At 45.8% G+C, this 119,910-nt stretch overlaps 1 protein-coding gene across 2 annotated transcripts; it reads right to left on the bottom strand.

Moving 5' to 3' along the window:
• Positions 1-5,818: 5,818 nt before the first annotated feature.
• PORCN (porcupine O-acyltransferase) lies at positions 5,819-119,441 on the bottom strand. Of its 2 annotated transcripts, XM_061551907.1 has the most exons (15): positions 119,304-119,441; positions 111,971-112,121; positions 101,582-101,774; positions 52,721-52,764; positions 40,728-40,909; positions 31,792-31,922; positions 29,859-29,885; positions 28,236-28,250; positions 26,906-27,031; positions 19,852-19,952; positions 16,222-16,298; positions 15,796-15,859; positions 15,097-15,182; positions 13,254-13,361; positions 5,819-10,491 (listed from the first exon to the last, which is right to left on the bottom strand). In XM_061551907.1, exons 2-15 carry the CDS (start codon positions 112,101-112,103, stop codon positions 10,393-10,395), a joined length of 1,386 nt encoding a protein of 461 aa, XP_061407891.1. In that variant the 5' UTR covers positions 112,104-112,121; positions 119,304-119,441; the 3' UTR covers positions 5,819-10,392. The 2 variants fall into 2 exon arrangements, with proteins under 2 accessions (XP_061407891.1, XP_061407892.1); XM_061551908.1 differs by lacking the exons at positions 28,236-28,250; positions 29,859-29,885.
• Positions 119,442-119,910: the final 469 nt, after the last annotated feature.

Here is a 119,910-nt window from a genome sequence, read left to right as displayed (position 1 = left end):
TACCCAGGAACAAAAATTGTGTTACAAAGTGAATTTTCATCGCCGCCGCCGCTGCTGCTGCTGCAGTGATGAATGATGGGAGGAGTGACGTGAAAGATGAATCTGGATTTGGCTGTGTCGGGTGGCGGAGGGAGGTATGGTTGGAATTTGAATTTTAAAAAAGAACCGAATTTATGGGTCTGCCGTTCGTTTATGACCACGATTAACAGAGAGTGCAGCTTAGCCGTGGAGGACCCTCACGATGTAATTGCACTAATAATTATGACAGTCCATGTTGTTTGATCGGATGTGGCCGAAACATCGAGTGTTTAAACAGAAACACTGTACACTTTTCGGCCAGGTGGCTCGCAGTTGCAGGTTGTAATTTCAAATCCCTGCTTTTAGGGGGGATATAAAAAAAACAATCACAAAACATTGACAGCGTGCACCAAAAATCCACATGCATCGGTCTTCAAACTCCGTGTGACAGGTGGGCGTGCTCAGCAGGTGAGTGGGCGGTGCCCGTGAATTTGTGGGCGGGGCCTGCATCGGAGAAGGCGGGGCCTCTGGCTGCATGCGAGGGGCTCGTGGCCGAGTGGGCGTTGATGTCGTAAAGTGGGTGGTATGGCTTGCCATGTAAACTTTTACAGGTAGGAACAATATGTTCCACACTGCTCACCAGGGATTATTTGTCTGTCTGTTTGTCGTGCATAAATAAATATATAATATAAACAGCTCTTTGATTGGTGGAGACCTGACCTACTGCCGGGTACGGAGAGGGGAGGTGCCTAAGGAAGGAGGGTCAGGGGAGGGGCCTAAGGGAGGGGGGGTCAGGGGAGGTGCCTAAGCAAGGGGGAGGGGCGATAGTTAAAGGGACTGGCTACCTGGCTGGCTGCCTGGCTACCCCAAGTCAAGTTATCTTGTATACAGGTAGGAACAACAGGTTCCACACTGCCCACCAGGGATTATTTGTCTGTCTGTCGTGCATATTTGTCTGTCGTGCACGAATGCGCTGTCCAGCCAAGTTCCTACCTGCCCACTCCGAAGGAACGTGTTACACCAATTCAATCTTGATTTTAAACCATTGTTTTATTTTGCCAGGCAAGGGCCCCACTGAGCTACGTGGCTCTTTTTCAAAAGCGAGCTGGCTCTATAGCAAACAATAGCTCAACGAAGTTGGATCATCACCACGTGGTGATGTATCGAAGCCAAGCGCATGTTTCTAAATGTGGAGGGGGAAAAACCGGAGGACTCGGATAAAAATCCACGCGGCCACGGGGAGAGAGAGACACGCAAACTGCAAATATACAGCAGCAGGCGTCAGGGTCGGGATCGAACCTCCCCAATGAAGTGGCTTATCACGTGGAATGTATAGCAGCCAAATACTACAAAACGCGTGTTTTTAAATGTGGAAGGAAAACCGGAGAAATCCCGGAGAAAAATCCACGCCACCATGGGGAGAGACACTGAAACTCCAAATATAGAGCAGCAGGCGTCAGGGTCGGGATGGAAACCACGACCTCCTGCATACCAGGCGAGGTAGTTAACATCTCCTAGCCACCGTGGCGCCCCTGTGTGCATCTCCCCCCATCTGTGCAGCTTCAGCCTCCCAGCATTGTGGTCGAACTTCGCAATGCGTAAGATGCGATGAGCTCAAAATTGACCTTTGAGGCTTTCAGGTCACTCATGAAACGCGGTTGCGTCGAGTTTTTTTTTCATCCGGATCCCCTCCGAGTTTTCCCCTCCACATTTAGAAACATGCGTTTTAGAGTATTTTGCTGCGACTATACATTTCCACACGATAAGCCACTTCGTTGAGCTATCAATGTGACCAGGTCGCTTCTAAAAAAAGAGCTATACAGCTCGGTGGGCCTTACCTGGTTAAATGCAAAGTCATAATTTGTCGTTAAAATCTTGTCCATCATATAAACTGGTACCCGGCCTGTAATATTCGTAATGTCATGCATTCAATGAATACACGTACTTGGCATATACACACACACACGTGCTTGCATTCAAGTTGGGGGGGGGGGGGGCGGCGACTCCGGGAGGTAAATATTGGCAGTGTGACCAAGCCACCCCCGGATGAAGGGCCTTCCCAAACTGTTGCCAATCCATCAGGATCCTCATCATCACGTGCATGACCCTCGGGGCGTAGCAGTGCCCACGAGTCGCCACCACCAGGCAAACCTATCCCGCGCAAGCCGAGCACACTGAATGTAAGCCAAGCCAAGGCCGTGGTGTCGAAGGCTGGCTTTGATCGTGAGTGTCCAAGCCAGGCCGTGGTTCGCCACCGGTGGGCCGTCGACGATCGCGCGGAAGGGTCCCCTGGCGTGATCTGTTGTCGATGCGTCTGCCCGGGCAGCGTGTCCGAAGAGCCTTCTGTCTCCGCCCCGTTTCATGCACTGCCAGGCATGTGATTAGAATCCTGTGATGTAATAATCCTTACCTTGGAGCTGCACGCCAGCTGATTTAATCGCTCCGTCTCCTCGGTGGCCGGTGGTGCTCTCCGACACGATACGCTCATCGCAAGTTTGACCGCGGAGGAAATGTAAGTTCAAAGTCTTATTCTCCAAAGAGTCTTTATTCGTCTTGTAGCTGGGGCATGACGTCTTGTTTTAAAAGAAACGTTCGAAAGAAATATTTGAAAGTTTGATTATATGAAGTTAATAAAAAAAAGAGATTCCGGGTGCCAAATGCATTCCATTGGGTCGGTATAGATGTAGCTCTGTTTAACACGTAGTCGGATTTCACGACTAATGTTATCCAAGAGGTTTTGGGGTTAGAACGCGTAAATATAAATGTGTCGTTAAACCCAAAAAACCCGCACGGTGTGCATAACGTGCATGCATAATGTATGTCGATTATCCTATATTTAACCCAACCGGTAATGGATATCAAGAGTAATTTATCTCCCCCTTTTCCTCTGGCCTTCGCAGCTGATTGGATCACAAGTAACGACATCGCACTAATCCCTCGAGTTAAGACCGAAGCAGGGGGAGGATGTTTCCACAACTCTGGCGGTCTGCCTGAGGATGCTAGTTGTAATTATAGACGAAACGTCGTACTCGAATTGTACATTTTGTGGGGTTTTACTCTCCATCACACCGGTGTGCTGAACTAGTAACGAATTTGAATATTTTGTTTACGTGACAAACCTTATGAATTGGCTGTGTCGGGTTGGTGGCGTGTTTAACGACACGTTTACGTGATCTCACCAAAAAACCTTTTATAGATATACCTCTGTCAACTATAAATAGAGTGCGACATTTTTCAACAGCAGTGCTACAACTCTTATAACACTGAATTACAGTCGACTGCACTTCACAATAACAGGTTACATGATATCAAGCGACGATGGTGGTGGCACACGGAACAAAACGTGACTGGGCAGGCTTATTGCATGAATACATTAAGGTAACAGAAACACTCCAAGTATGTCCGCATTACGCACAATGCAGTCGAATATGCGGCGTTGATCAAATGGGCAGAGAATGTGATGGCACAAATTCTATAGGGGGTGGAACGATTCACTTCATTGGCAATTCATACATCGTCACGATTCATAAAACCATATACGATAAAAAAAATTAACCGTAAATGTCTCACGCGAAATTCACGCATGTATTGTGAGGATCGGTGCACTCCTATTGTTCGCACTCTGCAAACACAACACTTACAAGACATTCAGACAATGCCTTGGGGTTCAGCGATGACACAGGTCTACTCTGTAAATGTCTTGAACGTAATAATACTTTGGCTGTTGCCTCTCGGGGCTGGACAATACCCCGAGGTTATCTCCATGGACAGACAAACGTGACGCTTCAAATGAAATTTACAAGTAAACGAGACGGCAATGGGCAAGGGGTGATGTCTTGCATGGATGGTCTGAGTTTGCAAATCTGTGAGCTACCAAACAGACGACTGACTGTATCCTCGCATAACATAAGGTTGAGTGTCTGCTAAAGCCCGACGTGTTAATGTATTCCGCAAAGGGCAGTTTCCAAGCAAGTAAATGCTACAATTTAACACGTAGGCTTTCGCGACCAATATTATTCATAATCAACATTTTTGGGTTTAGATCGCGTTATTTATAAATGTGTCGTAACCCTCCACCACCCGACACGGCCAATCAGTAAAAAAAGTGTCACGTTGACAAAAGACAATTAGTTCACTGCTTTAGCCCACCGGTGTGTTGAAGCGTGAAACCACAACATTTAGAATTTGAGTGCGACGTTTCGCTGGTAATTGCATCCAGCATCATCGGGCAATTCGCCAGAATGGTGGAGTGTTACGACACATTTATAAATAACGCGATCTAAACCCAAAAACGTTGATTATAAATGCTACAAGTTGAACAAAATGAATGACCGAACTTATTGTTTATGAACTAAAACGTCGGGTGCCTTTGGTGGCTCAGAGGTGAGAAAGCTGGGCTGCCACAGCCGGCATCATGGCTTCCAAATTGAGGCAGCAGCTGATCATGAAAAAAAATCCATCGGTTTGACTGTCGTACGACAAATAATCTCATGGCGAAGCGTGTGGACAAGTGCGGCCCTCACTGCGTCATGGATTAAAAGTCCACTTGAAGGAATTTCAGACGTCTACTGTCACACACTGCTTTGCAAGATTTCCAAGTGGATTTTTAGTCTCAACATGACGGAGCCCAATTGTTGTGAAATATGGGGGATGTAGAGAATGAATAATAATAATAAACAATAACGAGTAACAGTCAATTGCGCCTTGCACGAGTGCCTGCCACACTGCAAGTTGAAAACACCCTCTGTCAAAGGGTATTTATCTTCAACCATGCTGGTCAGATGGGTTACAAGAACAAAAAAACCCAGATTATAATCAATGAAAAACCTCGGTCCAAAGTTGTGACAGCGAAGTGCAGTTGCACACAATGTACTATTTCCACTGCAAGACATTGGGGGCATTGCGTGGGAACATCTGCTTGTGAATGCTTAATGCTAGCTCCGTGTAGTTCCACAGGAAAGTACACTTCCACGCCTTTTCGTTACACACTTCTAGAAGCTGCACGTCATGCCACCATGGGGGTGAGTTTTTTCTTCTTGTCTCAGTTAAACTCCGCAGCGCATAGGCAGAGCAGAGTAAAAGTGCAGCGCTGCAATGTCTCGCTTCCACCACTGCTGGCGAAATGATCTCTCCACTGCTGAAGGAGCTCTAAAGAACATCGTCTAAAAGGAATCTTGGCCTCCAGATGTCGTTAAAGAGGCGGGAGTGCCCACACTTTACCCCACCGCACACCGATTGTACATCGAACAGGGAGGGGTGTTTCCACCTCTGCACTGCTGGGCGAACAAGAGACGGACGTAGGGATTTAAGAAACCTACCGCTCCGTTGTGTCAACTGGCGGGGCCCGAAGGTCGAACCAACGAGCCTCTGGATTGCAAGTGCGGTGTGTACATGGTGCTGAGCATTCATGAGACTCGGGCCAGCGTCTCACCGTTTAGGGTAGAGAGCTTCATTTCGTGTTCCCGGTATTAAGCGATTCACGTGAGCACGATCGTGTCAATGTCCCAGCAAACTGAACGTGGGCTTGCCAGGGCACCCATTAAAACTCCCTGGTCAACAACACACTGGAGATAGAGAGGTATCTTCTTGGTTCTTTCGGTAAAGTCACGTAGAACGGAAATAATAAAATTAAAACATAAAATAATTCTCACGACGTTTCGGCCACAACGCAATGCCGATGGTTGAGTGAGTCATTCAGACTGTACTACTCGACAGACCTGTTCTCCACCTGAGGACGGCTGCTTGCGTTGTGGCCGAAACGTCGTGAGAATTATTTTGTTTTATTTTTATTATTTCCATTCTACGTGACTTTACCGAAAGAACCAAGAAGATGAATCCCTGCAGTCACGAAAGCTTTAAATCGAAAGAGAGGTAGTTTATCCCACCCACTGAAAGCCTGAGACATCTCTCCTGCACGTGTAAATCTCAAAGACGCTCCTTCCTAAGCGACTGCATTTTGTTTTCTTATTTTCGCTGCAGGAATGCCCTTCGCGAGGTTCGAGGATGCGGTATTATTCACGAAGCTCGCCAGAGCGCGCACGCGAGTAGGGGGTGGTGGGTGGTGGTGGTGTGAGACGAATTGGCGCTTTGCTTGTGTTGATGCACCACCGCTCGTGGAGAACAAATCGCGACGCGGCGAGACTTACGATCTCGCCCGGCCGCATACGGAGGTGTGCAGCGGCCAACACGAACACTGCCGATGTGAGTGGTCGCAGTGCGGGTGGTCAAGGCTTCGGCTGGGCTGACGTGACCGGTGAGAAAAGAGATACTTTGTCTACTGCGCCAAATAATATATTTATACCCGCCTGGGATACGATGGCCCTGGGGCTTTTGATGAATACGTCCTGTGCAAGCGGTGGCAAGGAAACGTTCGTTGCACAAATGATTAAAACGCGTAATGAAAGGCACGCACGCAAAGCCATCCCAGCGAGAAGCCCCTTGCCTCTGGAGTGTAATGATCATTCCAGACTGAAACTTGTTACAAGCCGCAGCGAATTTCGTGGAACGATGAGGGGGGTAAACAATGTGTCAGTTGTTAATGGGATGTAGCGAAGGAAGCGTTGAGGATGTTTATCCGCAGGAGAAAGGGGGAGGCTGCTATAGGTGGGGCGCGTGTGCAACGTGGAAGAGGGCCGGTTGCCGGCAGGAGCTTTTAGGAGTTTCGTCTAGAAGGTCCGTGACCAAATGGAACGCCTAAAGCCAGATGGTGGGAAGATCCTTCTCAGTGGTCCTTGAAGGCCGTAGCCGACTTGACGTGGGATCTAGCGGAGGGAAGCGATGGCTAGAGGTGCCATCAAGCACTGGCCATGAATACAGATTGATCGTAATAAGTTCATGGTAAGCATTGATTTGCATTGTCTTTTAAAGAAAATCAGTCTTTAGATATGAATATCATGCAAAGCAAAACTAGATCATTGCTGCCGATGGTTGCAGTGGTATAAACGACGCTCACAAAATGAAGAGTTGGTCGACATTCAACACGCATTCAGCTGGTTACAAATCACACAAAAAACCCGAGATTGTTGATATGTGACTGTGGAGCACTGTTTTGCAAAGGCAGTTTTGAGTTTTTTTTGTTACAAAATACATTTAACACAGGATGGCCGACAAGATGGCAGAACGTGTTGCATCCATTCCTCTGTTTATTGTGGGGGTTTTGTTAACCCCCATTTTATTTTATCACGAATATCACCCACGAGCTAATTCTCTTGCCCACGTGTAGATGTCACATTGGGTCGCCTTCCAGCGGGCTGCTTCGTTCGTACGGGTCACAGCCATGTCTCGACGTTCACATCGAGGTTGGCGAGCGAGGCCCCTGGACCCCTTCAGGGATGATGAGCCTCGTGGTGAATACTGAACCTGAAGCGCTGCCGGCGAATGATGATGATGACGATGAAAGTGAGCAGCGAGTGTGACTGTGCGGTCCGTGGTTTAAACATTTCATGGTGACCGCAGTCGTATGGAAGAGGTGATGGAGACTGCATCTGCTGCGTGACGCTCCTAATTAGCTGCACCTGATCAATGCAGCTGGCTGTATATGAACCCGTCAATGATTATTATTGATAAGCGTAAATAACTGACGAGTTGATTTTTGGAAGTAAAACCAACATGCAGTGCCTGTACGATCCACCAGAGAGCAACATCATCACTCCCCCCCCCCCCCCGTACACTTTGGATTGCAACTCACAAGTCGGGACTCTTTTTCGCATCCGACCCTGAACAACGGAGCAGCCGTTTCTTCATTTAAACATGCAAAAAAAATATCCCTTGCGCTACTCTCTCATTCAAAGTGTGTACTGCAGAGGCTGTCGTCATTTCCCGACAAGAGTGCATCGTGAAACATGCGCACGCGGTCGCTTCGTTCAATGCCGTCGGGGTTTCTCGAAGAGTCACGTGGCGGGGTGGTGGGGGGGTTGTGGTTTCGGGCAGATGTGTTTCCTCTTTGTTGTGTGGCCCAGGGAATATTCGGCCACAATGTACGCAGAACGCCGAGTAAGTCGGTGTCCCTTACCGCGGAGCAAACGCAACGGGAGCGCGATTCAAGAGCCGAATCGCTCACAGGGCTAAACCTAATAAATTAACTTGAACTCTCTCATTACCCACGTGGCAATTCTAGTCGTCGTTCTCGTGGCAACACGGTGGGCGGCAAACTTTTATTTTTATGACCAAAGAAAATCTCGTGCACGATAGAGGCGTTTTAAAAAAAGATGTAGGGCTGTTTTTGTTCTCGTAATTCCAGTGGAACCGATGTCCTCTCAGTAAATAACGAGCGATACATGTTTCAGCAGGGCAAATCGCTGCAAGCAATTCCAGGTTGTTGTGCTCGTGTTTTACTGGAAGCAATGGTGAAGAAAAAGTGTCATCACTCCCCAGGTGCCGCACAAACAAACCCAGGTGTCGCTGTCCGATCCGCGCGCAGGAGGCGTTCCGCCAGGCCACGTTTTTTTTTAATGAGCACAAGCGAGAGTCCCCTTGTGTGCGTAAATTTACACAATTGACACTTCGAAGGGGACAATGGCCACTAAACGCCTCCGATTTAGCACCGGTTGGCCACGTACGGTGTGAAAGAAGGTTCAACATACTACTTTTGAGCACTCATGCAATTGTTAAAACAGTGCGGATTTCTCCTCGACACACCGGTGGTGCTGAAGCGGTCATAAATTAGCACGTTCGTTCGCGTAACAAAAACATTAATCGTTTGCTTATTTATTCAGGAAAGCCACAATGACTTTTTCAGGAAGGGTTCTGCATTGGGGGTTCTTATTTTTAAGACGTTTTCAGGCAATAATTGAGTGGTTTATACAAGGGGGCGAAAACCAGAGCATCTGGAGAAAACCCACCACGGTCGCATGCGGGCCAACACTCCGTCCCCGTACAGATGGAAACAGATGGAGAGTAATCAACTTGCTGCACTGCCATCTCCTGGCGAGCCAGGGCGTGGCACCTCGACGCCCACGGGGGAGTTTTACAACGTCGATCCGCCAACCCTCGCTGTGTCTCCACAGTGCTGGATGACAGGCCACGTGTTTAGCCACCACTGCCCAGCGCGACGCTTTATTAATTGGTGGAAAAGGGTGCACGACACACATTTTATTCACGCGATCAGATCCCCAAATCAATAACGGATTGTGAACGAGTGTTTAAACAAACAAAAAAATCCCCACCAAGTTGCGTACAGCTCCCACCTGGAATCACATCACCTTGGCACGCGTACGTGAGCGCGTGGCGTGTGTGTGTGCGAAAGTTGGTGTCAGTATTACCGGTCTGCCGTGCTAAGCTAATAAATCGCTCTATCTGTCGGCACCCGGAGCCCACGGTCGCACAGTTTAACGCTGCCTGCGACGGTTACCCCGTTAGTAATTGAACCACGAGCACGGTGACCACGACTTCTCGTCATCAGCCGGCTTGTGCTGGCCATGACCGCGCCGTTGAGCATTCCCGTTCCGTTTGATCCGTCCGCCGCGCTTCGATAGCGACATCTCGAGGCCTGCGCTTGGCAGGCTGTGATAGGTGGCAACAATCACTCGCCCGTCACCACCGCTAGCCTCTCGTTACCTTACGATTGTTATCAACTACAAATGAAAAGTTCTGTTTTTTTTTTTTCATGGCAATTCGTCTTGATGCAATAGTGAGAGCTGGTTACAATTGCCCTTGTGCATGCCACGTATTGCCCAAAATTCACGATTCTCAATCCCCTGATGAATTCGGTTAGGTGCATGGCCATAGTAGCGATCCATGCTCAATAACCGTCGCATAACTCCTTCCACTGACAGTAATGGTATAAATATTTCAATAGGTATTAGCTCAACTGCCACAAAAGCAAGAGTGATGTACTATATATATGAACGAAACTCAAAACTACCTCAATGCCACATAATTGTGCCTTAGTGTTTAGTATAAAAAAAGTTCCTACAATGAAATGTCAATTACCACCAATTCTTGCAGAATGCATCAAAATCCAAGTGTGGTTTCCACATCATTAATGAATAATACTATTTAAAAAATAACCTCCTACATAAGTAACGTGAAGCTACACCGAACGCACATAACCTCAACAATCTACGACAGGTGATCCCCGGCTTGTTCTAGTTTTTTTTCATACTTTATAATGCCGGCGGTCAATCCAAACGTACGTATCGATACAAAAAAAAAATCTAAACACATCCGGTCGTAGTAAAATACTATCTCATCGTCACAACGCAAAGAGATTTCTCAGCGCGGACGTGAGCAGACGTTTTTTTCCCCCCAACCAACGCAAATGAACGAACGGAGCAAACCGTCGGAGGAGTCGCAGGCCCTCCTCGGATTAATGATCGTCGCGGGTCCGAGGTTCGCGGGGGAGCAGGAGCCGGGGTCCAGCAGAGTGCCACGGAGTCAGATGAGCTTGTAGAAGAGTAGGCATGCGGCTGTGACCCAGTGGCTGGCCCAGTCGAGGCTGGACCACGTGGCGATAGTGTGAGCCATGTTGTAACCCTGCGGGGGGGGAGGGGGGGATACCAGTTGCACATCTTCAAAGCGGTGCCCCATTCTTACCCAATTACACATTTGAAGGTTGGCTCTCAGTTATCCGGGATAATGAGAGTGAGGGACGGCCCAGATAAATAAAAAGCCATGGTTAAATAAAACATGTTCATGTTAGGCTATAACTCTATTTTTATTTGCGTATAATTGGGTGGAGGGGGGAGATGCAGAATGTGTCATCTGTTTTTATTGTTTCTTAGTGTGGTTGGTCACAGTCATAAGTGAACAGCAGCTCACAATGGAATCGGCGTGTACACGTCGCAAGCACGGATAATTCGCAACCCGGATAATGAATCTGCACACTGATAATTATCGAGTTTTTAAAAATGTGTTCGTCGTAACTTTTTGGCATTCTGGTTTGTACACTTGTTGCTTACGACTCGTGATTTACTTTCATATCATCGGCAATTATTGATCCACCGCTGCAGGCCTCCCCCACCCCCCCAAGCCGTCACCATCCCTTAAGGTCATACGATATAACGATCCATCTATCTCGTGCACACGAGCTGATCACATCGCTCCATCTCCATGGTAGATGTCCTCTTGAGTGCATTGTTTTCTTTGGCTGCCACTCCAACCATCATTCTAGCTACCTTCCCACTTCATCATTTTCCTGCCAATGCCCATTTAACCTTTTCCCATTCCGATGACGTACTTGTACGTAAAATAAAAATAACTTTATCGGTACGTCTTCACGTCGGAAGATGTACAGAGGCTCCCACAAGGCTACGCGGGAGGGGTGTGTGGCAGTTTGGCACCAGCTATCATAGAGTGGCGGTCGTGTTGCTACAGTTTTCTGTGGTGAGTACAATGTTTTTAAAAACAACGGCACTTTGCCTCTCTAAATAAAATCACCGGCAACCGCTTGTGCGTGTTCTGACATTCAGCGGTGAACAGGACACCCACCCTGCAACTTGCAGACATCTCGGAACGGGAAAGGCTTCATGATGTTTGTATAGTGAACGTTGATTTGCTGTTTTCATCTCCCATTGATTTTATCAAAATCTCCCTTGCAAAGGAAATTGTACCGATGAGCTTTCCGCTGGTTTTATAATTAAAGCAAATCAATCTATCGCCCTATCCGTCTGGCTGCCTCTATCCAATTTTGAGAAGCACAACCGCAAAAAGAAACATTGCAAGCGTTGGTAAACAAGAGTACGTTAGGATCCATGGCTGTGAAATGGAAAAACCGTGTTTTTGAGTGCGGGATACACTGGAAGCCGCACCAACAGTCGAGCTGCCACGTGCCGTTCTTCCCCTCGTGAGTATTAAACGCTCGTCAATGCCGCAGCTCCACTCGCTCTCCGGGAGCTCGTAACTCCGGCTCGCAAAAAGGTGAACGACGACTCCTCGGCTATTCCGGTATCGGGCGGAAGGTGCGACCCCGCGTTAATCGAACAATTGGAATGCGAGAGCAGCGCTTTAATCAGCGTTCTCGCCCCAACAGACGCCCCCCCCCCCTATTTATTAAAAGGCGAGCCGTCTCTCCCAAAGGATCAGCCAGGTCTGGCGAAACAGCGCCCGGCGCCGAGAATGTAATCTCCCGCGCATCGCTCCTGCATCCCAATTCACAAATTACCCACCTGAGCGTTGTTACCTGCAGCTTAGGAAGCCTCGCAGGAAGTTGTTAATGTCACTGAGTATCGGCTCTTGTAGGCTGCTGCAAGGGTGGGGGGGGGCTACGTCTGTGTCCTCTCTCAATTTTGGTCAATTTACCATCTAGGAGCACCCTAAAAACTCACGGTTGTTGCCAACCACAGCCACAGTCACGTCTGCGACGTGCGAATGTGAATCTGCGAGTATAATTTATCCTCTCTTTGTCTATTTTTTAACTACAGTAAAACCTTGGATTGCGAGTAACTTGGTCTGCGAGTGTTTTGCAAGACGAGCAATTTTTTAAAATAAATATTCATTTGATAAACGAGCAAGGTCTTGCAATACGAGTACTGTAGTGCGTACAGTATACGCTTTGTCTGCCGAGCGTCACGTGATCACAACTGAGCCGATGGTTCTTCTCTCTCTTTCTCTCGCTGCTGGATTGTGGGTAATCGTCTCCCATGCTCGGTCTCAGTCGGCGTGCCTCACTCGTATAGTCAACATCCGTGCGAGCGTATACTGTTTACTATAGTGTTGTGACCACGAGTGTGCGTAAAGCATGTTTTTATTTTGTGTCCAAGTGTAGCGACTGTTCTTTAGTAGCTGTACTGCAAGTGAAAGTCATCCTACACAATAACCTTCCTCCTCCTCTCTCTCGTCTCCATCACACCAGCCACGATTAAATGTAATTAATACATTTTATTAATTTATATTAAATTGAAATAATAAAAATATAGAAAGGTATTTTGTATTAATCATTTTTATATGAATACAGTATTTTTGGGTTGTGGAACGAATCATCTGAGTTTCCATTATTTCTTATGGGGAAATTCGCTTTGATACACGAGTGCTTTGGATTACGAACACGTTTTCGGAACGAATTATGCTCGCAATCCAAGGTTTTACTGCATCTCTATTTTGTTGTTCTATACCACGAGCACTGCCCGCGCATTTACGCGGGATGCACGGCCGGGGTGGAGGGTGGGGGCAAAGGGGGGGGCCGTGACGTCAGCGCGATGCACCAACCCGGCTCAACGCTGTGGGATGCGGGTGATGTCATCGCGCAGGTGTGCGCGGTGGTGACGTCACCCAACCCCCAAACCCCAAGCCTTGCTTACCTCCTCCTCGAGAGATTCAGAGTCCGTCTCGAACAGGGAGCCCAGGTAGGTGAGGTGGAAGAGGGTCAGCGCTCCAAAGCAGAGGTTTGCCAGCCGCACCCACACCGTCTGGGGAGGCAGGACGGTGGGCGTGAGACATCTTTACATGTATGTTGAACTTCTTTCGCGTCGTACGTACGTAGGCAACCGTGCTAATCGAAGGTGCGGGGGGGAAGGACAGCAAACTAAACACAAGAAGCAGTTCTAAACAAATTATTTTTCAATCTAGATTTAAAAGCGCAAATCTCCAGTGGCTTCTTTTTTTCTTTAGCGTCTTTTTACAATTCTGTTGCAATTGAAAGAGTAAAGAAGATGGCAGGTGACTGAAAAATGATGATGGAGGGAGAACGGTTAAGGTTGAAATCAAGCTTGTGAAACCAAGACAAGGAAATAACACGGTGGTGATTCGGAAAAGTTAAGGGAGTGAACGGGGACAAGACGGGAGCTCGTACTCGGTGATGAAACGCGAGCGTGGAAGGAGATGGGAGTATAGGGGGGGAAGACAGGAGCCCGTGGTGGGGTTAGAGGCAGCAGTCAAGGGTCTACAAGAGAAACGATCGAGACTGATCGAAGCAGTGTTTCCCGACCTAAAGAACGAGATCCACCGCGGATGAGGTGTGAGGGAAGGGACAGATGACGACGATCCACCAGATGATGGCACGGAGACATTTCCACGTGGAACTCTACAGCTTGCAGCATTAGAGGATGGCCCTCAGAAGACGACGTCACAAACCTACTTTTGAAGACCCTTGAACACCTCACTTTACCCACGCTTTATCCCGGTAAAGATTGCCCATCGCTTGTTAACACAAGTCGATATAAACAAAAATTCAGAGCTGAAATGTAGCCAAATTCCGTATAACGCCAAATTTTAAACGATGAGAGTATTTGCGTGCAGTCATTTGGTGATCGGGCGAAGACCGTCAAGTCACTGCAGCTGAGAACCAGGGTTCATTACGGGCGGCTGAAACCCAAAATCAGGGATATCCGTGTCCGCCGGCTCGGTGCTCCGACCCCTGAATCGACTGGTCACTTGAGAAAGTACTTCTTGGTATCGTGTGGATGGGTCTGGAGTTCCCATCTCGCTCACCATCTGGACCGCGTGCTTCCTTCCCTCGTTTTTAAATCATTAAGTGAGTTGCGGTGCTCCCCTATCGGCGATCATTTCATCTCTCTGTCTTCTTTATAGCCATTTGTCGTCATATGAAATCCCTACAAACCGTAAATTTACATACGCGCGTTGCTTTTTACATGCACACACCTAGCTAGGCAGGTCATACATCTTCAATGTACCGGATTTGTAAACAAATGCGACCAACGCAATAACCTGAAGCGAACCACATCCGTACTTACGATGAAATAGTAAAAAAAATTAATGAGCAGCGCTCTGCAAAATCAACACCAGGGACGGGGTAGGGGCAAACTGGTGAAGACGTAAAAATATATTAAGTAAAAAAAATATTGCAATTCATCACAAACAAATTTTACAAAACAGCTCTCCCGAGACACATTTCATTCTTTTTTATAATAAAATTATGATGTTTTATTTTTATTATTTCATTATTTCCCTTCTACGTGACTTTACCGAAAGAACCAAGAAGAAAAAAAGAATGAAATGTTTCTCGGGAGATCATTTTATTATATTATGTTTTATTTTCTAATTGTATTATTTCCCTTCGATGTGACTTTACCGAAAGAACCAAGATCATGAATCCCTGCAGTCACGAAAGCTTTAAATCGAAATTTCATTCTTTGGATCGCAAATGTGGCCCGCGACGGGTTCCGGGATGCGCGGCTCGGTCACCTGCTTGTGCCGGTGCTGGCAGTCGGGCCGGCATCGCCGGGACAGGATGCACGCGCCGAATATGCTCGCCAGCTTCTTTCTCAGCACTGCGGCAGCCCACGGGACGGGACGGGAGCGTGAACAATCGCGAGCACACAGCCGCCCGCTACGCCTGCGATGATGACGACGATGACTTAGGCTGGGATGGAGGGGGGCGAATGTGAATGGGTAAAACTAAAAGTTTGATAATTGCTGTCGTGAGGAAACATTCCAAGCAAGTGATGATGATGGTTGAGAGGGATATGGCAGTGGTAGTGATTATGATGGTAGTGATGACAGTGATGGTGGTTATAAATGATAATTATGGCGATGTTGGTGATATTGATGATTATGGTTGTGGTGGCTGATCATGGTGATGATGGTGGTAATGCTAATTATATGGTGATTGCGCCGTCGTCATAATCATGGGGCTCGTGATACGGCCATACATAGGCCTGTTTGTGGAGATAGATTAATATTTGACCATGGGGATCATTATGGTAATGGTGCGAATAGATTTCGCCCCGGTGGTGAAGATGGTGGCGATCGTGTTGACGGTTACCATTACGGTGATCATGATTTGGTCACGGTGAAGATATGGTATTAATGATAATAACAAAACATGGTGAATATTTGGTCATGGACTGACAATTCTGAACAATGAGCATCCCAATTCCTCACCGTGCTCCGTGTAGGTTACTAGTCCGAGTGACAGCAGAACAGCGCCCAGGTGAAAACTCAGACCCTGTTGTGGGAGCAAAGGTACAGGCCATAAATATAATTTATTCTGACGGTGGCGGTGGCATTCATACATTAATAGATTTCTGCCATTAAATCCATAAATTCATTCATGTCCTTACTGCAATATAGAGAAATATAATGGGACAATTAGACGAAAAAATGTGTTTTGTTTTTATAAAGTGTTGCCGTGGTTCAAGCAACTTGCATCACAAATCGCTGAAGAAAGGCCAACGCTGGAAGGCAGCAGCCGGCCAGGCCAGCGTTACCAACAATTGCCTAAGCTCCACAGTCCTCTCTATATTAAGATGTTTTCGGCCATTAAAGGAGAGTTTATCCAGGAGACGATGATGATCATGAGAGACTCACGTGCAGGAGGGCGCTGGCAGCGTACGTCACCAGGATGGCAGGGAATGTGCCGAGCTGCACAGTATTCTTAAAGACATCTGCCACGGGAGGTCGGGGATGCACAACAACACACAACGTAAACGGTCAACAAGCAACGGCGCAAATTGTTATTTTCAGTTATGTATTGTATAATATAGCGTTGAATAGGGACCCCCATATCGTAAAGGGACACAGCCAATTAGTAAGGTTTGTCACGTAAACAGAACGTGGCCAATTCGTCACTAGTACAGCACACCGGTGCGTTGGAGAGCAAAGCCACAACACTTACAATCTGAATACGTTTCGCCGATAATTACAACTAGCTTCATCAGGCGACAGCCAGATTTGTGGAGAAATCCTCCTGTTTCGTTCCTTAAATAGAGGGGTGATGGCATCACTTGTGAGCACTTCTTGGCGATGTGGTGGGAGGGATTAATGAATGCATATACATGACAATCGGTATCCATTGCCGGTTGGGTTATTTATATGGTAATCGACGTACATTATGCATACACATTTATATATTTACCCGATCTAACCCAAAAAAACCTGTATTATGGACGGTCGCGGAAGCCTACGTGTTAAACGGACGTGCGTTTCTCTGTGTGATTGGCAGTTCACCAGCATTGATTCAAACAAGGCCGACTGCTGATGAGACACTGTATGTCGAATTTGGCCCACAGTTTGCTTGTCTTGAATCAATGCTGCTAAAATGATCAGAATCAGAAGTTGATGCACTCTCAGAAGGCTGTGTGGCTGATGGGTTGCAACATACTTTTATTTTTACGTGGAGGCACGGATACGTGACGGGAGGCAGCGCCTGCTTATTTATTTCGTCAAGACGCAAGACAGGTGTATGTGCAGTGGGACACCTGTAATCTGGACCAACACGCGACAATTCGTATTTAGAAGCGTGCACCGACCGCTGTGGTAAAATATGGTCGAAACAATCTTGATTTGAAGCTTTCGTGACTGCGGGAATCCATACTCTTTGGTTCTTTCGGTAAAATCACGTAGGTAGAAAAATAATAGATCACGACGTTTCGATCGCAAAACACAAGCAATCGTCATCAGGTGGGACAACTACAGCAATTTTTTCTTGTTGTGACTTTACCGAAAGAACCAAAGAATATGGTCGAAACAACCTCCCAGTGTTTTTTCTTCTTGGTTCTTTCGGTAAAGTCACGTAGAAGGGAAATAATAAAAATAAAAATATTAAAATAATTCTCACGACGTTTCAGGTGAAGAACAGGTCTATCAGACGGCTGCTTGCGTTGTGGCCGAAACGTCGTGAGAATTATTTAATATTTTATTTTTATTATTTTATTATTTCCCTTCTACGTGACTTTACCGAAAGAACCAAGATGAATCCCTGCAGCCACGAAAGCTTTAAATCGAAATTTAACCTCCCAGTGACCGATGTGGCAACACGTGGAGCCGTGTTTGCAGTGGTGAACGTCGTAGACTATGAAGACAGTTGCCTGAGTTGGGCTCCCGACCACGGCTAACATCGGCGGAGAGTGATAGCTAAAATCCCTTCCTTGACAAGCCGACACCAAACAGCGTGGGGTGGTGAAGTATAATCCAACAACCCCGATGACTGGAACGGCATTGGCAATCCATAATTCACGGGAAGATTGACAGGGCTGTAAATGAAATTGCACAGAAAAGGAAACCGCATCTCAAGGCGCTGTACAAATCGGGGAAATGTGTCAATCTAGAGAGCAAGAGAGTTTGAAGAGATTTTTTTTATAGCAGGGAATAAGGGACGGGGGTGGGGGGGGGGTGCAATTGAGACGACATTACGGTAGAAGGGCACTTCATTGAGAGGGAGACCCGAGGCACACGAGTAGAGGAAAAGTCTTGGGCCTGGGATGGAACCGAGTAAGGCTCTGAGCAGTGTGTGCAACAGGAATGTAATGTGAGGCGGTGGGAACAACAGGGGAGTGAGCGACCTCTCGTTGAGTGATGGTTGACCGAGTTTAGAGAGGAGGCCTCGGTTATCGGAACGAGATGAGAGGGGGGAAGAGGTAGGTAACGTTCTGTTCGTGGACATTAAACCAACATTTTTGTTTTGGCTTTTCCTGAAATATTTCTTTTGTTTTTGACACAAATCCATCTCCATTTGTCGAAAGAGTAAAGTTCCACGGGTGCTGTCATCATCAATATTTACAGCGCCGATGTTGAACCGGCGCATTTCGGGCCCATTATTATTAATATTGAACATTCAAGCTTCCCATTTATCTTTTGAAGGCCAGAATTTTAAGCGAGAGCAGAGGCTAAAAATAAAACTAATTATACCACACAGTGAAAGAAAACAACTTAACTTTTAAAAAATATATTATTTGCAATGTCAAAGCCGATGTTACATTGAGACTGACAGAAGTTGAAGCGAACATCTCGAACCATGGCTTTAAATAGAACCTACGCTCTGCTAAACGCATCACGATGGTAATGAAGACAAAATAATGAGTAACTAACACAAGAAAGTCTTACTGGCTTAGATTTAAAATATGAAAGTAATCAACTTTTAGCTTTTTTCGTCTTTTTAACAAAACATATATACAAGTTATTAGAATGGTATAGCCAATCTTGGCATTTAATAATCTTCGTTTGTTTGACTTTTTTTCATCAGTTTTTCTTTTAAATAATCCCTTCACTCATTGCTTTGTAACAGATTCACATTTACATTGTAAAAAAAATTCTAATTAAAGGCAACTCTAAGTGCCAAAATAAAAGTTGACATGCACCTATACCTGCATAGGTCCAAAACAAAGAATAATCGTCTTTCCGATCAATATTATTCAGCAGTATTTGTTTAATCAAGAAAACCCTGGACTTTTTGTGACCTCCTGGGTCTCTGGGATACCAGATGTTGTTGCCAAAGATCACTCCATCTAAACTATGGAGCCCTGTACAATTGAAAATTGGAGGAAAAAACCATCACGCGAACCCCGGTCATCCTCGCAGCGGCTTTCGGCTGGCCATCGAACAAAGATGGTCACTGCATCGCGCGTTTTCAGATGCGCTTTTGTGGCCGTCTGGAACGCTCTTCCTTCCGATTGTTAGGAAGCCACTGGAGCCATGCACTTTTAAATCTAGATTGAAAACTCCTTTCTTCAGAACTCCATTCTGTGTTTAGGTTGTCCTTCCCCCGCATCTCCGATTAACACGGTTGGCTACGAACGGTGTGAAAGAAGTTCAACATACACACTTACAAAAAAACAATATTATTAATAAGTGTGAATCTAATAATACATCTCTAGGTTTGTGAGTTACTGATGGCCCGTTGTCAATCCATTGCTGGGTGAAGACTTACCCACATCCGTGTCAGTCATGGGAGTTGTTTGACCATACTTCACCATTTCTGTCAGTGTCGATTGGTGAAGTGGAGGACCCAGGACCGGTTCCAGATGTCACTCTCCAATTACGTTAGCCGTGGCCGGGAATCAAACTCGGGTCATCCGTTTCACAACGCAGCGCGAGCAAAAAACACCGGCGCCGCCACTTCTGCACAAGAGAGTCGCGTGTTTGCAGTACTGTCAGCCGCGATGCACGTGTATTCAGGCACCACGTCGCTGGCCGATCTGAGCACTGCGACTGGGAACTCACACGTGTTGAGCCAGCGAGACATGGGAATGTTCCAGCTTGTGACGACTTCCACCATGGACCTCGGCACTTCAATGTTGAGCGGATGGGAGACGTCCATGTCCCTAAACATGTAAACACGTCACAACAAGTTACTCACACGTCACAGCTTGTACGTTGAACGTCTATTGGCACCGTACGTAGCGAACCGTGTGAATAGGAGGAGCTTGCATTGACAGTTGGGGCAATGCCATTAGCAGGCAACTTTGTTGGCTGCCTTTGTCTCCCCCATGCTGATGCTTACACAAGGCCACGGGCACTCAGTTTAAGGCTGAGCTGACATAAGGGAGGCCGGGACAGGGTTCCGATATCGCCCCGCCACACTGATGTTAGCCATGTCCGAGAGTCGAACCCAGGTTGTCAGATTCGGCAGTGAAGTGCGTGTTAGCATGTACGCCACAGCTCTCCAAATGCTACACGTCACATGTTGCACACACACCATCACACGCGTCACCCTGGAATGATTCTGTTTGGAGAGATCTCGACAGCAATTAACATCGCTGAAGTTTATCATAGTTGACCGGCAAACGTATTAAACCACATCCTGGTCTAGTTCAGCGTGAAGCTAGGGTTATTGTTAATGTTTGTGCATGTGCATACACGCGCTTTATTACACGCTTGCTATGCCCTGGAGATTCAAATGAATAGTTTTTAAAAAGTAGATTGTTTTTACTCTTCTATTGGCTTCATATCATTCTCAACTCTTGTGGAGCAGCGCATCACCCTCCATGTGTTTGAGAACGGTACGCAGAAGGAGATATTGCAGAACTACTTCTGCCAAGCTGTATTTTTTTTTATCCATAACCAGGACACGCTTTTCTGCGTGTCGTGCTGCAGACAAATGTTTGTTTCGTGCGAGTCAAACTTGACTCTTTATAAAAAAAATCCTGACAGCCTCGGTTTAGCCAAAATAAAGCAATGAAAAAACAAAATGTATCATGATAGATTTTTGTTGTGTGCAGTCGTGAGTGACGGGACTGAGTCCAACTTATACAACACAGGAGAAATCGGTTTAATCATGTGACCGAAGCCTGGATTCGAACCCAGGTTATTAGTGGTGCTACTCAATACTCTCAACCTCTGAGCAATTGTGCCAGCTCAAAAGAAATAGCAAAAAAAAAACAATTTACTTGCCGGAAATTGGTACCGCTATGTGAACATGGAGCTGGCCTGGGCCGGGGGGTGGGGGCTGCAGGGGTGGGGGCTGGGGGGGGGCTAGGGGAGGCGGGGGGGGCTGAGGGGGGGGCTAGGGGAGGTGGGGGGGGGCGGGGGGCCGTGTTTAATTTGTACAAAGCAATACCCTCAGCATAAAGCCAGGGTTATCGTTGTTGTTCGTGCGAGTGCATGCACATACTTCATTGCATGCTCACTATGCCCGGCAGCTTAAATTTACAGCAATTGCACAATTTGTTCTAGGGTTGTGTAATTGGCATAGACCGAGTGACCACAGCCCGAAAGCAAAGTTTCCTAAACTCCAATCCCCATGCTCTACCACGGGTCTGCCTGCCTTTCCACACTTGTCATTATTTTCAATTCGAATCGCAGTCAATGTTTGGTTTTATCTTCTTCAGCCGTCCGTCGCGAACGACGATGACTTGCGGAGAACAGCTAGCCGGCGGCATTTCCCTGCGCGCCGGTGGGATGAGAGGCACAGCCCTCAAAGCGGAAGCGTCAGCCACGCCGCGCATCTTGCACACCGTCAGCCGTCGCACATGCAGATTGCGTCTCGCAGTCGCCGAGGGAACCACAGACAAAACAAAACCACGGCGCTTGCCAGCGGGGCGGCCACTGGGGGACCACCGCAAGTTCCACGCCGGCGTCCTGGGTAGCAAGTGTTATTTCCGAATTGCTCATGCCTCAAAAGTACAGAAAACGGATATTATTCCCCACAAACTTTGCTTCATCAGAGCAGTGATTTTTTTACAAATTGAAGCTCAGTTATATGCAGTCCTACAGTGATAAGAAGTGAAGTGTTTTATGATGTAGTTTCGTGTAAGAATCACTGCCATTGATACAGTGCTACAGTGAAATGCAGTGAAGCGTTTGTTGACTTCGTTTTGTGCCAGATTCACTGCCATTAATACAGTGCTACAGTTAAATGCAGTGAAGTGTTTTATGACGTAGTTTCGTGCAAGAATCACTGCCATTAATACAGTGCTACAGTGAAATGCAGTGAAGCGTTTGATGACTTCGTTTTGTGCCAGAATCACTGCCATAATACAGTGCTACAGTGAAATGCAGTGAAGTATTTGATGACATACTTTTGTGCAAGATTCACTGCCACTACATTTACACGAGATACAATTATACTCTGCTCGATTTTTTCGTAAATATTACAGCTTCCGTCCTAGGACGGGCAAAGAAGCTAGTAAAAAATAAAAAACAGGGCCGAACAGCAAGGATTATTACTCATACTCGCTCCACAATTCCTAAGCAGCATTGCTCACGTCAGAGAGAGTCGTGCTCTCATTTTTGTGTGTGTGTGACATCAACATCGGCCCAAGCCATTATCAGCTTATTGAAAGGATGCGACCCTTGAACACAAAGTCGTGATATTTGAACCAGTTTCCCCCCCACCCGACTTCACCCACCGGCACTGACCAGCATTGTAAGGTATGGCCTTTATCAGGCAATGGATTGGAAAGGTCCGGTGAAATAGATGGGTTCTCTAAATTGACAGCGTGGTGGTGGTGGTGGTGTGTCGAACGCGCGCACCTAAATATCCGGTATGGGCTTTGCCGATGGAATTTGAAGACAAAAAAAACCAATCCCATCGTAGTGCTCGTGGGAAACAGCGAGCACAGCACGGCTTGTCTGCAATAAACCAGCGAGCGGAGGGAGTGAGCTGCTGCTGCTGCAATGCAGCTGTTTTAAAAAATTTTTTAACAAACCTTTCGTGTGCATTGCTTACAATTCGTAGAAATATGACTCCCGTAATGTTGAACAATGATGAGACTGCTACAATCACTGGACCGCCCTACTTTGTCAATGGGCACGACGGTACTTAACATTTCGAAGGCAGCCTGCTCTCACCTCCTTTTCCCGACGGCCCCTCATCCTCCCCCCACCTTCCCTGGATCACACCAGCTCAACGTGTGACGGCTGTAAAGTGTGCGTGGTCTGGCGAGTGAAGTCCTCCTGTAATGGGTGTATTTATAGGCAGCACCTACGCACTGCTCGGACATTACCCTCTCTGGAAGGGCACGGAGGCTGTGGCCGGGCCAGCAGTTGGCTTCCCATCTGCTATGGTGGAAGCTCCGCATTTGTCTGTCCCGCTGTGCCCCGAGCAAGCTTGCCGGGTGGTGGCGTCTGTAGATGGTCTACGAGTATTTGTTTAATCTAAAACGCTGGACTGTGTGGGCGATTAGAGCATTTCGGGCATTCTCTGATGCGTATTCATTCATTCAGTATCCCTGCCCATTATCTGGAGGATTGGAGGCTTTGGTAGCCATATTCTTAGGTTTTTTCGGTAAAGTCACGTAGGTAAAAAATTCTAAATTAATAAAAGTAAAATAAAAATTAAAATAAAAATCACGACGTTTCGGAGGCAACACAAGCTTCCGTCTTCAGGTGGAACCGTCACAGCACGATTGCTGTATCAAGTAAATGCCTATAGGCTTTGGTAGCCACTTTATCCTGTTGCTTGTACCCTGTGCCAGTGTTGCTTGTACACTGTTCGAATCGTTTCAGCTGGGGCTATGTTCTACCAGTTGTCCCCACTTTCACCCAGTGCTTTAATTGGATAACCTTGACATGCTTTACCTTTGGCCATACCTTTGATTTATAAACGAAACTATTTTTAGGTTACCAGGTAAGGACTACTGAGCTGTATAGCTGTTCTTGGGTTTTTTTCGGTAAAGTCACGTAGGTAAAAAATTAAAATTAATAAAAGTAAAATAAAAAAAATAACGACGTTATTTTTTATCTTTATTTTTATTTTACTTTATTAATTTTAATTTTTTCCTACGTGACTTTACCGAAAAAAAAACCTAAGAATATGAATCCTTGCAGTCACGAAAGCTTCAAATCTAGAATGTATAGCTGTTATTCAGAAGCGGCCTGGCCACACATTATATCTCAAATAAGTGGCTTATCATGTGGAGGGAAACGAAAAGAAAAATCAACGCCGATCACAGGGAGAACATGCAATCTCCAAATACACAGGCATTATAGGGTTGGGATCGAAACCACGACCTCCTGTATACCGGGCGAGGTAGTTAACATCTCGCTACCATGGCAATACTTTGGGCCTGCAAATGAATGCTGCTTCTTGTCTTTGTTCACGGCAGTCCATCAAAGTGTCCCCATGTTCTGTGAGTTGGACAATGGTCGTATCCCTAGTTTTAGTCGTCAACAGTAAAAACTCCAGATGCCTATGATAATAAAACCACAATTTGAGACTTTTAATCATAAGTCTATGATTCACCTTTTAAGTAACTCTGACATCATAAAGAAACATCCTTAAATAAATTTTTCCAGTTTCTTTCTGAATAACATTTTTTGCCTGATCTAAAAAATATTTCCCATTCCTTGATGAGATGTAAAATTAAAGTGCGGCTGTTTTTCACCGTTAACGCCACCATTTTACAAGTACATGCAGCAATGTGCAACCAGGGCCAACATCTCATTACAGCTAAAGTGTTCGCGAGCGTCGCGTAACCATTTGCAAATGGCGTAATTCTGTTGTACAACAGCGTCATTTGAAAAAAAAAAAATTCCCCACGTAGGCCGTCATTCAAATGACTCAAGGCGATAAAAAATCTGAGGCTGCTAGATCCGGGCTGTGCGGGGGATGGGGCAGCACAGGCCAAGCAAACTCTGCACCAGCCTCTGATGTTGTCAGGGTCCGTGTCTGGTCTGGAATTGTCAAGCTGGAAGAGGACTTCTTCTCTGTACAGCACTTTGCGACCTCTGGGTGAAAGGTGCTTTTTTAAAGTGCAAACTATTATTGTTACCACTTCTGCCGTCTGAGGAATGCTGACGACATTCCCACGCACGACGAGTATAAATGTAAAAGGATTGAGAAAAAAACAAAGATCAAGCTGGTTTTGGGACATCCCTCGTACACAGTAAATATATGAATAGAGAAAATAAGAGAATTACAGGATCATTAAAAATAATAGCACGGTGTTTTACTGCGACTATTACTGTCACCGCGATGGTAAAAGGCCCCACTATTATTTTTAATTAGCCGGTTACTTATTGTATATGTTCACTGAAGCAGAAAATTTACACCTCGGATATAAGAACATTTCAAAGCCCATCAAGAGCGGGTTGACTTATGTCTTGACGTTTGCCAGCACGATGCTCATTCGCGCCGTGTCTTCCAAATGTTTACTGCCTCCTTCTTTCAATGCATCATTACTCGAGACGTAATGTCTGAACATATAATGTTTAAAGCCGGCGTGTTTACCATGAGGCTGTTGGTTTGTTGCCATCTGTCACAACTGCTTGCTTTGTAATCCGACACAACTGATGCGCGTCCCCCATATTGTTCCACGACCTAATCTGATGCAAGCTTCTTGAATCCGTGTTTTTGCACCGTGGATCCTTGTCGCCTGCACTCACCTGTGTTCATCGTTGCCTGTACATAACACTGCACCTGTCGGAAAATCTTAACAATGTAACATTTGCAAAAACAAAAAAGGGGTTTTTTTTTGTTACGGGGTGAATGGTTTTGTGTAGCGCGCCCGACTGTGTCTGCGCTCTTTGTTTGTGTGGAGCGGTAGCGTCGTGGCGAGCACGTTGCGCTGTGAACCGGGCGACACGAGTTCCATTCCCGTCCACAGCTGACATCGTTTCGCGATTATTTGAACAACGCCTGGGGCCTCCCCTAGGTTGCCTCAGCCTTCAAAAAATAAAACGTGGTTCTGGCCACACCGCCCTCTCGTGCACCGTGCTGGCCTTCGTAGGTTCTGGCTAAACTGCTTCCATTCCTCCCTTCAAAGCCATCTCGAACCAGGCCTACCCCAACCACTATGAATACCCCTATCACTACCCCAAACCCTGTCACTACCCCCAACCCCTCCTTAACCTCTGATGCCTCTTCTCCTATTTGTCACCATGACTAGACCATCACTTTTAATAACCCCACTCACTAGCTCAACCACTATAATCTCATGTACGATTTTATAATTGCTGTAAAACGCCTTGAAATAAAGCGCTATATAAATCTGCATAAGATAAGCAATAGCCCCAAACAGCCTGCGTAGGTTACGCTTTATGTGCTTTTGTGCATATGTGCGTGTGCCCGTGTGTGTGGATGTGCATGCATGTGTGAGCATATATGTGTGTGTGCATGTGTTGCATGAGCGGTAGTGTAGCGATTAGCACGCCGTGCAAAGAACCGGGTGACCCGAGTTCGATTCCTGCTCACGTTCAACACCAGTCACGAATATTTGAAACGGTCCAGGGCCTCCCCTAGGTCGACTCAGACTCAAAAAGCACCTGGTGCGGTGTGTAAACATCGCCACTGGGGGGAGACAAAGGCGGCCGGGCATGGTCTTGGCCACCCACCCCCTCGTGTGCCGGCCTTCATATGTGCTCACAAACAGCACTTGCCCCAAAAGTCTATTAAGGCTATACGGGGGGTGAATCATTGTCTTTGTTCTAGATTTGAAGCTTTCGTGACTGCAAGGATTCATATTCTTAGGTTTTTCGGTAAAGTCACGTAGGTAAAAAAATCTAAATTAATAAAAGTAAAATAAAATAAAAATCACGACGTTTCGGAGGCAACACAAGCTTCCGTCTTCAGGTGGAACCGTCACAGCCCGACAGCTGTATCAAGCCGTCACAGCCCGACAGCTGTATCAAGCCGTCACAGCCCGACAGCTGTATCAAGCTGTCGGGCTGTGACGGTTCCACCTGAAGACGGAAGCTTGTGTTGCCTCCGAAACGTCGTGATTTTTATTTTATTTTACTTTTATTAATTTAGATTTTTTTACCTACGTGACTTTACCGAAAAACCTAAGAATATTGTCTTTGTTGCATGAGCGAACCTCCCTGCCCCGCTCCTCACCACTTGACGTGATCCTTCTCCACGGAGTAGCCCCCTCCGGCGAGAGTGCAGCTCGTCTCCGACAGGAAGCCCACAAAGTAGCTGCTGAAGTGGAAGGACAGCGCCGTCTGGTACGCGTTGAGCCACCTGGGAGGGCAGAGAGGGCACCGGCGTTGCTGGGTGATGGACGCCCGCATGAGAACATGGGGACACTTTGACCGGCTCAAGTGAGCAAACAGACAAGAGCAAAATACATTTGCTGGCCCCAAGTAGCACTACGGTGGCGCAATGTTAACTGCCTCGCCTGGTATGCAGGAGGTTGCGGGTTCGGTCCCGCCCCTAACACCTGCTGCTGTATATTTAAAGTTTGCATGTCTTTCATCCCCGCGGTCGAGTGGATTTTCCTCCGGGTCCTCTGGTTTTTCCCTCCACGCTTAGAATCAACGTGCGTTTGAAGTATTTGGCTGCTGTAAACGTCCGCATGATAAGCCACTTTGTTGAGCTATCATTTGTGGCCAGGTCGCTTCTGAAAAAGAGCTATATAGCTCAGTGGACCTTACCTGGTAAAATAAAAATAGTTTATTTAAAATAGTCAATTTGTCCGAGTGGGATTAATGCGGCGACTTCCAATATCACCCGGGCAGGGACACAGCCCCACGTTGGAAGTTTGGGTGGTGTATAAACACACATTTTAAGTGGTCCAAAACATCTTAATATATGCAGGGCAGCAGAGCTTGGGTAATTGTTAATGCCAGCTCGCTGCCTGGCTGCCTTGCTTGCCTGCCTGTAGTTCCTCGTGGCTCTTAGGCGTTCTCTGTCATTCGGAGCAAGTGGATACTGTGCGGTGCCTTACAAGCTGGAACAATTCCATTGTTACTAATTATTATAATAATAAATGGTTCCCGGTGATTATTGGTTATGTTACAGATATTATCCGCTAAGTTCACCCCCCACCACCCTGTAAAAGATAAGGGCTGTTCTACTCTACTCTAATTACATTACATCTATGCAACTCGCAGCTACTGACTGGCTACCAAGATCCAAGAAGTCAAAATAAAAATCCTGGTGACGTGTGGCTTAGTTTGGAATTAAACCGCGTATCTGGCTGCTAAATTTGATTGCGATGACATTTCTCCCAACTTACCAGCGAGCTGAAAAGCATTAATGATTAGCACGTTCTTGTACCCATGACAATTTAATTTGTTTGGCCGTGTCGGCTGGTGGAGGGTCTTAACGACACAAATTTGGCCTCACCCCAAAAATCTCTTAGGATTTGTGATATTGTCTGCGAAAAAACCTCTGCAGCTTGCGTGCATTTTGTTTGCTGGGGGAGTCTGCATCGGCACATTACCTTGGCAATCCGGCCCTTGAGAAGAGAAATGGAGAAGAGAGGAGGGGCAGGGCAGGGCAGGGAGGCGACATGAGAAAAAGATTTCAGCCGAGAGAGAAACTGAAACGTTAATGCAGAGACGCCTGAGAAGAGATAATCGAGCAAAGCCCGACGCACCGTGCACACTTAGACACGCGCCTACTGTTGCCAGCACTCGACTCAGGTTCAGTGACACATCCCCCCCCCCCCGCCCCCGCCATTTGATACAACGCGTGGACATTTAAAAAACGCCGAATGGAAATGGAACGCGTCCGAGAGAACGTCCGCCCTGGAGATGGAGCGACGAGATCAGTTCGTGCGCAGGTGCTCGACGGATTGGCGCATCGCAAGATTGTGGCATGTGGTAGTGGTGGTTTGGGGAGGTCCTTCATCCAGCAGTGGACTGGTCTTGATGAATAGGAAGTGCAGGCTTTGCCGATTGCCCTCTGACTTATGTTTACAATTTTTATTGGTGTCATTGCATTTACGTAAAAATGTTAAAATTCTTTTAAAACTGAAAATATTTATTAAATAAGTTATTAAATATATTTGCCAATTTAGCAAACGTCACACTTGAGTCTCAAGAATCAGCCATAGGGGATATTTGGTATAGGTAAACCATAAAGTTACTTTGTCCACTCCATTGCTGGCAGAGGGCCTCCAACTCAGGACATTTTAAATAATGAATAAGTGTTCGATATGTTGGAAAAATATCAGAATACCTAGAAATTACATTAAAAAAAAATTTGCAAGGGCAGGTGAGCTTCCTCTTAGAATCACCCCTTTTCCCTGCAGGTTTTCAAGATTGTCGTATGAGACAAATCTCAGCATGATCCACCCCAGATTACAAATGCCAGTGCACCCAAAACCGACGGCAGGATCTTTAGCTCAAGGCAATGTACATGGCCGGGTTAAGGTGATAACACTAAGAATCTTTGCTCTTAATGTGGTGCTTAAATGGCTCGGCAACTCAAAGTGCCTTACGTGACCCCGGGGTCAATAGCTGTTCCCATGTGACTTATGCAGCCTGGACGGGCCTGCAGGTGGGCACTAGCATGCCTGGGTGCCAGGATTGCGACGTGTTATCCCAATGGAGTCATTTGGTTCACTGAGTTGCTATAAGCTGTCGGCAGGGTTGCAACTGGCTCACTGCAGGCCTGGCTGAAGGGGTACACGTGGTCAGCCCTCCTAGCCGGCTGGGAAAATCCACAGGTGATGTCAGTACTTTCTCTCGTCTCCTCGTGGACGCAACCACAACAACGGGAATGAAAAGTGCATTAAACCAAATTAATTAATAAAAAACTCGTCTTGCCTCGGCGGCTGGAAACCGTATGATTTGAGTGAAATTATAAAATATGTTGATAAAAAAATATTTAATAATGGGGCGGATAAAGATTGCGGTGCTACTTCAAAGGATAAACTTTCTATATAATTGATCTGTAATTATTAAAATTCTCAAGTACATAAAAATTATATCGATTTTTTTTTCCTGTTATACGAAGAGGCCCACTTCCTATTTACAGTCGTATTATCAGCTGGCTATTTTTTTTTTTGCCAAATCATCTCTGTCCATGAATGCGCTGTCAATTTCAGAAAAGCCTTTACCTTATCTTCCTTCTCTTTTTCCCCTTCCTGGAAGAGCAGCAAAGCAGTAGATAATGAGAAAAAATGGTTTAATAAAGAAGATTTGATCAAGATAAATGACAACAGGTGGCGGTGACATCACCACAGCGCCTGTGCCAGGCCAGGTGCACACACAAAGATAAACACACACAACATAAACAAAAAGGCAAAAAAGACAAAGATCCCCCATATAGTCTCGACAGCCTGTTGGGGCAAGTGCTGTTAGCGAGCACCTATGATGGCCGGCACGGCCACACGAGGAGGTAGATGGCAAGCATCACGCCCGGCCACCTTTGCCTCCCTAGTCGCGATATTTACACACTGCACCAGGTACTCATTTTAGGCTGAGTCCACCTAGGGGAGGCCCAGGACGGGTTTTGATAATTGTCACTGGTGTTGGCCGTGAGCGGGAATCGAACTCGGGTCGCCGGGTTCATAGCGCACCACCGCTCCCCACACAAGACAAACACACACAGACACACACACAGGCACACACACACTGCCGCACACAGACACATGACACAACAGATCTGCTTCAGCTGTCCATTCGAGCGGAGCTGCGCAAAATGCATTTCAACAAAACCGACATGTTTCTGTCAGTATCGATAGCGCTGCGATGAAGATCGTGCCTTGAGGACGAGGCAATGCTACCCAGTGCTGCCCCTTTACAAGATCAATGGCGCAACATGACGCTGGCCTCCCTGCACCGGTAACCACTTTGGCCAAAACCGTGATCACGTGACCTCTTATTCGCCCTGTCTCCATGACCCACAGAACTCCGCGTTAGCTACTTGAAGTCCCCGCCTCCCAACACCGCAGTTCCGTGAATTGAGACGATTCGAGTCGGCTGCCAATTTGAGCAGAATTCCAAATTCACAGGGAAGGGTTAAAAAATGCTCTGCTCGAAGTAACATTGGACGTTCATTTTCAAAAATAATAGAGCCAATGGCGTGATTTATTATGATTATTCTATATATTTAAGCGTCCCAAACACAAAGTTCTCCACCGCTATGCCGACGCGATGCCCCTGGTAGCTTTGCGTGTGCGTGTCTTACCGTGTGCAAAGAACCTTATCGCGTGACAAGTGAAAGCAATAATCCATCGCAGCCCTCTTCCGCGCGGAGAGTCTGACCGCTGGAAATTGTTATGCGTGTAGTTTGCTGTGACGAAGGGCCTGTTTCTGAGCGCACAGAACGTAATTGGAAATTGTCTCTCTGCTGCTGCACCATTTTTAACAGAAACTCATTTACACTTAGGAGGAGGAAAAAAGTGCACCGAAATGTGTAAGAATTTTTAATGAATTCATTCGCCGCCGCTTGCTCGCGTGAACATGCCCGGCAATTGTAATATCATTGCCTTGTAAAGAATTACGAGGAACAAGTGGTCTGCCTTGAGTTAAGGTGTTTGATCGTAATTTTTCTTTGTTAAATATTATCCTTGTACTAAAGTATTGAGTGCAACGCTGCTGGTAATAACGCTCGAATGCTGGAAGTGAAATGGTTTATACACTATGTGCGTGCAGCGCTGCGTGCTACAAAGTTCACGTCGTTAAAAAATATATACTTTTTTTGACAGTGAAATGTAACGGACACCATTCTCTTGTCCCTGTCCAGAGACAGCCACACATCGATGGCAAGCAGATTCTGAACCAGACGTGAGCCTCCCTTTAGGTCGACTCGGCCTTAAATTATCAAACAACGTACGGCAAGTGCGCAAACATCGGCAGCACTGGGCAGACAAGGGAGTGCAGGCTTTGTGTGCAACACCACCTTGCCTCTTCCTTCGCGTGCTTCGCCGGCTTTGAAAGGCGCCCGCTAAACAAAACGTCATCCCTCCGCAGCCTCTGACGGCTACGCGTGTGGGAAAATCGCTGTCTTTGCGGGCGGAGAGGAAGGGTGTCCAAGGCAGGGCTTACTTGTTGAGGAACCCCAACCTGTAGATGGGGATGATGTACGGGAAGAGATACGGTGCCAGGCACGTGGACACCACCAGGCAGCAGATAGACTTGGTCAGGCTGATCAAAGACTTCTTGCACCAAGGCCAGTCCTGCGGGGGTCAAACAAGGGAGGTGCCTCTGTGCGTTACCTCGCGCGCACGAGAAAGCCCGCCGTGCAGGGATACAAAGTGGCCTGTGAGAGGCAGTGCATAGTTTTGAGCGTCATCGGTTTACGTGCTGGGGTTTTCTCAGTTGAACATCTCAGTGGTGACATAGGATCCGCAGGAAAATGTAATCATATTGAACAGAGATGTGTTGAAATAATTAGACCTAACTTTAATTCAGAGTCGCTTCATCGATCCACTGCTGGATGAAGGCCTGTCCACGCCAAGTTGGTCATGGAGATCGTTTGGCCATACATCACCAAACTGCTCAATGTGAGTTGGTTAAGGCAAGCAGCCGTCCTCAGGTGAAGACCAGGTCTGTCGGGGAGACAGCGTCCTGGTCTTCACCTGAGGACGGCTGCTTGCGTTGTGGCCGAAACGTCGTGAGAATTATTTTATTATGTTTTGTTTTTATTATTTTATTACTTCCCTTTTACGTGACTTTACCGAAAGAACCAAGAAGACAAGTGACACAAGTTTTATTCCCGTCCATCTTGCCACTTCCTCAAACTGCACTGACCCGGTCTGTTGAAGTATGGTCAATTAACATCCGTGCCCGAAAGGCATGGGGGGGCGGGGGGGGAGGCCTTGACACGCCAGTGAACGAAGGGCTGTAAATTATCATCATTTTAATTGTATGCGCACACGCACGTACTTACACACGCGCGTACATTTTACACGCGTACTAAAATATCACACGCACAACAACAACGGACATTTGGACCGACACTTCACTTTTCTTGTTTCTACTTCCTCCGCTTCCCGGGCCCACGGGGAGGCGAAGCATTTACAATCCTTGCACGGCCGCTTCGTCCAGTGGCGGGCAATCATTAAACAGAGCCACTCCTGAATATTTTAATCCGCAAGCACGGTGATTAAACGCCATAAATATAGCACGATCACGCCTATGAGGGCAAAAGGAGTTCGGCAAGAAAAATCTGTATATATTAAGCCGTTTCCAGCTGAGCTGTGGGCAAGCAAGCCGTGATTACTGCTGCGTGTTTGCCACTATAAAGCTCACGGTGAAACTACACCAAGTCTTGCCTTTTGAGTTGCCTGGGATGCACGGTTAATCGCTCGGCGGTATTCGGGAGCGCGCCCACTTAGGATGGCATAAATTCAGCGGCAGCGACAGCGGCGGATTACTCCTAACGACAGCTGCCTGAATCTTTAATGCCGGGTCGCCCACACGGAGCCACCACCACAGCGCGCGTAAATAACTTTAACAAATTTTCTTCAGCGAAACAACAACTACAATGGGTCAAATGGACGCGGAAACATAACCGTGAATTTTTGTTCCGCTGAAATTCTGTGGAAGGATCCGCGCGTGCCCAGATGAAACCACCGGACCGAAAGAATTACGATGACCCCTCTCTTCTTGGTTCTTTCGGTAAAGTCACGTAGAAGGGAAATAATAAAAGAATACAAATAAAACATAAAATAATTCTCACGACGTGATGACCTCAACACGTGAAGAGCTGATTGATATAAGATCACCTTTATCATCACCATCATCCACTAATCCCCACGATTCTGCAATGTAATAATCCACCCAGCGCCTGCTCATTAACTGATTTCATCGCTCTATCTCATCGGTGGATGGACTCTCTAACGCTTTCCATTCCTTGGCTGCCAGTGCGTTGTTATTCCTCGCCTTCGACCACTGTCGCCTCGTCATGACGTGTCCTGCCCAAGCCCACTTAACTGTTCTTAGTTTCAACGATTTAAGATGCCAGTTGTTTCATGTACAACTTAACAGGAAGAAACGTAAGAGCTGTGGGGGTATTAGTAGTGCGAATATCATAGCCTCCAACACATTTAAGGCATCAATTTTAGAAAAAAAACTGAAATTGAAGGAAAAGTACACAGTATGCCCGCGGACGCAATCTTCAAAAATGGAAAGCCAAGATTAAGAAACAAACTGGTGACATTGTTCAAACCGTAAGTGCATGTTCCTGTACATCAGTGCACACACAGCACACTAATGGCAGCTACCTTTTCACCTTAAAAGCACCAGGATCAATTCCCTAAGTGGATCTATAGAGAAACACGAAACAAACCATTACACACGTCCTCTCGGCTCATCACGCCGTGCGCAGTAAGAAAGTGAGTCGAGTATTAAAGAACACTGCCATAGTGCTACTTTCACTGCTGGTAGTTAGCTTGTTGTGCACATGATTATCAGCCATGGTCAATCCACTGCTGGATGAAGGCCTCACCGAGCTGCGATGCTACAATGTAATAACATCTGAACACAGGCAGTGCACATCAACATTATCAGCCATGGTCAATCCACTGCTGGATGAAGATCTCACCAAGCCGCCAACATCCTCGCCCCCACTATCCCTCGTGATGCTTCGAAGTAACAAAACCCGAACACAAGCCGATTGAACCGTTCCATCTCCTCGGACGAATTCCATTCCTTGGCTGTCACTCGAGTCACTATTATCGCCCGCTGTCCACGATCCTTTCTATGGCCATGACGTTTCCTGCCGATGGTCCACTGGCAGCTTTTGTCAACAAAAGACACGCCGGGTTGCGTCGTAATCAGGTGTCACCGAGCAACATAACTGCCACGCGAAGAATCAAGACTAAGTTAAATATACACATTTTCGATACATTATATTAAAACTATTAATAAATGTTTATTTTTTTATTCTACCAGATAAGGCCCACTGAGCCATGTAGCTCTTTTTCAGAAGCCACCTGGCCACAAGTGGCTTATCGTGTGGAAGTTTAGAGCAGCCAAATACTCTAAACGCGTGTTTCTGAATGTCGAGAGAAAAACCGGAGGAACCAGAGAAAAATCCACAAGACCACGGGGAGACATGCAAACCGAAAATACAGCAGGCGTCAGGGTCGGAATGGAACTCACGACCTCCTGTACACCAGGCGAGTTAGTTAACATCTCACCACCGTGGCGCATTCACTTTTTCGGGGCCCTTCCAGGTGACAAGATTGTGGCTCCCACTGTGACCTGTGACCCACAGCTTGCTCCATTGCCATGTCACCAATAAGTGCGCTAACCGGGTGGGTTTGCACTCAAGTGGAACAAATTAAGTGGTCATTTCTCTCTCAGAGCCCTTCCTTAATGACAACATGAGGCTCGGCTCCCTATAGGGGTCCCGGAAGATGGCTTCACATCATGTGATGACTTGAACGCGCAGCTGGAATGTACTTAATAGGCACGTAATGATTTATCTCCCACCCCCCCTGCACCAGTGATTAAATGAGTTGTCACAATTTGGAATGGCAAATCAATTCAAAACTGTATTATCTTTTGCCTTGTTTTTACCATTTAATTTATATATTTGTTGGAGCCCTAAGTAAAGCTTTGTTTGCCCCATGTAGCCGAATTATCACATTACCGCATCATTTCATTTACATATATACATTGCACAGCAATCCCTCGCCAAGCGTGGGGGTTAGCAGGTTCCTGGAACAGGCCGTGGTAGGCCAATCCGTGGTTGGTAAAGTACAGGGTCCAATGGGGAACCACGACCGCGGTCGGACTCGTCATAGCTTAATTAAGTTATACTCTTACTCTTAGTTCTTTCGGTAAAGTCACGTAGGTAAAAAATGAAAAAAAAATTTAAGTTGCCCGTTTCTTCACCAAACACGAGTTCAAATACAGCACATTACGCCAACATAATAAAACATGAACGGACGTTAAATTAACTTTAAGTACCTTTGATATCGAGGGTAGGAGTCCACGATTACGAGGATGACGATGACAATGAGATGACTGGGGAAAGGTTTGGTTCGAAGGAGAAGGGGCTCGGCCCACAACAAACAGAAGCAACGTACGCGGTTGCGACGCCGTCCATGCGCTGCGAGTATCACAACAAAACTGACGGACAGCTGATAAGTGAAGCAGCGCCATGGGTAGCCACGGTGGCGCAGAGGAGAACCGCGGCCCCCGCGAAATTTGTAACTGTGGATCGATGCATCCTTGTGGACATGAGCAGTTGTCAATCCACTGAGGACCTTTCCATGCCATTTCAGTCTTGGGGGGTTACTTGGCCATCACCAAGCTGGACAATGCAGGTTTGGTGAATGCGTGGAGCGTAGATGTGGGAGCATGGAAGTGCAGTACAACAACTGCTACCCACTGCATAGTTCCACAAGCTATGTGACAACATGTTCATGCTGGACACTCATCCAGGCACTATCCAGGCCTCAACGCTACTAAAATTCCGAGATCAGACAACATCTAGTGCATCCCAGTTGATTTGGTCATTGGCGATTCGTCCGTTCGCACCTCACATCTCGTCACGTAATGTAAGCTGAAGGACAGAACGTCATGTGAAACGCGGTTGAGCCGCATCTTTATCTACTGCGGCTCGTTGGGCACGGAGCTAGCCGTACAGCACAGCCGTAAATCCACAAGATGATGAGTTAGGCCACCGCGCATCCCCGGGTGGGGGCTCCGTTCACTGCGAAAGCACTTTGTCATGCACGTGCAATTAAACACGATGCCGCAAAGCGTGCGCTGCTCCACGGAGCGAGCAGAAAACAGCGCGGGGAAAGAGAGCGTCTCCCGAGGAAACGGCGGCGGTGGAGCGCGACGGGACGACTCGGAGCGTGCTTGCCAGCGGCCTAATGGACAGCTCGCCGATTAGTCCGCAAACACAAAGAGCGAAAGGTCAAAGGCGCCACCGCGGGGTGGCGGGACGACGGCTGTCGGCGCGCGCCCGAGGACGCGTCCGCTCGAGAGCGCAGGCCAATTAAAATCGCGGGGCACAAAAGCGCGCGCCCGGAGTCGGTTTTGAGTTGCCGCTGACCGGCATGGTTCGCCGCGCCTAAACGCTTTAGAGACGTGGGGACCCAGTGACCAGACTCGATGGATTTTTTTTTTCCTTTCCACACACACCCAAACTCCCCCGCCGTGTTTAATAGAAAGGGAATTTGACAGAGGTGGCCAGGGTGGTTCAAGGGTTATGGCACTGAGGCGGCACTGCTGAGATTCCTGGGATTCAGCCACCCATAATTAAATTGGGTTCTCAAGTGTAGCAAGTTTATGGTCTCAGCCTGGTCACGAAAGATGACACAAAATATCCATCATAGATACATCTCTCTCTGACAAATAACACTGCAGTTGGCTCATTATAGGGATGACATATTGGTTTGAATACCATGTGGCAAACAGGCTTTGCAGGGTATTAAAATGCGTGCTCTAGTATGGTGTAAAAAGTTCTGCAACGCGATAAGAATTTCGAATTTGGGTGAAATTATCACCCGCAGCCACCGGCCGTTATCTGACACAGGGTGATGCACTGCTAGCTGTTCTTCGTCTGATAACACAACAAACAGCACAAGTGATGAGAGCGACGGGGGGGGATCATTAGCGCAATGAAATTGGACGACCGGCTTTTCCTAACCGTCGCCTGTCACCAGTCAAAGTGAACGTCTGAGAAATAATAAAACCACTTACGCAAGGACGCGGCTGCACTTTCAGCCGTCAGTCAACTTGTCGTGGTTATGGTTTCCTCAGGGGGGGGTGAGAGGGGTGCAAAGTGAACGCTCGTTGGTCTGGAGACTCAAACGAAGGCAGATTTTTTTGAACACCGACTTGGAGTCATCCGGATGCCCCACAGGGCCCCGTCGTCGGGATAAGCCTGCCGCAAATTAATTCGGCCACGTGTGAGTGAATGCCCTCGGGGGGGGGGGGGGGTGTGGGGGTTTCGTTAACATTAACTGGATAATGAGCTGATGCTAGACAGTTAAAGGCCATGTTGGGTTTTATTTATACAAATTTTAAGCAGTTGAAAAGGTTATTACGGCTCAATTTTATTCAGAACTCGTGACACCTGGCCACACATACAAGGGCTTCTTTGGGCCATTATAAAATCCGTAAAAGCGCTTAGTTATTAAATACGTAAAAGCGCTTTGTTGTAAAAGAAAATAGTAATCCGAGTACTTTACATTTATAAAATTCTCAACAAATGTATTTAATAAGTAAATAAAAATCGCAAGTGCGAAAGCAACGTGGAACAACTATTTTTAATTTTCACCACCAACTATATATGTTTTGAATGTTAAAACAATAAAATAAAAAATTGCATCAACTTCCGCTTTTATTACTGCTTCTAAAAATAACCCTCATTAAACGGCCTCCACAACGGAATACAATGCGGTTACGTTGAAACTAAGCATGCCGATAACATTAAAACGTGCGCCTTTGTGAACTTGCACCATCGACCGTGACACAGTCGAGATCACGCGCCACGAAAACCATTGCGCAAAATGTCCAAAAAAAAGATTAGGTAATTTATGAACGAAGCCAATGAATTACATTGCAGCATAATGGATTAACAGAACCCCGAAAAGCCAATTTCATTAAAAGGCTTGGATGAGTGCGCTGTGGATTAAAAAAAAAAGGACACAGACACACCCATCAAAATGTGACATGCTTTTGAGACATTGCAGAGTGAGAGATTGTTGTCTGGACAAGAGGCAGTGACGCAGAACACCCGTTTGACGGATCTGCAAGGGACCCGTAACTTTTCTTTATCCAATTAATGCATTGGGGCACGTGAAGGATGCCCAAACGGCGCCCGTCTGTGCAGACTGTCCCCAGCAAAAGAGGCTGTGAGAGAGAAGGGGACGGTGAGGGGAGTGGGGGGTCACGGACCAGTGGCCATGTGGTGCGACACACGCGGACTCAGCAGCGGCAGTGGCAGCAGGGCGACACGTTTAATTAAATGTACACGGGCAGGGAGGCCAGGTTTTGCGTGAAAGCGGCCAAAGTTTGACACATGTCCCTGCATGGCCCACAACCCCACAGAGGCCGGCGCAAAGCAGATTACTGGGGAGGGAGTGCCTGAATTTGAAATCGAGGGCCAATTTAATTCGCTCGCATTAGCGGTAGCGCCGCCATGTCCAAGGCATTATCGACATCCAAGATAAGGTTACGTCAACAAACCTTCGTCTTGCGACCGCCAGACCAGATTGCAATTAGTCTGTTACGCGGCATATTACGATAACATGTCATCAAAATAAAAAGTGTGTGTGTGCGTGCGTGCGCCAGTTACGCGTTATCCACATATTTGTATTAAATGTAGGTGCGGAATTATTCACCGTGCTGCTGATTACGCGATTCTGACCCGATTCGAGTCAAGAATCTATTTCAAATGTTGCGGTGAATATAATGGCCTCTAGTAGCCGGACGGGTCCCGTGAACCCATCGCGTAAAACATACAAGGAGCTGAAAAAACGGAGCGGCGAATATGGTCCAGTGAAAGTGAGGCTGAATTCGGCAGGCCGCCCTGGTTGATGACGCAGCAGTACATTAACCATAAAGTTTGCGCCGCCTGCTTCATCGTGAGCATTAGAGATCCCCTGACATCAGTGGAAACGAGTCGGCTACCTCCGATATAGCGCGGTTGGGCTAAGTACGGTGCGAAAGACGTTCGACATACATGCTGCAAACTGGCCTTACCTGAAAATTACTCAAATGTGATTAAACAAGAAGCAATCGTCGTCCCCTACCGGCAGTCTAATGTCCACTTGCAGGCCATTTCTGAGTCGTATGGTGCCACACAGGGGCCAGCTGCCACTGCGGGGGGGGGGGGGGGGGTGCCCTTCGGACAATTGAAATGAGGAAATGAGATGTGATCAGTGGAGCACTGAGTTGCCGAGGCGCTAACGCTGAACCGCAAACGGCACACGAACGAAACTACCCTCGCGGAGAGAACGTCGTGGGATCTTCCAACGTCCGCAGAGCGGGAGGAGGAGACGGGCGAAAGGTTAATCACTGTCGGGAGCGCGAAGGAGAGCCAGGCTCCGCTCCCGTAAAGCCGTCCGGGGGGAGAGCGAGGCAAGGATTCGTGCCAGCAACCCCGTCAAAATGAATGAATCGATGCGAAATCGCGCCTCGGGCGAAGTGGCCGAGTGGCGCGGGGCGGAGGGGGGGGAGACTCGATGGCCTCGTGCGTCGTACCGACGGGCATGCCGGCACCTGCGGGGGAGCTCTGGCTGGGCGCCGGCGAAGTTTGGACGCGCCTCCTCCGCGTTGGCGCGGCGGCGCTGCCTTGTGCGGCTATTCGGATGGCAGCAGCTGGGCTAAGGATAATGGCGCTGGCCAATAGACACGCCGTCCCACCTCGTTAAATTCATGCACTGCTCTCAATTAGAAGGGCGTCAAAAGGTCAAGGCTTTTTAGACTAAGGTCGGGTGCTGAAAACACAATCACTAAGATATTTTCCCCCAAACATCAGATTAATAATCATGGATGATCCACTCCTAGATTGGAAGGACTTTCCCAAACCGTTTACCAATACCAGTGGCCTGATCTGTAGAATTTGTGAGCAAGATTGGCATTATTTTCCGCGCATATTGGTGATGAGCATCCACCGAACGCACACACCCGTTTATTTGAGTATTGCCATGTTTCCTTGAAGCCGATTATTTGTAAAGTCGAACCGCTCCTCAAAAAAAAAAAAACAGGCGCTTTTTCATGGGATCTTTGTATATACCGCCACGGCGCAGCGGTCAGCACACTGGACTTGCAGGCCAGTGGTCACCGCAATTAGTCGATTGGCAGGTCGTGTGCGGTGGGCTAAAGTGTGGGCTCCCCAACCTCTTCCAAGACGTCCACCCAGGAGGGAAGAGTAAACCAAACACCTTCTAGAGCTCCCTCTTCGTGGAGGCTCCCATTCGCCAGCAATGAAGCGAGGAAGTGATTACAGGGCCGCGCCTTTAATGGGTCAGGCGTGGCCGTTAGACTTTCCTTTCGAAAAGTCGGCTTACCATCGGTGCACTGTCAATGGCGTTCAGGTACTGGTGGTAGCTGGTCCACGGGCCGAAGATGATGGTTCCCACGAAGTAGATGTAGCCCATGAACTGCAGCGGAGAAGGCAGGCCTGGGACCAGCCCTCGGTCCATGTCGAAGCCCAGCGAGATGGCCTTCATCGCCACGATCATCTGCGCTCCTGCGGAAACCGCGCGAGCAATGCATCGTTAATTCAAAACGGGCGCATGTGTATTGTCATCTCTTGGAGGGGGGTGATGCGGTGGCGAGATGTTAACTACCTCGCCGGGTATACAGGAGGTTGTGGGTTCAATCCCGACTCTGATGCCTGTATATTTGGAGTTTGCATGTTCTCCCTCATGGTCGTGTGGATTTTTCCCAGGTCCTCTGGTTTTTCCCTCCACATTTAGAATCATGCGTTTAGATTATTTGGTTGCTGTAGATTTCCGCATGTTAAGCCACTTCGTTGAGCTATCATTTGTGGCTAAGTCACTTCTGAAAAAGAGCTACATAGCTCAGTGGGCCTTACCTGGTAAAATAAGAGAGTTTTAGTTTATGAACAATACATTGTCCCTCTCAATGTAAAATGTTTCCTCAGTCCATCAGCCTATTGGCCGAATGGACAAAAACAGAATACTCGGACTGGGTTTGGAAACCTTTGAAGCTCATCAGCAGAGTCGTGCCTTTAAACAAACGGCATTTTGTCGACAGAAATAGTATCATTGCCAAGAGACATCCGCTTAATCTGCGTGTGTTGGATGCTTAACTGAGCTACTGTCTGGTGCAGCGATAGTCTGTGAACGACTCAGAGGAGAATGTGTCGTGTCTCCGATATCAAGAGGGTGCTTGGGCAGTCGTGCGCACCCAAAAGTTCAGTTTTCTCGATCCCAACGGGCTTTTTTTTCTCACGTACGAGAAGCTTTAACCTCATATCGCACAACTAGGGTTACCCAACCTGGGTGTGTAATTTAAAAATAACACCTATCAGACATTTTCAGTTGCGTCTTCCTGCGAGTAATGCGTACGTGCAAGTTCTCAACGTGGGGTACGGTGGTGCAGTGGTTAACGGAGCCCAGCAACCTGTTTTTTAAACCCCTGCCGATTGTTAATATTGGCGGAAAGCGAAATTCTAAACCAGCCTGGAGCCCTCCCCTAGGTTTATTCAGCCTTAAATGAATACCTGGTGTGGTATGTAAACATCAGCCATGGAGAGCTAAAGGGAGCTGAGTGTGTTGCTGATCACAGCACCCCTTTGTACACTACAGTAGCTCTCAATAGATGCTCGCTAACAGCACTTGCCCTAACAGTCTATAGAAGGCCACCGTGAAAATGTTTATCTTCTTTGAATGTTACAAGACGTCTGTTCCTGCCGCTTGTGATGCAGTATGGTCAAAACGGTTGTCCAAAATAATAATAACTGGTTTTGGTCTCACCGATTTGTTTTCAGGCTGCACCGTGTGTTGTTCGGCACGATGTCCGATGTTTCGCACCACGCCCAATGAGCTTCTTCGAGAACCACATTATACAATGAACACACCGGCCCACAGCGCAACCAATATAAAAAATAATAAAACATAAATGCAACAGTAACGAGCAAATTTATTTTATAGCATCTCGAAGCTGATGGAAACATTTATTTATTAATCTATTGATTTATTTTTTTCCCCACAAACACGCTCCTGGGGAAAGTTGCAGGAAGGTTGAGCTGACCACCGAACCGCTATGTGGAGGTGCTGAATCGAAGGCGTGCCTTTGATTAATGGCACGGGAAGGCATTTTAAGCAATCGGTGCAAAAATTTTAAGAACCCCCGATGCCTGCCGTAATTGGGAGGCAGGGCATTGTTAAGAAAAGAGTGATAAATATGCCACGCACGGACCTAGAATAAACTCCAATCAATTTGTTTCAGCAGCTGCAGGCAAAGAAAAATGAACTGTGTGGTCGAGAGGGGCAGGGCAGCATCCCGTGATGCATCGGTCCACGCAGCACGATACACATTTTTCGTAATTTATCCCAATAACACCCAGAATATATTCCGCTCAGGATGGACAGTTAATTCTCGATTGTCCGTGGGCGGATTATCCAGGTTGTCGATTAAACCATGCTGGTTCACATGGTCCAGTGACTTCAAAACTAAACTAAACTATTTTTGATTTAAAGCTTTCGTGACTGCAGAGATTCATATTCTTGGTTCTTTCGGTAAAGTCACGTAGAAGGGAAATAATAAAATAGTATTATTTCCCTTCTAACGTGACTTTACCGAAAGAACCAAGAATATAAAGCATTTTTATTTTACCAGGTAAGGCTCACTGAGCTATGTAGCTCTTTTTCAGAAGCGACCTGGCCACAAATGATCGCTGAACGAAGTGGCTCATCACGTGGTAATGCATAGCAGCCAAATACTCTAAACGCATGATTCTAAATGTGAAGGGAAAAATCAGGTGACGCGGACAGAAAAATCCACGTGACTACAGAAAGAGAGAACATGCAAACTCCAAATACACAGCAGGCGTCGGGGTTGGGATCAAATCCACAACCTCCTGCATACCAGGCGAGGGAGTTGACATCTCGTTACCGCAACGAAGCCAGGGTTTCCCAAACTCCAGTTCTCGCAACTCCCCCGCCACCACCACCACCACCACCGCCGCCACCGCCGCCACCACCACCACCACCACCACCGCCGCCGCCACCACCACCACCACCGCCGCCGCCACCACCGCCGCCGCCGCCACCACCACCACCACCACCACCGCCACCACCGCCGCCACCACCGCCACCACCACCACCACCGCCGCCGCCGCCGCCACCGCCGCCGCCACCACCACCACCACCGCCGCCGCCACCACCGCCGCCGCCGCCGCCACCGCCGCCACCACCACCACCGCCGCCACCACCACCACCACCGCCACCACCACCGCCACCGCCACCACCACGCTACGTCTTACCCATTTACTCCTCCCATTCAAATACAAGTTACCTCGTGCCACGCTGCTGCACGCGCCTGATGCTTAATAAACACGACCCATGCGCCGTGCTCAGCAATTAATGCCGTCTTGCGTTAATAGAGCCGATTCAATATGAATTAACGCCGTGCGTACACGTGTTCCACGCGAGGGCGTGTGCACATGTGCGCGTGTGCGCGTGTGCGCATGCATGTGTGCATGCGTGTCCCGCGTGACACAGCGTTGATTGCTGCGTCACGTGGGACGAGTTTAACGCTCGTCGGGCGAGTGCAGCGTGGAACGAGTCGATTGATACACGTGGAGAGACGCAGCGTGGTGGAGGTCGGCGAGGAGGACTGGAGTTTGGGTAACTCCGTGCTAAGCGCTAATGTGACTGCACGTCGTCGGCAAAGTAAACCGATTACCTAAACAAAAACTGATGACACACTCTATGCCTTCAACTCCGTTCTATGTTAAGTAAAAAAAATAATGTTTCATGGAAAAATTTGCATGTGCTTCACGTTATCCGTGGGTTTGCTTTACGTGGCCACCGCTTCCCCACAATGCCCCAGATAATCAAGAGTTGACGACATAAGGAAAGCCGAGAAGCTTCGAGAAGTGAGATATTTAGCGGGGGCAGAAGGCTGCCACTCTTTGTTATACTATTTCAACGCAGTGCTCTGTAATGCAGCGGGGGTCCTTAATACCCAATGAGTTCATTAACAAGGGGTGCTTGAAACATGCCGTGCAAATTAAAAAGGATATCGTGGTTTAACCAAACATACCCTTTGCTTACAAATAACATCTCTCTCACCGGTGTAATTAGGACGCGTGCTCAAAATTCATGAGCTGAACACAACGCTTAATTAAATGATGGAACGACAGCTTGGCGTAAATGCGCGGTCCGCACGCGCGTGAACGTCGCTACATACGAAACGCAAGTTAAGTGTGAGAAGAAGCAGCCGTTAATTACAATGGTGTCGCCCGGCATAGACAATCAAGAGTTTGGATAGATTGCCATGTAGTTTATAGTCAAATAAATGGCAGCATTACTATTAATGTCACGCGCACGAGGTTCGGGGAAGGATTCGTGCTTGTCAAGGTGCAAGTGACATCGGCTATTATCTGCCGGTGTTTGCTTGTGCTGACCATGAGCGTTTGTAATCACGATACGGTCGTCGGCACTGACTGTGAGTCTAACGACTGAATATATGCTTGTGCTGACTTTGAATGTACCGACTATCGCATTAAAATAATGATAATATCAATCAACCAATCTCGGCCCGCTTTTCCCGAACTGAATCAGGTCGCGGTGAGAAGCGAACTCCACCAAGGCCTTCCATTCCGCCCTGTCCTCCTCCGCCAGCGGCATCAACTGTGCCTCCCGGATCGCCAGTCTTTCCACGGCCAAGAGCACCACCTGGTCTTTCCAGCGCAATCGCGGGCAGCCTCTGGGTAATAATAAAAACATAATTTCTGACGCGCATGTATATTTCGCGAATCGGACGTATCGTTCGCTGTGGGTGTCTGTACTGACGATATGGTTGTCTGTGCTGTCTCCTGGGTATTTGTCCTGGCTGTATGACGTTCAGCTGTGTCTGTAACTGCCTGGAGGATTGACTGCGTTCAATGTGAGTGGGAGTCTGACTACAATTGTACTGCAGGTGCTTTGTACTGCCTGTAAGAGAGTACCGACTGAGTGTCTGCGCTGACTGTGGGTATCGACTGTATGGGTGGGTGCTGATTCTGTCAGTGTCTCTGCCAACTCGAGTTGCATTCAACGTCAGGCACAACCGATAATACGTCAACTGAGGCCGTGTGTCTCATCACGTGATGTGGTAGTCTTAACATTTGAACTTGTAAAACATCGCTGAGTGCCGTCCTCCTCTTTCCAGAGGGTTGGCGGTGTGTGGCACCTCTGTTGCACCGCACCCATTTCTGTTCTCCGCCAGTCCCGCTGCATTGTCAATCTGCATCCCTGTGCATTTGCCTACAGTGATCTGTCCATCACCTCCCTGCCCGAGCATGGGATCTCTGACCAGATGTACATCCTTGTGTTATGGCCATTTTTATTGGCAACCTACATCCTACGTAATTCATGTAGGTTGGGGCGCGCCATGGCGGCGAGGTGTTAACTACCTCGCTTGGTATGCAGTTCACAGGTTCGATCCTGACCCTGGCACCTGTATATTTGGAGTTTGCGTGTTCTCCCTGTGGTCGCGTGGATATTTCTCTGGGTTCTCCGGTTTTTCCCTACGCATTTATAAACAGGCGTTTAGAGTATTTGGCTGCTGTAAATTTCGACTTGATAAGCCACTTCGTTGAGCTATCATTTGTGGCCAGGTCGCTTCTGAAAAAGAGCTACATAGCTCAGTGGGCCTTACCTGGAATTTTTGTTTAAAGTTTAGTTCACAATAAGGTGTTCATGAAATCGCACAGGGTCTGTGTTTGTATGCAGTCATATGGCCCTTTTCTCACTTATAGCTTGCAAAACGCAGTAATTTAATGCGTGTTCTCTCCGCAAAACCAGTAGTATCCATCCATGACGCCTCATCTCAATGCAAACGGCCAATACTAATGGACATGTAGTGAGTAAAACATAAACATGGTGCAATTCCCTCCTTCAGTGTAACATTGGAATGGTATGAATGCCTCATTTTTATTTATGCATCTCACTTGCTTGGAAACTGAGCAGACAATTTAATATTAAGTGTACATCTTTGAATATGCATACAGTAGGCTTTTCCGTGATAAACGTGTGGACATTCTCATTATACCAACGCATTATTCTTGCCATTATCAAAGCCAATGTAATGCACATTTTTACGGGTGTAATGCTTTAAAGGGACATAATGAAAGACCGCCGCACAACTGAGCTGGAATTATATCAAACAGCAAGGGCCTTCTTGTACCTACAAAGCCAGCACATTTTTTTTTATCAACATCAAAAACGAGTAATGCACTCAGATGTGCCCAATTCGCTAATTGGCAGTAAATCATTAACCAAATTATGACTGCAGCTCACGAGAAGCGTGTCCAAATTTCATATGGGATAATAATGAGTTCTCCATCCTCTCCGCGTGGCGTTCAAGTGATCAGGCGCGCGCCCTGCACGGGGCCTGGTTTAGGAAGCTCAGCATGCTGGATGGCATCGCCATGGGGTAATTAAAGCGGGGCTTAATCAGAGTCTTGGCCAAGCGCGTAAGTTTTGTTTGGAGCCTACGCACTCCTTTCAGCTGTGCGTGTGAGCGAGGACAGGTCATTGTTTCCTTTTTTTAAAATCCTTTATATTAAGTTCGCTTGCTTGCTTGCTTGCGTGCTTGCGTGCTTGCTTGCTTACGACCGTGCAAATCTTTCGGTCGTTTTTTAACCCACTTCCCGTGATCCAATCGAGCTGACATTTTCCACACAGACTCGTTGTGCGTGACAATTACTTTTCGTGAAAATTTTTTTCCAAAATTTTACACTTTTTAGGACAAAAATATTATATTTCATTACCAATTGCTTAATGGTTGCATGCAATCATCTGACCCATAGGTGGCAGCCATCTCAAGCCAGAGGACGATAGGACTCTAGCCGCCACGCATATAAAGGATTTATAGTGAAAAACTTTGTTTTTATGGGTTACTTTTTATTAATAGGCACGTCCAAGGCAAGCCCACACCACTGGTGTGATTTTGCCAATTTTGGCATTTTTGGGACAGATGTTTTTTTTTGGGCCCCCTTCACCTTCTGCACAAAATTCGATCTGTTTTTTTATTATTATATATAAATGTATTTCACTTACTGTCCACCTTAGGAACAAGTTTTCTTTCTAGCTTTTGTAATGCTTTATAACGACTGTTCAAAGCGTGAATCAGAATATTTATTCATACTGGAAGAATCCGATGATCTCTAAAGCTCTATTTCACAGATGTCCAGTAGTCAAAGACGTCCATCCATCCATAAGGGGGGGGGGGTCATGATAACTCTCATGAAGATGATCCAATATGAACCAAACTTTAAAAACAAAGCTCTGTTGCTGTCAGACGTTTACCCTGTTGAAAGGGTTGCGTTAAACTTTAGAAACACAAACCAGCGCTAAAAGAACACAAACCGCTGTTCTGGCCCTGCCGGCAAAGGTGTGCCCTCCCAGGCAGAGCCGCTGTCTGAACCACATAATCTCATCGTGGCCTACAGATAGTTTGGGGATGCAGGGGCCAACCTGAACGATGACTGTCATGATGATGATTATTACTACTTCGACACTTGTTTACCCAGAAGCCTCACCGAGTCTCGTGACTCTTTTCAGGAGGGTCCTGCAAAGTTTTGTTCAATGCGGGCGAAGATGATTGCTATGTGTACCGTACCCCAATCGAGCAATCTGTGGGTAACGTTTCTGACAATGACCATCGTAAAACTTGCGAGGACAAAACTGCACGTTGGGACGCAACACACAATCCATGGTTTTCCTGCTTATTTATTCAAAGAGAAATTTAATCTGGAATGCACCACGATTTCTATTTTTTCATTTATTTCAGACATTATCATTATTCTTCGTATGGATACAATGCTAATGCCCAGCCAGCATAGTCTGGGGGCAGGGGAGCCAAAAAGTAGGCAAATGAGTTCACAAAATCCATACGAGTTTGCGGGTTCTTTATTCTCATTCTCTGTAAAGTTTGGAGTCTCACAGCGAGACCTCTTCCTGGCTGCTGTTCCACAACTGTTGGGCACAGATGCCTTTGCTTCTCGCCTGTCTCGCACGTCTCTGCTTATTTATATCACCGTAATAAATCAAGGTCGCGGCCCCAGCGGCTCATTTTAATAAGCGCCCTGTGCAGACCACTGTGCCATCGCTCAGGGCTGCGGGGCTCAGCCTTTGCATGCGAGCAGACTAAGACACGCACTGGCGCTGAGCATGAGACAGAGGTCGCAACCGGGTACCCGATACCCGTACCCTACCCGATACCCGGCTACCCGTACCCGGCCGGGTACGGGTACGGGTAGCCGTTTGCGACCCTGGTGCGGCCGGGTACGGGTACGGGTAGGCCGTGAGTCACTGGTGAGTAGCCGTTTGTCACTCATTTCGGGTAGGGTACGGGTAGGGAACGGCTACCCGTACCCGACTGGGTACGGGTACGGGTACCCATTTGCGACCCTGGTGCGGCCGGGTACGGGTACGGGTAAGGAATCAAAACCCGTTTGCGACCTCTGGCATGAGATCGCTCAGGTGGTTCTGAAGGACTGAGCTGGCACAGGTGAGATCCTGGGTTCGAAACCAGGTAGCTGCCTGTGATTATATTGGGTTTTCAGGAATCGTGACAAAAAGAACCCCATCAAATTAAATTTGTTTCTGAAATCAATTACTAAATGCCTACTCTCAGAATTTCAATATCACCTTGACGCTCATGCGACGGGCATTACTCTTGGGTGGCGAGGTGCTACCCTCTTCTGCGTGGACCAGAGGTCACTTGAAACAAACCTCAGACGTAGCTCTGTGAAATCTGTTTCAGTGGGCCCCTTCTCTAACACAAAGAGAGTTGTGGTTGCCCTGCTCTGCGAGAGATCCCAATGCATGCTTCACCTCGTGACGTGACACCGATAGCACCATCAGCGTAAGAGTGGGTGGGGGGGAATAGTAAAATAATATATACGGCACTGAGCTCTGCGGTGTCCCGATTGGAACTCCACTTGGAAGTTTGCTCACTCTGAGCCGCACACTTTACTCGTCTGAAGGGAGAGCAGCATGTTAGTTAGACCGATGAAGCCACATGTTTAATCAAAACCCGTTTCTTCTGGAGTATTCTCGGTGGACGGCGCAATGTTTGATAATTTCTCATAAACTTCGCCACTGCTGGGCGTGTAATGAAAAAGTTGTCGAAAGAGGGTTTAATATTAATGTTGTGCAAATTTAAATTATGCCAGCGGCTATGTGGGCCAAGCCAGGAATTCAAGAGGTCCCATGCCAGATGGGAGAGAAGGCGCTAATTGAATGATGAATGTTTTTTTTCCATGCGATTCCCGCCGAATTACTCTGGCCCGTGCTCGGCACGAGCCGTTCGGCGTGACCTCCCCCCACAGCTCACATGACCTCCAGTTCTGAGCTCCGGCATCGCAGCCGCACGCAATTTAAGGTAAGCTTGCATCGGAGCGTGGAGGGGGGAGAATAACAATTAACAATAAATAGTGAAGGAAAAAAACGCTGTCCGCTCCAGAGTCATCAAAAGCACGTTTGTACATGACGGGCGAATAAAACAACGGCGCGCCGCGACAGCCGTCGGTCGGTAACGTTTGACGCGCCCGCGGCGTTATTAAATGAATCCTTCCAAACGCGCGGCTCGTGCGCGGAGGGTCGTAATTACGCTGCCGCCGCCACTGCTGCCGGAGCAGCAGCAGCAGCAGCAGCATCGCCCGCAGCTCCTTTAGAGAGGCGGGGGGGGGGCGCAATCCTGGCGACGAGCCGCCTTCACGCCGTCCCACGACCCTCATGCAACGGGGCTCCTTTATGAAACCCGTTTCTCATTCTGATGGCTTGATCGGAGCGGCTCCCCGAGCGGACCCCTCCACATCTCCCTCCACCGCACCCGCCGGCTGAAACGTAACGAGCAGCTTATCCGCGTGATTAGGGAGGAGTGAGCCACGCTTCCGTCCGAGGGAGCAAAGTTCAGGAGATCGAGGTGGCGAAAAGTGCAGCTGCGTGGCACGGGGGATGGGGGGAGGAGGTGGGTCAGGAGGTGTGGTGGTATAAAACTTGGCTGTAATTTGCCGCACTTCGCCGCAGAGTCGGAAGATTCAGGCCTCGTTTATTTTGCTGTCCCCCCACCCCCAAATTGTGGCTGTCTGAGTTATTGGGCTGTCAGTTGTATATTGATTGATGCTCTGCACCTCTTTAATGTGCAGGTAAATTATTCATGTGAATATCATTGTGTGCTTTTTGGTGCTAACGGCCGTTGTAATCAGAACAGATCTCTTATGAAACAACAGTTTAGTTGAACTACAGAGGGAATCGTAATTACACCAATTCATAATAGCACATGCCACGCGAGTTTGCACACTCCATTTAAAATGCACCACCGCAATAGCCCAACAGGAGCACGAAAGTAAAGCAAATCTATTTGATACATTCTAATTGCAGCAATCCACAATTAAGTCTAATTTGCAATTTAAATAAAATTAGCCTCACTTCATGTCATAAATTCTACTTCAATGTTTTTCTTGCATACCTGTTCTCGAATAATGTGTCACTGGAGCTACTTTTGGAATGGAGTGCTGTAATACAGTTGCACACGGCGCAGAGGACTGCACAGGCCATGTTTCGTCTTCAAGGGCGAGAGACACGTTTATATACAGATAACTTATCTTATACATAACAGTTCAACATCCATGCGTACATACAGCGTCTTATGCCAAGGTGCTTTACAGCAATTGTACAATTGTACGTAAGATGATAGTGGTCGAGATAAAAGTTGGTGGTGTACTTACGGTGACAGTTTAGGAGAACAGGCGGGAAAGGTTAAGGAGGGAATATGCAGCAGTCCTGAAAAATAGCCCTCGATCTCAGTGGGGCTGTTTGGCCAGGATGCTTTGAGTATTTCATAGAGAAGTCCTTGAAAAAAAAAATACCCCTGCAGATTTCCACAGCCATTGAGAGCGACCACGTCATTTGAGAACATTCCAGATCCCCCGGTTGCACAGGGATGTGGCAGTCAAACGGCCGAGTGGTCGGCGATTTGGCCACGGGGTAGGTTTACACATACGGCGGTTTGATTTCCGTAACCGCCGTCTGCGGTAAAGGTCAGAAGGACCTACGACGTCACCGATTACGGGAGTAGGACGTCGTGAACAACTGCTGTAGGTCAAATTCCAAATAACACCAAATTGTCTTCTTGGTTCTTTCGGTAAAGTCACGTAGAATGGAATAATAAATAAAATAAAACATAATAAAATAATTCTCACTCTGTCTCCTTGACAGACCTGTTCTCTACCTGAGGACGGCTACTTGCGTTGTGGCCGAAACGTCGTGAGAATTATTGTATTATGTTTTATTTTTATTATTTCCATTCTACGTGACTTTACCGAAAGAACCAAGAAGATGAATCCCTGCAGTCACGAAAGCTTTAAATCGAAACACCAAATTGATTATCAGACATGTTCTATCCACTGCTGCACGAAGGCCTCCCTACGCCGTTGTTATCCCACTACGTTTCTGTACCGCCACACTCCATCTTTTGCTCTTCGGGACAAAACTCTCCACGGTGGTGATCCGCTCAGGCGTCGTTCCCTGTCCGTTGGCGGAACCTCTCTCGAAATTCTGATCCACTGGCCACCGAACCTTCAAACAGCAGCGAGTCCTGCCCATCTCACTTAGCTTTCTTGACAGTCAACTTAAAGATTAACCGTAAAACGCGTTTACAGCCCTTTACCGATGCGCCGCTAGATGAAGGCCTCACCGAACTGTTGGTCACGGTTAGATTTTTTGGCCACGTTTCGCCGTGCTGATAAGTGTAGGTTTGTGAGAAAACGACCGGTTTCAAATATCACTCGCCACTGATGTTAGCCGTGTCCGGGAATTGAACTGGGGTTACCAGCTTCATATGGCAGCGTACAAACCTCTGTACCAACGTTGCCTGTTAGCAGTCAACACATGTCCCGTAAATTGTAACAATGTGCCGCATATACGTATAGAAACAATTAAATTTACGTGCTATGAAGATGCACCAATTTCCAAAACGTCACCTATTATATATTATTAGTTATTATAGACTTTTCCTTATAAGACAGTATTATAGACGAATTTGCGGAGTGTTTTTTTCCCTCCACGTATACCTGGTATGTGTTTACCTTCGAAAAGACATAATGAGTTTGAATGTGCCATCACGTGGAGTCAAAAGGGGCCGCCAATAAAATCAATAACGAATCTCACTGTAAAACAAATGAATCTCCCCAAAAGGACCCGTTCAGTCTACAGGCGGCAGGGGCAAGTGGGAAGCTCTCGGCAGCCGGCTAATGGTAACAAAGCACATCAGTGTCTCTCACGCACACACACACACACCCCCTGGCCCTGCTCACCTCTCATCTTGTGCCAGTTCACCGCATCCACCATGTGCATCTCTCTGCAAAGAAGGAGAGGAGAAAGAAAACACCTAAAGCAGCCAGTAATGTTGACAGTTTTCCCCGTAAGCGCTTTCAATAGAAGAGCCACCATGAGCTCCCGGCGGGCGAAACCGATTCCACCCATTCCGCTTGTTCGGCGCGCAGCTCAGATCGCCGCCATCTCATTTTTCACAGGCGCGATAAGAGTGCATGGATTGTATCGCCACCAACGATACTCACCTGCCGTGGTGGGTACCACGTGACGTGGATAATCAAGAAGTAAAAACAAGCTCCTCCGATTGGTTACTTAACGATTGGTTAAATCGTGCGTGTGACCATTACTTCTTTAAAAAGTACGCAGGTGACGTGTGAATGCTACACTGGGAATAATGGAGCGGACGAAACCGGACAAAGACAGAAACGTTGAGAAGCAGAAAAAACGAAATGGTACAAAGGGAACAAAAGAAAAGTGTTTCTTACGATGAACTGTGACCCCCACCCCCCCCCAAATCTAGATGTTTCATTACGTCGCTGGGGGAGATGATTTGTTACATGCCTAATGGATGAGTTTGCTTGTTAGCAGTAAATAGGTGAGGGCAAAGGTCTTGCATACAAGACATCCTGATTGAATTCAAAATCCCAAGTCCACCGCTATAAAAAGGCATTGAATCGCAATGGATTCTTACCGGCTTACAAATAAAGGTATCTTGTTAATTACATACATAAGTTCAGCACAAAGCATACATTCCTGCATCTCAACGAGGTGTGCCTTGTAAAATGTAAGGATTGTGAATGCACAACACAAATAACTAGCAATGCAAAGCTGACAGCTGCTGCATGCTGGTGGCTTTGTGTAGCATTCCAAGCCTTCATTTGTCGGCGATGCTGTAAAATGTCCATCACAGCAATTGAACACGCACTATCGCTCACAGCTGACAGCTATGATCTCCTTAGTTTCCCCCCCCCCCTGCTTACCTTCAATCTGTTTATAAAGCAATACTCCCAACGGAGGTCCCACGGTCTGCAGTTGTATTTTGTGATTTTATTATAAATGCAGCCTGCGGCCAGGTAACCTGAAATGCACCTCCCCCCGATCCTTGTGAGATCTCAACATCGTTGGCGGTTCTGCTGCATTGGCAGTGGTGCACAGGCACAAGAAATCAAAAGTCAACATGTTCATCAATAGCACTGCCTTGAAATGAAAACATCGATAATAGGTGGCGTGTCAGGTAATGGACCTTTCTCACAGCACAATCACAGCGTTTTATGTGCTCAGGAAAATGGGAAAAGCCCCCAAAAAATCACCTTTTTTTACGTTTCCTTTTAAGGCAGCGAGTCTTACTAATAAACGTGCTTTCTTTGAATCAGATCTCACAAGGCAAGCAGGTTCGAGCCTGGATGCTGTTTGAATGAGGTCACCACAAAGTGCGAATAAACCTGTGCAGTAGGCATTGGGGTCAGTAGAGAGCAGTGCAGCAAATTCCACTGTTCTGCACTCCCGCCGCCTTCACCTCCCCACGCCGACCAGCGCAGTGAAGCAGGGTCAAACAACACTCGTGGCCCCAGCAGGCTTGGAGGAGACCCTCATCCAGCAGCGGATTGACCAAATGGGCCGTACGTGCGCGTCATAATGCCTGATGCACACAAGAGCACTGCAGTGGTGTGTTTGTGACGGCACTCCTGTAACCCCAAAAACAGCCGCTCGCTCTCCAGTCGACCCACCAAATCACTCGCCCGTCACTCTCAAGCCTTGGCGAGTGTGATGCTCGCACCGGCACCGATGCCTGCGTCTCCGACGTGGATTCTCTAACGCGGGATTGACGCCGGCAATGAAGTCGGCGCACGAGCGGTTTGCCGAGCAGTTAACGCGATCGACTTTTGCCGCGACATGGCGGAATGTGTGCAGCACCGGTGCCTGCGCACGCTTCAATAGTGTCTGAAGGTCTCTTTTGATCGTAATAATAATAATATCAAATGGCTTACACGCTGATCACATCTCGCTCACACACACGCCCTGCATTCATTGATGTCGCTCCCCTACGGCCATTTTCCTTCATGGCTCTTTCATTCCTCGGCTTCCTTTCCGGTCTTGCCTTTTGTCCTTCAGTTGTGTGCTGCCCAAGCTCACGGGACTAAGTGAGATGTCTTCTCGTGGTGGAAATTCCACATTCCTAGAGTGAGGTTAAGGCTATCCATAGAACAATCGTTGTTGACTTTCCCCACAATGTGGTACTTATTTTATCGACCTTCGTTATGATGGGCTGAGCCAACCCCCAGCCCTCTGATTGCGAGCCGCTCGCTGTCATAATAATACTTTCATTTTACATAGCGTCACTCATGCCAACAGCATCCCACATCGCTCATGCCAACAGCATCCCACATCACTCATGCCAACAGCATCCCACATCGCTCATGCCAACAGCTCTACCGCTGAGCCACCTGTCCGGTTCGTATTTTCTGGGTTATTATGAGAAAATATATGTATTATATATCCCAGAAGCAGTGTTTTCAAAGGTTCCGTGACACTCGTTTTTCTACCTAGATAGATGCTACAATAACATGTATATGTTTATTTATTTCTTTAAAGCCTCTCAATAGATGTACATGGCAAGAAAATAAATTTGTCTGGCTGTCAGTCACAGCACTTTAGTCGTTTTCATTGCAGAGTTGAGCAAGGGATCAATCCGAGCAGCAGAAGCAAAGGACCTGTGTTATTGATGAGCGATGTATGAACAATAACCTTTGACCTGGATCAGAAAAAAACGTATGCCAAAAACTTCTCACCATGCTAATCCCCTGGGGTTTTAGAATAATGTTTGACAAGGCACCCATTAAAAGGGCGATGGAAACTGTACAGCACCGTACGTCTATACATCATTGATTTTACAGACGCACAATTATTTTTAATAATGCATGTAACACGATTGTTTTATTTCTCGGTGGATTCATTCTGTGGTCACCTTCAACGCTACAATGGTATAATTTCTCATCTATAATTTGGATACGATTTAGACTGGACCACATTAACGGTATTGTACGACGTAATAGCTCGCAGCGATACACAACTTAAATTATGCCAAAGATACAGCGTTGTCGAACATAAATAAATTATTTTGGCAAATATAGCTACTTACTTACCCAACCCATGACGGTTTGGTAAAACTGTTGCTTTATTGTAAATATTTGGGTTTTTATTTGTTTAAGGTTGGAAATAGTTTTGTAAAATAAAAAAAATAAAAATACTGTTAATATGTATGAGATAAAATTCATGGGCATTTTCAAGTTAAATAAAAACATATTTGTCAAATCCGGCCACTTCAATGTGCAATTTACTGCCACCACACTGCGATTTTGTAGGCAAACGTACACATATATTTGCAAGCCACAAAGCGCTTGCAGCCGGCGGGGTGAGATAAGATCGCAAGCCACCTGTCGTGAAAAACATGACACGTCATATTCTCTTGGATGGCGGGCAAGAATATATAATGGGGCGCGCGGACAGACACGGCTGTCCGACGCTCTTGACGGTCACACGACCGCTCAAGACGACGCCGCCGCTGCCGCCGCCGCGATGGCAAGCGCTTAGATTTATGACTCGGGCGCTCACCGAGCAGAAGGTTGCTCTGCCGGGATTGGGGACGTGAAATGGGTTGGGCAATAAAAGCTATGCTATGGGAACCAGCGTTTAAATTAACATGTCGTCGCGAATGCACTTCACTGGAAACAGCTAGGCTTGCAGGGCTGGCCGCATGAGTTCCGTCACATCGTAAAAAAACAAATCGACGCCGTTTTTTGTGCGATCACGGTCAAGTGTGATCTGCACGGCGACATCTTCATCAACGATGAATACATCCAACGCGTGTGGAATTATCAACCGCGATCTTCACATTTTTATTATTCTTTTTATCTGGCAAATAGAAGTTAACGCGCGCAAAAGGCACCGATACACCAAGTACGGTTGGCTACGTACGGGGCGAAAGAAGTTCAACGTACAGTAAACCCTTTTTAATTAGACACATATGGAGCTCTGGCCTTGCCGAATGATCCAATATTTAGAATTATGTACAATGGTGCTCCCCAGTGCCTCCTGCCCCAATAATTTTTTTCTTCCAAATTTGTTGTCAAAACTCACACACCATACGCATCATCAATTCTATCCAAGACTTTTGATTTGTCTCACAGACTAAGGGATTTATACTGCAGTCCCTTTCTATTGCTTCTTGATGGAGGTGGAGACGGCATGTCTGAGAGACCTGGCTTGCACAGAGTGCACAAACAAGGCAAAGTCCAAAGCAACATGTCTGCATTAACGCTCGCCTCACGCACACGCGCACAATTTCGGCATTCCCCACGTGCATGCCGAAATTGGACCATTCGGTACGGCAAATCGGCTCGTGACGAATCACTAATATACTGTATATATGACGACAGCGCAGCCGTGCCGAATTATCCGCAATTACGAATGGTCAAATACCAAAATAACAAGGTTTTACTGTACATACAAAGCAAACCATCTATGCTTGGGTACACAGCGAACCGACTAGGTCCCTCATCATGAATCCGAGGGAAGGGAGAAGATTTCCCATTTGCTTTGGCCACGTGCGATGCAGCTCAGCGCTGCTGTTTGAAATGCATTGGACACGTAGAAATGTTCCAGAGCACTGCATCTACCATAAGAACAAACGTCTAAATTTCGATTTAAAGCTTTCGTGACTGCAGGGATTCATCTTCTTGGTTCTTTCGGTAAAGTCACGTAGAAGGGAAATAATAAAATAATAAAAATAAAACATAATAAAATACAATTCTGAGAATTATTTCGGTAAAGTCACGTAGAAGGGAAATAATAAAATAATAAAAATAAAACAAAATAAAATACAATACTTAGAAGAACAAAAGTCTACTCTGTGTTCCGGGTTGAGCCCTGAATAACGATTCTCCGAACTCAAGGCAGGTGCACTCACTGCTAGTTATATCTTAGTTATAAGGCAGTTTCAAACATTAGGCTACCTCACAGTCAAAATTCATAATGTGAATAATACATACGGAGGTGTCATTTGAAAGGAAATCATCTGTAGTTTTAGAAAATACGGCATATACATGTATATGGAATAAGTCAACAGCTTTACACACACTCGAAACTTAATGCACCACTGCCATCTCAGCGCGTCTGAGTATTTCCCCACAATCAAGAGAGGTGGACAACTGATTTCTACGTGAATTAGTCTCGCTTGACAAGACGCCTAAGTAAAAAGGCCACTTTGCGATGATTCCAACAATGACCCCACACCTTTAAAGTGTCTGAAAGGTACGTGCCAAAAACCTCGCGACTGCCCGGTGTCATTCCAACTCATCAAATAGGAAGGCACCGACGCAACAATTTTGAGCTGTCGCGTCTCTATTCATTGCATAGGATCCGAGTGCAATTAGTTCGCCCGCCGGCATCACGGCTCCCACGTCGCTCTCAATTTGCACTCTGACAGCATCCGGTCTGCGAGCGGTTCGTGATACAAATAATAAAGCGCTGGCTTGGCAGGGGGACATGACATCGGGCAATCGGTCTGCCTTGACAGATGAGTTTAATCTTTGCGTGTGGCGGGCAGGAGAGAGCGAGTCCCAGTTCCGCTGCAATAAATACACTTTAGGGAGCAGGTGCTGGCCTCGTTTCAATGAGGTCACTTAGTCGGGCGGCACTCGTGAGGACACAATTATGCACCGCTGCTTCGCTCAGCTATCAAGACCGCCAGGTTCACACGGGAATCATTTATCACACCTGTAGCGTCTCCGAGCTCCTAATAATTGAGCATGGCTATCGTAAAAAAAAAAAAACCCAAAGTGAACTGTAAGCGCAACTGATTAAGTGAATTGTCAAAGTCACCTTTCAAACCTCAACCGATTCCTTTGAAGCACTGGAAAATAAGACACGGGGGGATTGCGGTTCAATAAGAAAATGTAAAATATTTCAGATTTCATGAAAACATTTTTTTTATAGTTAATTGATTGATAACCAGTACACACAACATCACGAAACACTTAACGGAAATGTTAGTTCATCCCTTATTCTCCCACGCTTACTGAACAACTCTGTGAGTTGTGCTCCGTTAACCGGCACTTGTGGATGCATCGGCGAAAAGATGAAACGGATGCGTTTCACAGTCTCTGGACAAGCGGATTCATTGGCTTAAGAGGAATGAAGGTCGTTGTAACAGACGGCGTCACCTTGCAGCCACTGTCAAGAGATTGGGGGGCTTTGACACGATCTGGCAGAGCGATCGCCCCAGCGCAAACCTGCGATAGAGCCACTGCTCCAGACTCCACTTAAACCTTCATTTGGCACTGAAATACAACGTTCGAGATATCCCCACGATGGCTGATCCCCCCCCCCCCCCCACATGTGTAAGTGTGTGCACATGTTGACCACAGCCAGGCATAATGGTGATGGATGCCGGAACATCGTAGGGTCGCTCCGAGCTCTGTTGCCGTGTTGCTAAGCGGTCACCGGGCGGATGGCAGCACATCCTATTGAAAGAAGAACCACGCACCCCCCGACACCCTGGCTACGCTCCAACGCTTCATTCACCGTCTGCTTCCTCGACGCCTCGCCCGGTCCCATTTTTGTTCAACGAGACGAGGCCAGGACCCACGGCCCACAGGACAATACGCAAGGCTAACACGCGAGACGCCCAACAATCGTAAGCATTGGTTGTTTGCCAAATGTGTCCCCCAGCTAAGTAACCCCCCCCCCCCCAACGCCTGCCATTCTCACACCAGTTAAGACTGAGCTACTCTCCCCTAGGAACCTTGTACCCCACTGCACTCGCATACTCCCCGCTCAACACCACCCCACACCTTCGCAAAACCGCAGAGCAGATGGTTTGTAACTAATTGTATTTTTCATCAATAAACATTAGAGCAGCCATGAAAATGCAGTTTGTTAAAGCCTCGTGGGAAATTAGTCCCTGTGTGCGCGAACTCTCGGGCTGACATATGGTTTTGCCCAATGGGGGAAAATGTTTCTTGCGAAAAGGAATAATTTTTAAAGTTTTGGTTTTTTTTGGTCTCACAGTCTCTCTCTCGTGATTGTATTTCCCGCTACCCACGTTTTACCGTCTTACTTGCACGTGGACCAGCTCGAGATCAGATTCAACTCCCCCGTCATGCATACTCTTAAAATTGTATTCATCTCTGACCTCCCTGCTCCAACACGTATAAATTCCGAAGGCCATAGCAACAACGATAAGTAATTCAAGGAACTGTACTCCCCGGACGCCATTGATACAAAGCACTGCACTCCCGTATCCGAAATTGGAAATGAACCAATTCATTAGGGCCGAAGGATGCATTAAACATCAGCCATCTTGTAAGGCACGTCACAGGAAGTGTGTCCTGATGCACCGAGTCGCACCATGTGCTCTCGGACGCACGCAGCGAATCGAGCGTGTGTAAACATCGATCGTTTATAATATGGGACCTTTCTTACCCGTATTAAAATAAGTTTCAAAGGCAATGCATATATTATGAGGGCATGTTTTTGTGTTGCATGTTCACCACAAGTACGTGTGGTTAATGCAGACTGGATTCCTTGAATAAGGATTCTGTTTGGTGTTTTAACAATCATGACACCTATTTTTATGCCAGAAAAGGAAAAACCTATTGTTATCAATCGTTTATGTTTGCCGTTTCATTTTTAAGCCGACTGATCAAACAAAACGGAACAGAGAAACAAATAGGAAACGACGCTGTGAAAACGATACAAATAAAAAAGATCAACCTCCGAATTAAAACGACACCCTCCAACCATAACCACTGCATCAAATTACATTTTAAATTCTTGCGGAAGATGCATTCACGTAATTGTTTTGTACACACAGGGTAAGTCCGAGGTATCTGTGACAGCCCCGTCGTGGGGGCCTGTCAGCCAGCACAGAGGACGGGGGGGGGGGGGGGGGTGCCTTCAGCCCAGAGGTCGCAAACGGGTTTTGATTCCTTACCCGTACCTGGCCGTACCAGGGTCGCAAACGGGTACTCGTACCCAGCCAGGTACGGGTACCCGGGTATCGGGTAGAGTACGGGTATCAGGTACCCGATTGCGACCTCTGCTTCAGCCACCCCAAGCGGCAAGCTCGAATCCATGCGCTCAGTACGCGTGGCTCAATTTCTAGACCGCAGAAAAAAAACCACCCTCCAGAGAGGGAGATGTCTCAAACGCCTCGGACATCCCGCGAGATCAGTGCACCATGACAGTGAATCTCCCTTACATCGCACCACAGGCCACCTCTTCCTCCTCCACCTACCTTTCCATCATCCATCACTGATCCGTGACGCTTTCTCCCTCTCTCTGTTCCCAAATACCCCAACCGAGAATGGAAAGGACAAAAAAATTAACCCGTAAAAACAAAGTTTTTCACTATAAATCCTTTATATGCGTGGCAGCTAGAGTCCTCTCGTCCTCTGGCTTGAGATGGCTGCCACCTATGGGTCAGATGATTGCCTGCCACCATTAAGCAATTGGTAATTAAATAGAAAAAAAAATTCCTAAAAAGTGTAAAATTTTGGAAAAAAATTTTCACGAAAATAAATTGTCACGCACAACGAGTCTGTGCGCAAAATGTCAGCTCGATTGGATCACGGAAAGTGGGTTAAAAAACGATTGAAAGATTTGCACGGTCGTAAGCGCGCAAGCAAGCAAGTGAACTTAATGTAAAGGATTTTAAAAAACAAGAGAATCCCCCATCTCTTCACGGAACGAGCTGTGTGCGAATCATTTGTTGGTCACAGGATAGTGTCCGCTTGCGTATCACTTAATTAGGAAGTAAGCACTGTGGCGGACGGGCTGGGAGCTCTCTGCTGCGAGCAGGACAATTTCACGATAATGGCTGCGTAATCCCAACAGCGTAGTGCATGCCTGGAAGAATAAAACCGGGTGATGATGGCACCCGCCTGTAATCCACTACTGTGAAGTTAGCGTGGGTGGGCGATCGCACAGATCTTGTGAAAATCCTTTCCCGTGAGCATCGAGGTGCCATATCCCAGCTTGCCAGGAGAATGCGGTGCAGCAAAACGTGGACTAATATCGTCCGTTCCTTCTGTATGGGATAGTGTTGATAGTGTTCTCCGCGTGCTCCAGCTTCCTCCCATATGTAAAAAACCTATTAATGGGCTGAAAACAGCTTCATACATAGAGGGCCGCAGAGCTTGGGCAATTGTTGGCACCGGCACACCGCATGGCTGGCTTCCAGCCTGTCTGTGGTTCCTCGTGCCTCAGAGTCATTCTGTCGAAGAGCCAGCGAATACTGTGTTGCATATTGCAAGTTGAAATTACGATTAAATGAGATAAATTATTTGCGTTCAAGACAATGAACGTTCTGTTCAAATATAAAACCTACTTAAATGTATGACTGTGTCACTGATTGGAAATTAACCAAGTGCAGCACATGCAAAGGCTGCTGAACATGGAAATATATATTTACGAAATAATATGAAAGCATTGTACAGTCTGATAATTATTTTTTTACCCTTTTATCTGGCAACAAAACTGACACCTTTTTTACAAGGAGTCATGTTTGCATTGCCCACAATACCTGCCATTTGGAATGCAAATAAAAAACACAACTCTGATAATGTATGCACTGTCCTTGAAATTGATTGGTCCACACCCGAGACAGCTTTTCTTAGAGCCTAGTCTCACATGGTGTTGGACCAGATGACGCCAAAAGGCGGTTCCAATGGTGGCATTGTACAGTCCTTTGCCAATCCACTGCAGGATAAAGGCCTCCCCATGCTGTATCAGTCCTGGAGGTTGTCTGTCCATACTTCACTCTGATCGGTGCAGGTTGGCGGAGGTGAAGAGGTGGAAAAAGCCCAGGACTGGTACAGAAATCACAAGCCACTGTTATTAGCCGTGAATGGGAATGGTCTCTGGGTGCATAGCACAGTGTGCTAACCACTCTGCCACTCTTCCACCTCTGTTTTATTTGTTATCTAATGCCTAATTCCACAGCTTTGAAAAAATTCGTTTCAAATAATAAGTACGTTGTTTCCATTACAAAATCAATATGAACACTGGCAGTTATCAATCACCAAATAATATTGAGTATATGCCTGTAATTTGCTGAGAAATTTCCATTGAGGCAATTTGTCTAAAAGCAATTTGAGGCACAATTGAGCACTCACTATCCAACACGAGAAGGCTTGTACACAATTTGCCAAAGTCTGGCTCTTCTTTATTAACCAAGACGTCAGCAAGTTGCAGGGTGGGCCCCGTTCACCGCAGACTCTCGGATCGCAGAAACGGTTCACGCCAATTTTATTTAGAGAGGCATAGCACCATTGTTTTAAAATACATTGCACTCACCGCAGAGAACTGTAGTGACACGACCACACTCTATGGTAGCTGGCGCCAAACTGTGGCAGACGCCCTCCCGCATCGCCTTGTGGGAGCCTCAGTACTGATAAAGTTATTTTATTTTGGTTTTTCTTCCGATTCCATTCCGATGACGTACGTGTAACCATGACGTAGACGGTCGTCATCGGAAAGGGTTAACCGCTATCAAGCGGCCTGGCCCTCACGGATCCGTTTCACGTGTGTCAGACCAGACGCATCGCCCAGCCACACGGGCCAGTGCAGCTACGGTATTTGCCACACACACAAAACGGGACAAACACTGAAAGCGAAATCGCAACAGAAGCACAATTTATAAAGCAATTTGGACAGCGCTACAAGAAATATTACAGAAGAAGTCTGCAGCCTCCCAGGGTCAAACACTTTTCAAAATTAATGTATTCCCTTTGCCGTCAACCCTCCCCCTTCTCCCTCCCCCTGCTACTCCGGTGATCTCTGCCGCACATTCGCGGACGCGGGAATTAGAATAGTGAATACTCATTAGGCGGGAACGCTTTCCTCGACCGGCGCATAAATCCTGGTTCGTCCCCCCAATCAGTTAGATGAACTGGGCACGTTAGCCATTTCATATGTCAACTTGGCACAATCGACCACTCACCATCGTTGGAAAAGGTCCCAACTGCTTTCTTCTGGAGGGGGTAGGAATAATAATATATATAATAAAATGATGCACAATATTCACTGATGCATAATACTAATTTACGTAAAATGCATTGACAGATACCTGCTGGGCAATCAAATAAGGAGAAAGAATAGGAATACATGTGCCAGAAAGCAAATACAAATTACCAACTTTGTATGGAATTTTAAAAAATAAGTTGGACTTGGAGCAGGAGGTATTGCTCGAGGGGATGATGGTCAGTGGGACGAGACTGACGGCAGAATGGGCAGCCGAAGGAGAGGAAAATGCATCAGTACCAAAATATGATAATAGGTTTTCCCCTTTTTTCTGGCAACAAAACAGGTGTTAAGATGTTAAAACACCAAACTGAAACCTTTTACAAGGAATCATGCTTGCATTAACCACAATACTTGTGGTCAGAATGCAAACAAAAAACGTACTCTGATAATATATGCATTGTCTTTGAAACTGATTGGTCCACACCAGAGACAGCTTTCTTTTGAGCCTCGTCTCAAACGGTGTTAGACCAGAGGACGCCAAAAGGCGTACAGCACAAAGATAATGCACTATCAGAGTAATGAGAGCTCGGGTTGAGCATCTACATCATGGGACCTCCTTTGCCAGTACCAAAATATGAGAATAGGTCTATCACATTATTCCTTGTAAAAGGTTTCAGTTTGGTGTTTTAACATCTTAACACCTGTTTTGTTGGCAGAGAAAATGCACTCAAGAAGGCACCCACCATAGAGACGCAGCCTCCCGTGTGAGAGTAAAATGGATTGTGGGCACTGCAGCAGACCCATGAGAGATGGTGACGCTGGACAGAGGCTTTCATCCAGAAATGGATAAAGCATGGCTGTTGGTGGTGAAAATGTATTTCAGATGGGTTCAATAAATGTAGAAAGTTTAAATTATTTTGGGTATTCACAATTCATGAAAATAGCATTCCAATAGCTATGAGTATGAAATAAAATAAAATCCCTCCTGTAGATCACAGTTCCCATTTAGACTTTAGTCATGTGCTTTGTTGTGCGTCGTAAACACAGAAAAGAGTTGAAGATTTCAAGACGCACTTAACGCGTTAAATCTCTCCCTCGGAAGACTAAATTTTAAGTCAACAATTCCCCTTCTCAGATTGCAAATATCAAAAGGACATTTTTCTTTTCAAATGTCAGAAACTTTTTTTTTTTATCTTTCGAGTCCCTCTCTTCCATCGTAAGCCCCTGGAGCCCACGTATAATGCTACAACAAATATGTCAAAGCGTCCGTAGGAAAATTCCACGGCATTACATTTACTTCGCTGCACACCAGCGCTAATTATCGCTCCCCTATCGTGCCCGGAAGTGGTGCACGTTTTGTGCTATTCGAGAGGCGTTAATTGCCATCGTCTCAAAATCCGTTGAGGTCACAACAAGTGGAATTACAGACGAGTCAAATTAAACCGAGCCCGGCACAAGCCTTCGACTGAAGGCTTAAACGATCGCTGGCCAATTTGGGCACTAAGAGGACAGAGATAAACTTGTGCTGCGGCGTGCACGATGAATATTTAACTGGGCCGGCGAGCCTGGTGTGTGGAGACAGAGAGAGCAAAACACACATTTATTTAAATTCGCAAGTGGGACGTGCTCTCTTTGCCCTTTAAGTAGTGCACACTGCATGTATGGTGGTATGTAATGTTGAACCTCCTTCGCACCGTAACGTAGTCAACCACGCAAATCGGAGGTGCAAGCCTGCATGGGCCCACATTAAACTACCACTGGCTAACATCACAATCACTGTCGTCATCAGCCATGGACAAATACACTGTTGGATGCAGACTACCTCAAGCTACCACCACCTGCAGGCCAAGCGACTCCGCACCTGGCCTGCAGGCTGGCTTTGGTCTGCTGCCAATAGGAGCCGATGATTGCTGTATGTGTAATTTTTCGAATGTATGTATGTTGAACTCTTTTCGCACCACACACAGTCAACCGTGCAAATCGGAATGTACCAAAATGTGGACGATGGCCCCTGCACAAAACAGCCTCCTCTTACGAATGTCAGACGATCAATTACGGTCGAGGGTGAAGCAGATGGTGCATATTTTATGGTTAATTGCACACCGCAGTGATAACCAGGAAGGCCTGCCGGATACAAACTTCGGCAACAAGCGGTGAACTTGCGACCAATCGGACGAGTCACCAACTTTGTCTTTGCCAAGTACTAATCACACCCAGCTCCGTTGTGCATATTTATTGTTTGTACAGATGTTGGTGCCAATAATCTTGTGGCTGATTTTTCATACATCTTCCCCACTCCACCAATGCAAAATCAGAAGTGTTATTCTCAATAGGCTCTCGCCCAGGTTTTTAATAACAAAAGCTGAACAAGGATATGCTGCATGAAACTAAATGTAGGCACACCCATTATGAGAAAGTGTACGGTAAGCTACTGGCTAAATGTGCCAGCTTAAAAAACAATACATCCCTGAAAAAAATGATGTGATTATTAATTTTATAGAGTGTCGTTCTTGCAAATTACATCTTATAACCGCTGAGAAACCACAGACAAGGCTGCCAGGCGATGATCCGGCACCAACAATTGCTCTGCGGTTCTTTATATATTAAGATGTTTTCAGCCAATTAGTGTTTCTTATACATTTGTAATGACGACTTCACATACTCCTCTTGAGGTGGCACTTTATTGAAGACACCTTCACTTGACTTCAGGCAAAGATCCCCACTGCAACAGCCCGGAGTCTCCCGCGCATCTCCCCCTGATATACCGACCGAGGCCACGCACCCCTTCTCCATCATTCTCGCTGACTCTGGACGCTCGCTCTACTGGCAGACTCCACCGTCCTCTTGCCTCACCTGACCACGCTCCCTTCTCGAACATTCCCGTAGCCACCAGTCCCATCGCACTCACAACTGACTCCCCTGTCACCACCTCCCGTGGCCACTAGTGCATTCGTACTGTAGGCTGACTTCCCTGTCATTACCTCCCATGGCCACTAGTCCCTTCACACCGCATGCAGGCTCTATTTTCATTACACACGTGGGAGGGGGCAACACTCTGTCTCTTACAGAACGAACAGATGATATCAGTCTACACTTTGCTTGACTGCCTTCTGCTGGCAAGTCAGGGTAGATGGCACCTCAATGCCCACAGGGAAGGAAATCTCGCCACATTTTGTCATGTCCAATCCGTAAATGAACTTGAAGCCGCTTACAGCAGCATCAGCATAAAATCTTTTTATTCATATTACTTTCCTCTAAATAAAGCATATGCAAAGGAAACCTACAGTCTTATCACAAGCTGATCAAACTATTTGGTGAAATGCAGCGCCGGCAAGTATTTAAAAATACATGCAAACACCATCCAATTGAACACACAGAATTAATTAAGATTTCACTGTCATGCACATACCAGACATTTTTTGTTTGTTTCATTTCATCTAAGAAACCCTTTCACACAATGCCCCACTGAAGCCTGCGGACAGCTGTTCCTCCAACAAAGAAAGATGGATATACGTGTCCACGGGATGCACGGCATTTCAAAGCCACCGATCACATGTGCTGCTGTCTCAATGCGCCAGGCTAACTGACGGTGGAGTTACGGGCAAATTATAGTCCAATTCATCATCGCCACCACTCACGCTCCCCATTTGTACTTAAAGTGAACAATGCCACTGGTCGAGGAAGCAACAAGGACCAGTTATGCACTCGCACACCAGTTACTACTGAGTGGCAAGACAATGTATCCAAGGCGACAATCTCCTTCTCTTTGCCAAGTGCAGGCCAGCGGAGTATTGCTCGTCTGTGTCACCGCCACGGAGGAACGGAAGCACATTTTCTGCTTGTCGCAGAGGATTGCGGATTGATCCTAGCGGCCGCATTGGTGAATACTGCGGTGTGTATTAACCGTAAATAAGTACGTGCTGTCCGCTTCATAGCGGAAGTGAAATATCCCGTGAAGTTATTCATAAAAGAGTAGGCCACGTGCGTTGGTGTCATGGTCAAAATTTGTCAAATTTGAGGAATTACCTGCATATTACTTAATTGGGTTAAACCACATAGCAATATCGCCTCCTATATACCCATATGTAAAATAGAGCGTCTTTGTGATAGCCTTTTGCGACAGGAATGGCATCGCATAGAATACCAAATTACTCATTATTATTGTCTACTTCAATGAAGAACCAGTGAAATGATTTGCAAGTGTGGACACCAATATAGTGTTGTAATGCCACAAATACTAAAAAATTTAATTACTTGGATACACATTATGAACTCTAAAATCAGTACATCTCACTGCTCTCTCTTCTCTTAAGGCCATGGATCACAACATCAGCCTCATGTATATTTACGTATGTTTTATGTCATAAGGCAGGGCTTGAGGTGAGTTGTTTTGGTGATAAATTACGATGGGTGTTCGATAATATATCATTGTGAACGTGTTTGTTATCCAAGCCTTCAAACCGACGTAAATATATCATCTCACCGGGTTCTAACACGTTAATTTAAATTAACTGATTGATATCCACAGACATGCATCATAGATCTGGTGCGTCTAACAATGTGTCCATGTTCATGAGATGCACATAAAGCATCGCTTAATTGTTCAGAATGTGGCATTGTGTGTCGTGTTAACTGGCAGATTAACGGCACTGCCGAAACACACTGCATATGCACGACGTGGCAACACTCACTTCTCCTCTCAGAACAATTATTTCGCGTCCGTGGCTGCAGCCCTGAGATACGTTTTGTTCGCCAGTGTAGGGCTACCGGCACGGGGTCACGTGCAGTTAACGAGATTTACATTTGCGCAGGTCACAGATAAAACGTACAAAAAAACGATTCGTGTATAATGACACAAAGGACGTCACGTAACGCGGCATTATAATACGCGTTGGGCAAGGGAAATTTAATTACGGTGAAAGGACATTGTACATAATTCTGGTCAATTTGGGCCATTACAAGTAATATCAGACGTGTGTAAAAGGAGCGATTGATAGGAGAGTGTGAAATTGGTGCTTCAGCTTCAATGTACGAACACAGGCCAGCCTGCGCACTGTAAAACGCTACGGAGGAAACAAGAGGTTTTTGCTTCCGGCCTGAAGTGAAATTCCCCGGCTGTTGAAATGCCTCATCGCATTGAGAAAGCCCTCGAATTTATTCCGTGCTGCCCTTGGGCTGTGCCGAATTTATTCGCACAGGGCAGCAGCCGGCAATCAAGGCTCAACCGTACTCTGAAGCCATAAAAATGAAAAATCCACGATACCTTTTTTGTCTATCTGCTGTCTAAATAAATACAAAAACACCCACAATCTTGGCCCCTTTGAGCTCGTGGCCAACACAAGGCTTGCGTGCAGGATATACACAAGGGTGGCCATGTCATCTTGAAATGCAAAGCGTACTGGAATTCCTGTTTTGTTGATGAACACACCTTTGTGTGTATATATTTCCAGCTCCTTTGTCAATTCGCTGGTGGATGAAGGCCTCCTCATACATTGTTCGTCATGGGGGTTTGTTTGGCCTTTCTTAATCACGCTCATCGGTGCAAGTTGATGAAGGGAGAGGCCCAGGACCGGTGCAGATGAAAATCTCTACCTATCTTAGCCGTGGCCAGGAATGGAATTCATCCCACCAGTTTCACAGCACCGTTCGTGCATGCGTATATATAAATGTAATGTTTCGGGAACCCTTCACACACACATTTTTGTTTTTTTTTGGCTGTTGAAATTGCCTCTTGAACTAGAAGAATGTGTTTGAATTGAGTTCTGATGGTGCTTTATTATTTAAAAAAAAATTCTTTGGGGGCGGGGGGGGGGAATAAAAAAGTAGCCTTCAACAAAAATAGAACAAAAATCATTGGCTGTGCAAAAAACCCAGAAAGATCACCCCACAAAGGTAAGACTGGTCGAAGGTGCTCCGTAGGGGTCGGCCCGCCGAACAATACGCGACAACGACTCGGGCTGCGGGACACCTCTTGGAGGTCACGCGAAGGCGGGGGGAGGCGTGGTGGGGGGGGACGGTGAGGGGCAGAGGGCTCTCACCAACAAAAGAAACGAGAAGAGTGTGAAGAAACAAAAACACTGGCAGGCGCACAGTGGGACGGAGGTCCTCCGCTGACAATTGTGTGGCTGCGAATCAATAAATCAGGACTCAGGACTCCGTCACATCGAGAGGCTGTTTTCATCGCAAAGGGCACGCTCATTGGATTACGGCCCGCTTCGTGCTGCCCCCGTGACGGCCGATACGAAGCCCGTGTCATTGGAGGGAAGGTGTGTCGAGCGTCCCTCATCATCCTGGTCGAATGCAATGGCACAGGCCATCAGACATTGCTCTGATGGCGTACACCAGAGGTCGCAACCGGGTACCCGATACCCATACCCTACCCGATACAAGGCTACCTGTACCCGACCGGGTACGGGTAGCCGTTTGCAACCCTGGTTCGGCCGGGTACGGGTACGGGTAGACCGTGAGTCACTGGTGAGTAACCGTTTGTCACTCATTTCGGGTAGAGTACGGGTAGGGAACGGGTACCCGTACCCGGCCGGGTACGGGTACCCATTTGCGACCCTGGCACGGCCGGGTACGGGTATGGGTAAGGAATCAAAACCCGTTTGCGACCTCTGGCGAACACGCCTTCTCTTCTAAGCGAGTGCGGCAATTTACAAGTATTCGTAATAAATTGCCAGATGAAGCGTGAAGGAACGTAATGTTCAGCGGTCGCAAGTCAAAAGGGCGCACTTAAGTGGGAGCAAGGTCTCTCAAGCACCATTCATCGCAACCCACCGCAGGCCAACTGTCTCCAATCACATACAATCTTTTCACGCCGAATGTGCCTGATGATTGCCATACATGTCCCAAGTGCTGATTTAGAGAACTGAAGTGTGTGTACGTGTGTTTTTCAGACACATAGGGGAGTTGTGGCACAGTGGCTAGGGGACTGCGATACAAATCCGGCGACCGTAATTCAATTAATGGCCATGGCTAACATCAGTGATGGGTGGTATCTGAATCGGTGATGGGCATTGCCTAGGCTGACTTAGCCTTAAAAGAGTACCTGACAGTGTTAAAACGCCAGCACTGGGGGACAAAGGCAGCCGGGTTTGGTGCTGGCCACAACACTTCCTTAACTGCTGTGCCAGCCCTCATAGGCGCTCGCCAATAGCGATTATCCACATTCTATGTAGGCTACACAGGAGATGTCTTTGGGATTGATGATTTTTATCATGGGGTGACACACAAACACAGCAAAAAGGCCACACTACTGACATTACAAACCTCAAATCCGAAGTCAAACAAAAACAAGTCAATAAAATGTGTTGGGGACGATACTGAAAACAAAAAACAAATTGCGACTTTTAATATCTGGAAGCCATCTGTTGAGAACTAGGCTGTGCCCTCAAGGAATACGTCTGCAAACCAACTTTTTAAAATGTACTATAGATTACTACTGTTACTATTACTACTATGTGGTTGCATTTAGATTGTTCAAAAAAAGTTGCTTTCGACAAAAAGTTGCAATCGATCACTTGAGGTGTGGTCGATTACTTGGCCCTCTTTCCAGAATGGCCACCATCCCTCCACAAGCCACGCCCCCAGCGTGATGCGGCCGACAATGACGTCACCACGCCCCGACAATGACCTCCCGTCCAGCGGCACAGGTGACAACATGTTTTCGGTGTTATCAGATTCGCCGAGTTTACAGAACCGATAATCGGGAGAGCAATCGATTCCTAACATAATTGGATAAGCCTGGCTCGCGTCGCATTATGAAGCAGTTAAGAAATCCTGACTGGGGAAAAGCATTCTCCGATAACAACTGTTTGTGAGTGGTTGGATTAGTTAAAAACACACGTTTAGAAATATTTGACTGCTATACAATTTCCACGTGATAAACCACTTTGTTGAGATATCATTTGTGGCCAGGTTGCTTCTGACAAAGAGCTACATAGCTCAGTCGTCCTTACCGGGTATAATAAAATAAAAAAGCTTTAGTTTTTAGTTGCGAGACAATCTGTCGGAAAAAACCATACCAAGGCTTTATCATAGGAATACTGTGGGTTCATATCCTTGGTTCTTTCGGTAAAGTCACGTAGAAGGGAAATAATAAAATAATATAAATATAAAACAATAAAAATTCTCACGACGTTTCGACTGCAACACAAGCAATCATCATCCGGTGTTGTTGTTTTATATTTATATTATTTTATTGTTTCCCTTCTACGTGACTTTACCGAAAGAACCAAGAATATGAATCCCTGCAGCCATGAAAGCTTTAAATCACTGTAGGTTCAGTTTACTTCTTGCGGCTCCGAATTTGCCGGGACATTAAAAATCGACGTGCTCTTTGCAATAAAGTTTTGCGATGCAATGTAGACAGGGGGAGCCCAAACCAGGAAAATATTGGGTTCATTACAAGCTCACGACATTATTACTTGGAACCTCGGCTAAATAGCTGGCTGCAGAGGGCATTTCAAAACATTTCATGGTGGTACTGTACTTACATGCTCCTGCCTCAACGCTCCCCACATTAACTAACCCTGGTTGACCAGCGCGGTGAAGTATGGTCAATAAAACACGCGTGACGCACACGGCATGGGAAAGTTTCTCTCCGGGAGTGAACCGACAAAGGTCCGTAAACTATTATTGTTACTCATTTAAATTCATGAAGGCATATGCGAATGGCAGACAATATCACACGTGTAAAAGAAAATCAACGGAAATTCATTGTAACCCTATTCACCTTGCATGGCACTCGCTATCATTTTGATCACGTTCATGAACATCGACTTAAGATGTTAAGTAGATGAAGGTTTTACACTTTTAGTATCACGGGATATTTAAAAAGATATGGTTAGACATTCAATGAAAACTGACACAGCACCCAGATGAATAGAATAGTAAGAAAACAAAAAAAACATCGACACGACACTCGCAGTCCCGGACCATTCAGCTCGACTGCAAAGCTTGGCGAGCTTAGGGGTCTGCTGGAGGGGGCGGTCAAATTGGCAGCGGCACTTCAGTGGCAGGTAACGGAGGACCCCCCCCCCCCCCCCCCGCGGCTCTGGTCTCAATAAACCCAGCATCGTACGAAGCGGGGACTGGCGAAGAAAAGAGAACCCCGACCGCCACTATTAGCAGCCCTCACAAAAGCAGACCGGCACCGCTGTGCGGCAGGCGGGCAAGCGAGCAAGCGAGATTAGGGCCGGGGTTCCAGCCCTTTTGTCGTGCCACACACAGAGAGAGAGCGAGAGAGCGAGAGAGCGCGAGTGGTGTGTGCGGTTGCTTCCAAACAACGCCGCGCTGCTCACGAGCGCCTCGGTGATTGACGTGTAAACAGTGCCAAGTGATTAAGTTGGAAGTCTATCTGTGAATGACAAGAGAACCCATTGCAACAGCAAATTAAGCACAGGCTGGAACAGGAAAACGAGTGCCACCGCCCCACACTCTATCGAGCACTATAGACTGCCAAGGATAATGCTGTTGGTAGAATATTAAACGAAACTAGAACAGAGCACCACCACACGCAGTGCTCCGATACGTTTCCTTGTCAATGTGGGACACTGACGTAGGTTTATTTAATTAAATTATTAGGTGGGAGCCCAGTGAGATGTATTTCCTCAGAGGGGAATCCTTGATCATAATTATTCTTAGCACAGTGATTACATTAATATATACGTTATTAAACATAGTTACATTAATTTTAGTTATCAGCCAAAGTTTCGGAATTTGGGATATTATTTCTGCCATTGATGCCTGCACGCAATGGCCTACTCCAGTGAAAGACTCCAGTGAGTCTTCAAGGTCCTTTTCTTCATCGAGTGACATCATTTGGTAATTCCCTGATAAATTTACTGAGCAGCGACGAAACTCACAACCCACCTGGGATAAAGATGAAAGTCCCCTCCTCCCCCCAGCACCCCCTCAAAGGACTGGCCTGGCACATGTTGGGAATGGACCCCGAGACTGCCCTGAAAGCTCATCGCTGCGGCCCTGGCTGTCCCTGGGGCTCAATGTCGCTGTTGGCGCTGGGTCCCGGCCTGTGCCGTAGCAGTCTCTCCCTCTCTCTCTCTCTCTCTCCCGCCCCCGTATTTCCTTGCCCCCCAACCTTCCCTCCGCCACCTTCTTCTCTAATGCAGTTTCTCACTTTTTGTAAAGCGTCTTGAGATGTGATTGCATTTAGATGCCGTGTATAAATTACAATTATTGTTGCTGCCGTTGATTGTTCAGCCACCTGCATAAGGCAATTTGACACGAGGCAATGGGATACAACATCACAATGGGTGTAAACAGCACGGCTGGCAATTGAAGACAATATAAGCATATTTATCAAATTAGTGACTTGCCCCTGTTGCAGCATGTCGGGGCGCCCGCTCATGTGCGTCTCCATTGGCTCCCAAGGTCTCCCGAGATGCCTCGCACGTTTCTCCGTAATGGCCTGACAATGCACTCGCTGTTAGTCACTCACCCCCCCCCCAGGCAGCTTAATTTATTGCGGCCATTCCTGTTTTTATGTGTCACACCTTGAATATGCATTGCTGCCTCGCCAGGCGGGAATGGCACACTGTTCTACCGTGTCACAAAGCAAACTATAAAACTTGGTCCTGCACACTGACCGAGGCTCTCTCACTCAGCTATTAGTTATTGCCGTCATAAATAATATACAGAGCAGGGGTGGTGTCTCGCTATTTAACAAGAATATAAAAACATTCTACATGCACGGGTAACGCTTTGCGACGTGCGTTTCTTTTGAATGAGAGACGTCCGCCGTTGCTTGCGCCAGGCAGAGGTCGCAAACGGGTTTTGATTCCTTACCCCCCGTACCCGTACCCGGCTGCACCAGGGTCGCAAACGGGTACCCGTACCCGGCAGTACACGTACCCTACCCGTACCCGTACCCGGCCGGGTAGGGTACGGGTACCTGATTGCGACCTCTGGGATGAAGCCATGTTGCAGGCGCGGGTGGGTTGATTCTAGGAACTTGAATTGTAAGAGACAAGACGTTGGAAAATGAGTGACAAACAGTTACTCACCAGTGACTCACGGTCTACCCGTACCCGGCCGCACCAGGGTCGCAAACGGGTACCCGTACCCGGCCAGGTACGGGTAGCCGGGTATCGGGTAGGGTATGGGTATCGGGTACCCGGTTGCGACCTCTGGCGCCAGGTGCTCAGGACGCAGGAGGCTCCGGTGACAATGAGGCACGGAGAGCCATTCTACTGGGGAGGGCAGGGGCAGTCCTTTTATCAGTGTGGCCGCTTTTCAAAAGGCCAAGGGCATAACAGCAACGCAACTTCACACGACAGTTTTCTTAATTTTGGATTATCTTTACAAGAGGAACACTAACGCTCGCCCACTACAGCCTCCCCTCCCCCCCCCCCTACAGAAAGCTGACCGACGCAAATGCATGAATTAACGCATTCAACCGAAACGGGAAAATTTTTTCAAAAATTTGAAAAATAACATATTCGTCAATCGGATTAACATTCTTCTTGGAAGATTATTTTACAGTTGCATTTGTGTGGGCAGAAAATAATCTGGGAATTAAAAAAATAATTGTTGAAAACAATGCTCCAGATAGTCATTAAAATGCTGTTTTCTTAAATGTAAAGTGATCCTAGGCTGTTATTATTGCTATTAACTACGATTTACAATTACAGCGTGCATATCATGTTCCATGCATTAAATAATCACTCTGCTTTGTTATTTCACGCATACGGAGAGGAGCAAATCCCACAATCGCAGGTTCCAACGTCTGCGGTGCCGAGAGAATGAGACGCAAAATGACAAACTCCTTTGTGCGTGCATGATTTTTCACGGACAAGGGAGCACTCGCTCAGTAATAATGTACCACTAATTACGGACCAATAAAGCATTTCAAAGCACAATTGCCAACCCCCTGGATTGCGACACGGGCAGCTGCGGGTGTAGGTTTCACAGCGAGACGCTTGTCGGCGTTTTTTCTTTCTTCCAACCTCCGCAGGGACATTTGCGATATCGTTTCACGGCGTAAAATTTGCGTTACATTTTTTCCAAAATCATTTTTACATTCCGATACGTGCACTCCGTTCAAAATTTATCTCGGCGGTGAAAATGTATTTTCCACCTCGACGGTGAAAATAAATGCACCCTGTCAGAAGGAGACGTCCGCCAAACAGCCGTTACTCCTCCTTAACCGATGTGCGTTTCTCTACCGCTTTTACGTATCGTGAAGAGTAGGGAGGGTGGGGGACAGAAATGTTGTTGCTTCTCGTCGGCGAGCCATGTCGAGTCAAGGTCCCGCGCGCTAATCCCCGCCCCCCGTGCCGCACACGCCAACGGCAGAATGAGCGGCTCTTCAAGCCTCTCTGCCTTTCCACAGGCAATTCACAACGAATGCATTTGTCCACCACCACCATCATCATCCGCCATTATCAATCCACTGCTGGATGACGGCCTACCCGAGCCATCACCATCTCTCACGACCGTAGTGTAACAATCCATCTACCACTTTCACACGAGCTGATGATTTAACCCTTTCCCATTCCGATGACGTATGTGTACGCCATCAGTTTTTCTTCTGATTACATTCCGATGATGTACACGTACGTCATTGTAACGTAAAATAAAATGTCTTTATTGGTACGTCTTCAGGTCAGAAGGCACACCGAGGCTGCCACAAGGCCATGCGGGAGGGCGCGTGGCACAGTTTGACGCCAGCTATCATAGAGTGCGGTCGTGTCATTACAATTTACTGCGGTGAGTAAAATGTATTTAAAAACGGCGCTACGCCTCTCTAAATAAATTTAACGCTAACTTCTTGCGCATTCTGAGATTCAGCGGTGAACGGAACCCAACCTGCAACTTGCAGACGTCTTGGAACGTGAAAGGGTTATTTTCTCCATCTCTGCTGATGACGTAGTGTCTCAGGTGCCATCCTTCCCCAGTCTCGACCACCAGCCATCATTCCTTGGAGTGACGTGTCCTGCCTAAGACCACTTGCTTTTCTAATCAGTAAATGTCTCCAGCTTACATGTGTTCTCGAACCCATGTGTTGCTCCGTCTCTCGGTGTAACTGCGAGCACGCACTTCTCCGTGCATCTCTGCGCGATCATCAGCTTTGCACGATGTGCTTTGTGAATGATGCCCGTATTTTCTGGTCCATATGTCATAGAAGAAGTGACATTATTTTTGTTATTGTAGCTTCTCGTAAAAAATGTGCACGTTCGACACCCTTCTTCCCACCACAAAATATCACAAAATATCAATGTTCGAAACAAGTTCGGAGCAAAGTATCCGCCTTCATAACCCCGTGATGCACTGCGAGCAATTGGTAAAAAAAATGCATTGTCTCTCCAAGCAACAATAAATATAAAGTACGGCAACGAGTAACTTGATGGAAACAAGGTGTCACATTATCTCCGTGGGTTGACATCCCTGATAGATTAACGCACCTGTGTCAAACATTTCATTCCAATTGCCATGAATTGCTGCACAGTATTAAGCCAACTGCACACACATAATCAATCACAATCAGTGCACCTCGCATCACATTGCACAGCATTTATTACCGCTTGACTGAATTTGCTAGCGAAACGCGCCGTATCAATTGGGTCTCATTTGTATTAACGTAAATCAATCTATCACTTGATTGATAGTCTTTTTCAAGCTATATTTAGCTATACTACTATCTGTCTTGTGTGTGTGTCTGTGTATATATTTTGCTGGTCGACTCGGCCTCAAATAAGTACCTGGTGTTGTGTGTAAAATACATCGCCACTGGGGAAACAAAGGTTCGCACGCTGCGCTACGAATCTCGGTAACCCGGAGTTCGATTCCCACTCAGGGCCACCAACTACAGTGGCGATTATCTGAACCGGTGCTGGCTTCCTCGCATAGGTCGACTCAAGCCTCAAATGAGTACCCACCCGGTGCGGTGTAAAAAACATCGCCACTGGGGAGACAAAGGCAGTCGGGCGTCGTGCTGGTCACCCACCTCCTCATGTACCGTGCCGGCCTTCATAGCTTAGCTTCTGAGGCCTGCCAAAATCGGGTGCATCTCGGGCGATCATTTGTGGTCGACTAATAATGCTAATCACAAACACCACCCCCCTACGGTGCACGAGTAATTGGCTCTGATGGTCGTGCGCCAATTGTCCACTGATTGTATGCCCATTGCACAACAACACATTCCTGCGGAGGGAGCTGGTAGGAACGTTGGGTTGCTCGGTCGTCAATGACCAGGGTCAACGGCGGCGTGGTGTATTCCGCAAATAAGCCCGGCCGGCGTGAGTAGGTTAAACGTTGAGTTTTATAAGGGCACCACGGGGTAACCAGCCTCTCCCCACCCAGCCCCACCCTCCCCACCCAGCCACTCTCCACCCTCCCCACCCAGCCCCACCCTCCCCATCCAGCCCCTCCCTACACGACGGACGAACACAATAATCCCCTGTGGGCTGGTGTAACCAGGAGGTTCCTACCAGTATAAACTTGAGAACTCAAGGCACCAGGATGAGTCTCGTACGCGAGCGTGACCCGCGCCACCGAAATGACAAACGCAAAGCAAATAAAATGCAGAAACGGAGCGAATATAAATTGGTGCAAAAATAATAGTGTCACTCGAGTAATTGAAAATTATTGCACAAACGTAAACATAAGTAAAAATATAAGCTTTCAATTACAAATAATGGCAAATGATGTTGTTTATGTATACATATGGGGAGATGATTCGTGTATGTTGCCCGCAAGATGATAATGTGTGCGACAAAAGCATCCCAATAAAAAAAAAACCCTTCACATTTCCCTTTCAGAGCAAGTCCCAAGTGCCCTCGCTCCTAAGCAGGCACATTCCAATACGGCCTGCACTCGAAATCACAAGCACGCTCGCTCGGCAAAAATGAGACCACGGCCACATAGTTACCCGCACTGCGAACGCCCCCCCCTACTCCCGAGCATACACTGGACACAAAGCCCGTCTCATCCGTTGTACGGCGAATATTTTCGATACCAATGGCCCATTGTAAAAATGCTTCTAGATTTGAAGCTTTCGTGACTGCAAGGATTCATACTCTTAGGTTTTTTTCCGGTAAAGTCACGTAGGTAAAAAAAATATGAAAATAACTCAATTAAATCACGGCGTTTCGGAGGAAACACAAGTCTCCGTCCTCAGGTGGGACCGTCACAGCTAAACCTTGATACAGTAAATTTAGCTGTGACGGTCCCACCTGAAGACGGATTTAATTGAGTTATTTTCATTTATAATTATTTTATTTTATTATTGTTATTTTTTTACCTACGTGACTTTACCGAAAAAACCAAAGAGTATGTAAAAATGGTATTCGTACGAGCAAATGTGCAGCCTTAACGTCAGACGTGACTCTTACGCCGCCGCGCTGTTGCGGGACACGCTAACGCAGACGAAACCTTATGAGAATACTGTAATTGAGGCAAGCCAAGTGAAATATTAAAGCAATATATATATTTTTTAAGCCAAGCAAAATGACCAACTTTCTCTAAATTGGATGAGGAGCATTTTAAGTATCACGGGACATTTTAAGACGATGCAGGGCTCTAAAAATTGAACACTATGACAACATATTCTTGGTTCTTTCGGTAAAGTCACGTAGAAGGGAAATAATAAAAAAATAAAAATAAACGTAATAAGATAAAATTCTCATGACGTTTCGGCCACAACGCAAGCAGCTGTCCTCAGGTGAAGAACAGGGCTGTCGGAAAGACAGCGTCCTAATGAACACTGCTAAGCTTGGCAGCGTATTTTTAAGCTGGGTCGGAGGAGGAGAGAGCCTTGACAAAGGAGTTTACATATCAACACTATGACAACAATCATATGTACGTGTGTATGTTGAACTTCTTTCACACTGTACGCAGCACAAAATACAGGCTGCCGACGACAAAATGACCCAACTATGACCAAATCAACCTTTTCCACATCTTGAAAGCGAAGAAGGGTTTCAGCCTGGTTAGTACTTGAATGGGTGACCCTACAGATGATAGCGGCGTTGCACGTTTCCCCGCGTATTCCTGCGATATCTGCAGGGTTGTTCGGCTTTCTCCAGAGTGCAAAAACACTAATTAACGAAATTAGCCAAAAATACCAATGCAGAGAGCCTCCGGACGTAGTGAGTTTTTCCTGGGTAAAAAATTACCAATAAAAACTGCACGCAATGTGAGTAACGTATGCAATTTGACGCACTTTCGGGGATGGCTATGGAATCACTGATTCTGTGCGCATTTTCCGCCGCATGATCACGATTGACAGCGCGACCGTTAGGCGGGATGAATGCAGAGCGGGCGGCGGTTATCAGCGATACGGAGAACGTGGCGACGTTCATTCACAGCGGGCGAAGCCGTGGGCCGTGCCTGGCCAACGGCTCGCGTCCGATTGGCAGCGGCGCACTCTCGCTGACAGGCGAATGATACGAACCCAGACAGCCTTGGGGATTGCTGCCGTGAAGGGTTGGGGGCTTACCTCCGCTGCTGTCTAGCGCTGCTATGTTATTTAAATTGCCATTCGGGAGGGATCGATTGACAACGCACAATTTGAAGCGAAGAATACTAAATATTTAAACCATCCCCCCCCCTCTCTCCCAGAAAAGTGAAGCGGCGAGCAGCTAATTCGCCAAGGCCCGCCCGACACATTGTTAACAGCCAACAAAGTAAGCTCCACACCCCCTCCCAGATCAGGAGAGGGGAAATAAACAAACAAATAAATGGGCCCGCTTAATCGCCTGCTTAAATCTTCAAGCACCCATGCGTTACACTTTATTGGCGCTTTCAAACCTAAACCCATTGAAACTGTGCGCTGCTGCAGACTTCGTGGACGAGGCACACAGCCTAATTTCTTGCCCATTACCTGTACATGTCTGTTCGCAGTGTAGAATTACTAAGTAATTACTGTACCGGAAGAAAATGTCTGCTTGTGGTTATGGCTTTGGAGATATATATTAGGAAAATGCCAGTGGTATGTCACAGTTTAGGGCCCCCCAAAGGATCCGTCTCTCTCCCCACCCCCCCAACTAGAGACTTCGCACACAGACATACAGCTACGCACAGACAATAAATTAACACATGTCAATGGCACTGTGGCCTTACAAGAAAAGATGTATAAAATACGACGGTTTGGACAATGGCCCTTATTCGTAGAACTAATGAATGCATGTATATTGAACTTCTTTCGCACCGTACGTCGCCAACCGTGCTAATCGGAGGTGCGGCAAAGACAAATGCACACGCACATACGCACCCGTGAAAGCCGATGCTCATCAATATGCAGCTATTGAAAAGCCAATTTAAAAGTGTTCCATCAGGACACATCTCTAAAACGTAACTCTAAATAGACCCCCGCGGTGTGAAGTGCCGTCTCCAAACTCTCTTGCAACCTCGCTGGCCTCTCTTTGGTCAAAGGTGCAAATGAGAACATCGCCTGCACACGTACTCAGTTACTCAACTGGGATTACGCAGAGCAACATCACCCCCCCAGCCTGTGAAACTACCACAGACTGCGTCTGTTAGACGCAGCCCCGCCTTCCTCTGTGACAGCCTCGCACGACATGAATGAAGGAGGCATCACTTCCGATATTAAGATGCCCCTGGAGCTTTGCACTTTTAAATCTTAGATTGATAATTAATTTCGTCAGAACCGCTTTTCATTTTGTTTAGTCTGTTTTCCTTCCTCCGCACAGCTCGGTTGGCTACGTACGGTGTGAAAGAAGTTCATTATACATACAACGATATACTCCGCTAATCGTCACGCAATGGTCTCTGGCTAAACCATCTCAATGTAATGCGGCTTTTGCTCTACATCAACGTCAGCCAAACCAATATAATATAATAACGGCGCAGATACCAAATGTACTCAATGACAGTTATTGATGGTACTTGGATGAGTGGCCACCATTGGCTGCCCGACATCACAGGCATGGGGCTGCAAGGTGGCCGGGAGATGACAGTGTTGACTGTCACACCCTGAACATGAGTGGTTCTCTCCCGATTCTCCGGTCTCCTTCCACATCAGACCAAACAATTGGTAATGGTCCTGGCCAAACATCCCAATGCATACATATTTACACATCGCAGACTGCCATTGTTTGTTGTTAGCTTTGACCCGGGCTACCGATATGGAAGCTGCAACCTCCTATGTCACCCCATCCCCGCCAACAACTGCTGACCCACATGGCTAAAAACATTGAACTTATTTAAAGAGGGTGTGTTATCTCTTTAAATTAGGCATACCATGCGACCATGTCATACTTACCCTTTCATCAGCTCCCATATTTTGCAAGCCCACGACCTATTTATGTTTGACCAAATATAAACACAGACAAAACTCTGGCCCCTCCTCAAAAAGTGTCATTCTATTTTGATTAAATGATAATTGGCATCATTAACACGATATCCAACGTTAGAAAGTGAGCTGCTAAATTCAGTTCCTGAAGAAGCTCCCAGCACGTGAAGTGAAACGTCGGTCGCGAGATGTTAACTACCTCGCCTGGTAAACAGGTCGTGGGTTCCATCCCGACCCTTAAGCCTGCATATGTCGAGTTTGCGTGTCCCTCTCCCCATGGTCGCGTGTTTTTTTTTCTTCAAGTCCTCCGGTTTTTCCGTGCGAATATAGAAACACGCGATTATATTATTTGGCTGCTATAAATTTTCACACGATAAGCCACTTCGTTGAGCTATCATTTGTGGCCCGGTCGCTTCTGAAAAAGAGCTATATAGCTCAGTGGGCCTTACCTGTAAATTTATTACATAGTCTAGTCCAGTCTAAAATAGTCTAGTCTAGTAGGACACCGTGCCGTACAACACGCGGTTGAACCCGAACACACATCGGAGGGCTGTACAACACAACCGCTAAAACCTAGCAAATGAGAACGAACTGTATTACTCGTAGACCAGCGCCTACGTTGTTTGCGTGAGCATCTGCGCTGCCGGTCTTGTGCGTTAATGTTGCAGCTGGCTGCCTGCATAATGACCGACTTGCAGACGACTCTTTACGCGCTGCCCTTTGTTTCGTGTCAGCCGAACGCGCCGTGACCCTTGGGGCTCTATGCAAACACATCTGCTCAATGTTTACTCCCCCTACCGCCCACCCCGAGCGCTGTCGTAGGTGTGCTCAAGGGAGTCCAGTTTCTTTGCCGGAAACCTAAAGCCGTAGGCCTCGTTCCATCCTCCACGGCAAGGGCTCCATGGCGACCGCATCGAGCACTTTAATAAAGCTCCACGGAATGGGTCCAGCCCAGGAGGGAATTGCAAGTCCACAAAAAAAAGCTTACTGATGCTTCCTCGTTTCTCACCGCATTCAGTTCCTTTGCGGTAGTAATTTCCAAAGGGGCTCAGGTGGTATTCCATGGATCTGTAAGTTTATCCCAATCCAGGCGACTCATTTCACAATGTACAAATGAGCACACAATACACCTCCTTCCTATATCTGCCAGTCCACATCCAAAAATATAAGTATTTTCTTACACATGCCATTAACCATTAGGCCTTCTGAGATTGCAGTCTTTCAATAGCTTTGGTGCAATGCGAATACAAGCAGTTCACAATGACTGTTTTTAAAAGTGCAGTTTTTTCATACTGTAATAGTATACAAGTGTATTGAAATGGTGCCGAAGGCCTGTATTTTTAGTCACGGCTTGGCTGAGACTTGGCAAAGTGAGCTGGTTCAAAGCCACAATTAACTTGAGCCGGCTCTTAGCACGGTCCCAGCCATGCCCAGGATTTCCATGAGCTGAGCCCGAGCTGAGCCATGGCTAAGCCACTTATGCATCTTTGAAAGCAATGGATCGGCTCTCGCCCGAGCTGAACTGCGTTACAGCCAGAGCCGTAACAAGTGGCGTCGACATTCCATGTGCACATTGAACATTTCTCCTGCACAGTATCCACGCCGCACAAAGTGCTGCGCTGAGCCATGGCTTAGACGCACGATTGAAACCTATTGTGGTTTACGAGAGGAAGTCTCAATTATGTCTGAGTGTCACACGAAGAACTGGAGCTCCCTCCGCTGAGTTGCATTACCGTTGACTCCTCAAAGTAAAGTTGGCTTATAAACTTTCAAAAGTGAAAAAATATATATAAAATCCTCCGCTACGAGATGAAAACTTGCACGTGTTTTGGCAAACGCAGAGGACCTGTCGACAAAATAATACATTTGAGGCTCACTTCTTTAAAAGAAAGCAAATACAAAAAATTATCCTTAAAATTTTTGACTGCAGCCACTGAAGCGTCAGTATCATGGACGTGTGTGTGGTGTGTGTGCGGATGGACAGTGAATAAGCATTCATTATAATAAGGCTCCTCTTAGTCTCAAGGTTTCAAACTATTTCCACCACTCATTCATTTTTTACCGCCCCAGCCGACGAAACGGATTTTGTATGTCTGAGGAGGAGTCAATCCGCCCTCTGTTCGCGGCACGCTCCAGGACAGTGCCCCCAGGTTGCCACCTGATTGTTCCAAGTGCTAAGTGCACGCGTGTGCGGAGAGCGCACTCAATCACACAGCGGTGGCGCAGGCTGCATAGATTGAGCCGAGCGTGCAACAAGACGGGTCGGAGGATGAGCGAAAGCTGGTCTTCCCGCTCATAAGATGTTCATGGCGAGATTTTAAAAAAACTACCAAAGGAGCAATACCACAGCACATGCATAATTTATATTGTTTTAGAATGGATTTGTATTGAGATATTGTGCAATTTACACTATATAAATATAACCGTATTGTGTTGTGCGTGAATATATATGTGCATGTTCAAATTACTATCCATACATTGTACATATTAACATATCAACCTCTGGAATGAATTCAAATATCTTTAAATGTAGATTTGAAGTTTTCGTGACTGCAAGGAGCCATACTCTTTGTTTTTTTGGTCAAGTCACGTAGGTGAAAAATAAAACAGCAGCATGCTCATTGGCTTTCTCCCTTATTTGCCAATTTATCTTTTATTGAGCCGTCCTCTAAATGACACTCAATTCCTTTATTTGGCCTTTCTTTGCAATTGCCAACAATTGACCAATTTGATTTGGTAACCCACAACGACCATCGTGGTGAAGTAAGGTCAAACAGCCTTGACGACAGCCACACAGCATCCTGGAGGCCTTGATCCATCAGTGGTTTGACAAATGGCCGTAAATGATTCGCTTTTGTTTCCAAGGTCTTCAGAGTACATAGCTGAAAAATGGAAGAAGAATAAAAAAAAAAAGTCTCATTCTTTTTATTTAATTCAAGGCTGTCGGCAATAGAGAAACACACACTCTAGCTATATCAGGAGCTAAACCTAATTCAGAGTAAAGATAAATGGCTTGGAAAAGGCAGTCTGGAATGTAATGCCCTGGCGCAATTGCCGCGTTGATTCAGGATTTGAACCTGCGAGGCCCAACCCCAACTGGCTCAGCCCGTGGCGAGCACACACGCTGGCAGGAGTGTCAAAAAATTACTACGCAGGTGACGGCAAACTCCTTCACCACAACGACGCAAAAAAAACCACGCGGCTGAAACTGGCAGCTGTAGTCATTAGCGTTCCATAAACACAGGTACTCTAGGGTGAATGTTTAATGTGTTAAAACAGCAACTACTGCCTGCGCTGTGCTTCTCTCGGACTTTGCAGTGGACTGCAATTAATTTCAACGTCATGCATTTAGCCCAGGATTGGAACGTGTCCGAGGATACGCCCACCAAGGAGATGGAGGGATGAAACTAATCCGTGCACAGGTGCCAGGTGGATTATTGCATCGCAAGATCATGAGAAGTCGCGCTAACTTTTGGATACCTTTGTTTAGCAGTGGATTTCCTGTAGTTGTATAGAATGATAATTATTCATCCTAGAAAGCATCCCTAAGTTCCAACACTTATTCAAGAGGGTTTTTGCTTCAACATATTCAGCTAATTCAATTAAGTAATATTTTGTAAGGAAACCAAAAAGACCAGCACATAACCGATGCAAATGACAAAATATTACTCAAAAGTCCACACAGATGGGTTCAAAAACTCACTTGCTGCACTGTCATCCCTTGGTCTGGCCACCTCGCAGCCAAGCAGGTTTGAGAGTTGTACTAATCTCGGTGAGCCACAAATCCTTGCCTCCAAGGTGCTGGCTGGCAGGTATGTGTCATCACGTCGGACTCATAAGAGAGATTCAAGCGTACTCTGTACATTGGCGTGAGCTGCAATGCCTGGTTGTGATCACACATGGTGATTCTGCTAGTACCTGCACACAAGTTGATCTTTCATCGTTCCACCTCCGTGCTGAACATCCTTTGCCTGCCACATAAGATGTGAGTCTTGACCACTGGTGATCGTCCCTTCTAGAGACACGTCCTGCGCAGCCCACTTGCTTTGCTTGGCAGTCAAAATGAGTTTTAAGCAGAGTAAGTTCTCCAATCCTCGTGTTCCTCTTTTTGCCTTTTAATGCTTTTGGGAACAGTTTGTGGTCAAAGCCGAGCCACCCCCCCCGTTCCCCCAGCCCCCACCCCACCGCCCCCCCCCCCCCCCCCCCCCCCCAGATTATTAAGGCTACAAACACAGAGAGATCAACACGGCGTGTTTAGTCTGGTGTGCAACCACCCACAGTGGCACTGACATTCCTCGCCCGGAGTCAACATTTATCCTGCACGGTACACATGTTGTAGGCTGCGCTCCCCTCTGAAATTACCTTTTGTGTCTGATCCCTGGGATGGGGCATGCCTCACCGGTTCAGAACCGCTGCGTTAGAGCTCTGATTTCTGTAATTGCTGTTAACGCAATTACATGTCCACGCAAGTATAAAAGACTTTGTGGCCAACAAAAGTAAATATTGTTTACATTTTTATGCAAGTTTTTTTTTTACATCAGGAACCACGACAAACGTAACGGAGGTTTCGTTGTTTCATATAACACGACCTGTGACGTGTGAGGATGCATCCATTCAAAGTGCTACGACTACTACAAACGCAGCTCCACATGGATGTCACTGACATTCAAAAGCTGGGGATACACAAAGCAATCACTTAAATTAGGAATGGCATTCAGTAAATTGTTTTTTTAAATAAACACCGGCAAGATATTTTTTGTTTAAGAACGTTGAGCTCCGTTCGAATCACAGTTCCCCACCCCACTCTCTGTGGTCAATCCCGTGGTTGGAGGTGTCAGTCGGAGGCAGGTGCAAATTGGCAATTTTATCACCTCAAGTCTCAGGTGGTGCAATGTTTGGGGGCGGGCGGGGGGGCTAAACCATCCAACTAAACACAAAGCCAGAGCTCATCTCCAACGCCCGGAGCAGGACATGCAAGACAATAATAGCTGACCGACAATAATACATACTCTTTGCTTTTTTCGGTAAAGTCACGTCGGTAAAAAATAAAATAAAATAAATGAAAACAACTAAATTAAATCACGACGTTTCGGGCGCAACGCAAGCGTCTTTCTTCAGGTGGGGGCAACGTAGCGAAAGCACAACCGCTTAAGTGTGTCTAAGAGATGGCTGTGACGAGGAATTATATGGTCGCGGGGGATGGAGGGAGGGGGCCATGGTGAGTGTGTGGGCTATATAATTCCACGTCCCCACCTGAAGAAGGACGCTTGTGTTGTGCCCGAAACGTCGTGATTTAATTTAGTTGTTTTCATTTATTTTTATTTTATTTTTTACCTACGTGACTTTATCGAAAAAAGCATGAATCCTTGCAGTCACGAAAGCTTCAAATCTAGAAATAATATCTACGTCGCTGTCATGTTTTGATGCTTCTCGTGACGTGGCCATGAACGCTTCCTCTGCTTTTTATGTCCGTGGGTTTTGGTAAGGCTCCAAGAAACATGCGGAATTGCTAAACTGGTGTAAATTCGATTACTTTACACTTGGCCCCACTTAACGTTAACGCTGTTTTTTCTTGCAATATTCTACATTACTCGTGTAATGGTGTTTTTGTTATGAATTATATTTATTTTATTGCTATACTTTATTTTATTTGTTTAGCTGTTTAGCTGTTACCATTTGACAACTCTTACAAATGAGCAACATACCAACGTGTATCCCTTCCAAAAACGGTGTTCTCTGCGTCACATTCGTGGCGCTGCGGGGATAACGCCAACGTTACGGCTCAAGGAAAACCGCTGCGGACGCTGGCAACGATGGCCGGAAAAAGCAACGCAGCAAATGAGCATAAAGGAAAAACATTAATCAGTGCAGATTACCCGCAATATCAAATGGATCACAAATATTCAGGTTGACAAATAACGGCGCAAAAGTGCACAAAGTGAGATATACGCTTGGGGTGACATTGAGAGACAGAATGCGGAACACATGGATTGGAGGACACGTGCAATGCGAGAGACACCATATGGACTGTTAAGAAAAGTAATTGGGCTTGTTGGCAGGACACGCCGCGAGCAGAGATGATAGCCGGTGGTTGGGAATTGCGGTGGTGGCATCCAATGGAGGTGAGTACAGGTGCTTGATGGATTGTTACATCGCAGCATTTTAAGACCTTCATCCAGGAGTGGATTAATCACGGCCGATGATGATGAAACTTGAGAACAAATATTGAAAAACCACTAGCCCTAACACGAGCAATATCGTTCCCGCACCTGGTACAACACATGGGAGTGGGTGTAATTGCTATCCCTGCAATGCCAATGCCGTTTCTAACATTGACTGATAATTTGTTGTTATCTCACCTTCCAAAATTCCCTTAACAGGGAAACGTAGAATTCATCAAAACAGGATGGGCATGAATGTGTTTCTCAACTCTGTTATTTAACTTCAACGGAAAATAACAAGACAAAGGTTGTTCACACTCTTCACCCACCTCTGTATTTTAAAGGTTAGGTGTGCCTCGAATAATCAGCTGGGTGTGTGACCAGATTTGTATAACTTTATTGACACCAGAGGTTTACGGTGCATCTTGTTTTCCGGAGCATCTTACAAAACAGAGAACATGGGTTTATTTTATTAGTTTTTTTTTTTACTCAGTGCACAACGATCGTCATGCTTTGATTCAGGGATCGATTTCATTTTCGACATTGGGGTGGACGGAACGGCCTCTAGTAGCTGCGGAGATGATGTGGACCCTTTAACACACAACATATACACAATTTGGAAAGAGTAATTCCTTACAAACGTGATTCGATGCACATATCGTGGAGCTGAAGAATCGGTATTAACTGCTTTTAATCGAGAAATGTGGAAGTCAAGCGAGTGTATCACACAGTGCTCTATCAAATTGCTATTTCTAAAGTTAACTAGTGCACCTTTTCTGGAAGATTGTTGATTATAAGATTGTTTTTGTCCACGTTGGTACATTTATCATGGGCTACAACACCAGGGGAAAGAGAGTGCATGAGCTTCTGCAACACACAACTTAGCTTCACTTACTTTAGAATTGTTATACTGGTAGGAACCTCCTGGTTACACCAGCCCACAGGGGATTATTGTGTCCGTCGTGCAGGGAGGGGCTGGGTGGGGAGGGTGGGGCTGGGTGGGGAGGGGAGGGTGGGGAGGGGCTGGGTGGGTAGGGGCTGGGTGGGGAGGGTGGGGCTGGGTGGGGAGGGGCTGGTCACCCCGTGGTGCCCTTATAAAACTCAACGTTTAACCTACTCACGCCGGCTTATGCCCGCCCTCACAGTCGGGCATATTTGCGGAATACACCACGCCGCCGTTGACCCTGGCCATTGGCCGAGCAACCCAACGTTCCTACCAGCTCCCTCCGCAGGAATGTGTTTGTTGCACGTGCTGTGATTGGATATATGAGATCACATGGGCCGTCATGGAAATACAAAGGCAATAATGTAACACGGTGTCATTTTGTTTTGCGTGCACATCTGTACGTCGTGCGGAAAAGTGGTTAGGAAAACCCGGAAACTGGAGTTCGATTCCCGGCTGCTGTCAAGAGCAGTGGCAAGCGATTATCTGAACCAGACCTGGTTGTTTTTTTCACTGCAGAACTCGAACCGTGCCACTGAAGGCAAAACCACCCATACTCTGAGAGGCTGGCGTGTCTGAAACGTGCCAGTGGAAACTGGGCGTACGATGCGTGTTACGAACAGCTATTTGCTGGTTGTATGTATGTTGAACTTCTTTCGCACCTTACGTAGCCAACCGTGCTAATCGGATGTGCGGGGGAAGGACAACAAACTTAAGAGAAGATCACATGGGAGTTTTTTTTAACCAAAAGAAATGTGTATACACTTATCACATGTCAACAGGTTAATTAAAAAAAAAGTATTTTTTTGTACTGTTACTGAGAAGAAGTGAAGCTCTCACAGTTTCAGCTGCCTGGCCTCACTTTAGTCAGTTGAGACATCAAGATTCTTCTTTGCTTTCAGTGATGGTATTAAAAAAAAAGTGTGATATATTTTTTAACCACATAAATTAACATAAAGAAATGGAAATAATAGAGGACAGGGCAGATCCAACAGACAAGAGTCGTAGAGAAGAAGGCCACGTGTAAAACTATTCTCCTGTAAACGTAAAAAGTGGCCTCACGAAAAAAAAAAAACTTGTGCTGATTTTTCTTACCTCGCTTACATAACGTTGCTTTTGAGGGCATCTGGAGTTGTCATATTTCACGTTAAGACAGGGAGACATTTTCCTCTCACATGGCTCTCTTAATCAAGCAGGCAACCATGACCACCTGCTGTTAATTAATCACCGACCGTAAGCCTATAAAAGATAGGCTCATGAGCCTTGCAACTACTTTTCAGCACTGTCAGTGTGTCCCACCGATGCCCTGCTGCAATCAATCTCAACGGTCAATGGCGTGGCCCGTTGAGTTGTGGGGAGGGTTTAGGGGGTCACGGGTGAAATGTGGATAATGGACATTTTGAGACGGCTGGGCGTTCAAAATGTATCGCTTGACGGCACGATGGGGGCCACGGGGCTATGTCATTCGGGACAAATCATTATTCACCAAGGGCCACGGACTGGGTAAACAAATAAGGTGGACAGGTGATTTGGGGAGAGGGCTAGATGAGGTATTGATAATTACTCCCCAATTAAGAGAGGACACGTTCAGTTGCAGTCAGTCCCAATCCTTGTTCAGAAAAAAAATACCTGACATACATTACTGCAGCATTCTGCATCTGTAAGCCCCCCCGAAAGCCAGTAATGAACGTGTCCTCTTCACTGCATTTACAGGATCAATCCTTAAAACGAAACAAAGCGTTGTGAAGATGATGAAGAAGAGGTGAATCATTCCGATGAGCGCGGCAAAAAAGGGGCCCCACCCTTTGAAGCAGGAAGAATCGGATTAGTGGTGTGATGCATCGGCGATTAAAGGCAAAATGGGGACTATTCATTTCGTGGCCACTGACAAGATGCACTTACTTCCCATTAAGCACAGCAATAACTGCATCCGAAGAGAGGCTGCAACAGATGTCTACACTCGTGTGAGCAGGTAATGCCCTGGCGCTTACCATCATCCCAGATTCTGGTGCGTGTGGCACTGCAGGGCCAACTGACCTGGAATCTTTACACTTTAAGTAGCCAGAGACTTGCCTCCCGCTTTAATGCAGATTTTCTAAACGTAAAAAAACATGTTTGCGGAAAGCGGATCAAAGATAACCGCGGTAGAAGAGGAGGACAGGGGGCAAAAAGGTTAACGCACTGAAAGCTCCCATCACATAAAATTAGTTTTTTCAATAAAAAATTACTTTAAATCGACATGCAATTAAAGCTCAATAGAAGGGTCCTTTGCATGCATAAATAGGTCTATTCAAGTGATTATTATAATTAATCAAGTGATTTCCGAAGTAATTCTGTGACGTATTTTTCTGCGGATGTTTTCTGACATGGGATGATGTGCTGATGGTCAGGAAAAGTAAAATGTACGAAGTGGAAATGTTATCATCACGTGACAACAATGCTGATGGCACAAATTAATATAATTGTGGGGGGGGAGAACATGAACAAATAAAGGATACCACAGTATAGCCTGTAAACATAACACGTGAAATATGAACCAATGTAGTTCGTCTGGTTTAAGCCCACGGAAAAGGCTCGGAGCTGAAACCTCTGAAAAGTTGAAGCTGGAGAGTTGTGTTGAGTTCATTATTTATGAACCTCTCATTGCGGAGCAGGGCTTAATCTGTGATGCAGTTTATTTTATGTTAATGCCATCACTGAGAGCAAAGGAAGATCTTGATGTCTCAAATGATAAAGTGATGTTCACCATAAAAAAGCAATTACATTATTTCACCTAAATTGGATGGTCACATCTGTAGTCCGGCCCGATTCTTCCTACTTGGATAAATGCAAAAAAAATCAACAACGCGAAATCTTTCCCCCTGTGAATGGCGCTGCCGTTTCAGAAAACGTATTCAGTACACGTACGTCTTTACGGAAATCAGGAGACGTAAATTTCCACGTGCCAACAACAACGGCATTCCAAGAGACATTTTAGCAATGCAATCGCGTACAAAAGAAAAAGACCTTACGCCGTGTTGTACAACCCTTTTGAAGACAGTTTTGCTGCTCGTGGCTTCTCACCTGATAAAATGAAGTCAACCTTTTTTTTTTCTCCAGAATCACAACAATCAGATGCAAGCGGTAGGATAAAACTAAATATGAAAAAAAAAGTTAAATTACTAAAGCAATAAAAACGCTGTGCCTGTTCGCATGCAGCACAATTCGGGACACACATCAGCTGTCATCCTAAAGCAGCGTAGAATGTGAAAATTAATCACTTAAGTTGTTTAAAGCGGCTGGCCAATAATACATCATGAGCTGCAATGTGCATCTAGAACTCGTGGACATTAATGGCAGAGAAGTTGTCTACAAAACTTTAATTGTCCACTAATCATTGATTACAGCTACGCACGATGCATCAGTCTTTATTGAGCAGAGCAATTGTTAGTAATGAGCAACACACCACTGCCTCATTGACCGTATCTTTTCTCATTTTACGATCTTCCAATTTCAACCAGAGCGCCGCTCACTAGGGTCAAGTCACCCCCCCCCCCCCCCCGTATCTCTCCGTGATCGAATAATGATAAAAAAGAAAACACCACCCTGAAGAGCTCAGCGGGAAAGAACGATGAATTGAACAGGCCCGATGAGGAATTGAACGCGTTTATACTTAAAACAGCAAAGGAAATTTTAAATAAATAACTGGAGAGGCAACACATACACTCGTTTTTTTTTATGAACGAAGCGTCGAAATATGACTTTGAACCATAAACCGCAGATGTTGTTGAACATATATTTTTTTAATATAAAACTTTATACCGCGCGTTTCTACCCCGAGCCATTATTCCTTCGATAGATTTCTCTTGCTCAAGCCTGCTTTTATATTGTCAGCCTTTCACATGTGTATGTTCTCTCTTCCTCATGTTGCCCTCCATAACTCGTGTCATCTCCAGCACACGCCTCCAGGATTGTTTTCGTACTTTTCGGCTTTTGTTCTACTTTCTTTATCGACGTTCGTGTTTCTCATCTGTTTGAAATATGTATTTTTAAATAAGTACGGTGGTGGGTTTTTAGTTTTTTTTGTTTGTTTTACGAAGACCTCGATATTTTGAACGACACATTTTTTCTGGCGTCCTGAATCAAAATCAAAAGTGTATTTCCCGAGTAAAGCCCCCAATTGAGCTAAGAAACTATTTTTTCAAGGGCAACATGGCCGACAGACATCAAATATCTACTGGTAATGCAATTCCATCGTTTCATTTGGGGCAGCTGCAGAAAAATACGGTCACATTTATATCCAATATATACGCGCGTGAAGCAAGTCTTAGATCAGAAGTACATATTGAGGGGAGAAAAATATGAAGTGTAACTTCCAGTGGCTTATTGATGTCAGTGGCTTCCAAGGACAGCTTGATATAGCCACACTAAGCTGATGGCTGGCACTGACCCAAGTCAGAGCAGACTGACAGGTCTTACTTAATTCCTGGCCTACATTAGTGCCAAACAACACTCAAGAGACTGGAAATATAAAATCAAGGTCCTTGAAAGCAACCAAAGCCAGGCTTCCGTCGATACAATTCCAGCAACTCATTGTCACAAACTGGAATCCCATCTTAATGGGAAAATAAAAGTGAGTTCCATCTAAAGTGAGCATTGTGGTGGTGTTTTGGCTCAGTTGCTGTCTAAAGCACTGAGCCATTGGGGGAAATTCCACATTCATATGGCAGGTGCGATAAACATGCAAAAAAACAACCACCATTGACTTTCCCCGCAAACTGGTATTCATGATATCAACTGCAGAGAGACGAATGCACCATGTCAACCCCCAAATAGGGTTTGAACTTGCAACCTTCTGATGGCGAGCTGATCACCTGACCAGATTAGCTGAGCCACATGGCCAGATTAGCATGAAGATCTGGACGTCACTTTCTAAAATGATGTGAAAAATAAGAATCGGTGTTTCCTTTCTGGCAAAAAAAACAGGTGTTAAGATGTTCGAACACCAAAAAGATACCTTTTTAAATCCTTTATATTAAGTTCACTTGCTTGCTTGCTTGCGCGCTTACGACCGTGCAAATCTTTCGGTCGTTTTTTAACCCACTTCCCGTGATCCAATCGAGCTGACATTTTCCACACAGACTCGTTGTGCGTGACAATTAATTTTCGTGAAAAATAAATTCTAAAATTTTACACTTTTTAGGAAAAAGTAAATTATATTTAATTACCAATTGCTTAATGGTGGCAGGCAATCATCTGACCCATAGGTGGCAGCCATCTCAAGCCAGAGGACGAGAGGACTCTAGCCGCCACGCATATAAAGGATTTATAGTGAAAAACTTTGTTTTTACGGGTTAATTTTTTCAAGGAATCAAGTCTGCATTAACCACACTAATTTGCAGTGAACATGCAAACAAATCGTGCGTTGTCTTTGAAACTGATGGGCCTTCACCAGAGAGAGCCTTCTTCATGGCCTCGTATCACCAGTGTCAGACCAGAGAATGCCAAAAGTGTTTGAACATCTTAACATCTCGATTTAAAGCTTTCGTGACTCCAGGGATTCATCTTCTTGGTTCTTTCGGTAAAGTCACGTAGAATGGAAATAATAAAATAATAAAAATACAACATAATTAAATAATTCTCACGACGTTTCGGCCACAACAAAGTCTGTCTTCTCGACAGACCTGTTCTCCACCTGAGGACGGCTGCTTGCGTTGTGGCCGAAACGTCGTGAGAATTATTTTATTATGTTTAATTATTATTATTTTATTAATTCCATTCTACGTGACTTTACCAAAAGAACCAAGAAGATCTTAACATCTGTTTTATTGCCAGAAAGGGTAAAACCTATTCTTATTCATCATACTTTGATACTGGCAAAAAAGGTCCCTTGATTTCTAAAATGAATTCGGTCATGAATGAAATGTGGCCCTGCTGCTACTGCTTGTGTTGTCTTGCACTTGTAGACAATATATGAGCCGGATGAGGGCTCGGTCAAAATCAATATTATTTACACGTGTATAAATATCGTGCCAGTCTCCCAATCCGACCCAGGGTTGTCCCACTATCGGCGTATTGTCAAACATCATACATCCGTTCATCGCAGCTCAAGCCAAACGTGTGAAGTGTCGGCAGTGTGGAAGTAAATAAATGCGTCATTCCCATCTAGCGCTGCCCTCAACAGCCCTTATGGCAGTGAATAGGGACCACTCAATACAGCCCCTCGCCAATCACTCCACAAGCCACCCCCATCCCCCCCCCCCCCGCCCCTTACGTAAATGATGCCAAGTGCATTTCCTCTGATTTGCCAGACTTATTAATGTGCTAAGTAAATTTGAGAGCAAACATGAAAATGTTCATGGCAAACGCATCCAGCCGCCGCACCCCACCCCACAGCCCATTTGATAAATTATCACGTATCAGGATTCAAGATTTGATTCTTTGTAACATGCAATGAATGGGGATGCCTGCATGGATGCCATGAACCTATTGCCATAAGCTTAGAAATGCACGTGAATGAATGAATAAACACATTGTTCCAGCCCTAATAGTTTATGCGAGTTTCATGCAAACCCCATGTGTGTATCCCCACATCTTTGGGGATACACACATAGAAATCAATAAAGAAACGGTGAATTTTGAACTTCGTTCGCACCATATACGCAGCCAACCGTGCGAATCGGAGGTGCGGGGGAAGGGCAACAAACGATGGCATATCACGAAGGCTTCATGTGGATTCACCACGTAGAAAGGAGGAGCCAGGTGTGGATTGGGAAGTCGGTGCAAGGAGATGGAGGTTGCTGACAGAAAGAGCACGAGCAAAGTCCATGGCCGAGGTGGAAGAATAACATCAAGAATTACACGGAGAAATGAGGAGAGGAATGGAAGAACGGGACAGGACACGTGGACCCCAACGTACAGGAGGAAGAATAGAAACCGACAAAAGGATAAAAATCAGCCCCTGTCTGAATGCCAACACAGTGTAAATTTGCTTGGTGGCAGAGTCGTGCTGAACTAATCAGTGTCTGGGCTCCTAAGTTTGTTTTCCAAAGGCAATTAGTCACCACATGCTCTACCAACTCCCAACAGACTACGTGCAGCCAAGAGCTCAATTGTCTCGGTAACACCTGCACAAGCCAATCTTACATTTCCGAAACTTTTGGCTTAGGGAAATCATTCGCGGTTAATTCCAGCTGAAGTCTATAAACCCAGCTCTTTCGTTTGATTTTCAATCCGCTTGTCCTGGTGAGGGTCGCGGTGGCAGCATGTTGAGTAGGGCAGTCTAGACCTCCTTTTCCCTGGGGACAGACTCCAGCACCACATTACTATACACTACGACACACTACATTAGATAACACTGGTCAACACACTTTTTCTGGCATAAGGTATTCCAACGGTTTTAAGGTAATTTTGGGGTGCTGATTCCAAATCTAGCATCATTTTTTGTCTATCACATCAGGTTTTTGAGATATCAAATATTGCATTTTCAATAAATAGTTTTTTGGGGTGCGGGGGGCAATTAAAAAATGTTATAAAATATTGTTTACCATAAAATACAAGAGACTTGGAAAGAAATTAGAGAAGTGTTGACAAACATGAGAGATGGAGTTAGATCAGAGAAGGGAGATGCTGGCAAGATTGAAATGTGAGAGATCCATTGTTTTTTCCCCTGCTAATTGCGTTATGTTTATTTGTATTACATTGCCAGATGATATTTAATGCACCACTTATTTTCAGGATTCCATGGCCCCTTGAGCTACTTGGGGGACTTAGATGTTTGCTTAATTTGCTAATGCCCAGTGCCACCGCTATTACACTGGTCAACACACTTTTTCTGGCATAAGGTATTCCAACGGTTTTAAGGTAATTTTGGGGTGCTGATTCCAAATCTGGCATCAGTTTTTGTCTATCACATCAGGTTTTTGAGATATCAAATATTGCATTTTCAATAAAAACTGCAGAAGAAAAATATTAAATAAATGTGAATATCTACATAAAATGATATTATAAACACACTTTCCTAAAAATACAGCACCATATTTTAACACTAAAGCAGTCACTGACTCGCAACAACTTGCAATCATAAGTGACAGAGTAAATTTCGGGTAAAATCAATGAAAATGGGGTATGCCGATAGCATAAAAATGAGATGTAATCAGATTTGGAATCAGCACCCTGAAATTAGTCTAAAACAGCTGCAAAAGTCCAGGCCAGAAAAAAATTCTTTATTTTTGTTGACCAGTGTAATCTATCGAAATTGAAAGAAATAAAAAAATATTTCAACCGTTCGGATAGCTCCCACCTTAGTTCTGCTTGGAAGAGAATCATCAAATAACAAATTATTTAAATTCATTGTTCTAATACACACAACAGACATGGAAGGACAAGATCAAAGGGCTCTCATAATGCACATGCATAATGTACGTTGACTCATTAATCCCCTCCCCCCACTTGGCACAAGAGCACAGAAGCGTGGTCACCACATCTACACCTCTATATAAGGAACAAAACAGGTGGACTTCTCCACAAATCTGGCTGTTACCTGATGATGCTAGTTGTAATTACTGGCGAAACGTCGTACTCAGATTGTAAATGTTGTGGCTTGGCTCTCAAACACACCGGTGTGCTGTACAAGCACGCTATACACTACACAATACACTACACTACTACAGTATACACGAGTGCTGTACTAGTATACTATACACTACACTATACACTACAATACTACACTATACACTACACTACTAAACTACACACTAGTGCTGTACTAGTGACGAATTGGCCCGTTCTGTGTACGTGACAACCCTTACTAGTTGGCTGTGTCGGGTGGTGGCGGGTTTTAAAGACACATTTATATATTTACGCAATCTAACCCAAAAAAAGAAACCTCTATTATGGATGATATTGGTCACGAAACCCTACGTGTTAAACACACTACACTACTATACATTACTATACACTACACGACTGTACATTACTATACGCTACACTACTATACACTACTACACTACACTATACACTACACTATACACTACTACACTACACTATACACTACTATACACAGACTGTTCGCTCTTCTTGGGGAATTCCCAGACGTTCCCAGGCCAGCTGAGCGAGAGTCCCGCCAGCGTGTCCCGAGCCGGCCCTGGGGTCTTCGCAGCTAATTAATATTGTTCTTAAAATTATTTTACTTCCAATTCTATTCCAATGGTAGCATTCGTATCAAGTCAACTAATCAATCCTCTTTATTAACACTAGGGATGTATTATTTGGGTATGACGTTCAAACAGTATCACATGTCAATCAAGCCAATGTTATTCATTCTCAGAACTGCAATATGTGCAAGTGACAAAAGAGATGTAGTTCTAGTTTTGCAGTCATCGTTGACTGAGCTGAGACCATCAGCTTGCTACGCTTAATCAATATAAATCCGTGACATTTGAAAACCCCTGTTTTATTATGGTGGATGTCCCAAATTCTATCCCAGACTCCCAGTGATGCCAGCTCAGCACAAAAGGGCCTTTGCAGCATTTGGCACACGGCTGAACCAAACACATTACAAAGTAACTGCATTCAGCCTTGTCAGGGCGTCGCAGCCACGCGGCGGTCAATGTCACACAGATGTTGGTTTTGGGCAATAGCGGGGCTCCTGCCAACAGGCCAGTTCAGATTAATTTCAGGCAACCGCTCCCAGCACTGGATTCGGATCAACGTGCGGAGAAATTTTGATGGATCTGAACCGCACGTGTGAAGGAAAACATTTCATGACACTGAACCGTAATATTGCCCAGAGCTCAGGTTTCAGTAGCGAAGCCAGAGACGGGCACCGGATTTAAAGGAGGCCAGAAAAAGGCTCAAATAAATAAATGCGACCCTTTCATCTCACTTGGTATTGTTAATGCAAGTGTGTATAAATATACGGGGTGAAGCGATGTTTGCGGTGGTTAGCACAATGTGCTATGAAGTCAGCGATCCGAGTTCGATTCCCGGCCATCGCTCACATCGGTGACGAGTAATATCTGAACCAGTCCTGGGCTTCCCCCCCCCATCTTGATCAACCTGTGAATGGTTTCCCTCTCAGGGCCTCCCCTCATCTTCATCACCTGCCCACTTCCATTCCTTTGTCTGATCTCCCAGAAGTCCTAGCCGGTGGGTGATGTCATTCTCATTTACGTTCACATTTACCCACTTCTCCGCTTCCGAATCCAGCGTTGTCTCCCCTCTGCTCAAGCTTTATAATCCACTGTTGTTGCCCTCATGATCTATAATTTCGTCCCACCTGCCATCCTTGCTGCAGACTCTCTGTTAATCTATGACTGACCGTCGCTTCTCGATCCAGTGTCTCCAATCACACCTCGTCCAAAAACGATTAACTATTTTTATTTCACCAGGTAAGGTCCACTGAGCTGTATAGCTCTTTTTCAGAAGCGAACTGGCCGTAAATGATAGATCAACGAAGTGGCTTATCACGTGGAAATTTATAGCAGCCAAATACTCAATAAAATGTTTTAAAATACTTTTTTTAAAAACACGCTTTAATGAAATGTACTGTCCGAGCTGCCCCTCCCCCTGCCCCCTTCCCCGATCACCCCTCCCCTCCTTCCACACCCCCCGCCCCTGGGCGTGGCTCCCCGAGGCTTGTCGTGACGTAAGGGACCACGTGGTGATTTACAGGCAACGTAAATTGAACGTCGATAATTATAGCCGTAAAAAAGATTGTTTAAAAAAATATATTTTTTATTTGTAATGATAGAATATAGTATTGTCATCAGTATGACACAGCTATACGAAGTTTGCAGTCGATACGACATTGGGAATACGGTTGAAATTGAGTTACAAGATTTTTGGATACGACAACACATACAGTAAGTTAAATAAAGCACTTAAATAGTTTTAAAAAATATGTTTTGGATTTTTTTTATGATAGAATATTATGTTGTCATCAGTATGACACACCTATACGAAGTTTGCAGTCGATAGCGCATTGGGAAGTGTGTAAAAATTGAGTTACAAGATTTCTTTTTTGAGGATACAAAAGACAAAGTGAGTTAAATAAAAGCTAGTTTAAAACGCATGTTTCTAAATGTGGATCGAAAAACCGGAAGACCCGGGGAAAAAAATCCACACGACCATGGCGAGAACATGCAAACTCCAAATATACAGCCATCAGGGTCAGGATCGAACCCATAACCTCCTGTATACCACGCGAGGCAGATAACATCTCCCCACCACAGTGCATACCACCCACTTCGGTAGTCCCCGTGACACATGTGCTGTTTTATAGTACTGAGATGCAGTTGCGTCTAACTCAGGGGTCGGGAACCTTTTTGACTGGGAGAGCCATAAAAGCCAAATATTTCTAAATATATTGCATTGAGAGCCATATAGTATTTTTAACGTATAATAAATTAAATATGTATCACTTTTAATGCGATTTCTGGTGCTGCATGGTTTTGCTGATGGCCTTGTAGTCTGGTTCGTACGTGGTGAGGTTGAGCTTCATGCAGGCGTGACCCGTGAAATTTATCTTCAAAACTAATTTCTGTTTACTTTAAAATGACACAGTATTATTAAGCAATATCACAAGTATTTTAAAATCAGTTCCAAGCTGATTTTTTTTATTTTTTTTTCAACTCAAAATTGTCTGGGAGCCATATGCCGTCACCAGAAGAGCCATATATGGCTCGCGAGCCATAGGTTCCCGACCGCTGGTCTAACTGCTATGAAAAAAAAACTAAATTTTATCGTCTCGCCTGTGCCTGCCACCCAACTCATCTCTGCGGACATCTCCTGTGGCAGCTGCGATGGCTGAACGCAGCACTTCACAAGCCTACTGCGACGCACCTTTATTGCAGGCCTGCATGGAGACAGGACACAATTATAACGGAATAGCTTGCAGCAGTCCATATAAAATCATATCTAATAATGAATACGTTTCAGCCCATTGCCAGCTTGCTGCTTTACCATACTTCACTATACTGATCATTACACACAAAGTGCTTGCCACAAATGAACCACAATACCTTGCTGATCTCATCAAGAAGCATAAATCATCACGTGAACCCTAGTCATCTTCGCAGCGGCTTTTAGCCAGCCATCGAACAAAGGCGATCACCACATTGCGACCTTTCAGATGTGCTTCTGCGGCCGTCTGGAACGTTCTTCCTTCCGATATTAGGAAGCCACTGGAGCTATGCACTTTTAACTCTAGATTGAAAATATATTTCTTTAGAACTGCTTTTTGTGTTTAGTATTTGAGGACTGGGGGAAGGGGTGGGGGGGAGGGAAAGTTGTGAGGGGGGCATGGCGGTGGTGAACCAAATCTGTTTCTCAACAGCGAGCGTTTGCAGCGTTCCCAGGCTGTCGCTGGCCGCGACCACCGCTCACCCCAAGCCCGTGATCCGGTGCGCAAGCGTGCGGGTGAGAGCGTCGCGTCGTTGGGCAAGGCCACACTCACCCCATGAGCAGGTATATGAGCACGGTGACGGAGAGGCAGACCCCGCACACGCTCGAGTGGCGGCACAGGAAGAGGATGACGTAGCACATGAGGCTGAGCAGCACCACCCACACCATGTTGAGGCTGAAGAAGTGGTAGAGGCTGAAGAAGCCGGCAGCCACGCAGCACAGGTGCTTGGTCCATGGTGGTACACCTGTCCGCGCGCGCACGCACAAAGCTAAGACAGATATCTGTATCCCCCCCGCCATCTGTAGCTGTAAATGACAGTTGAGGGCAAGTGCTGTTCATGAGCACCATTCTTGTAGTGCCAGGCGAGCACGAAGGAAGGCGCTCATTCAGAGCCTTCAGATGTTTCACAGTTGGGGCAATGTTGCCGTGTGCTATGGCAGTTCGAGTAATTTATGGGTATTTATTTGAATTGGTCAAATTTGGACCCTGACGCAAGCACACAGTAGCCGACTCAATTCAAATTACGCCAGGTGATAGGTGTCTATCTGGCATTCGAACATTTTAACACCTCTGCATTATTGCCAGGAAGCGTAAAGCCTATTCTTTCTTTTTATCATCTTGATAATGGAAAAAAGGGTCCCATAGACAGATCAAGGGATGTTTGTATGTATATATGTATGTTGATTTGTTGAACTTCTTTCGCAACGCACGTATCCACCCGTGCTAATCGGTGGTGCGGGGAAAGGACAACATCCACTGCGAAGCAGATGGCCAGCAGTATGCTAATACGCCATCACTATTGACCAGGGCCGCCTACCGGATTCAAACCAGGAACCTCTGCAACAAACGGTGAATGCGCTATCGCTGTGCTGCCACTGTGCTGCCACTTTGCTGCCATGGGTGCTGTCGGTGCACGGTTGGCTGCATGTGCCCTGATTGTGTCTACGGTCCCTTGATGCAACACGAAGTGTGAATGCTCCGATGGCGCAGTCAAGCCTAAATAAAATCAATTTCAACTGAAAAATACCTATGAATAATTTGAAAAAGATTTAGAAAAATTTTAACACGTGCTATTTATTTTGCAGGCTCAATTTGGTGATCATTTAGCAGACGGCGTTTGTGTTTACTAAAAACATGGCATCTGTATTGTTTCACGTCAACCATATATATAATTGCCTGAGTATATGTGTAGTTTTCTGCTAAACTTCATGCATATTTTGTAAAATGAAAAATTCCGTGCAAATTTTAATGGGATATCTCCACATAAATATTAGCACATATCAATCTGAATTTAATTAACTCGGTGGCAATGTAAACAGTGTTGATCAAAGTTAAATCACGAATGCATTCGCCGAAAGGTCTTGGGACTGATTCAAAATTTCAAACACATCTTGTTTAACCCTTGTTATGGGTGCCAAGTTGTTTGAACCTGGTGATTTTAACTTGCTTTAACTCTCAATTGCTCTATCTATCAGTGTAGGATATGAGAATGTGTTTTTTTGCACAAAGTTGTTCCATGTGGTCATTACCATCCCTCACTTCACCTTCGCGTACTTGACCAATATTAACGACCTTAATGACCTCAGCTTCCGAGTCTGTGCCACTGCACAATCTCAGTCCTTGTGTTAATGCAGTTCCTGCGGTACAGCCTGGATAGATCGCGATGCCCCATTCAGCATAAGAGCTTTGCGCTTTATTATTTCCGTCCTGTATGAAAGGGTTATTTGTGAAGTGCCACCGCAACGTTTTAAGATGATGCGAACCGGACACCGGATGGCCGTGTGGACAGGGAGAGGCGGAGGGCAGAGGTCGCAACCGGGTACCCGATACCCGTACCCTACCCGTACCCGGCCGGGTACGGGTACGGGTACCCGTTTGCGACCCTGGTGCGGCCGGGTACGGGTAAGGAATCAAAACCCGTTTGCGTACTCTGGCGGAGGGGCAGAACCCAGTTTACTGTGGTTTAACACAACGCTCTGAACCACCTACCCTTATCTTTTGTTCTGAAACGGCGATGCTGAACTCGAAGCAAACGTCATGAAGGAGGGAGTGAATTCATGCGAGACGTACGTTCCTGCAGAGTGCCATAGTTCACAATCCCCATAACAGAGTGAGCGATATTACAGGAATAGCCGGAAAAGGCAGCCTAAGCATCCACTATTTATCTTTTCCACACATGCCAAAACACCCTTGACTCATGTTGCAATGTTTCTCAACAGAACAATTAAGGGCACCCTTGTTAACTGCTAAGGAACTGCCAATCCAGTATTCATATTCATCCAGGCATCCACTCTACGTCCGTCCTTGTGGAAGAGGTACGTAGATGACACTTTCGTCATCTGGTCACATGGCCGACCAGCTCTGAAACCAATTCCTAAACCACATCAATTCCATACACCCAGCCATCAAATTCACCATGGAGGTGGAAAAGGATGGCAAGCTACCATTCTTGGATGTTTTCATCTAAATGAGACCAGATGGCTCAATGGGACACTGTCTACAGGAAAGCCACCCATACGGATGGATATCGAAAACCTGACTCCCACCACCATCCTTCCCAAAAGAAATTCCTCATAAAAACTCTACACCATAGAGCTCGATGTATTTATGACCATCATCACCTAGCCAGTGAACTGAAACATGTACACCAAGCTCTCAAGATGAATGGATATTCAGAATACACAATCCGTAAAGCTATCACCCCAACCGTCGGGAAAGAACCATCTGAGGACCCAATCAAAACCATCACCTTGCCATACATAGAAGGGGTCACTAAAAATATCTCCAAAATCATGAGCAAACACAATATCCAGATTCGATTTAACACAGTACATTAAATTCGTGATCTGATCCCATATGTGAAGGATGTGATCCCTGACATGCAATACCCCGGCGTCTACAAACTAAGCTCTATCTGCGGCAGTAATAACATTCGGGAAACTAAGCGACATGTTTCGGACCGTGTTCGTGAACATAAGGCAGATCTGAAACACGGTAGGACCAATACCTCGACCGTGGCTGATCATTGTGTTAATGCGGTGGGCTCACACGAAATTGATTTCTCTAAGACGAAGGTACTTTGCAAACCCACTGGCTATCAACAAAGATTCGTTCATGAAGCCATCCACATATACAGACACAACTTCAATCGAGAAGATGGGTATAAACTGAGCAATCATTAGAAGGACGTTATCAACCAGTTTAAGTCATAACTGGCTGTGATGATCCCATCCTACCACTTTCGAATGTTAGTTGTTATTTTCGACTCTCTGATTTTACATTAACAAGTTAAATTTCCCACTAACACAGCCACCTCGCTCGCCGAGCTCGACGTTGCTGCTCTGCAATCTACCATTAACATGCTCATCTCTCACATTAACATGCTAATCTCTCACATTAACATAGCCACCTCCACCCACACATAGAGGCCGCTCTACGATCTCACAGTAACATGCTAATTTCTACTCTTAGTTTTTTCGGTAAAGTCACGTAGGTAAAAAATGAAATTAAAATGAATAAAAATAAAATAATAATAAATCATATTATTATTTTATTTGGTTAATTTAATAAAAATAAAATAATAATAAATCATATTATTTTTATTTTATTGATTTTAATTTCATTTTTTACCTACGTGACTTTACCGAAAAACCTAAGAGTATGAATCCTTGCAGTCACGAAAGCTTCAAATCTAGAAATATGCTAATTTCTCACATTAACATCACTATCCCCGCCGACTTTAAACCTTTAAAACAGTCTGCCTCAGCAGCTTTCCCCCTCTTTTTTCCTCCTGATGACGATCTCTTGTATTGTGATCGAAACGTAGTTTTTTTCTTTGAACCTATCTACATGACTTTACTGAAAGACCCAAAGAATATGAATTCCTGCAGTCACGAAAGTTTTAAGTCAAGATGTAACTGCCAATCCAGTATTATAATGCACTCATTAAAGTTTTCACGGATAGATTTCTGGCTCAAAAAGGCATACCCCTGTGCCTTGTTAGCAACAGAATGTTTTACACAGCCGTGCGGTGTGTATTTAAATTCCCTCATATATTTCCCTCTTTGACAGCAGTTTCAATCAATGCCCTGTCAATCCCAGCAGTTACACGTTTGTTTTTCATCTCTATGGTGTGTTGCTATTCTTGCAAGATTATGTGCACATGACACAAGTACGATTGCTAACCCAATAAAAAAAAAGTCCCCTTAATATTAAACGTCAACGTGTATGTACGTACTGCATATCGAACTTCTTTCGCACCGTACGTAGCCAACTGTGCTAAATGGAGGTGCGATAAAATAATATATCTTCCATAAGTAGTTAGTATCACATATTTGGTTTAACTCGAATTCACCTGTGTACGTGAACTCTAGTGACAATATGCCTATGCTTTCCTTTTTTGAGATTAAAGTCACACATCAGATTCAAGGATTAGCAATTTCACGTGTACCGCACATTTAATTCCCAGAATTAACCCTAGAATCAATGCAATTAAGGGGAAGAGATGGCCAGCTCCTGCAAACTGTGTAATTATATCACACATGACTTGGTAAGAAAAAGCAAACGCTGCCATGGTATTGTGGCCCGCACACTGGATTTGCAATCCAGAGATTGCCGATTTCTTCTCCTAGCATGGCAGTTGAAACGTGAGGAATATATATTTAGACATAAAAATATCCCCTCACCCCCATCCACCCCACAGTATAAATGGGTGTGTCACAGTCAATCAGCAAGTCGTATGTGGTGGGGTAAAGTGTAAGTACTTCCACCTCTTCCAAAATGTCTTGTCAGTACGGTAAGGAAGGACAAATTCCCTTTAGAGGGGCTCTCTCCAGTGCTCCCCTAAAGTGAAGGCCCTCCTGCCAGCAGTGGCACGAGTAGGCACAATTGCACGGTTGCACCTTTACCATATATTGCTTAAAATATCATCATCATTGGCTTTGCTCTCTGTTTATTTCATGAGATGTGAACTCAGTACAAAGGCCCTCAATCTGCACATGTATAATTGTTGAACGTAAACTGTGCAATTTAGTTTGTACATTGCTATTGTCTGTCAATCTCATTTTAGCAGCCGAGGAGATGCATTCAATTACTTCGTCAGCCTGAAAAGCTTACACACGAAACACAAATGAAAGTGTGCGTGTCTGATTAGAGAATGCAAGACCCGTAATTAACTCGGAAACACACGTGCAACAGCAAGATACAAATCCTGACATTGGATAAAGATGAACCGCGTGTTTAAAGTTTAATTCCACATTACATATTCCAGTAAAAATACGGCCTGCTGCATATCCTCCAAAGCGAAAAAAGATCATGGAACACTGTACGTCTTGCTGGTACCCCGTGCATGCAGATGGCAGGATAATAACTAACTGCCATTATAATTTCTGAGCGGAGGACAGCTGACTTGCACTTGGTTCCACCTCTCAACTGGCACACCCAAACGGCGAGGGGCAAGGGAAACATAAAGTAAAAATAAAGCTTAACCCACTCTGCTGGCAGAGAGCAAAGGTCGCAAACGAGTTTTGATTCCTTACCTGTACCCGCACCCGGCCGCACCAGGGTCGTAAACGGCTACCCGTACCTGGCCGGGTACGGGTAGCCGGGTATCGGGTAGGGTACGGGTATTGGGTACCCGGTTGCGACCTCTGGCAGAGAGTCACTCCAGCAGCCGTAGCGAGCGACTGCCTCGCGAGCAAGAAGCCACGCGAATATAAAAGTTCGGCGCTAGCATTCGCATAAATACTTCAAGAGGGCCACAACGATCGCGTTAGTGCCAGCCAATTACGCCCAGGCAATAGGAGGCTGTGAAAGAAATGAGAGACACGCAAAGTGCAATGATGCAAGTCAAGTAAAAAAATATATTATTTCGTAAATGGGAAACGTCGACTGCACAGGCTTGGAACGATGGCTGTAATCGCCACATAAAAACACTGGGAATCTGTGAAGTCTTTATGTGCAATATCAGCAGTACTGGTTTATATATTTTTTTCAACGACGTATTATCGCGACACGGTGCACACTGGTTAGTGTACTGTGACCCTACGATTCGGGTGACCTAATTCTCAGCCGTGGTTAAAATCAGCGGTGAGTGATGCTACCCCCGTTCCACCTTACCGAACCTCACTGACCAGTGTGGTGAAGTATGGCCAAACATCCTACGTGACTGACATTGTATCAGGGAGGAGTTCTACATCAAGAAGAAGGATTTATAAAGACTATTAAATAAAATAAATATTATCACTACAATGTTTTTATACTGCTCTCTAGTGAAATAGACAATGCATCACAGAGGGCTTTCACCTGTTTAAATTAAGGAAAATGTATTCAATTTAACAGATCTGATATTACTGAAAGAAATATTACCCTCCTATAAATGTCACGCATTCCTTGCCATGCTGGTGCAAGCTGTTTGCAAATAAAATGTCGTTCTTATAATAGCAAGTGCGTCAATGAGACTTCCTAAAAAGGTTATAAAGATGTCTTTGTTTCCCAAAGGACAACATATCCGCAGTAAATACTGCTGTAAAAATGCCTCTCACCTGTCACTACACTGACAAATCCAACCACCTCAAGTGATCAGCGAATTTTTAAAGTATCTGCAAACCCTCTAATGCACCACTCTCTCCATGCAGAGCCTGTAAAATGCTCATCCAGAGCAAATGCATGCACGGTACCCACGTGCTCACACACAAAGTCAAAGAACCCCCAAACAGCCTTAAGAGACTGTTGGGGAAAGTGCTGTGAGCGAGCACCAATGAAGGCTGGCATGGCGCAAGAGGGGGTGGGTGGCCAGCACCATACCCAGATGCCTTTGTCTCCTCAGTGACGATGTTTACACATTGCACCAGGTACTCATTGAGGCTGAGTCGACCTCGGGTAGGCTCAGGACCAATTCAGAAAATCGTCACTGGTCTTGGCCGTGGGCCGGAATCGAACTCTGCTAGCTGGGTTCGTTGCGCAGTGCGCTAACCGTTGCACAACCACTCCCAACACACTCACACACATGCACGCATGCACGCATAAACACACGCTCAGGCCCTAAGTGCTCGCTTCCACCTTGCAAAATGTGACTAATTTCAATTATACGCCTAACTACCGTGGGGAGGCACAAGGCTGCGGACGAAGCTTGTCATGTTTAGGTTTGGGGATACCTTCTTACGGAGGGTGATGCAAGGTTATGCACCATTATATGGTGCCTGACAATGATTCATTCTCCTGTGGAAAAAAAATTATTAAAAAAAATAAAGGTGTGGCCCTGAAATTGCCCGCTCGCCCCTCTGTTGGCGAAAGGGCCCCGCTAGAAGGAGCTCTAAAGGGAGCCCCTCTAGAAGTAATTGGAGTAGCCACACTTTACCTCGCCACACGCAACCTCCCGACTGACTTCATGTCCACCGCTGGGGGTTGGACAAGCAGAGGGGATTTAAGACATGTGCCCATTGGTTCAACTGCCACGCCGGGAGATCAATCAGACGACCCCTCTGAATTGCAAGTCCAATGTGCTAACCGTTACACCATGGTGGTAACGCTCTCGTGTGCAATCAGGTCTTCATTTCAGCTGCGTCTGTCCACGTTGGCGAATAGAAACATTTCCACACTGGAACCCGACAACAGGCATTAGTGCTGGATACAGTCAGATTTGCAAATGTGATTTGTAACTTTGCTCCTTACCTGTCTATCGATAGTTGAATGTGTCATTTTATTGTCTATCGATAGTTGAATGTGTCATTTTATCGATAGTTGAATGTGTCATTTTATTGAGGGACTGCTACTGTGTGGTATTATCTTGTTGTTGTTGTTTTTGCCGCCTTGCCCAAGACTGATAAATCGGACTTGTACAAATTATTTCTTAAATATGTATTTATATTTAGTGACTTGCTTACCTCTTTCTCTATTTTGCACTCCTATCGTTCCGTGAATTTGTTGCTGCTGTAATTTGCTGACCTGTGAAAAAGAGCTTTGCAGCTCGTCAGATTCCTCAAGTCTAATGAATGACTCTGCTTCAGTGTGCCTCGATCTATGGTTGTGAGCTACCAGTCACATGCCAACCTACTTGAGTCTAACAGCAAACTGGAACATATTCAGTGATGATTTATGGCCTGTGTCTGCTATGTTTAATCGGAACCACCTTGCTCCCCCTTGCAGCAAAGCCCAACTGTATTTCCCTTGAAATGCCTCAACAGTAAAGTCACGTAGAAGGGAATTAATCAAATAAAATAAAAACAATAAAATTATCACGACGTTTCGACTGCAACACAAGCAATCATTATCAGGTGTGAAAAAAACACAGCAATAAATTTTGAAAAAAGTGGCGTTTTTTTATTTTCTTGCGGTGTTTTTAATTATGTTATTGTTTCCCTTCTAGGTGACTTTACCGAAAGAACCAAAAATATGAATCCCTGCAGTCACGAAAGAAGCTTTAAATCAAAGAGGTTACGTTTGGGATGCGGGAAGCACTCATTGCAGTGGCAGTAACGCGCCCGTGTTTGGAAATAAAACATCTGAACCGTATTCAGTGCACTGCCTTGCGCGAGATTAAATGAGTAAAGGACTACTCTTCTGACTCGGGAACCGGAGAGCAAGCGTGCAACTATTTGATTTCTTCGCTGTGCTAGCTTTTGATTACCCGTGTACACGCAACAAAACCTACCGGAGTGCAAATGTATGCTGGCAGTCGGCTGTGCTCATTATCATGGAGAAGGATTAGAGGTTTATTGAGTCTCCTGGGAGTGCGTCCCTGGGATATGGCGAGGAACCGATAAAACGCACACAATAATGGCAACATGGAGACAGGCATACTGTCACTACACCATAATCTCTCCGCAGTAACCAACCCATTAATTTGCTTTGAGCAACAACGAGGTGAATTAATGGGAGGGCCCAGGCTGCGTGACTGACAATGGAAGAGATGTGCAAGTGAATGACAGAAAGCAAAGTACAACTGGATTTCTATATGGGAACAAATTGAGATTTTTTTTTTGCACGCTCATATATTCTATGGACTAAATCAATCTTAATTTTAGAACTTTCGTGACTGCAGTAAATGATTATTTGGTTCTTTCGGTTAAGTCACGTCTAAAGATAAAATAATAAATTAAATTAAATAATAGCATACGACGTTTCGATTGCAACACAAGCAATCATCATCAGGTATAATGAAATAGCGACATAAAATCTAACCAGAAAACTATAGACAGACATATTAGCAGACAGATATCACCAAGATACATAGAGGGAGCAACACAGGAACCAGAGAGGGGTGATCATTTAAGGCCACCCCACAGAGATGATCACCCCTCTCTGGTTCCTGTGTTGCTCCCTCTATGTATCTTGGTGATATCTGTCTGCTAATATGTCTGTCTATAGTTTTCTGGTTAGATTTTATGTCGCTATTTCATTATACCTGATGATGATTGCTTGTGTTGCAATCGAAACGTCATATGCTATTATTTAATTTAATTTATTATTTTATCTTTAGACGTGACTTAACCGAAAGGACTAAATCAAGTCAATGATTCATATTCGTTTTTAAACTCACGATACACACGTAGCATCAAGCGTGTAAGAATAGTTTTTTGTGTATGTTGTACATATTTAGGTTTGCACCACCCCTGCAGCGATGAGAGGTACTACCATTTGTCAGAATGTTAAAAAATTAACCCGTAAAAACCAAGTTTTTCACGATAAATCCTTTATATGCGTGGCGGCTAGAGTCCTCTCGTCCTCTGGCTGCCACCTATGGGTCAGATGATTTTATGCCAGCATTAAGCAATTGGTAATTAAATATTTTAAAAAATTTCCATAAACAGTGTAAAATTTTGGAAAAAAAATTTCACGAAAATTAATTGTCACGCACAACGAGTCTGTGTGCAAAATGTCAGCTCGATTGGATCACGGGAAGTGGGTTAAAAAACGATCGAAAGATTTGCACGGTCGTAAGCAAGCAAGCACGCAAGCAAATGAACTTAATATAAAGGATTTAAAAAGAATCTAGTCTGAAATTTAAATCCTAAGAATGATTGAATATCTAGTGGGGGGCTGAGGGGGGGGATAAATCGTTCCACCCTTCATATATCCTCCACGTTTATGTTGGTTAAGTCCACAATTTTCTCAACCCCGCGATTTCCAACTATCAGGTGCATGCGGTGTGCCGAGGCTTAATTTGCACGTGACTAAAACAGAGCGGTAATCACAATAAGGCAGTCTGTTGGAGGGGGTTGTGATGACCCAAGTTGAATTAATCGCCACGAAGCCCAGCACATTTTGACCACATCGCTACTAAATGTTAAGCGCACCGTGCTTGCTGGAGAAAAGAAAAACACGAAATCAATCAGTGGCTCACAATACCGGGCTCAACGTGAGCGTTCGCGGGGGAACGTCATGACAAGGAGACGACAGAGACGGCGACGCGGGAGACAGGGTTTGTGCAGGAGGACGTACTCAGGCGGCAGTAAGCGCGGATGAGAAGGCAGAGCAAGAGCAGGGCCCAAATGGCCTCAAGGCCCTGCACAGCTGTGGGCAGCACGCACGAGTGCAGCAGCTGCGTTAAAAACGTGGCCTGGTGCTCTTCCATCCTCTCCGCGACGAACACCTGCAGCCCCGCCATCGCGAGCACACGAAAGGCACACAAACGTAAAAGTTAACGGGCAGAAGAGCACCAAGCTGAGCGTGCGCGCGCACGCACACACACACGTACAAGAACGTGTCGCGACAACACGCGAAAAAACATTTAAAGGAAAAAAAATTCAGACAAACGCGTAGCCGCGAGCAACGCGCGCAAATTTAATTGACGGGGATTTAGGTCGGCCGGCTCACAACACATCTGCCCAGAAGCGCACCTAATCTGACAATCCACTGACATGGATGCTAAAGCGGGAAACTTTCTTTTTTTAGGCCAAAGGAAACAAAGTTCCCCGTTATTGACTTTTCAGCGAAACAGCTTTCATAACATACTTTTATAGATGCCATCAATTCTTCTGGAACTTTTGCAGCTTAAATGATAGTTTAATCCCTGTAAATATTGTCTAAAAGCTATGTACACGTTTGTCAAGGTATGTTAGGCGTAATTATACTCGATGATTATTGTAGTGTTTCTCATTAAGGGTGCGGTATATTTTGTAAATTATAAAAAAATGCCAGCAAAACTGAATCGTGGAACAAATGGAAGCAAAATAAAATATCGAACACTTTTAATTATTTTGATTTATTACAAGCCAGAAAGAGCCTATTGAGATATACGTCCGTTATTTAAGGTAGACATGGGTTAGGGGGAAACACATGAGTAAAACATTTATTGCGCAACATGAACATTTTAATGTAAAATTTCATAAACTAAACCGAGAAGACTAAGTAACACAAAACTTTAACGTAAGATTATCTTTAGCTTGGCAGCAAAAACATATCACCAGTTCTAATATCATACAAAGACACAGCCTGAATAGATTGTTGGGGCAAGTGCTGTTAGTGAGCACCTATGAAGGCCGGCACGGCACACAAGGGGGTGGGTGGACAACACCACGCCCGACCGCCTTTGTCTCCCTAGTGGCGATGTTTAAAAACCACACCAGGTACTCATTTGAGGCTGAGTCGACCTAGGGGAGGCCCGGGCCCGTTCCAAATAACAGTCACTGTTGTTGGCCGTGAGTGCAAATCGAACGCGGGTCGCCGGGTTTGCAGCGCGCTAACCGCTACAATACCACTCCCCGCTATACATACATACGTGGACACACACATACACGTGTGTAATTATCTAATCATCGCATGTCCAAAATAATACGTTGGACGCATACATTAGTGGCACCTGGTGTATCTAACACAATAAGAGTTGATAGATTAATGATATATCACGTTCCACGTAATCAACATTAAGTGACTGCACTAAACAACTAATGGCAATGGTTGGTGCATCAAGATGATTCATTGAAATGCTGTCCACAGCAACCTGTGAGTTTTCATTCCAGATTTCTCAACTTTTAAGTGATATAAGTAGCCCATCATGTAAATGCACAAAATTGGCAATGTGCCACTAATGCTTTATAAACATCAATTATGATGCATCAATGCGGTCTCGCTCGAAAACATCACAGGGCAGAATGGACTCTACAGGAATACAACTAAACACGGGGGATGAATTTTCTTGGAACTCAAGTAACAATAACCAATTAAATAAAGGAATAACTGTGAAAGTGCACTCAAGAAAGGATCGGAGTGTTGAAAAAAGGGGAAAAATGCCAAGAGACTGTGCACAACTGAAATTCAGTGCAGTGGCATATTGCATAATTTTTTATTCCTTACCTGCTGTCCAGTTTATAACCGTCATTACTCATCGTCGGCTCAATTTATTGAAACGGTTACACAAAAATTAAAATGTGCACTTCAACAAAAAGGAAATAAAATAGCAAAAGCTTAATTTTTGTTTCAAATAGGCTGTAACATCCGTTTATCATTTTCAATGTTCAAATTGAAACACAATTTCTGAAATGGGGATCCGGCTACAATGTAACCTCTTAAATCCGACTCATGTAACCAATTTGCTAAGACACCAAACGTAACAGATACATGCATAACACTAAAATTAATGCAGGCTTGCAGTACATGAAATTTGACCCAAGCACTGTTCATAAAAAAAAAACATTTCATTCCATACGATATCAATAATTAAACACTTTTTTTTTATACCAGACTGTGCAATTACACACTATATCAGTCTGTGTGCAAATGTGCGGGACTACAATGATTCGATCTACGTGCAATTTCAGAAACAAGAATGTGATTACTGTTAGGTCCTGCAGGCAGTATATATATGTAAAAGAACACAATCTCTGCTGTGCATGCATTTAAGAGTCGGCCAATGTAAGGGGGCATCGCGAGCATTACGCTGCCACCCACAAGTTCACCTCAGCCTCTAATCCTCAGGGGCCACTGCAGTCCAGATGTCCATGTCTGCCAACGTTTTTCAATTCACATAAAAATATTCAAATGAGATTATGTGCAATTCATGCATCTGTTGATTAGTAGAGTAGGGGTGATTCGTTTTTTGCCAATTGCACGCATTCAAAATCTGCTGTGTGTGGGCCATGAAAAGTACTTTAGAGTGTGCAGCCTTTTAAATCTACAGCATCGTTTCCATCAGCATCGAATTATTCTCTATACACTCTTCACTTAAGAAGTGTCCATGCTCGCACTTCGGGCGATGTAATTGTATGGTACAATGATAATGTTACAGCTATCTTAACTAGAAATATTAAAAAAAGGAATATCATTGATAATTGGTGTTAAATCGTGTCGGTATAAAACCATTTTTTTACTTTAGCCATCCACCAATCCACAAAGCCAGTGAAATCAAGTTGTAACGTGGGCAAATATATGAACTCATTTGGTTTATCAGAAAAAGCGGAATGTTTAAAAGCAAGCAAAATGTTTACCATGTTTATCTGGCATTTGGTAGAGATTACATCCAGCATTATCAGGTTTTAAGAAAAGCTCAGCTCTCATCCTTTGCTGATAAACCAAATTAATTGGTATATTTCCCCACATGACACCTTGATTTGACTGGCTTTGTCGGGGGGGGGGGGGGGTGGAGAGTTATAGTATAAAACTGGCATCATAACTACACGCTCTATAATCCAAAATAAATCATTATGAATCAAAATGTTGGTCATAAAAACTGACGTATATAATAAACAAAAAATCGATAATTTAACCAGTAGGTTTTCTTCATGATCTCTACTCTGGAAAAGCAGGGTAGTTGGCGTATACCGAACTGCATTTAATAAGTGCTCCATGACAGTACTTTATTCTACATGTACAGGCCTTTTGTGACTCCACTGTTGGATGAGGGACGTCCCACGCCATGGGGGTTGTCGGGGGAGTAGAGGGGGAATCTGTGTGGGTTAGTGACAGCAGGTAGCATAGATGTAGTTCAGTGTTTCTCAAACGTTATTGGCCTGCGGACCACTCAGTCAATGCAGACCCCCTCCGCTCGAATGGGATGATATATATTTTTTGAATGATTGTGCTTTGGGCTGTCAGGCACGTGGAATTTCATGGTGAGCACATGCAATGCAGTTTAATTTCTCTCCCGTAGAGAAGCAAACTGATTAGGATTTAGATTAAAAATGGCATCATAAACTTCACAAATAGATGGCAATAAATGTTAAATTGCATTAAAAATATGATTTATCTTGGAAAAATATACCACACCAAAACGTACAAAAAAAGCGAAATGTTTTTGGCGAATTTTTTTTAAGACTTCAATGGCTGTGATTATTTAATGTTAATAGACCCTTCCTGGCAAGGTTTGATAAATCTTCAAAGCTAAACGATCTCAAAGGCTGATATTATAATAGTGAAATAACCTGTATGAAGACTACACACTTGGTACCACCTAACCAGCTCCTACTTGAAAAGGAGTACTTACATAAATGTGTAGTGACATCGCGGGATGTCACTGTGTAGTGCCGGCCCTAGAGGCACGGCGTGCGGTGTATTGACATCGCGGATACCACTATGGTGTGGGTGTAGTAGCGTCCCTAGAGGGGCTCGGTCAGCGCCGATTGATAGCGCTGGATGGCACCACGCTTGGCGTGCAGTGCCAGCCCTACAGGGCAGGGTGTGGGAGTGCCGGCCGTAGGAATGAGGTTACTAAAGGCCATGGCACTCTGGTTGACCCGAGAGGGCACGTGACCAGTTAAGTCTACAAAAGGGGCCCCAAGTGGGGGGCTAGGGGTGGCCACGTGGTCCTGGGTCCAGATCTTGCTCGAGGATTCTGGAAGGTGGTCGTGGCCAAGGGTGGAGCCAGCCACGCCGCAGAGAACATAAGTCGGGTTCCCCACAGGGACCGGCGTTGTTGTTCATCCTGAAGAAACCTTCGTCTACGTCCTACGTTCTACCGAGTCTCCATCACGTGGACCTGGACCCGAGCTGTGGTCCCGGTCCGTAGTAGCTAGTTACGTAGTTACGTGATAACTATCGTAGTTAGCCTGGTGGTCACCACCATAGGTTGTTATTCTGTTAAGGGGCAGTTATCCCGTGTGTTGGTGTTAAATAAATGTGTTTGCCTCCAAGTGTACGTCTGCGACTCAGTTGAACTCACTACAAATGCATGCAAAGAGTACGACAGATTGATTGACTAGCTTTCAGTGGCATATGAACTCAGGAGTTAAGAATAATACAGCTTCATTATTATTTTGCAGAGTAAGGCAAAGGTAAAGGCAGTAAAACACCCAGCTCTAGCCAGCTCTTGCTACAGCAAGACACCTAATTAGGTATTTGGCAGGATGGTAAAATGTGCTAGCTAGTGCACTCACATGATATATGTGAGCTCCTGTATGCCTATTTATACACACAATAAAGTACGGGTGTACACATTATAGCCAGTGGTGGTGGCGCACATCTGTAATGCAGTGATTCATTCAGAGGCAGGGTTGGTGGACCATGCAGGTATTGGTCCGTGACACAATTATTTATACCACATCTCCTATGCAGTACATCATGTTCATAAGACGTCCATATGCAAGGCAAGGATGAGTATGTGGAGACAATGCAGCCATGTTAATGTTCTTCCAACATTCTGACATTAAACCTATTCGAAAACCAAAACAACATCATTCACTCAATTGCCCAACTATCCCATTCATTCAAGTCTTCCACAAAAAAAAGGTCTTGAAAATGCAATGAGGTTTTCAGGGGTTAGTGAAGAATTAAGCAATTATCACATGCAGTCAATTACGTAACAAAGTATGACTATCGGGGCATGGAAATGGAAATTCAGCAAGAGGGTATAAGATGCGTTACGTGATATTGCACGTCTGCATCACATCAGCAGCCGAGCTCATTGATGCACCTCCACATCGTCATAAAGTCATCAATCATCGCCATCAGAGCGTGTCATTACCGTGCACTCGCAAGGTCATTCCAAAAAAAAAATGCACACCTGTCATCACTTAAGAGTCCCCAGATATCCTCCATGGAGTTAATACGGTTCAGCGGCACTGTTACACGCCTGTTATCCTGCTCTTTAAGGCCACGCACTGGTGGATCACATGAAGATTTGTGGCTCCCAAATCTGCTACTGGGCTGCGTTGCGATCGAAACGTCGTGATTTATTTTATTTTATACCTACGTGACTTAACCGAAATAATCAAAGAGAGTATGGATTCCTGCAGTCAAGAAAGCTTCAAATCAAGATTGCATAAAGCACTTTTGAGTGTCAAGGCTCTCTGCTCCTCGCACCCAGCTTAAAATACGCTGCGAAGCAGAGCAGTGTTCATTAGGACGCTGTCTTTCCGACAGCTCTGTTCTTCACCTGAGGACGGCTGCTTGCGTTGTGGCCGAAACGTCGTGAGAATGTAATGTTGTATTTTATATTATTTCCCTTCTACGTGACTTTACCGAAAGAACCAAGAACACTTATGAGTGATTTCCGCCCCCCCTCCACAAATTGCACTGCTTTCAAATGTAGGGTGTCCTTAAAAAAATGCAATCAGCTTCATTCAAGCTTTATATTTTAACAGATACATTTAAACACTTTCCTGTCCACTTATGCCAGTTTTTTTCTACAGCGTCATCTCGGAACATATAGCAGCAGAATTAACATAGCAATCCACTTTTTCCAATCTAGATTTGAAGTTTTCGTGACTGCAGGGATCCACACTCTTTGGTTCTTTCGGTAAAGTCACATAGGTATAATATAAAACAAAATAAATTAAATCACGACGTTTCGGGCGCAATCTTCTCAAACCACCGACTCTCGTGACAATTTTCCTGTGTGGGGGACACTGCCTCTTCGCGTGTTATCAGGACCATCGACAAGCATGCCTTTGATTGCACAATCAATTTCACTTCAGGTGCTTTAGCGGCTGGCCACAGGAGACGACAGCACAGCAAGTAGGTTCACGAACCTATCCCTGCCAGGCATTTATCGCCTTGCGTGCTGGGTTGAGTTTCTCCCGTGTAATCAGATTTTCTTCCAAATGCAAGAAAACTCACTCATTCGTGGTATCGGGCCAAACATCCCAATTTATGGCTATGAAAAAAAGTGTTGCATTGCTTTTTTTCTTTCTGCATCCTCCTGCAAAAAAAATATCGAGACTCAATGAGTTTTTTTTTTCCATTTCTGGACACCTAAAATGTATAAACAACTCTATTGCATATTCTTGATTTTTTCGGTAAAGTCACGTAGAAGGGAAACAATAAAAATATATAATAAAAATATAAAACAATATTATTTTGATATTCTTGATTCTTTCGGTAAAGTCACGTAGAAGGGAAACAATAAAAATACATAATAAAAATATAAAACAATATTATTTTGATTTTATTGTTTCCCTTCTACGTGACTTTACCGAAAGAACCAAGAATATGAATCACTGCAGTCACAAAATTAAACTCTATTGCAATTCCTAGAAGCTGCAACATTTCCTTATTTAAGAACACCACCAAGCCTTGGTCTGGCTCCACGTGCATGCAACCTTGAGCACCGGCTACAAATTCAAATGCACGAGCCATTCATTTCCCCTTCTTTTTTTTTTAGCCCCCGGTCACCGTGGGACAACACGCACCCTCGGATAGAATCTCTACCGCCCGAGGCGCGCCTCGCCCGGTAGGCGCGGCACCATCGCGCCCGAGGCCTAGCGCTCGTGCGACCGGCGCGCGCGCGCACACACACACACAACAACCCGCCCGCATATTTCCAACAACACAACAAACGCACGCCGATGCGAAGGACGAGGCGCTGCTCGGTGGCTCGCCAAAATGCAAGTTTGCCACGGACCTTTGTGCGAAGCGAGCGGCCGAAGTGCTGAGGGCCGAGCGAATGGGTCTCCCCGCGGGGGCCTCACGACCGCCGCTGCATCGCCAGCGACTGCCGCGCTCCTACGGGGTCCGCCAGCCGCCGCCGCCGCGGTCTTCCGCCACCGGCAGAGAGGAGCTGCTCTGCCGGTGGCGGAAGATATCTTCCGGTAGAACTTCTCTCTGCCGGAAGAGTCGGCGGTTGAGATAATCGATCTTCCGGAAGAACGAACTTGATTTGAAGCTGGATTTGAAGCTGGATTTGAAGGTTTCGTGACTGCAGTGATTCATATTCTTGGTTTTTTCGGTAAAGTCACGTAGGTAAAAATAAAACTATAATACATGAAAATTAATCAAAATAAATCAATTGATTTATATTCGTTTATTAAATCAAAATAAAGCAATTGATTTATTTGAAAATAAATATTTTCAAATAAATCAATTGATAAAATAATAATAAATCAAAATAAATCAATTGATTTATTTTCATTTATTAAATCAAAATAAATCAATTGATTTATTTGAAAATAAAATAAATATTTCCAAATAAATCAATAGATTTAGTTTCATTAATTATTATTTTATTTATT

This window comes from Lethenteron reissneri, chromosome 15 (genome assembly GCF_015708825.2).
Source record: "Lethenteron reissneri isolate LAM-NWPU_2019-01 chromosome 15, ASM1570882v1, whole genome shotgun sequence".
Taxonomy (NCBI): Eukaryota; Metazoa; Chordata; class Hyperoartia; order Petromyzontiformes; family Petromyzontidae; genus Lethenteron; species Lethenteron reissneri.
This window is presented reverse-complemented; position numbering and strand designations above follow the sequence as displayed.

Excerpts from the sequence above, each read along its gene's own strand:
- PORCN (XM_061551907.1), bottom strand. The coding sequence starts at position 112,103 with ATGGAAGAGCACCAGGCCACGTTTTTAACGCAGCTGCTGCACTCGTGC. Across the intron at positions 19,953-26,905 it reads GAGAAGGATCACGTCAAGTG|GGACATGGACGTCTCCCATC; the intron begins GTGAGGAGCGGG and ends TTACATGTTTAG. Across the intron at positions 16,299-19,851 it reads GTCTCGCTGGCTCAACACGT|ATGTCTTTAAGAATACTGTG; the intron begins GTGAGTTCCCAG and ends CTCCCGTGGCAG.